Below are 144,179 nucleotides of genomic sequence, written 5' to 3'. Positions count from 1 at the left end.
AATTTTTACTATTAATTATGCAAAGATAGGACAAGAGTGAATTAGTTGTATATCATATATAAGTAAGCACAATAAGTGAGTGGTACTAGAGAAACAAGAAGCTACTTCTTTAGTCACATGATTGAATTTGGCTTATCTCCTTCAGCTCTCTACATCCAGATGTATATGTTCATTCATCTGTTATTATTAACAGCAAAGCAATTAAATGTTCTCCATGTGTTTCTCTTCTATTACAACTTTTTTCTTTGTAGAATATCTGAAACCTCTTCTTGAAATCCCAGAGTTCTATGGAACTCAGATTAAGTAATACTATCATCATAAGCAGATGTTGAATATTTTGGAGCAGCAAAGTGACAAGGAAAAAAAATGTTTTTAGGAGGATTGACTTGGAATCAGCATACAGGACAATCTGAAGACAGAAGAGCCTGAGTATATGAACAATTCAGAAGCTATGGAAATAATATAAGCAAAAAGTAGTACAACAGAAAAAGGTACGCATAAAAATATTTTGGAAGAAGAATGGTAAAATGCTTATAGGAAATAGAATGGAAGGAGAAGATCCAAAGAATACTCTGAGCTTCTCATCCTGGAGTCTTTGAAGAATAGGTAAGATTCAAAAGAGAGGTGGTTTGAGGAGAAGCTGCCTCCCAGATGCTGTCTTTCTTTAATGAGTTTAATTTCAGTCACATGGAGTCTGAAGTTATCATAGGAAAACAGGTAGAAATATCTAGTAATTAAAGATGTGGGTCTGAAGCTCAGAAAAGGAAGAAAGGAATAACAAGTTGATTTGAAAGTACTTTCAGCTACAAGTGTTTATGAGCTCTTGGAGAGAAAAGAGAAGCAAGATGTCATAGATTCCTTTATTATAGCTGTCTGTAGGATTCTGTGGGTCCTTCTGTGGATTTTTGAGTTGGTGAGGGAATCCGGTAACTACAATTTAAGGAATGAATAGACTCATCATTCAAATCTGGCATCAGACACATACTAGCTGTGTAGCCTGAACAAGTCATCCTCATTGTAAAAAAAAAAAAAAAAAAAAAAAAAAAAAATTGAGCTGGAGAAGGAAATGGCACTCCAGTATCTCTGCCAAGAAAACTCCAAATGCAGTCAGAGAAAGTTGGATATGACTGAACAATAACAACTAGATAGCGGGGAAAGAGTGAGTGAAGAATCACTCTTTCCAGACGTTTAGCAACAAAGAAGAAAGATATGTGATGATATTTAGACAGACAAGTAAGGGTTGGTTTTTAAAAGAATAGTGAAGTACTGAACGCATTTTAGACTGAAGGAAAAGAGATAGTAAATATGGAACAATTGAAGATGAGAGGATGGGAATGATTGATGGGAGCAAGCACCCAAAATATAGTGTAAGTCTCTAGGTGGATGTATTTGAAAAGTCATCAGTATAAATGTTAAATTCACCAATAAGAAGCTCAGGGGTCAGGGGTCAGGATGGAGATATAGACTGAATCAGTTACTGAGCTCCTAGAGAAGACAGTAAAGTGACTTGAAACATTCCCACTCCCCATTCCCCTCCTCTTTTCTTCTACCCCATCCCTCCCCAGGCTGGGTTTTTTTCCTTTGAGAACTACAAGTTTGAATCATTAGATCATTTATCATTTGGGAGTTGTCCTTTCTAAAAAAATAATTCGTTTTATTTTTTAATCAATTTAAATGAGTTTCTTTATATATCTTGGATATATAATGGTATGTGTGTGTATGTAAAATTTATATAATTTTTTAAAATTATTTTTTTCTTTTGCTTAGACAATTGCCCAGGTCACACAGCTAAGAAGTATTAAGTGTCTGAGGTTAGATTTGAACTCAGGTCCTCCTGACTTCAAGACCAGTGCTCTATCCACTACACCATCTAGCTGCCCCAGTTTATATAATCCTTACATAACTTGGAAATGATAACTTATTGGGGCAATGATTTTTTTTTCTAAGTTTCCTTATATAAAACAGATAATAATAGGCATTTTCCTCCCAGAGTTGTTGTAAAAATTATATGAGATAATATTTGTAAAGTTCTTAGCATAGTGCCTGGCACATAGTAGGTGCTATATAAATGCTACCTATTATTCTTTAGCTATTTATCATGTCCTCTTAGCTTTATTAGATTTTTATAAACTTTAAAATTTTATATAATATAGTTATTTATTATGTTTTCTACAATTTATATTCCTTGTCGGGTCATAAACTTTTCTTCTATCAATAGATCTGATGTGTTAGGTTCTTACTAAGTGCTAAGTCGGTACTTAACAATTCTCTAGTTCCAGCCTTTACTGGGAGTTTTACTTCTGTGAACTTCTGGGGAGGAGCTTGCATGCTTAGGAGGAGCAAGGTCATTGGTTAAAGTAATTTTTCCCAGAAGCCCTTGTGTTATCCCACGCCCATTCTCTGGAAGGATAAAAGAGGGTGGCACGTGAGAGATAGAGAAGAGTCTCTGCTCTAGGTCAGAGTTGGAGCGGCTCTCTGGAGGAGAAAGAGTCTTGTCTGGGCCAGATCTGAGGTGGTTTTCTGGAGGGAGAGAAAGAGTCTCTACACGAGGTTAGAATTGGTGGCAGTTAATGACAGCAGATCTCCTCCCAGAGAGCGATTGGCAGTTTCTGGAGACAACAGAACATTACACTGATGGATAATTTTTTCCATGTTTTTCTAATTTGTTTATCATATGAGTTTTTATAGCTAGATTATGTAACCTTTTGGAGCTTATATTTATATAAGGAGGCAAAGTATTGATTTAAATTTAATTTTTTCCATATTCCTGTTCAATTTTACCAACAGTTTTTGTTAAATAGTGAATCTCTGTCCCAGTAGCTTCAAATCACTACTAGAGAAATATGGATTAAAGAAATTCTGAGATTATACCTCAGACTTATCAGAGTGACAAAGATGACAAAAAAAGAAAATGAAAAATATGGCAGAGTATGTGAGAAAACAAGTACATTCATTGATAACTTGTTGTTGTATCTATGGGTGTATATAAATGTAAAGGGCTGAAACTCTTAAGTTAATGCATTGAGATTGGACAACAGAGCAACTAAAGGCTAATTACTAGTTGGACAATACTCTATAAGAATATGCTTGGGAAATGGCCCTTCCCACTATCCTGTGCTGACCCAATCATTTGGTGTATACAGAGAATTGTGGGAGGGACTAGGGGGTGGAGTAAGACTAGCCAGGGTCACTTCTGGGCGGGAGACGAAGAGGTGAGGTCTCGGAGATCCTATGCATCCATTTCCCTTGACTTCTACTGCTAAATACCAAGAATAAAGACTTTTGCTTATCCTGACTCCTGCTGATTCTAAGGTATCCAGGGTGCTAACAAGATCATCACATATAAACATTTTGGAAAGCAGTTTGGAATTATGCACAAAAAGTTATTAAATAGTCTTTTGACCTAACCATATTACTGCTTAGACCTGTGCAAAAAGAGATCAAAAAAAGAGAAAAAGGTCTCTTAAATGAAAAAGTGTTATAATAGCAACTCTTTTTGCCATGGCAAACAAACCTGGAAACTAAAGGGATGCTTATCAGTTGAGTAAGTTGTAGCATATTAATATGATATAACACTAATGAATTATAAGAGAAATGAGGTAATGTTTTCAAAAACACATGGAAAGATAATAAGATGAGACTGAGTGATGTTAATGAACCAGATATATATGATATATATATATATATATATATACATATATATATGTATATATATATTTATGATATAAATATAAAATGAACAATTTTGAGATGTGTTAGATTTAGGATACAGAATAAGACAGATTTTTTTTAAACTTTTCTTATATAACCATTGAGGATATTTATTTTGGGTATCAGAGGGAAAGAAAATATATTTTTGATAATCAAAAAAGTTGAGAAATTGTTATGGGAAGGAATTTGATTAAATAGGATTTCTTAATTTGCAGATAAGGTTACCATTTACAGCTTTTAGTTATGAGCAAGTTGCTTTATTCAGAATATTCCTTATTCTTCATTGCCACTTCTAGAGCTTGATTTTCCTGTTATTGCAGCAATCTTTCCTCCTTTGAAGTTGACACCATCTTAATATACTAACCTATCCAGATGCTTGTTGTCATTATCTACCATTTTCTAAGTCATTGTCTTTAATTTTTCTTATCTTTGTTGATGTGTTTTGTTTTTATATTATAAATATTTGCATATTATTTCCATTCTGGGGAGGTATAGTATAAAACAAAACGAAGTTACTTCATGTCTTGAAAAGACAAGCAACATTTCACATCTATAGTACCTGCCAACTTTCAACTTTTTAAATTATCAGTAATATAATTTCTCTCCCTCTGATACCCGATCAATTTTTTAAAAGAAAAGGAAAGCAAAAACGGATGTGTTTTACACACACACACACACACACACACACACACACACACACACACACACATTCAAACTATGCAGTCAAACAAAGCAAATATCCTCAATGGTTATATAAGAAAAGTAAAAAAAAAAAATCTGTCCCATTCTGTACCCTAAATCCAACACATCTCTCCAAAGTATAGCATAGCTCATCATCAGTCTTCTGGAATCGTGTATGATCATTGTACTGAATATAGTTCCTTTAGCTATCAAGGTTGTTTGTTAATATGTAAATTATTCTGGTTCTACAAATTTCATTCTTCATCATCAAAATTGTTCATTTTATATTTATATTATAAATATATATATACATATATATATACACACACACACACACACACACACACACACACACATATGTATATATACATATATAGCTGGTTCTCTAACTTCACTCTGTATCATCCTATTAGTCTCACTTTATACAATTACTAGTTATGTGACCCTGGTGTAGATTGTTTAATCTATCTAATAGTTTCAATTTCCTATTCTTTCAAATGGCCCTAAAGACAGCACCTACTTTAAAGTTTGTTGCAATTTTTTTCTGTAAAGTTAGAGATTCCTAATCTGGGACCCCAAATCTTGGGTTTTTTTTCCCTTTTAATTTTTTTTTTTCAATTTAATTGATTTCCTTTTTAATTCTACATATTTTGCATTATGCATTTAAAACTGTTATGCTTAAAAGAGGTCTTTAGGCTTCACCAGACTGTCAAAGGAATTCATGATGCAAAAAAAGATTAAAAATTCCTGCTTTAAGTCCTACTTAGGCAAGAATGTCTTGGTTCTTGCCACTCTCCCTTCTCTTCATTTCTATGACATTTCATTTTGTTGTGTCCTTCCTTTCATCTCAGAAGGGTATTCCAATGTCTCTTTCCTAATTGCACTTTCTCTTCCCACCCCTGAAACTGGGGCTCATTTTAAGGTTCAATTATTTGTCCTCTTTTCTTCTCTTCACTTTTCCCCTGGCAACCTTGTATGTAATTATGGCTTCCAATAATAGTTCTACACAGTTAATTCCTGAATATGATATCACTGTTGAGTTGTACCCACTTTCATATTTATATCTAATTGCTGACATTCTCTACTTAAATGAATCACTAGCATTTCAAGATCAAAACATCTAGAACTCATGTTATCTAAGTTAGATTCTTGGAGGAAGAAAAGAAGAAAATCTAGCTCTATTATCTGAAATCATAAAAAGGTAGGAGATATTATTATTTCCTTTTTCATATAAGAATCTTCCTTAGAGCTCTTAATACCATATATAAAGATGTGTATCTAGACCTCTTTTTATATCTATAGAAAATATAGAGAGATAATTATCTCCCTAAATAATATATTAATCAATATATATTAATTATGTGATTAATATAATTGTTTAATTAATGTTTTATTTATTTTCTTATTAATTATTATTATAACAACATATTAAGTTATTATATTGATTATTACATTTATAGTTACATATTTATTATTATATTGTTATTATATATTTATATTTATTATTATAATTTATATATCTATATCTATCTCTGTTTATCTCTATCTATATATCATCCCCACACACACAACTCTTATTGGCTAACTGAAACTCTAGGAGAAAGAGAAATATGCTAAAGGGATTAGATTATCAGTGTGTGTGTGTGTGTGTGTGTGTGTGTGTGTGTGTGTGTGTGTGTGTGTCTATGGGGCAATGTTGGGTTTTGAGGAAAAGTTTACGAGCTTCCTTCCCTCATAGGAAAATTCCTTTTTAGAATCTTATAGACAAGATTTGAACTTGGACAATAGCAGGAAGAAACCAAAAAGTCAGGCTGGTAGGAACAAAGGCTTCTACCATAATGTTAGGTACTGGAGCTGGCCCCATTGTCTTCTTGAGATAAGGTTGTATGCAACCTTATGTTCCTCCTGACTGTCCACAATTATGTGTGTATGTGGAGGGGGAGGAGAATGGGAGGAGGCCCAAGGAGGATTCAGCAGGTAAGGTTCAGCTTCAAGATGAGCCAAGAATAGCACTTAGGATGCAGAATATTTGACTTAACAAAAATCTAATAAATACTTGTTAATTGATTTTTTACTGAATTCCAGTTACATAAGGTATGGGGAAAGTAACTCTAGCAGTAGAACACTTGTTTAAAAATCAGAATGATGGGAAAGGACATGCTGCTTGTTTCAGGAGTTATTTGGGAATGATCTATGTAGACCTATTAGAATTAGGTTGCCAAGTAATGTTAAGGTGATGATGATGATGATGATGATGATAACTAACATTTATATAGTGCTAACCCCATGCCAGATACTATGCTAAGTGTTTTGTGATTATCATTCCATTTGATCCCCACAACAATCTATGAGGTAGATGCTATATTATTCCCATTTTATAGATGAGGAAACGAGGCAAACAAAGATTAAATGGCTTGCTCAGGTGTGAAGTCTGAGTTAGCACCCTGGATACCTTAGAATCAGCGGGATTAGAATCAGCAAAAGTCCTTGGTCTTTATTCTTGGTCTTTAGAGGTAGAAGTGAATCAGATGGATGCAAGATCTCCACGACCTCCCTTCTCTTTCTCTACCACCAAAGTGCCTCTGGCTTATCTTACTCCACCCCTAGTCCCTCCTACAATTCCCTGTATACCCCAAACGATTGAGCCAGCACAGAATATTGGGAAAGGCCATTTTTCAAGCATATGCTAATAGAGTATTATCCAATAAGTAATTAGCCTTAAGTGCTCGGTTGTCCAAGTGCACTTATTCAGAGTTTCAGCCTTTTACACCCAGGGTCACACAGTGTCTAAATCTGTATTTGAATTCAATTTTTCTTATCTTTAAGCTACCATTTATCTACCAGGGATGTGGGACAATAGCCAGATCTAGTCTTCAATGCTAAAGGTATGATGATGTCAAGCTGGCCTTCCCTCCCTCATTGTTGTTTACAAAAACAACAATAATTTTAAAATTTTATTTTTTTAATTTATGGAGTAAAACAAGAATCTCCATAACAGTATAATTAAAAAATGATTGCATATGAAACTATAAATCTATTATATGCATTTTGCTATTTATGCTACAACCCGAAGTTACCATGTAAATTTATTTATTTTCTTTTCCCTTTCCTTTTTTTCTTCTTTTCCCTGAACTCCCAAACAAAGATGGCCACTAGTAGATACAAATAAATATGTGTGTGTTTGTAAAATTATTCTATACATATTTCTATTTATTATATCTCTATTTATTGGACATTTCAGGGATTTCCATCAATTAGGGACCAGCTGAACAAGTTATGGTATATAATTGTGATGTAAGACTATTGTGATATAAGAAAGTGAGCTTAGGAAAGACTTGCACAAAATAATGAAGGGTGAAATGAGCAAAACTAGGAATATGTATTCTAAGGAGACAATGTATATATAAATAGATAAGCAACTCACATGAATAGTAGATCTAACTTAGAGGTTAAGGTCCTAGTAGCTGAATAAACCAGGAAATATCTCCAGCACAAAGGGTCTGAAAAGTCACTTGAAAAAAAAGACCATCATGGTCATCAGGGATTATCAAGGAACACAGAAAACCTATTAGTACTTTGCTCAAGCATTTGGTTCATATACCACCTAACATGATGTAATAGTCATGGTTGCCATATGTAACTTTGAGTAAGTAAGATTTTAAACAGGCTGCTATGGTCTCTTTCTTTAATGAAATCCATGGAGCCCTGGCTAATGGGTTTCACTAAGAAGGAAGCACAGGTGTGAATAGAGGTTCTGGAGGCTTAAGATTAATCCACAGAAAGTGTGGACTTTGTGTTCATTTAGAAAGTGAACAACTGGGCTTCAATATCATTATTTACTCTTGATGGATTTGCTTTAATAGTTTTAATTGAAGTCTGTTGGGTAAGAGTGCTGAACTTGGAATCAGGAGGATCTGAATTCAAATCTTGCCTCAACTTTATTACCCTAGTCAAGTCACAATTTCTATCAGCTTCAGTTTGGGTAATTAAGTGATTTAGTGAAAAGAATACTGGGCCAGGAATCAAGAAGACCTGAGTTCAAATCAGGCTTCAGACACTTACTTGTTAGGCTCCTATTTACCTCAGTTTCTCATTTGTAAAATGAGGATACACTGGAGAAGGAAATGTATCTCCAGTATCTTTGCCAAGAAAACAAAGAATTTTATGCAACTGAATGAGCAAACAAGAAGTGACTTCAAAGTTTATAGTCTGAAGAAGAAAGAGCATGTGAGGCTGACTATACAGTCTGGTATTTGATTGTTCATAGTTAGCAAGGGTGGACATTTGATCTAAAATGCAGGAAAGCTATAGTTGTTGCCAGAAAACCTGAAGAAAGTACTATCTGCTCTTTCTCTTCCAAGGGTACCTAATGATATACAAAAATACTAGATTAATACATCTAAATGGGATTACAGATTACAGAGCTTCCTGTGTTGTCATTAGAGAAAACTAAAAGTCAGCTTTTGGAAACCTAGTGAGTTAAGGTGACTTTCTCTGTATTTATATTTGTATTCCCCTATACTCTGTGTGCTCTCAAGGAGAGCTTTATGTGATAGACTATACATCAAACTACCAAAGGTATCAAAACAAATCACATAAGAGAGCTTGGGCAGCGATATCCCTTTATCACAAGGGACAGTGTCTACTTCATCTGTGATAATGCCTTCTGATCCCTTCCCTGTTTTCTAAGGTGTGTAGATATATCAGTGATACAGCCTCTAAGAAAATGTCAAAAGTATATTAAGCTCCTGGAGCTTCTTTACTTTGTCCAGTATGGACTATTGAATGAAGCAAATGGTGGCCCAAAAGTCAGCATAGCATAGGAGATAGTCCTCAAACTTTTTAAACAGGGGCCAGTTCACCGTCCTTCAGACTGTGGGAGGGCCAGACTATAGTAAAAACAAAAACTCACATTCTGTCTCTGCCACTCAGCCCATTAAAACTCACATTCTGTCTCTGCCACTCAGCCCATTTGCCATAACCTGGCGGCCGCATAAACATGCTCAGTGGGCCGCATCTGGCCCGTGGGTCGTAGTTTGAGAACCCCTGATAGGTGGTCAGCCTTGGTGTCAGGAGGACTCAAACTCAAGTCCTCCTTCAGACAAGTTAGCTCTTTATTGCTGATCAAATTACTTAACTTCCAATTACCCCCAGGCAACTCTAAAAGTTACAAATGAGTTATTGCTCCACAGTAAGCATTCCCCACACAAAATGAAATCACAGGTCTTTCATACAACCATGCCATCACATTCCATTCTCTCAAATGGGTGGATTAATAGACAGCCTGTTTTCATTTGTCAGATAACACAAAGGTTATATTATAACTTGCCTCATAGAGAATTCATTGGAAATTAATTTCTACAACCAACTTGTACTACATAAGAAGGTTGGGAGAAAAAGTCTGTAGGCCTCCTAATACTTCCTGGGACTCAGACCACTTACTCCAGACAGTGGCCAAGTCAGGAATTTTGTTACCCTCAGAAGTAATTATGTACTGTGTAGTGTTACTATGTAATTCTTTAAAGACCTATGTAATTCCTTAAAGACTGCCACCATAACTTTTTCTTTGGAGCAAACGTGAGTAATCTTAATAAAGGTAGACTGACAGATTGGCTAAGATGACAGGAACAAATAATGATGAATGTTGGAGGGGATGTGGGAAAACTGGGACACTAATACATTGCTAGGTGGAGTTGTGAAAGAATCCAGCCATTCTGGAGAGCAATTTGGAACTATGCCCCAAAAGTTATCAAACTGTGCATACCCTTTGACCCAGCATTGCTGCTATTGGGCTTATATCCCAAAGAAATACTAAAGAGTGGAAAGGGACCTGTATGTGACAAAATGTTTGTGGCAGCTCTTTTTGTTGTAGCTAGAAACTAGAAGATGAATGGATGTCCATCAATTGGAGAATGGTTGGGTAAATTATGGTATATGAAGGTTATGGAATATTATTGCTCTGTAAGAAATGACCAGCAGGAGGAATACAGAGAGGCTTGGAGAGACTTACATCAACTGATTGCTGAGTGAAATGAGCAGAACCAGAAGATCACTGTACACTTCAATGTTGTATGAAGATGTATTCTGATGGAAGTGGATATCTTCAACATAAAGAAGATCCAACTCACTTCCAGTTGATCAATGATGGACAGAAATAACTACACCCAGAGAAGGAACACTGGGAAGTGAATGTAAAGTGTTAGCACTACTGTCTATCTACCCAGGTTACTTATACCTTCGGAATCTAATACTTAATATACAACAAGAAAATGGGATTTACACACATATATTGTATCTAGGTTATATTGTAACACATGTAAAATGTATGGGATTGCCTGTCATCAAGGGGAGGGAGGAGATAATTTGGAAAAATGAATACAAGGGATAATATAAAAAAATTACTCATGCATATATACTGTGAAAAAATTATAAATAAAAAAATTTTTAAAAATAAAATAAAGGTAGACTGAAGTACATAGTCTGAGAAAAATCGATTAATTAACAATGATATGTATAAATGTTAACAAGTGGGGTCAGACTGGCCATCTCAGAGACCCTCTTTATCAACATATGAACAATGAAATTGTCACAGTTAAGGAATGTTACAATTGGTTAAACTAAGAAAGCTGGACTGGCATTTAGGTGAAATTAATAATGTCTCTTTTCTAAGGAATATTGTTTGATGGGACCTATCTGTAACTTGTAATCTTTGCTAAGAGAACAAATCCACCAGATATGCTGTTGCCCTAGAAGAGAGGAAAATCTTAATTTCACAAGGATAGGCAAAACAGAAAACAAATCTTTTGGGGGATGGAACCAGATTAACTCATGAGTCTTAAAGATAACAACCAATTTCCTGAAAGTATATCAGGGGCTACCAGAATGACAGATAACAACTTTTCTTTTAATCATACCTTTAAAATAACTCAGAGGGAAAGTAAAATTTCTAAGTTTACCTCAAGGACATAAAAAACAAGACATTTAGGCAGTTCTAACTCAGTTATAAAGCTAATGTAATATAAAACATTGTATTGCAGAATCAATACAGTAGAAACTCAGTATAATATTAATTTTGATCTTCTTAGAGCTCCAAACCATAAAACTTGCAATGCAGAAAATAGTTTTTGCCATGGTAACATTAATTTTCAGAATCAGATAATAGTTAAACTTCCTGTTTAGGGTAGGGCATGATAAAATATCTCTAGATAGCAGACAAAAGGCAAGCCCCAAGTTAAGAAGAAAGCAAGTGAAACCCTAAAAGCTAGGCCATTTGGAACCAGGATGCATGTTAGATCATTGAAATGCAGGGAACTGAGAATGTGGACTAAATTCAGTATCCATTATCATATCAGGGAGTAAGAGAGTTGACCATTTGTCTAATTTGATTTCCCAAAACTTGTCTTTTTATTGAGGTTCCCTGATATTGACATGCATATATGTTCATTTATGAACAAATGGACTATAGGAAGGGAGAGAGAAGAAATAAAAGTCATCAAAAGACAGAGAGATTCATGATAATACAGTATCAAATTCAGGGGACACAAGCAAACATGGAAATTTTTATATTTTTTTATATACATGAAAATTAATATATACTTTTTTAAAGAGCCAATTTATATGTAATAGAAGTTGACAGTTTTATATACAATCTTCTCTTTGATTCTTCTTTATATAGTAACTATATTAAGACAATATTAGTTCTTTCTCTGGAGTTTGATAATATTCATTAGTTTGTTGGAATTATCTTGGATCATTGTATTGCTGAGAATAGCTAAATCATTCATAGTTTTTCATTGCACAATAACACTATTATTGTGTTCAAAGAGCTGCTGTATTTTTGTACAAATAGGTCCTCCCCCATCCCTTTTTTTTGTTTTCTTTAGGATATTATAGTATTACTAGATTAAAGGTTTTGCTCTTTGCACATAGTTCCAAGTTGCTCTCCAAAATGATTGGATCAGTTCACAACTCCACTAACAGTACATTAATGTCCCAGTTTTCTCACATCCCCTCAAACATTTATCATTTTTCTTTTTCATTGTATTAACCAATCCTAATTAAAAAAAAAAAAAAAAGAATGGAAAAGAGGAGAGAAGTTGAGAGGAGAGAATACAGAAGAATAGAAAGAGAAGGGGAAAAAGAAGAGTGAAAGGGGGAAAGGATTAATTTATTTAAAAAGAAAGTTTATATGAAGGGGTTTAGCGAAAGAATTTTTTTTACAGTTTTGTTACTTGTATATTTGTTCTATGATACATATATGATCTCTTATAGTTAAAAGAATCTTTCTTTAAGCTAGAATTCATATGACCTTATGAATATAAGAAGTACGACTTTGTGTCTCAGTTTCCTAATATGCCAAATGAAGGTGTTAGACTAATGATCTCATTTCTTGCCAGTCAATAAACATTTTATTGAACACTGTAATAGGTTCCAGGCACTGTAATATATGCTGAGAATACAAATATGAATATGAAAATATAAAAAATATGAAAAATATACTGCCCTCAAGAAATTTTCACTCTAGTGGAGAGAAGACTATACACAAAAGAAAGCTAAAAGGGGGAGGAGTGGGAAGGTGCTTGGCATGAGGTAAAATGGAGAAGTTAAAAGGAGTGTACCAGGGTGGGAAATTAAGTTATAACTGTCTGGAGTATCCTTAAATGAAGGTTTGGGGAGGAGCTCTTTGCTTTGCCTATGATCTAGTCCAATCTTCTCATTTTACATCAACCTAGGTTTGCAAGCCCTGGAACCAATACTCATTCTATTGAATGAAAAAGGAACTATTATTCAGTTGCACCTTCCAAGAATTCATCATTTGCTCTCACAAAATTATCTGATTCCTACTCATTTGTTGGGGATGATCACTTTTCATAACAAATTAGGATCTTCTTTCTATATGATCTTCAGTTTGAAATGTATGTATGAGTGGTACAAAAAAGTTGAAAACATGCCCAATAAACCTTCATTTCCTCCTTAAGATAAAAAAACATAATTGATTTTCATTGTGCCAACTTTTAAAAAATGGTTATGTTTTTAAATGATTAGAGTATGAAGGGATTTCAGAAATTAAGCCAGATTCCCTACTTGAAACTTGTTGTTTCTTGTTCCAAATCCTATGATACTTTTTTTTTTTTGTCTTTCCTTTCTCAACTCTGGCTTTGATCATGCTGCACTTACTGTAGACTCAAAGCCCATTGGTATGGGATTCTCTTTAATAACAGTTGAATGTCCCCAACATATCTGAGAAGTGGTGGAGTTGGGAGTGGGAGAGAAAATTCCTCAATCTTCTTTTCAGTCTCTCTAGGCTTTTGGCCCTTCTGGCTTCTATCTTCAAGAAAGAAGATGGAAAATGCCAACTCCACTTCTGGATGCAGAAGAAAAAGACAGTGATGAGATGAAAAAAGACAGCAGTCTCCATCAGGTCCTTATCATTAGCTTGCTACAGAAGAGACTGAGAATTTCCCTTTTGTTGAGATTTAGGAGTCTCTCTCTTTCTCTCTCTTTCTCTCTCTCTCCCCCTCTCTCCTCTCTCTCTGTCTCTCTCTGTCTCTCTCTCTCTGTCTCTCTCTCTCCATCTCTCTCTCTCCATCTCTCTCTCCATTTCTCTCTCTCTCTCTCTCTCTCTCTCTCTCTCTCTCTCTCTCTCTCTCTCTCTCTCTCTCTCTCTCTCTCTCTCTCTCTCTGTTGATCTGAGTTATCTTGTTCCCAAAGTGAGAGCTCCTTCATTATGTATTGTCTGACATTTACTCTTTTATTTATACTTTCTCTGTTTTCTGTTTCATTACCAATTTGAATAAACAGGCTTCTAAGTGTGTTCATTGTTGAACTGGTATCAAATAGGAAAGCAGTTGTTCCCCAATAATAAACAGCTATAAGAAGTTAGATTGGACCTAAAGACCACATACCTTAAACTAATAATATTTAAGGAAGCAGATAGATATAATTCTAATCTGATACCTTCTCTCTCTAACAAGATGTCTATTATGGGTCCCTTTGAGCTATGCAACAAGACCCAGGTGAGGGATAGATCTTGCTCCAATGATATTCCTGGAATGCTTTTCACCATCTGCATTTTAAATGCTACTTCTATCACAACCTGATGACTTGGATTTGCATTTATCTCATACTCTAAGGTCATCTTATATTCTAGGTTTTCTTATGCTTGTCTACATTCACAGCCCTCCCAATTACACATTGTGAGAGTATCTCTGAGATTAATATGTTTGTTTTCTATTAATTACTTTATTAGGCAAGTGCAGCAGACACAGAGTAAACTTGTTTGCTGAAAGGAGCCAATCAGGAGCCTGCAGTGAGCCAAAGTGTTATTCACTTCCAAACATCTTTGTTGGTGTTTGCTGGCTGATCTTATTAAGTAGTACACCCCAAACCAGCTTAAATCAGTCTTGTGGTCAACTGTTTCTACAAAACATCCTGAATCAATATATCACCCATTTGTCAATTTTTTACCCTAACCTCCCTTAGACACTAATACATTGTTGGTGGAACTGTGAATGGATCTAGCCATTCTGGAGAATAATTTGGAACTATGCTCAAAAAGTTATTGAACTGTGCATATCCTTTGACCCAGCAGTGTTACTACTGGACTTATATTCCAAAGAGATCTTAAAGGTGGGAAAAAGACCTGCATGTGCAAAAATGTTTGTGGCAGCCCTTTTTGTACTGGCAAGAAACTGGAAACTGAGTGGATGCCCCTCAATTGGAGAATGGCTGAATAAGTTACGTATAAGGTACATGAATGTTATAGAATATTATCGTTCTGTAAGAAATGACCAGCAGGATGACTTCAGAGAGGCCTGGAGAGACCTACATGCCAAGTGAAATGAGCAGAACCAGGAGATCATTGTACACAGCAACATAATGTTATACGATGATCAATTCTGATGAATATGACTTTTCAATAATGAGATGATTGGTGCTAGTCCCTATGATCTTGTGATGCAGAGAGCCAACTACCACCCAGAGAGAGGACTATGGGAACTGAATTTGGATCACAACATAACATTCTCACTCTTTTTTTTTGTTGTTCATTTGCATTTTGTTTTCTTACTCATTTTCTTCCCTTTTTCGTCTTATTTTTCTTGTGCAGCAAGAGAATTGTATAAATATGTTTAGACATATTGTATTTAACATATATTTTAACATGTATATCATACACTGGATTGCTTGTCATCTGGGGGAGTGGGAGGAAGAAGGGGAAAGTCTAAAAATTATCTGTGCATATGTTTTGAAAAGAAAAAGCTTTAAAAATATAATAAAATAAAAAGGAATTTACAGAGATTTTTCAGGTATGATCATCAATCCAGCCTTGCAATATCAGACAGAATCCAATTGGGCTCTCTACACTCAGGGTATAAGTATTAATGACATATTCTAATCCCTACCTTTTTCCATTCCTCTGCAAATATACACATTCATACTGATTCCTCAAGAATTAGCAGAGTAATAAGATGTAGTAGTGTATTAAAGAGAGAAACTAAGATTGAGAATTTGTCAGAAATTATATTTGAGATACTTGTACTCTGGGCAGCCCAAGACAAGTTTTCCTAACTTTTCTTAACTTTTCTTTCCTGCTCTGGCATTAAAAATACTCAATTGTCTTGAAATTTCTAACTCTCTAATGCAAGAATCTACAGCCTGTAAAATAAAATACTAAGAGGGAATAGATTATTTGATGACAATTATGGGGCAGGGAGGAGTGGGAGGAGATAGAGGAGAAGAGGAGGAGGGAAGGAAAAGGATAGGAAGGGTATCTCTCTCTTAGTCATTGGTGGCAAGATTCTTAATAAAATGACCCTACACTTAGAAAAAGGTCATGAAGTATATACAAAATAATTCAGAGTCATTATTCACAAGGTAGGTGAGGAGAGAGTGGTTCTCAATCTGAAATGAACTCTCTCCTCACCTATCTTGTGAATGCTTTGTAGAATCACTAATTTCCCTGAAAGTAAATCTTATGCTACTTCCTATTTGGGTTATTTTCTGAAACTGCAAAATACAAGATTAAATAGAACATAAGTCCTCCCTGCCCTTAACCTTTTCTTCCATTGTTTGGGGGAGTCCAGGTTTATACTCTAAATACAGAAATCTAGCCCAGAAACAAAAAATAAATTGCATTTAAAAGAAATACTTAAATTCTAATTAAAAGGCGGTGGGAAACAGGAGGGGAATGTTTATTCAAAACAATCAACGATTGCAGCTTTTCAGCTTAACTTGTTATTGTTTCAAGTCATAACTAGGGCATAGGTCAAAGCCACATCCTTTTGAGAGAGTTTTCATTCAGGTTATCCTATGCAATTCTTTTTATAATAATAAATATATTAACCTTTGAAAATCTCTCACACCATTCTTTTTTTTCTTTTTTTAATTGTATAAGTTTATCATCAATACATATTGGGAGAGAAAAATCAGAGCAAAAGGGAAAAAACATGGAAGAGATTTAAAAAAACAAACAGAAAAAAGAAGTGAACATAGAATGTGTCGACTTACATTCAATCTTCTTACTTCAGTCTCTGGTTACAGATGGCATTTTCCGTCCAAAGCTTATTGGGATTGCTTTGTATCACTGAACTATTGAGAAAAACCAAGCCAGTTGATCATCACACATTCTTGCTGTTATTGTGTATAATGTTATGCTTCTGTTACATAGCATCAGTTCATGTAAATCTTTCCAGGCCTTTTAATAATCAGCTTGTTCATCATTTTTTAAAGAACAATAATATTCCATTACCTTCATTTATCACAACTTGTTCAACCATTCCCTAACCAATGGGCATCCATTGCTTTTCCATTTCTTTGCTACCACAAAAAAGAGCTGCTATAAACATTTTTACATATATGTGTTCTTTTCCTTCCTTTATGAGTTTCTTGGGATACAGACCCAGTAATAGCAATGCTGGGTCAAAAGATAAGCACAGTTTTATAGAATCTTTGGGCTCTCCAAAAAGGATGGATCATTTCACAATTCCACCAATAATTCACTAGTATCCCAGTTTTCCCACATCCCCTACAATATTTATCATTATTCTTTCCTGTCATATTAGCCAATCTGAGAGTTGTGAGGTGGTACCTCAAAAGTTGTTTTAATTTGCCTTTCTCTAATCAATAGTGATTTGGAAATTTTTTTCATCTAACTATAAATGGCTTTAATTTCATCATCTGAAAATTGTCTGTTCATATCCTTTGACCATTTATCAATTGGGGAATGACTTGTACGTTTATAAATTTGACACAGTTCTTTATATATTTTAGAAGTGAGACCTTTATCAGAAATATTGGCTGTAAGATTTTTTCCCCCCAGCTTTATACTTCCCTTTTAATCTTGTTTCTCTTGGTTTTGTTTGTGCAGAAACTTTTTAATTTAATGTAATCAAAGCTGTCTTTTTGTCTTTCATAAGATTCTCTATTTCTTTGGTCAAAATTCCTCCTTTCTCCAAAGATCTACTAGATAAATTTTCCCTTGTTATTCTAATTCATTTATGGTATCATCCTTTATGCCCAAGTCATGTATCCATTTTGATCTTCTTTTGGTATTGGGTGTGAGATGTAGGTGTATGCTGAGTTTCTGACATAGTATTTTCTGTTTTATCAGCAATTTTTGTCACACAGAAGCTGGAGTTTAGGGATTTATCAAATACCAGATAGCTAAAGATCTTGCATAATGTGTCATGTGTATCTAATCTATTCCACTGATCTACCACTCTATTTTTTAGCCAGTATCAAATGGTTTTGATTACTGCCACTTTATAATATAGTTTCAGGTTTGGTACTGCTAAGCCATCATCCTTTGTATTTTTTTTTTTTCATTAATTCCCTTGATATTCTTGACCTTTTGTTCTTCTAGATGAATTATGTTATTATTTTTTCTAGTTCTATAAAATAATGTTTTGGCAGTTTGATTGTTATGGTACTGAACAAGTAGACCAATTTAGGCAGAATTGTCATTTTTATTATATTAGTTTGGCCTAGCCATGAACAATTTATATTTTTTCCAGTTGTTTAGGTCTGATTTTATTTTGTGAAAAGTGTTTTGTAATTGTATTCATATAGTTCTTTTGTTTGCCTGGCAGGTAGACCCCCAAGTAGTTTATTTTGTTTACAGTAATATTAAATGAAATTTCTCTTTCTATCTCTTGCTTATGGGTTTTGTCAATAATTTATAGAAATTCTGATGATTTATGTGGGTTTATTTTATATCCTGCAAATTTTTAAAAGCTGTGAATTGTTTCCATAGGTTTTTAGATGTTTTTTGCATTTTTTTAGGATTCTCTAAGATATCATAGTATCATCTGCAAAGAATAGTTTTATTTCCTCATTGCCTATAGTTTTATTTTCTATTCTAATTCTTTTAATTTCTTTTTCTTTCTATTAAAACTAACATTTCTAAAGCCAACATTTCTAGAACAATATTGAATAATAGTGGTGATAACGGGCATCCTTGTTTCACCCCTGATCTTATTGAGAATGCATCCAGCTTCTCTCCATTACAAAAAATTTTGCTGTAGGTTTTAGATAAATACTGCTTATTATTTTTAAGGAAAGCTACTTTTACTATTCTCTAGTGTTTTTAATAGGAATGGGTGCTATATTTTGTGAAAAAGCTTTTTCTGTATCTATTAAGATTGTCATATGATTTCTGTTAGTTTTGTTGTTGATATGGTCAATTATGATAATAGTTTTCCTGATATTGAACCAGCTCTAAATTCCTGGTATAAATCTCACTTAGTCATAGTATATTATCTTGCTGATAAATTGCTGCAATCTCTTTGCTAATATTTTATTTAAATTTTTTGCATCAATATTCATTTGGGAGATTGTCTATAATTTTCTTTCTCTTTGTCCTTCTTGGTTTAGCTATCAGTGCCATTTTTGTGTCATAAAAGGAATTTGGCAGTACTCCTTTACCTATTTTTCCAAATTGCTTACATAGTATTGGAATTAATTGTTCTTTAAATGTTTGGTAGAATTCACTTGTGAATCCATCTGGCCAATTTCTTTTTCTAAAATGGGACTATTTAATTATAGTATTTCCTCTTCTGTTAATCAGGGCAATTTATATCTTTGTAAATATTCATCCATTTCAGTTAAATTGTCCAACTTGCTGCCATAGAATTGGGCAAAATAGCTCCTAATTATTTCCTTAATTTCTTTTTCATTGGTGGTAAGTTCACCCCTTTCATTTTTGATGCTGATGATTTTATTTATTTATTTTTCTTTTCTTTTCCTGATCAAATTAACCAAATTAACCAATTTACTTATTTTGTTAGTTTTTTCATAAAACCAACTCTTTGTTTTCTTCAACATACACTACTTGTTCAATAGTTTTCTTAGTTTCTATTTTATTAATCTCTCCTTTGAGTTTCAAAATTTCTAATTTGGTATTTAATTGGGGGTATTAATTTGTTCTTTTTCTAGCTTTTAGTTGCATGCCCAATTAATTGATCTCCTCTTTCTCTATTTTATTTATGTAGTTATTTAGAGATATAAAATTTCCCCTAAAAACTGCTTTGGCTGCATGCCATAGGTGGTGCTATGTTGTCTCATTATTGTCATTTTCTAACATGAAATTATGGATTGTTTCTGTGATTTGTTGTGTGACCTGTTCATTTTTTAGAATAAGACTAAAAGCCAAATGGAAATTAAATAATCTATCTTTCCCTGGCCATTTATTGAATATAATTTTTATTGTATCATGGTTTGAAAAAGAAGCATTTAATATTTCTGCCTTTCTGCATTTGATTGTGAGGTTTTTATGCCCTAATACAGTCAAGTTTTGCAAGGGTGTGATGTACTGCAAAGAAAAAGATTTATTCCTTTCTATCCCTATTCAGTTTTCTCCAGAGGTCTGTCATGTTTTCTGGGATGCTATTAATCACCCTAGTTTCTTTCTTGTTTATTTTGTGGTTAGATTTATCTGATTCTGAGAGGGGAAGGTTGAGGTCCCCTCTAGAATAGTTCTACTGCCTCTTTCTTCTTATAACTGGCTTTAAATCTTCTCTAGGAATTTGCTTGCTTTACCACTTACTGTATAGACATTTAGTATTGGTACAACTTCATTATCTATTGTACCTTTTACCAAGATGCATTTTTTATGCTTAGCTCTTTTAATAAGATCTATTTTTACTTTTGTTTTAGCTGAGATCAGAATTGCCACCCCTGCTTTTTATTTATTTATTTTACTTCATCTGAAGCATAATAAATTCTGTTCCAACCTTCTATATGTCTGTTTCTGTCAAATGTGTTTCTTGAAAACAGTATATTTTGGATACTGCTTTTAAATCCACTCTGCTATTTGCTTCCATTTTATGAGAGAGTACATCCCATTCACATTAACAGTTATGATTACCCAACTATTCTGGAGAGCAATCTGGAATTATGCCCAAAAAAGTTATCAAACTCTGCATACCTTTTTATCCAGCAGTGTTACTGCTGGGCTTATATCTCAAAGAAATACTAAAGAAGGGAAAGGGACCTATATGTGCCAAAATGTTTGTGGCAGCCCTTTTTGTAGTGGCTAGAAACTGGAAAATGATTGAATGCTCAGCAATTGGAGAATGGTTGGGTAAATTGTAGTATATGAATATTATGGAATATTATTGTTCTGTAAGAAATGGCCAGCAAGATGAATACAGAGGCTTGGAAAGACTTACATGAACTGATATTGAGTGAAATGAGCAGAACCAGGAGATCATTATACACTTCAACAACAATGCTGTATGAGGATGTATTCTGATGGAAGTGATATCTTTGACAAAGAGAAGATCTAATTCAGTTCCAATTGATCAATGATGGACAGAATCATCTACAGCCAGGGAAGGAACACTGGAAAATGAGTATGAACTGTTTGCATCCTTGTTTTTCTTCCCAGGTTATTTTTACCTTCTGAATCCAATTCTTCCTGTGCAACAAGAGAACTGTTCAGTTCTACACACATATAATGTATCCAAGATATACTATAACATTTAACATGTATAAGACTACCTGCCATCTAGGGGAGGGGGTGGAGGTCGGGAAGGGAAAATTCAGAACAGAAGTGAGTGCAAGGGATAATGTTGTAAAAAAAAAATTACCCATGCATATGTACTGTCAATAAAAAGTTATTTAAAAAAAAAAAAAGAATGGCATGAGAGGTCTTCAAAGGATAAATAAAAAGTGTAGAACTATAGTAACTATAATAACAAATAGAACTATAGCTAAAAAAAAAAAAAAAAAAAAAAAAGTTATGATTACCAGCTCTGTACTTCCCTCCGTCCTATTTTCTCCCCTATATATACTTTGGTTCTTTTTCCACGCTGTCCTTAGTTGTGTGTGTGTGTGTGTGTGTGTGTGTGTGTGTGTGTGTGTGTGTGTGTGTGTGTGTTTTCACCCATTCCACCCACTACCTTGTCTTCTATCAACCCATTCCCCCTTCTCTTACCTTCTCCCCTAATATTTCTGCCCTCCTTCTATCTTGTCCCTTCCTTTTCCCCTTTCTCTTCCTACTTCTTTATAGTGTTAGATAAATTTCTATACCCAACTGAATGATTATATTATTCCCTCTTAAAGCCAAAACTGATGAGATCAAGCTTCAGAAAATTCTTATCCCCTTCCCTTCTTTCCCTGGATTATAATAGGTCTTTTGCACCTCTTCACGTGAACTAATTGTCCCATTATATCTTCCCTTTCCTTTTTTTTCAGTACAGACTGTTTTCCATCTTTTAAGGTATTTTTCTTTGATATTATCACATAAGGGACCATTCACAATCACACCCTCAGTCCATGTGATGCCCCCCTCTGTCTGCTCCAGTGACAGATACAGTTCTCAAGAGTTACCAGACATTGTTTTCCTATTTAGGGATATAAATAGTTTAACCTTTAAATTATATATATAATATACATTTATTTATTTATTTATTTCCTCCTGTTTACCTTTTCATGGTTCTTTTGCATCCTGTGTTTAGAGATTAAGTTTTCTGTTTGGTTCTGGTTTTTTCAATAGAAATAATTGAACGTTTCTTACTTCATTGAATCTTCATCTCCTTCCCTAAAAAATGATGCTAAGTCTTACTGCGTAGTTAATTCTTGATTGTAACCTTTTGACTTCTAGAAGATGGTATTCCAGACTTTCCAATCCTTTACTGTAGAAGCTGCCAGATCCCAGGTAATCCTGACTATTACTCCTTGAGCTTACAGTATTTTTTCCTTAAGACTATAGTTTTGGAGTTTCACAACAATGTTCTTTGGAGTTTCCTCGTGGGATATGTTTCCAGAGGTGTTGATAGATTCTTTCAATGAGTATTTTCTCCTATGTTTCTAGAACATTGGGGTCTTTTTCTTTAATGACCTCTTGTAGAATACTATCCAGGCTCTTTTTTTGGTCATGGCCTTCAGGTAGGCCAATAATTTTTAAATTGTTTCTTCTGGATTTATTTTCCAAGTCAGCTGTTTTGCTAATGAGGTATTTCACATGTTCTTCCATTTTGGTCACTTTTTTGTTTGATTCTTTCTATCTCACAAAATCATCAGCTTCCATCTGCACTGTTCTAGCTTTTAATGTGTGATTTTCTTCAGTTATCTTTTGTATTTCTTTTTTTTTTCCATTTGGTTCATTCTACTGTTTAAGGAGTTGTTTTCTTTAGTTTTTTTTTTTTTTTTTTTTTTTTTTTTTACTCTTTTATGTATACCTCTCATTTCTTTTCTCATTTTTTCTTTTATCTCTCTTATTTTCCTTTTGAAGTCTTTTATGAGCATTTCCAAGAACACTCTTTGGGCTTGCAACCAAATCATCTCGTTCTTTGAGATTTCTTCTGTGGATATTCTGTCCTAGTCTGAGTTTGTGTTTTGGTCTACCCTGTCACCATAGTAGCTTTCTATAGGCAAGGTTATTTTTTGTTTCTTGCTCATTTTCTTTCCTTTTCTTTTGATATTTCCTTTTTTTAAAAAAACTTTTGAGGTGGAGCTTTGCACTGTCCCAAGCTTTCTGTGCAGTTGTGAGCTTTGCTTTGAATATAGGGGCCCCATGTGTTTGTAGGGTTAGCTTTGCCCACTCTGTTCAGGAAATAGTCTGATCTCCCAGAGTTTGCCTTCTGAGCTGGGACTGGAAGCTGCCCCACTGATTGGCTTCTCTACTGAGACAGGACTGAGGGTCTTAGTTGCTGATTTACTGTGATTAAGACCTCTTACCAGCTTTCCTAAAGTCTATCTGATATGGGCTGAACACTTTCTTTATCCCAGTGAGACTGACCTTTCTTGAATTTTTTTTCAGTCTATCTTGAGTTGGAGAATGTTTCATTCCATCAGACTCTGGTTAGAGACTGATTTTCATGTAATTGTTGAGTGAAACTGGGAGAGTTCCAGTGACTTTCTGACTGTACCATCTTGGCTCCATCTCTTCCTATGTTCTCATACCATTCTTGATACATTTCCTCAACCATGTTGTTCTCTAGGTCTGATTTGTCCTTTTTCTCTACTATGGTCCTTGTCAGGAACCAAAGAATTTTCAGTCTGATTCCTTGGTCCCACCAAGTCTAACTAACCCCACCAAGGTTGTTCAATCTTTCTTCTGTGAAAATCCCAGTCATGTCTTCAAGATTAAATTTTCCCTGTAAAATTTACTTGTGGGCTATCCCATGGCCACTATCTCTCCTGGTCAGTCCACTACAGCATTCTGCCTTGTAGTGTCTTTCCCTTCCTCCATACCATGTGGTATATCTCCTAACTCCACTATGCTTTCCAATTCCACTTCTCCTCCTTATAGCTAATTGACTGTATTAGGGTGCTGAGTCTCTTTTAGAATTTAGCCTGACAGCTAAGGGCTTGTCCTAACCTCATGGAGTACCCTTTTTTTTTTTACTGGGAAATTGTGAGTTCCACTGAGGAGCTTGTCTTTTCCATTGTTGATTGTTAAAAGTCCTTTCCTTGCTAATTATATCCTCTCTCAAATCTATTTATTTTGACCATGGTCTGGAATCTAAGTAGCCTATTTAGTATACAAATTGAGGTTCTGTACCCCCAAATCCCATCTAGGGCCATCTATCACCTTAACCATTTGTGTCCCCAGTAATTAGAATAGATAACCTTTCAGAAATAAAGATGCCTATCAATAAAGTCAGCAACAACAAAAATGCTAAAAGAAACAAATATATGCATTTAGCAACAGATAGATGACTAAGCCAAATACTCACTTATTTACTCATTTAAGAAATAATGACATATTTTCAGATGGAAAACTTACATACTTGAACTGTGCTCATAGATACTACTGAATACTTGTCCTGATTATAGAAATTTGCTATATAAGGAAAGCACAGGGATCTGATTATAATCAAAAACTGATCTTTTAGTCCTCAGACTAAGAGCACATACATGACAGGATAAAGTATCCTTAGCTAATTGTATGCAATAGCAATTTCACCTTATAGCCAGACTCAGGAATAATCAAGTGGGTTCTTATTCAAAAGAACACAACTGAAAAACTGAGTCAGAAGGATACCACCTTAAATGGAAAACAAGATTGTCCTCCAAATTCTTGTCTGGGACCTTTGATCCTTTAATGTAGAAGCTGCTAGATCCTGAGTGATCCTTATTGTGGCTCCTCGGTATTTGAATTATTTTTTTTTTTGTTATTGTTGTTGTTTTGTTTTGTTTTGTTTTCCCCTTGGCTGCTTGTAATATTTTTCCCTTAGTCTGATAGTTCTGAAATTTAGCCATAATATTCCTTGGAGTTTTTATTTTGGGGTCTCTTTGAGAAGGTATTCAATGAATTCTTTCAATGGCTATTTTACCTTCTGGGAAGTTCTCTTTGATGATTTCCTATAAAATAGTTTCTAGGCTCTTTTTTTCCATCATAATTTTTGGGAAATCCAATAATTCTCAGATTATCTCTCCTAGAGCTATTTTCCAGGTCTGTTTTTTTTTTTTTTTTTTTTTTTCCTTGACTGATTCTTGATGTCTCCTTGAATCATTCATTTCCATTTGTTCAGTTCTGATTTTTAATGAGTTATTTTTTTCATTTACTTTTTTTTTTTTTTTACTTCTTTTTGTATATGTCCAATTGAGTCTCTCTCCCCCCCCCCCCAGGCTGGGGTTAAGTGACTTGCCCAGGGTCACACAGCTAGGAAGTATTAAGTGTCTGAGATCAGATTTGAACTCGAGTCCTCCTGAATTCAAAACTGGTGCTCTATCCACTGCGCCACCTAACTGCCCCTAATTGAGTTTTAAAATATGTTGTTTTGTTCTATGGAATTTTTTTTTCCATTTCATAATTTTTTTTAATGTATTATTTTCTTTTTCCAATGCACAATTTCTGTTCCTTGAGAGTTCTTTACCTTTTCCATTTCACATTTCAGGGAGTTGTTTTCTTTTTCAAATCTTTCTTTTAATGAGTTATATGCCTTTCCCATACTCTCTTACAGAGCTTCTCATTCCTTTCCCCATTTTTCTTGTAGCTCTCTTTTAACATCTTTTAAAATTTCTTCTAGGAGAGCTTTGTGTGGTGGAGACCAGATTATATCCCTCTTTGGGGTTTTATCTGAAGACTGCCTGCTATACATCTCCTCACAGTTGGAAATCTGTTCTCTTTCAGCATAGAAGCTACCTATAGTTAGAACTCACTTTGCTTTTTTGCTCAATTTTTAAAAAACCCTGAGCTTGCCTTTAGGGCAATTCCAAGCTTCCTCTATAGAACAGAGACAGATAGCCAGTGGCTGTCCTGCAAACAGGCTGCAACATGCTAAGGAAGAGCAGCTGCCCTGGGAAGAGCAGCTACCTGGGAAGAGTTGCTATGCTACAGAAGAGCTGCCACGATGTATGATCACGATGAGTCACTTCTAGTGCTGGGTGGGTATGGCCAGGTCGTGTGAAACTCTGGTGTTTTGGGATACTCTCTACCTTTAGCATTTGTAGATCTCTGCTGATCTATTGCTTTGCAACTAAAGCAGAGCAGCCAACCTGTGGTAGAATCCTCCCCACAAATTCTCCATACCAGTCTGCTCAGTGAGCACTAGCTTCCATGTTCTGCCTCCCTGCCTGCACTGGTCTCCTCCCCTGATCAAGACAGACCTTTTCTGGCAATCTTCCAAATTATTTTCTGCTGGTAATTTGTTATACTCCCAATATTCATAGATTCTACCAGTCAAGCCCTATTTCAGAGGCTGAATTTTGTAATCAGTAATGAGGGTAGTGGAGGAGCACAGAATGAAGCATATGTTCTCTTCACCATCTTGGCTCTACCTCAGTAGATGGGTTTTAAATTCAACATTAACAAATCATTTTACTTTAAGATGTTCAATAACTAATCTATATCAAAACATATTCAGATATTAACCATATTTGAAGGGACAAAGAATCACTGTTCTCAGAATAATAGAACTCATATCAAATATCCTAATTTCACAGTAAATAACCCTTTCACAATTAATATTAATAATTTCTTCATTCTAAAAAAATATCAATTCAACTTTCTCCAATTGAGGACTTCCTATAAACTTTTCTAGAAATATAAATAGCAGTTATAATCAATGCTCTTAAAAATTCTTCTAAGCACAATTAATCTTCCCTCCCACCAAAACATTCCTATTGCAAAGTCAATTTTAGGCTTGTTTTTCAATTGTTTTTAGCAGTACATTCTTGAGGTTTCTCCACAGGTCCTTTAAGTCTGGTGTTCTCAGCCTCCAGACTGCTCTTCCACTCTTCTTCTTCCAGTTCTTAGTAAGTGCCTACTCCAAAGTGTTATCTGGGTCAGCAATCCTTGTTTCCTAAAGGATAAAAAGGGATGAGGACACTGCTAGTACATAATTTCTTTAAAATTTATCCTTCCTTTGAAGAGTGTCTTTCCCTTTCTCTTTCCAAATAAAATAATCTCATATGGGGAAAGTTCCAGGTTACTTCTGGGAACAGTTATAATTCTTTAAAAAAGCAATAGGCAAACATTTGACTCAAGGCAATTTAGTCTCTAACATCAATTTATTAATCTATTTCTTAAAAATCTGATTCATTCTTTTCACTTTCCCTGAGGAGGGCAAATGCCGAGGTGCACAAAATTGCCACTCCTTTTGCAATCCCTCCTCATTATTTCCTATAAAATCTTGGAAGTAAAACATGTTTTTTTATTAGACTCAGTAGTCTCTATGAAAGGAAAATCACAGGGAAATAAGAAAATCTTTACTTGACTCAAACTACCTAGAATTTTCTAATAAAAAAGGGAAATAGGAGACCTTTATAAACTTTATAAACCACCTAAATTATCCCAGTCCCAATCCCAATCACCAATGTGACTCACCAATTCGAGGATGGGAAAGCCTCTTATAGATCTAACCACTTAGAGTCTTCCCACACACACCCCTGTTCTTACCCTTACCTGAGCTCTGCACAACTTACCTGATTGATTTTTAACTTTTCTCAGCTGGCTTTATCTGCTTTGATGAATTAATTCTCTATCTTTGCTAGTCTACTTTCATTTTTGCTTTCTCTGAGTGTCTCTTTTCAGGAGTTTACCAGTAGGAGTGGGACTCCAGGAACACCGGAAAACTCTCTGGAGGATGTTTGCCCAAGAATTTGGTACAGAAGAGAACCCTTACAAACAACCCTTACAAACAAATTCTGGATGCGTCCCCAAATTATATAGGACAGTAGTGACCACAAAAACAATTAGAGACTCTCAGAGTAAGAAAAGCAAAAAGAGGTTTATCACAATCTTGGGGAAAAGAGCAACTCCTAACAGAAAAGATGTCAGTTTAAAGGAGTACAAAGCACTAAGTGAAAAAACACAAGATTAGTAGAACAGAAGCCTTCCCCTTCCCATTGACCTATGTTCCCATTGTCTTGAGGAGTCCAGGTTTATGCTCTAAACAGAGAAATCTAACCCAGAAACAAAAGAATAAATTGCTTTTAGAAGAAGTATTTAAATTCTAATTAAGAGGTGGTGGGAAACAGGAGGGGCATGTTCATTCAAGACAATCAAACACTTGCAGCTTTTCAAATATGGCTTAACTTGCTATTGCAAAGTCTCAAGTCATTATTTAGGGCAAAGGTTGAAGCCACATCCTTATGAGAGTTTTCACTCAGTTTATCTCATATGCTAACATTTCTCTTCTTTCCCCTATTATTTTCCTTTCTTCTTTTAAGATAATTAAAGCATAATAAAACCCCATTAGGCCGTTCAATTTGACTCACTCTAGGACTCATGATGACAGAATTCTGGTGATATTTGCTTAATTTATTCCCTTATTAGAATATAAAATTTTTCTTTTTAAGTCTTTTCTAATTGCTCATTTACATTTACCATTTTATACTTCTCTTAACTCCATGTTTATGTTTCAAAGTTTCTTTTCACTAAAAACATCAGGAATACTTAGAAGTCCTCAATTTTGTTGAAGATCCACTTTTTCCCTTACCAAATCATACTTAGTTTTACTGAGTTGTATTCTTTGAAAATATCTTACTCCATGTCTCTGCTCCATTATAATAGTAGATGCTAAATCATGTGTAATCTGTGATGTGAATTTTAAAGTTTATCATCTTTAAAGATAGTCACAACTTTTTAGACAACCTTGATAACTTAGCTTCCTAAGCCTATTACCATAAGTTAAGAACCAAAGCTTTCCCAGACTATTTTGATTGGCATGTATTTAGGGAGGTCTGAGACCACCACCTAGCACCCTGACCCTCCCTCTTCAGTTTGTACCTTTGTAACCCTTAGGGTTAAGTTTTCCCTTTAAAAGATCTGCTTATGATGAAGAAGCTAACTTCTCTTCAGGACTAAATCCATTATGAAGTACTCTCTTTCTCTCCCTCATAGTGTCTTCTTTTTTATAATGGTACCATTCTCCTTAATCTAGCTAATTCTGGTCAGTCTAACCTGCCAGACAATGACTTTCTTCCAAGTCATGGAGCATTTCCTTTCTCCTGGTTAATTGTGAGTCCTCCTGGGGAATTTGCCTTTTTCCTTTGCTAATTGATGGGATGAGAAAATGGCAAGGCTGGAGAAAAACCTAAGACTAGCTGGCCTTTGAAGTGGCACAAACAATGCTGGCCAATACTGTTATTTAATACTGTTTCTGTTAATCAATAAGCTGTGAATCTCAATGATGACAACTACCCCACCCCTATCATTCCTCAATTGTATCTTTAAACCATAATATTAGCATAACAACTTAATCTCTATTTCTCTTTCTCATAAAGTTGTCTCCCTGATTCTGATTCTTTCCTAGATTCCCTTGGAACTTTAGCCTACTTCAATTGGTGTCACAATTATCTCCTTGATTCTGACTTTGCTAGATTCTCCTAAAATTAGCCTGCTGTCAAGAAGCAGCAGCATAATTTCTTCTTGCTTCTGCCTCTTTGCTAAACTCCTTTGGAACTTTAGCCTGTTGACAAGCAACATAATAAATCTTTGCCCCTTAACTTGGAGACAGTGTGTGAATTCTTTCATCAAATCCATGACACTGACCAGGGAGGCCCTAATCTTGCTGGGGTGTCTTTCTCCTCACCATAATTGATGAGGTATAGATCTGGGGTACCCAAATGAAATTGAGGTCTAGTAGTGGTGCAAGAGTCCCCTGTAAAGCAATTTACAGAGCCGAAAATCTAGATTGATAAAAGAGGTTTATTATAGGGTTTGGAAGTAAGGTTAAAGTCTAGTTAGTAAAAGGTGTTAAGTGAAGAGAAGAGGGTACTGGAAATATTATTTCAGTGGACAGACACCCTTGGCATGCGAGGCATAAGGCTAGCATGTTTGGAACCTCTGCAAAGAGAGGACTCCAGCTTGGCTCTTTTATAATGAGAGATTTAGCTAAAAGAGCCTGTGGGTGAAGTCTCAAGTTGGCTCCTCTCTGAGTTTCAGTAAGGGCTAGAATTTGCTTGGTGGGGGGTTGGGAAACCTGAGCAGATCTTTAGAATGGGTGCTGGGACAGCCCAAGTTGGCTCAGATCCAATGGGGACTGGGTCAAGCCTGGATTTCCTATTGGAATTCAAAGGGATGCTTTTGACCAGGATTTGTGAATCAAAGGTCCTACCTTCCTGAATTGATAATGGATCAGCTAGGAGGAGTTGGGAATCAGAAAGGAATAAATCAATCTGAAAGGACTAGTTTCTTAAAGGGATCATAATCTGCTTCAATAACTATATGCTTTCCCAACTCTATTTCATACGTAGCATTTCTGGTGTCTATCCTTTCATTTTGTATCTAACTCCTTTTATCAAAGAAAATGACCAATGTGAATTTGTCATGTTTATTTTTAACTAGGTATTGCTATCTCACCATATTAGTTTAGTTCCTTGGCATTTTCTGGCCACTTCCAGAATTTTTTCTTTGACCTCAAAGCACTGGATTTCACTTTGGATATTCTTGGGAGTTTCTATTTTTGAAATTCCTTTCAGGAGTTGATCAAATCTTCCTATTTTCACTTTGCCCTCTTGTTCTGATCTATATGGGTAGTTTTCTTTCATGACTTCTTGAAATAGGATATCCAAACTTTGAAATGAAGTCATTACTTTCTGGCAGTCTCTTGATTTTTAAGTTATTTTTCATAATCTGTTTTCTAGATCAATTGGCTTTTGGTATGCAATATCTTATATACTCTATATTTTTAGTCTTTTGAGTTCATTTTAATATTTCTTCTTGCCTAATAGAGTTATTGACTTCTATTCATCTATCCTATCCTAAGTTTCAGAGAATTTGTAGGTTAAGACATTGTAAATCTTATGCTAAGCTCTTATTTATCTTTCCCAGTCTCCATTCCAGTTCTCATTTCTTTTCTAAGTATTTCTTCTAGTGCTATTTTCAGTTCATTTAAAGTATTATTTTATTTTATTAGATATTTAATAAATGTTTGCTGATTGATATTGACAGTATATCTCACAAATCCTACTCAATTGTGCCTTTTCCCTTCATCACATTTTAAAACATTTTTATTTAAAGTTTTGAGTTCTAAATTCAATATGTCTTTTATTTCCTTCTCCTCCCCTTCTCTAAATTGGTAAGCCATCAGATATAGGTTATACATGTGCAATTATGTAAAATGTTTACAAATTATTCATTACGTACAAGAAGAATCAGATGAAAGGAAAAAAAAAAAGGCCTTTTGCCTTTAGTGTTCTCAGAATTTAGGATCTATTCTTCCCTGTCACCATAAAAACTATCTATGGTCAGAACTCTTTTTGCTCTTTTGCTTATTTTTAAAGGTTGAGATCTGCTCCTAATGGCAAAGGAGATTGCCCCAAGCTTCCTCTACAGGGTAATAGGGGTTTTACTTGCCCTAGGGGCAATGCTGCCTGCTTCCTTCCCTTGCTGGATGGGCATGGCCAAGTCCTGCTTATTTTGCTGAGGCTCAGGGGCTCACTTTTTGCCTTCTGTAGTTGCACGAGAAGTCTGCTGATCCACTGGCTTCTGAACCACGAGAGAGTAGCCAGTGCTGCTGTATTTTGGCTGAGTTTTTCATTAGATTCCCCATGCAGAGTCTCTCCACCCTGGGCCTCCCTGCACTGGGCCAAGTCTCAACTGCTTGATTGAGACAGACCTTTCTTGAAGTCCTTCTAAGATATATTTTTTTGCTGGAAATTTGTTATACTCCAAATATCTGTGGGTTCTGTCATTCCAAAATCTGTTCAGAGGCCTTATCTGGTGTTGATTCTGAGAGAAGCCAGGAAGAACTCAGGCAAAGTTCTGCCTATCTTCTCAATTCTATTCTTCAAGGAATTATTTTTTTCAAGTGAGATTTTATACCTCCTTTCCCAATTGGCCAATTTTGCTTTTTAAGGCATTCTTTTCCTCATTAGTTGTTTGTACTTCCTTTTGCACCACTCTCAATTCTTTTCTTAGTTTTTCCTCTATCTCTCTTACTTGATTTTAAAATCTCTTTTGAGTTCTTCCATGGCCTTAATCCAATTCTTATTTTTCTTGGAGGCTTTGGATGTAAGACTTTTGGCTTTGTTATCATCTTCTGAGACTGTGTTTTGATCTTCTTTACCACCATAATAACATTCAATGGTCAGAAACTTTTTTTTTGTTGTCATTTTCCCAGCCTATTATTGGACTTTTAACTCTTTGTTAAAGTAGGGTTTTGTTTTCAAGGTGGAGGATATACTGTCCCAAGCTTCAGAAATTTTGTGCATTTGTTTTTGGAAAGCCTTCCAGGAAGATCACATTATTTCCTAACCTGGAGCTGTTAGTAGCAACCCACTCCAGTAGCTATAAGATCTAGTGTGCTTAAGCAACAGAGTCCTGCTTTGCTAACTTTGGGGCTATTGGGGTTAGGGCCAGGGATGCGTTGGCACAGCCTATGCTAGGACTGCATATTAGACTCTCACTGTTGCCACAGATCTTCTCTGCTGATCCTTCCAAGTCTTTCCTGGTGTCTCCAGGCTGAAAGGTTCAGAAGCCTTCAGCACCGCTGCTAATTTAGAGGTCCTACCTCACTGACACTGGGGTCGAGGCCAGGGCTGAGTCTGGGACCAGGACTGGGACTGCACTGGCATGGCCTGTGCTGGGGATTGCACTCTGAGCTTCTGTCCTGATTCCACAGACCTTTTCTCTTGACCTTTCAGGTCCTCTTTGGTATCTCTGGGCTGAGAGTCTGGAAGCCAACAGTACTGCCACTGATTTAGAAGTTGGGATGGGGCCAATTCAGGGACTAGGACTGGGGTTGGGGCTGAGTCTCAGGCTGTGCTGCTGAGGCCTGCACTAGGACTATATTCTGGACTCCCATTCTGGTGTCATAGACCTTGTCTGCTGATCTTCTAAGTTGCCTTCAGTTGGAAAGTATTTTATTTTATCTTTTTTACTGTTCTGATGCTCTAAAATTTGCTTAGTCATTATTTAAAGGAATTTGGAGAGGTTTAGGGGAAAGTTGGGCAATTTCCTGCCTTTACTTTGACCATCTTGGCTCTGCCTCATAATCTTTCCTTTTTTTGTCATATTAGTCACTTTACCTCAGAGTTGTTTTAATTTGTAAAAATTTTTGCATAACTATAACTACTTTTTAATTTCTTCAGTTGAAAACTGCCTGTTTATATCCTTTAACCATTCATCAATTGAGGAATGATTTGTATTATAAATTTGACTCAAAACTGAGGACTTTAATAGAGATACTTGTAATCCCCATCACCCCTCCCCAGTTTTCTGCTTTCCTTATAATTTTAATTGCATTGGTTTTGTTTGTGCAAAAACATTTAAATTTCACGTAATTAAAATTGTCTATTTTACATTTTGAAATGCTCTCTGTATCTTCTTTGGTTCTAAATTGTAGAAGGCCTGTATTGAATACTATTGGATCACCATCTCTCTAACAACTGTAAAGACATACTTAATAAATTTAGGATAATCTTGATGGAAAATGTATGTGACAGGAACAAAGCATATTAACTATACAATGAATCAAAGACCTACTTGGTAAATTTAGGATAATCTTGACAGGAACAAGGCATTTTAACTATACAATGAATCAAAGACATGCTTGAGATAAATACATTAGGATGATAATTTCTGCTATTTACTATTCTATATTGATAAATATCACAACTATTTATAATTCTGTTGATGTTGAGGAGTACCACAACTATGCTATTTACAATTCTGTATCGATAAGCATTTTGGTATTGATAGTTATTCTGTACCTCTTTTATGAAGTTGTTAGTTTTCTTTTCATAATTTTCTTGTATTGTTCTCAATTCTTTTCTCAATTTTTGCTTAACACAGTTATTTGATTAATTTTTTTTGTTGTTCTTTAAAAATCTCTTAAAAAAAATTCTTCTAGGAATTCTTAGGATTGGGTTTGCAATTTTCTTTTGAAGCTTTACTCCTCAGTGTTTTCATATTACTGTCATCTTATGAGTTTGGGCCCTAAGTTTTTATCACTCTGATAGCTTTTTATTGTCAGGTTCTTGTTCTTGTTGTTTGCTAATTTTTCCAGTCTATTTCTTGATTTTGATCTTTTTGTTGGATTAGATTACCCTGATTAACCTGGGGTAGGTATTGGAGACACTGCAGGCTCTTTTGCCTTGCTGTTTTAATAGCTACTTTTGGAGGTCTATAAAGTTTTGGTGCTTTTGAGGTAATGTTGATGAGGTTTGGCCCACGGCAGAGAGTAGTGGGAACCCTTTCTGATTGGCACGGCTCCAATGTGAAAGAATTCACAAACCCTAAAATTTAGATTGGCAAAAAATAGTTTATTGGTACTGAGAAGTCAGCTTTTGCTAGGAGGCTGATTTCCTTAGTGGCAAAGTTCCCACAGAGAAGTCCTGACAGAGAGATAAAGAAGGGTTAATGCTGAAAAGAGAATGCCTTCTTAGTGGGCAGGGAGTCCTCATAGGCAGTCATGCAAGGAGAGCTACCTTGGCCTGGCACAGTCCTGCTTTTGGGCCTCTCTATAAAGAAATGAGCCCCAAGTTGCTCTTTTTTTATAAGGAATATGAAACTGAGGTTTCAATTAAATGAAATTCCTTCAATGTTGTCATTGCCCTCAGGCCTAAATGAGAGCACTTATTGGGAGTGGTTTTGAGCCAATTTTCAGCTCAATACGGGTAGATAGAAATCTAGATTTCCAGCTAAATGAGATTACTTAGGTTTGAGCTAAGTAGGGAATAGTCCCACCAAGATAACAGAATGAAACCACTTTATCTTGATTCCCTGGAATAGGTTTCTTCCAAAGGAGAGTTTCTCAAATCTTCCTCCCAAAGTCAGAGGACAGCTTCAGGGTTCCCCCCACCCATGTGATCCATGGAGAAGTATGGGTCATTGCTCTCCTGGCCTGTGCTCTGGTCCTTTCCAGATAGGACTTCTGTCCTCTTATGACTGTAACTCCTTTCCTCTCTGGGACTATGATCCCCACACAGGGCTCCTGGTCTCCTTTGACTTTATACATTCCTCTTTGACTTAGAACTGTAACCCCAAACTAGGTAATAAACAATAGAGTTGCCAAATGGTACTTGGTTTTGCAACCTAGTGCTAGTATGGGATCCCCTGAAATTTCTTTCTGACCAGCTGTTTAATCCTTTTATCAACTTTGGAAATGAGTAATCCTAGTTTCATTGCTGCTTTCAACTTCAAGGTCCATAGCTGATGTTGCATTCCCGGTTAGCTTCTACTCTAGTGACACAAATCTCTCCTGTCCTCTTAAGTTGTAAAATGTCTCACTTCAATTTTTGTTGCTTATGCTGCTTTAACATTAGATTTGATGCATTATTTTTTAATTGTTTAGAGAAGAATACTGGAACATTTAAGCTAAAATTTTTCCTTTACCTTTTTGACTTAACTGTTTCAATGTAAGCACTTAAAGAAAAAAAAGTATTTTGCTTGCAAAAATCCTGAGACGTGGGGGACAGATGTGCAAGTACTATTATTTCCATTTCATGGATGAGGACACTGAGGCTCAGGGAGATTAAATCACTTGTTAAAGTTTCCACAATTAATGTGTATTAGAATTGAGTCAAGATCAAATCTTGACTCAATCAAAAGTGGAGGACCAGTGTTGTTTATACTGGGTTCCCCTCAAATTATCTGAAGGCTAGATATGAGCCTGGAGGAAGATAACCAATATAATTGATGAGAAAACCACCACCCAAAAATATGTCAATAGGTTGAAACATTGGGGTGAATCTTATTAAATTAAATTCACAGGAAAGAAATATAAAGTCTTGCCTTTAGATTCCAAAAATGGGCACTTAAATTAAAGTGTGGGAAATGGAACTTTAATAGCAGTTCATGTGAAAAACAAAAATAAAAACAGATGGGTTCAGTTGGCTACAAATTCAATAATGAAGTAGGTCATGATGTAGCTACCAGAAAATGTAATGTTATCTCCAACATACTAAAAGAAATATGTTACAGAAGGTTTGTTGGTAATCAGTTTTCTCTTCTGTATAATAAGGGCATTGGACTGTATGATATCAATCAAGATCCTTGAAATCCCACTATTGGAAATTGTTCCAAGAGTCTGTGGTTTTGTGAGTCCAGTGCTTAGAACAAAGGAAAGTGCCTTGTATTGGTTAGATGGCTTCTGCAATAACAAGTTCAGTTTCAGGCATCACAGACTATTATAAGAATGATATTGGCATATTAGGCAGGCAAAGAGGATGGTTTGTGTAAGGGCCCTTTAAATGGGTGGACACAGTGCATCGGGAGATTGAGGCCCAGAAGTAATTTCTGTGGATATTAGGACTGCCCTTGGGCGGGATCCTGGCCATATTGAGATAGTTTCTTAATGGGTGACTCTCTCGCTGATTAGCTGTGTGTGTGACCTCACAGGCCCTATGTAAGCCCACTGCAGGCAGCAACCGCCCTCTTTAACCTCGTGCTGTTCACCCTGGCTTCCCAGCCTGGGTGGTCAAGCCAAGATGGGTAGCCAAAAGAGGTAAGGGTTTTGGTAGTGAACACTGGGTCTTCTGACCAGGTGTTCACTCGGGAACCAACAAGTCAGGGCATCAGTTAGGGCATTATGTGAGTAGGTATAATAAAGGCTTTTAAGATTACATGTGGTTGTTCTTGAGTGCGCTACCGGTTATTAAGCTATAGATTCAAGAGATTGTGGCCAGAGACCTTAGAAGGCCTCAGAGGAGGCAAGCCGGGTAGAGTTCACACTGCAAAGGACAGTGGTCAAAGGTACTCTGTTGGGCCTAGACTAGTAATTGTAACTGCCAGGAGAGCACGTTACAGTTTGGATGTTAGGAATGATGGTGTCTCAAAACCATTTCCTATGAAGAAAGATTGAAAGTACTATGGATGTGTAACCTAAAATAAAATTTAAAAATGGAAGAGACATGTTAGCTATTTATAAACATTTGAAGAACTAATGTGTGAAAAAGGGATTATAATTGTTCTTTATAACTCCAAAGGTAAAATTAGCACCAATGGAAATTGTGTGGAAATTACAGGGAGACAGACTTTGATTCAATGTAACAAAGTACAAATCAATTTGAGGTTGCTTAAAATATTAGTACAAAAGGCTGTCTCATGAGGAAGTGAAATGACTATCATTAAAAGTATTCAAGCAGAGGATTGCTGATCTCCGGATAGAGATGTCATCAAGGAATTTGTACTAAATAACTCCAGTTATTTCTTTATAGTTTCTTTTTCTCCTTTAAGATTAGTTACATGACCCAGGACCAGATGGATTTACATGTGAATTCTACCAAACATTTAAAGAACAATCAACTCCAATGTTATATACACTATTAGAAAAAAGAGCTAATGAAGGACTCCTACCAAACTCCTTTTATGACACAGACATGGTACTGATACCTAAACCAGGTAGGTTGAAAACAGGGAAAGAAAACTATAGACCAATCTCCCTAATAATATTGATGCTAAAATCTTAAATAAAATATTAGCAAAAAGACTTCAGAAAATAATCTTAGGATAATACACTATGACCAAGTAGGATTTATACCAGGAATGCAGGGCTGGTTCAATATTAGCAAACTATTAGCATAATTGACTATATCAATAGCCAAATTAACAAAAACCATATGATCATCTCAATAGATGCAGAAAAAAGCATTTGATAAAATCCATCATCCATTCCTCATAAAAACACTAGAGAGGATAGGAATAAATGGACTTTTCCTTAAAATAGTCTGGAGCATATAATTAAAAGCATCAGTAAACATCATATGTAATGGGGATAAACTGGAATCTTTCCCAGTAAGATCAGGAGTGAAACAACATTGCTCACTATCACTTTACTATTCAATATTGTATTAGAAATGCTAGCCTCGGGCAATAAGAGTCCAGAAAGAGATTAAAGGAATTAGAGTAGGTAATGAGGAAACTAAACTATCACTCTTTGTGGATGATATGATGATATACTTAGAGAATCACAGAGATTCTATTAAAAAGCTATTAGAAATAATTCACAACTTTATCAAAGTTGTAGGATACAAAATAAATTCATATTAATCCTCAGCATTTTTATACATCACCAACAAAATCCAACAGTAAGAGATACAAAGAGAAATTCCATTCAAAATAACTGTCGATAATATAAAATATTTGGGAATCCATCTACCAAAGAAAAGTCAAGAATTATATGAGCAAAATTACAAAACACTTGCCACAAAAATAAAGTCAGATTTAAATAATTGGAAAGACATTCAGTGCTCTTGGTTAGGCTGAGCGAATATAATCAAGATCACAATACTCCCTAAACTAATCTATTTATTTAGTGCTATACCAATCAGACTCCCAAGAAACTATTTTAATGACCTAGAAAAAATAACAACTAAATTCATATAGAAGAACAAAAGGTCGAGAATTTCAAGGGAATTAATGAAAAAAAAAAATCAAATGAAGGTAGCCTAGCTGTACCTTATCTAAAACTATATTATAAAGCAGCAGTCACTAAAACCATTTTGTATTGGCTAAGAAATAGACTAGTTGATCAGTGGAATAGGTTAGGTTCACAGGACAAAATAGTGAATAACTATAGCAATCTAGACAAACCCAAAGATCCCAACTTTTGGGATAAGAATTCATTGTTTGACAAAAACTGCTGGGAAAACTGGAAATTAGGATGTCAGAAATTAGGCATGGACCCACACTTAACACCACATACCAAGATAAGATCAAAATGGGTCCATGATTTAGGCATAAAGAATGAGATTATAAATAAATTAGAGGAACATAGAATAGTTTACCTCTCAGACTTGTGGAGGAGGAAGGAATTTGTGACCAGAGGAGAACTAGAGATAATTATTAATCACAAAATAGAAAATTTTGATTACATCAAATTAAAAAGCTTTTGTACAAACAAAACTAATGCAAACAAAAGTAGAAGGGAAGCAACAAACTAGGAAAACATTTTTACAGTTAAAGGTTCTGATAAAGGCCTCATTTCCAAAATATATAGAGAACTGACTCTAATTTATAAGAAATCAGGCCATTTTCCAATTGATAAATGGCCAAAGGATATGAACAGACAATTTTCAAATGATGAAATTGAAACTATTTCCACTCATATGATTGTTCCAAATCACTATGGATCAGAGAAATGCAAATTAAGACAACTCTGAGATACCACTACACACCTGTCAGATTGGCTAAGATGACAGGAAAAAATAATGATGAATGTTGAAGGGGATGTGGGAAAACTGAGACACTGATACATTATTGGTGGAGTTGTGAAAGAATCCAACCATTCTGGAGAGCAATCTGGAACTATGCCCAAAAAGTTATCAAACTATGCATACTCTCTGATCCAGCAGTGCTACTCCTGGGCTTATATCCCAAAGAAATACTAAAGAAGGGAAAGGGACTTGTATGTGCCAAAATGTTTGTGGAAGCCCTTTTTGTAGTGGCTAGAAACTGGAAAATGAATGGATGCCCATCAATTGGGGAGGTTGGGTGAATTATGGTATATGAATGTTATGGAAAATTATTGTTCTGTAAGAAATAACCAGCAGGATGAATACAGAGAGGCTTGGAGAGACTTACATCAACTGATGCTGAGTGAAATGAGAAGAACCAGGAGATTATTATACACTTCAATAACAATACTGTATGAGAATGTATTCTGATGGAAGTGGATATCTTCAACAAAGAGAAGAGTTAATCCAATTCCAATTTATCAATGATGGACAGAATCAGCTACATCCAAAGAAAGAACACTGGGAAATGAGTGTAAACTGTTTGTTTTTTTGTTTTTCTTCCCAGGTTTTTTTTACCTTCTGAATCCAGTTCTTCCTCTGCAACAAGAAATTCGGTTCTGCACATTTATATTGTATCTAGGATATATTATAACATATTTACCATCTAGGGGAAGGAGGGGGAAGGAAGGAGGAGAAAATTCGGAACAGAAGTGAGTGCAAGGGATAATGTTGTAAAAAATTACCCATGCATATGTACTGTCAAAAAAAAAAAAAAGTTTTAATTATAAAATTAATTTAAAAAAAAAGAAAAAAAATGTTTCATGAAACTTTTCCCGATATTTCCAATTGCTATTAATTGCTCTTCCTCCAACCTATCTTGTATTTAACTACTTTACAACATTTATATCAATTAACTTTCTATTTATCTTACTTATCTATCCATCTGTACTTATCTCCTTTAGAGAAGGGAAAGGAAAAAAAAAAAACAATTTTTAAACACCTTCTATATATGGAACACTGTATTAAGCATTTAAATACTATTGCATTTGTTCCTTAATGATAGTTCTGACCAGTAGATTCTATTTATTATCTCTATGATGAGGAAAATGTGGTACACAGAATTTAAATGACTTTACCAACACTCATATAGTTAATGTGTTTGACATTGTATTTGAATTCAGGTTTTCCTGAGTCCAGATCAAGTAGTCAGTCTGCTGTGCTACTTAGCTGCCTCTAGATTGAAGGGAATTAGTCAATAATCTCCTTCTGTATAGATATTGCTTCATTCCTTGTCCTTGTGCCCATGAATGTCCTGGCATTTAGTAAGAACATAATAAATATTATTTGATTGATCTTATAAAAGTCAAGAAAAACCCAAATCTTGCTTATTTGACATTCTATTTGCAACCTATTTTATTTCCATAGTGTAATGATAATTGACATTTACAGTGATAATGCTGGGGGATACCAAGTCTTCTATAAATATGAGCCGAAGTCAAAGTAATCTGACCTGCTAGGCAATGGCCCCACTAGATTGCATCTGAGAAGTTATCTTCTTTCCTTTCCTCTTCTCCTCTTAGCTCCTAATCCAATTACTGATAAGTGTGGTTATGCTAAAGTTTATGTTTGAAGTGATCTTTGATAACACTTCTAGGAGTTTTATCTTACAGAGAGTTCTCTAAAGTGGAAAATGCATTTTCATGAACAATCTCTCAAAGAGAGAATAAAAGTGAGTGTTGATAATGCCAGAGTTTGAACTTATCAGCAAGAGGGATCCAGTGTCTTAACTGATAAGAAAAATGTTAGCATTAATTAATATAGGGTGGATGTTCTTTGACTTAGAGAAACTGGACTTCAGAACAATTAACTTTTGTGCAAAAAAAAAGGTAGTCAAAGAAAGAACTGATCATTTTGGTTATTGGTAAGTATGTTTTAGAGTAGTATAATTCCTCTCTATTGTTTCTTTCTTTCTTTCTTTCTTTCTTTCTTTCTTTCTTTTTTTTTTTGAATTGAATGGAATATAGTTAGAAAATGAAACATCTCTTGCAAATAAAGAAATAATATTTGCAATCTATATTATGTTAAAGGCAATGTGGCTTAGGAAATGAGACTTCTTGATCTTAGAGCCACAAAGATATGGGTTCAATCTCAGTTACTTGTATAACCTTGAGAAGAAGTGCACATTTTTATTGGTAAGCGAGTCTTTTACCAAGGGTTAACTAAACTGATGAAATCATAACTTCAGTGTAAAAAAAATCTATTTATGCCTATGAAAAATCTGGGTGTGGTGGTATTAATATTGGCATCATTTACAGATGAAAACAACAACAACAACAAAGCAACCCAGATGTTTGAATGGAAAATGGCCTTGAAGTCTTTCACTGATGAGGAACTGGTCTGATTCAGTCAGCGGTCTGTCCAATGTGTCATCTAGCTGCATTTGTCGTAATGTAGGTGTAGAGAATAGCAGGAGTAGTTACCAAGGTTTGGATGAAGAGCATTGCTCCCTTGAATAGGCCATTCAGGGGAAAAAAAAAAAATCAAACAGGTTTTGGATATAAGATCAACACCCTCCACAGAAACATCAGCATGCAAGCTGAGAAAGCAACAAGACATCTCCCTAGAGCAGTCAAATTTCACAGATATTAGTGGGGGGGGGGGGGGAAGCCTTTATCTCTAATATCTTTGACATTTGGCAAAGAGTTTATTTTATGTCCTCCCAAATGTACAACAGGCATATCTGTGGTATCACAAAAACTATCTCAGGCTGCATGTTTTAAAGTTGCTCTCTTAGGCTTCTCAAGCATTTGGATACCACTTCATGCTAGCTGTGTAAATGGAGGAGGGAAGGAATTTTACCTCTTTTACTCTTGTCTTTGTATTCCCAGCACCTACCATGATAACTCCCATTGACCAAAAGGCTAGTTTTCTTCTCAAAAAGATGAGGTGGATTAGATGGCATCTCCCTTGTCTTTTATGAAAGAACATAGTGATACTCTAGCCAAAGATTGCATATAAACTTGAAAGTGAAGGAAATAGAGATTCTACTGTGAGAAACAATTTTGCCTTAGCAGCAGTGTCCCTTTTTTTTTTTTTTTTTTTTTTTTGCATGAATTCCAAGCTAAATGGAATTCTAAGCTAGGGCATTGCCAGAAATTCAAAGATCTTAGAACCTTGCATTAACAGAGGCATGAATTGTTTTGACCATATGTGTTCCTTATGTGTACATCTCACAAGTATTATCTTTTAAGTTTTTGCCCATTATTTCCACTGAACCTGTGTATATTTGTGGGAAAGTGTGGACTATAGAGGGAGTTTATACCTACTTTTGTTTTATATTATCTTAATGAATGTGTTTGCTTTGAGCTAATTCTGTCTCATAGATAATTTAAACTATTAATTGTGAAGATTCATATTATGTTTGCAGACCCAGGGTGTACTTTTGAATCTGAGATACCAACTGTACTTTAAGGAAATCCTCAGGTGCAATTTTGAGAAAAAACTCTGACGAGAGAATTATAAAGATAAGAAAGCATCTGCATGGAGACAGTCTGCTTCTGACCTTGTAACCCCATTTCTATGAGGAAGTTGTGATAGCTTTTATATGCCTTCAGGTTTGTAAAGCAGGTTTGTGGATGGGATATGTCCTAGCTAGACATCTAGCTAGCAGACTTAATCAGTGAGGGGAGAAGTTAGTTTCCAAATCTATATTACCCATAACTGCTTTTGAAGACACTAAGATGTTCCAGACTCTAAATCTCACAAATTACTGTGATGCAAATTGTGTCCCCCTTGACTGTTGTGGGGCAAGGAGGGTAAAATTCTGAGAAACTCTCCTCTGGGAGAGGCCTGCCTCAGGGAATCAAGTTAAGTGGTTTCCTTAAGATTAGTCCAGAACCCTCCCAGTAGCTTGAAATTAAGTGGTCTCATTTAGTTGGAGATCTCTATTTGATGTTTCTTCTGAGTGGCCACTAGCCCAGGAACACTCCCAGTGGCTCCAACTATCAGTTATTGAGTGGCTTGAAACTCCCCCAAGATAAGTACTCCTTTTTCAACTGGAAATCTAGGTCTGGGGGCATTGACAAAAGAAGCCTTAGTCTCAGACTTATTAAAATAAGACAATTTTAAACTCTCTGCAGAAGTACAAATGTCCTTACTTCTTCTAGATCCATCCATTCAAGTGACTGTACTTAATAAATTTGTTGTTGTTGTTTATATCTGAGTCTTTATGACCCCATGGACCATGGTTCTCTATCCACTTTGCAGCCCTATTTAGCTACTTTATAGACATAGCCAAATAAGTATTAGCCTTCAAACTTCACTCCCCATCTCCTGCTTTTCCCAGAAACTTTTAAGCATTCTCAACATATTTACTGCTTACTCATGGCCTCCAATAAGATCAATGTCCAGTTGATGTGGGTCTAGTGCTTTGCCAAGGGACCTCTCTTCTTGGCACAGCTGCCTACCAGGACTCTTGCCTGCTGTGAAGAAGACATTTTCTTCTCTATAATAACCTTTTGTTATTTTACTGACAGGACCTCTTGCCACTGAGGAGTCTGTCTTCCTAGCAAAGCTAGCTTCTCAATGCCAATAAACTTCCCTTTTGCCACTCAGACTTTTCAGGTGTTGTGCCACAGTTCTCTTTTAATGTCCTGACCCAGTTTCCCAAATTATCCTATTCAGTTACTCTGCCTCAGGTTATAACCATTCCCTCTTAATGTTAGGATATAGGTCTTATATCTTAGACCTTAGGCTATAGTCATTCCCTCTTAATGTTTGATGGGATAAAGGTCTTTATCCATTTTAGACATCATTAGAATATCAGGAGCCTCTCCAGTACCTCCTATTATGTCATCCTAGCTGCCTCCCCCCATTAGGTAAGCCCCATCCAGGTTCCTCCCCCATTATGTCATTGTTCTTATTACCTTATAAAGAATCTTGTGTATCTGACATTTGTGCTGGATTTTTTGAGAGGATAGTCTCCTTCAGCCCTGGGACCAACCATGGATCCATTTGGTCCCAGTAAATCTCTCCATTTAATAAATCCTGTATTGAATACTCTATAATCTCTATCTTGCTCAGTTTCTCTGGCATTACATAGGTTTGTGAATTCTTTCTCATTGGACCTGCGCCTCCAACCAGAGGGAATTATCATATCAATTCTCTACCACTAGACCCGCATCAACTGGACATTGATCTTATTGGAGGCCATGAGTAAGCAGTAAATATGTTGAGAATGCTTAAAAGTTTCTGGGAAAAGCAGGAGATGGGGAGTGAAGTTTGAAGGCTAATACTTATTTGGCTATGTCTATAAAGTAGTTAAATAGGGTTGCAAAGTGGACAGAGAACTATGGTCCATGGGGTCATAAAGACTCAGATATAAACAACAACAACAAATTTATTAAGTATAGTCACTTGAATTTCAATGGATCTAGAAGAAGTAAGGATATTTAAACTATATGATAGTTGTCTTAGTAATTTGATATTTTTCTTTTCCTTTTTGGGTGTGATGAAAAAAACCTAAAACCTCGATGTCAAATTGTGTTTGTGTGCTCCTTTTTATTAAGGTTAGTTAGTGTAACTGAATGAAAATGCAACACAAAAGAAAATATTTGGAATTTTTTCTCAGTGGGTAAAAGGAGGAACCATAAACATCTATTAGATAATACATGGATAAATAAGAGAAGAGCTACCATCTACAAAGCAGTGGACTAGGGAACAGAGGTACAAAGTTTGATATTTTCCTGGAGCAATCTCTGGTGTTGGATGGTTCTTAATTTTTTTTTTTTCCAATTTAATGTTCTTTTTAATGAATAAAAACTGATATTTTTTCCTTCATATTTTCTTCCCCCATTTAAAAATTCTTGTTGGCCATGTTCAAAAAAATTGTTTCATTCTATACCTTAAGTTCATAAGCCCTTTGTCAAGAGTTAGGTATCATGCCTCTTTTCAGGTTCCCTGAAATTTCTGGTAATTGCATTGACTAGAGTTCTTTTTTATTTTTTTGCTGAGGTAATTGGGATTAAGTGACTTGCCCAGGGTAACAGATCTAGGAAGTATTAAGGCAGATGTGAACTCAGGTCCTCCTGATTTCATGGCTGGTGCTCTATCACTGTGCCACCTAGCTGCCCCGTTGACTAGAGTTCACAAGACTTTCAAAATTATTTGTATAATATGTGATTATTGTATAAACGACTCTTCTAATTTTGCTCACTTTGCCCTGCATCCATTTCTTACACATCTTCTCAGATTTTATTAAAAGCACCCCTTTCATGATTTCTTATAGCACAATAGCATTCCATTATTTTTCAACCATTCTCCAAATGATAGACACCTCTTTAGTTTCCACTTCTTTAATAGTATGAAAAGATTTGTTATAAATGTTTTAACACATAAAGTTGTTCTTTCTCTTTCTTTGATTTTTCTGAAGTTATTAGCCTAATAGTATTTTTCTGGATCAAAGAGTAAGCATGATTTTTTGACACACAGTTTCAAATTACTTTCTAAAACAGCAATACTCTAGTTTCATAGTATCACAGTTCCATCAACAATGCATGAATATGCCTATTTTATAACAGTCTCTCCAGCATTTATCATTTTCCTTCTTTTGGGTCAACTCTGACTATTTCATGGATGAGGGGAGCCCTGAAAGTCTCTCTCACTCTCATTCTCTCAGACTTTGGGGAGAATGCTTGAGAAACTCCCTCAGAAAAGCTCTCCCCTGAAAGATCTGCTCCCAGGAATCAAGATAAAGTAGTTTCATTCTGTTATTTGGGTAGGACTAGTTGAGTCCAGGACCACTCCTACTTCCTCCCAATCTAGATTTCCTCTATTGAGTTGGAAATTAGTCTAGGAGCACTCATTCAAATGGAAAAATTTTATTAAATTCCAAAAATCTCTGTCTGATTTCAACTTAACTCAAACTACAGCCCCCCTCCCCCAGCTTCTAGCCAAAGTTTCAGTGATAAAAAGAAGCATATTAAATGGGCTCATTCTTTACACAGGACCTAAAAGCAGGAATCATGCTAGGTCAAGGGACCTCCCAAGTCTGGGACCTTGCCACTTGGAAATCAGTCTTCCTAGCAAAGGCTAACTTCCCAATGCCAAGTGCCAATAAACTACTTTTTGCCAGTCTCACTTTTCAGGTTCGTAAATTCATTAATGAATGACCTGCACCAACCAGAAGGGGGTTCCCACAATTCTCTGCCCTGTGCCGAACCTCATCATTTTTGGTTCCCTGACCTGGAATCCAAGGGAGCCAAACCTCATCATCATAAATGTGAGATTGCTCACCCCTGAGTTACTTTAATTGTATTTAGTGTTTTGGAGTATTTTTTCTTATGCCTATTGATATCTTGAATTTCTTCCTTATACAATAGTCTATATTTTATACTACATTGTATGAACAATTATCAATGGATGAACCTGTTTCATATTGTTGAATAGGACCAAGAAAATGGCCAACAATACCACTTAGTTGTGAAATATAGATGAGGAAACTGAGATGAGGTTTTGATTGATTAAGACTGAGATCATACTAGGTAGTACAGATGCAACAAGGTTATAATAGGGCTTCAAACCAGATACTTTGGCATCAAACCCAGGGTTTAAGGATTTGGATTTTCTTCTCTTTTGTTTATTTCATATGTTGTTGTTTGTTTAATTTGCATATGGTTTTGTTTGAGGGAAAGTAATTATTTTTATTTAAAAACAGTCATTAAAGGAGAAAAGAGTATCATATAAGGGAGAAGTCAACAGCATTAAATTTAGTTGAGATTTCAAAGATGATAACTGAAAAGAAGTATTGTTTTTAGTAATTAACATATAATCAGTGACATTAGAGAGAGCAGTTTCAGTAGATTAGCAGTAGTGGAAATCAGACTGTAAAAATTCATGAAAAAGTGGGTGGGGAGGAAGTGAAGACATCCAAACTAGATAATTTTTTCAAGAACTTTAGAAGTAAAGAGGAAGGAGCTGGGTTGGTAATTTCTTAGGTTAGAAAATCAAGAGAAGGGTTTTGTTGGGGACCTGAAGTGGGAAGACTTGGAGGTTTTGACCATGTTTGTAGCATAAAGGAAGAAACCACTAGATTATATTGGAAGTGCTTAAGGGAAAAGAGATGACTGCTTGAGTTTAGAAAGACAAAATCAGTGTCAAGGGCCAAAACAGAACAATTGGCTTTAGTGGATTATTTAAATAGAGAGAAAGAAAATAGAATAGATAATGACCTGGAAAACTTTTGAGGAATAAAGGAAAGAAAATTACACTGGAAAACCTTAAGTTTCTCAAAAGAAAGAGGAAACCAAAGCATCTACTGTAAGTATGGGAGTTGTGGTGTGGTTGTGGTTTTAAAAGTGAGGAAAATGTTTGAAATTGTTTTTGTGGAGAATTACAAAGGGACCTGATAAAACAGTGTAGAAGAATTGTCATACAATAACTAAAAAGCCCACGGAGATTTCATACTATGAATTTATAGTGACTGAGATCAGTTTGATTTAATAAGTCCTTCTAGTGATACTCTGTAAACTGTCAGTAGAGGTTAGTCAGCAGGTAGTTCTAAATGATGGGAACTAGGATGCTGAAGGTCTTCCAAAGCATTTGATGAGTTCTGGTCTAAGAAACTAGGACTGTTTAGCTTGGAAAAGAGATGATTTAGGGAAACAATGATAAATATCTTCAAGTATTTAAAAGGCTCTTATATGAAAGAGGAATAGACTTCTTCAACATGTAACCAGAAGTCAAAATTAGAGACAATGGAAATTTCAATTTAGATGTATAAGGGAAAAACTGTCTAATATTTAGAATTATCTAAAAGTAGAATGGACTTCCTCAGAAGTTCTTAGGATCATAAATTTAGAGTAGAGAAAAACCTAAAGAACCATATAGTTTGACTTCCTCATTAAATTTTTTTTTTATTACAAACTTTGCCAACATCAACAAGCACGAACATTGCAATATACAGAAAGCAAAAAAAAAAAAAAATTATATGAAATGGTGGACTTCTTTTATATAGATATAACTTTTTTAAAGTATAAATTTGATATGGTTATAATAAGTCTGAGCTGCTATGTGTTCCTTTTTGTACTTCCTTCTACTGTCTTTTGTATCCTTTTTTTAAAATGTTTCACTGCCATTTTTTTTCTTATTTTGGGAGGTATCTATGTCATTACTTACCAACATTCCATTGTTCTACTGTTCTTTGAAAACAGAAGTCCTCTCCTGATTATACGTATGATCAGAGTAAGGAAAAATACATCAAGACATAACATGATGAAAAATAGGACTCATTCTAGTCTATCACCTGTCAATAGGAAATAGAAATTTACTTCAGTCAGTTGCTGATTGGTCACTAAATTGATTAGAATTCTAATATTATTCATAGCTAGTTTACTTTATTATATTACTATAGTCATTTTGTAAATTATTTTCTTAACTCTGGTCAGTCTTGTAGTAGTCTTCATGATATTGAACTTTATCCATTGGCAAAGAATACTAGAGTTGGCTCCTATTTCTTTATCCAATGTGTCTCCATTTTACAGATGAAAGACTAAGACAAATAGGGTAAAGATTTTTACCCCAATTAACTATTTTCCTGTCAATTTTTACACATTGATTTGTTTGTGCAAAAGGTTTCCAATTTTAGGTAATTCAAACTTTTTTTTGCCTTCTGTAATATCTTTATTTAGTTTAGAAGTCTCTTGTTTATCATATTTGAGAAAGCTATCTTCTTCATTTATTCTCTAACTTGTTTTTTCTATAATGTTTTATAATTTAGATCAGGTGTCTCTCTGGAGATTATTATGATATGCGACATGAGATTTGGTGTACAGTTTTGGCCATTAATTTCCAATTTTTGGAGCAGATTGGGAATTGTTGACTATGGAATTCTAACTTCAATCATTTTAGTATCCTTGGGTTTATTGGTCACTATACTGCTGTTTGATTTTTTTTTTTCTTTACCGAATCTTTTTCATTGGTCAATTTTTTCTGACCATACTAAATAGTTTTGAAAAGTGTTGCTTTATATTATAGTTATATATTATATTTTGGAGATTTTTGACCTGGTATTTCTCTAAATAAGTTTTTTTTTTTTTTTTTTTTTTTTTAGTTATAGTTTTTATTTACCAGATATATACATGGGTAATTTTACAGCATTGATAATTGCCAAACCTTTTGTTCTAATTTTTTCCCCTTCTTCCCCCCGCCCCAGATGACAGTTTGACCAATACATGTTAAATATGTTAAAAGTATAAATTAAAATACAATATATGTATACATGTCCAAACAGTTGTTTTGTTGTATAAAAAGAATCCGACTTTGAAATAGTGTACAAATAGCCTGTGAAGGAAATAAAAAATGCAGGCAGACAAAAATAGAGGGATTGGGAATTCTATGTAGTGGTTCATAGTCATCTCCCAGAGTTCTTTCTCTGGGTGTAGCTGGTTCAGTTCATTACTGCTCTATTGGAACTGATTTGGTTTATCTCATTGTTGAAGATGGCCACATCCATCAAAATTGATTATCATATAGTATTGTTGTTGAAGTATACAAAGATCTCCTGGTCCTGCTCATTTCACTCAGCATCAGTTCATGTAAGTCTCTCCAGGCCTTTCTGTAATCATCCTGTTGGTCATTTCTTACAGAACAATAATATTGCATAATATTCATATACCACAATTTATTCAGCCTTTCTCCAATTGATGGGCATCCACATAGTTTTCAGTTTCTGGCCTCTACAAAGAGGGCTGCCACAAACATTCTTGCACATACAGGTCCTTTTCCCTTCTTTAAGATCTCTTTGGGATATAAGCCCAGTAGTAAAACTGCTGGGTCAAAGGGTATGCATAGTTTGATAACTTTTTGAGCATAGTTCCAAATTGCTCTCCAGAATATCTGGATGTATTCACAATTCCACCAACAATTTATCAGTGTCCCAGTTTTCCCACATCCCCTCCAACATTCAGCATTTTCTTTCCCTGTCATTCTAGCCAATCTGATAGGTATGTAGTGGTATCTCAGAGTTGTCTTAATTTGCATTTCTCTGATTAATAATGACTTAAAGCGTCTTTTCATATGGCTAGAAATAGTTTCAATTTCTTCATCTAAGAATTGTCTGTTCATGTCCTTTGACCATTTATCAATTGGAGAATAGCTTGATTTCTTATAAATTAGAGTCAATTCTCTCTATATTTTGGAAATGAGGCCTTTATCAGAGCATTTGACTGTAAAAATGTTTTCCCAGTTTATTGTTTCCCTTCTAATCTTATCTGCATTAGTTTTGTTTGTACAAAAACTTTTCAACTTGATATAATCAAAATTTTCTACTTTGTGATTAATAATGATCTCTAGTTCTTCTTTGGACATAAATTCCTTCCTCTTCCACAGGTCTCAGAGGTAAACTATCCTATGTTCCTCTAATTTATTTATAATCTTATTCTTTATGCCTAGGTCATGAACCCATTTTGACCTGATTTTGGTGTACAGTGTTAAGTGGGGGGCAGTGCCTAGTTTCTGCCATATTAATTTCCAATTTTCCCAGCAATTTTTGTCAAACATTGAGTTCTTATTCCAAAAGCTGGGGTCCTTGGGTTTGTCAAACACTAGATTATTAAAGTGATTATTTTGTCCTTTGGACCTAACCTATTTCACTGATCAGTCTATTTCTTAGCCACTACCAAAAGGTTTTGGTAACCATTGCTTTGTAATATAATTTTAGATCTGGTACAGCTAGGCCACCTTCATTTGATTTTTTTTTTTTTTTTTCATTAATTCCCTTTAAATTCTTGACCTTTTGTTTTTCCATATGAACTTTGATGTTATTTTTTTTCTAGGTCATTAAAATAGTTTTTTTGGGAGTCTGATTGATATAGCGCTAAATAAATAGATTAGTTTAGGTAGTATTGCCATCTGTATTATATTTGCTTGCCCTATCTAAGAGCATTTAATACTAAATAAGTTTTGCTAAATTTTACTTAGTTTTATAAATTAACCTGTAAGTAATTTGATTGATACGGTATTAAATCTATAAATTTATTTAGATAGTATTATCATTTTTATTATAGTAATATAGTTTGATCATGAATAGTTTATCTCTTCAATTAAAGACTTCATTTCTGTGTTTTATAATTATGTTTGTATAAGTTCTGAGTGTGTCTAAGTAGATGAACTTCCAAATTTACCCCTCTCAGAACCAGTCAAGATAAAAGGTGGGGCAGATTATAGATTTTGTGCTGATTAGTAATGAGATTAGACTCAGGAGTACTCACCCTCCAATTTGGATGAAATGGGGAGATTCAGTTTAAGAAAAAAAAAAAAAAAGCAAAAGTTATTCTTTAGAGAATGTAGAGTCTTTCCTAACTTTGAGGTTATATGATTTTCTGATCCTTTGATTTCAGGCATTCCTAGATCTAAAAGGTTGTTGTGGTAATCCAAGTATATTTTGAGAAAATTAGGGAAAAAAGTGGTAAATAGTTGAGGGAATGGGAAACATTAAAAAAAATTTTTTAGAGGTCTTGATTTGAAGTTGAAACCTATGAGCTTAAAAATAAATAGTGAATTAAAGGATCTGCAGGCCCTAAATTCAATTAAAAGAAAAAAAAAATAAAACAAGTTATTGAGCCCATACTATGTATTAGGCACTGGGGATCCAAAGGTGACAATAAAATGGTGAAGAGCTTAAATATCTTTTTTATTCTATTTTTCCTCCAGTCAATTGAATTTACTGGTCTGTTCAGAAAGAGAAAGATTTCTTTCTAATTCCACTTGTGAAAGTGAGATCTTCTAAAGTGAAAACCCAGGTTTTGGAATCTCTTACAATTTTTTCTTTTTTTTTTTTTTTTTAAATTTTTATTTTATTTTATAATTATAACTTTTTTTTTTTGACAGTACATATGCATGGGTAATTTTTTACAACATTATCCCTTGCACTTATTTCTATTCAGATTTTTTCCCTTCCTCCCCCAACCCCCTCCTCCAGATGGCAAGCAGTCTTATATATGTTAAATATATTACAGTATATTTTAGATACAATATATGTGTGTAGTCCCTAATTTCTTGTTGCACAGGAAGAATTGGATTCAGAAGGTAAAAATAACAGTTTACACTCATTTCCCAGTGTTCCTTTTCTGGATGTAGCTGATTCTGTCCATCATTAATATATTGGAATTGGATTAGCTCTTCTCTATGTTGAAGATATCCACTTCCATCAGCATACATCCTCGTACAGTAGTATCATTATTGAAGTGTATAAAGATCTTCTGGTTCTGCTCGTTTCACTCAGCATCAGTTGATGTAAGTCTCTCCAAGCCTCTCTGTATTTCTCCTGTTGGTCATTTCTTATAGAACAATAATATTCCATAACATTCATATACCATATTTACCCAACCATTCTCCAATTGATGGACATCCATTCATCTTCCAGCTTCTAGCCACTATGAAAAGGACTGCCACAAACATTTCTTACAATTTTTTCCAGGCTTAATGTAAACTGTTTGGGATCAGTCAATAAATAAATTAAGCACCTTTTGCATGGCAGATAGTGTGCAAAGTGCTGGGAAAACAAGGTAAAAGACAGCATTGGCTCACAGACTAGTGGCGGAAGATAACATGCAAACTGTTTTATCCAAGTGAGTTATTAAGGAGGAAAGGCAAAGAGTTCTAACAGAAAGACTTTTTTGACAGGCTATGAAAATGCAAGGAGTCTAGGGAGGGTATACTTTATAGGAGGAACAGCAAAGTGTTATCTCTCATTTAAATTCAAAGGATAAGATAAAATCCAAAGATGACAATTAAAAATGATCTGAGGAGCTTAAATACCTTCCAACTTTGCATCTACTATGTATCTCTGTTATATTGCTTCTATGATCCACACTCAAGAAAAGATTTCAAGATTAATGGGGTGGGGTGAGGATGAGGATGGTAGAAAAGTGAGTTGTAAAGTATAGACAATTTTCCAGATATTATCTCCTCCCATCAATGAATCACTAATTCTTGAATGATCAAATGTCATAAAAAGTTATTTATATAGCCCTTTCTGAGTGTTCTCTTCTAGGCTGACTTTACAAAACATTACTTTGCAATTTCCCAAGTCTTTTACAGTTCAACATTTTTATATTACCAACAGAATTTTAATCTGTATCTACTTCTATTATTAGATATCTATATTTCAACAACATATACAAAAATTTACCAAGGGGGAAAAAAAAAAAACTCCTTAAAAATAGAATTGGCCAAATGGAAAAGAAAATAAAAAAAATTAATTGAAGAAAATAATTCCTTAAAAATTAGAATTAAATAAGTGGAAAGTAATGACTTTTTGACACATTAAGATAAAAATAGACAAAATTAAAAAGTAAAAATAAAGAAAATAGAATTGGAAAAACAATGGACCTAACAAATAGATACAGAAGTAAAATCAGAATTATTGTACTACCTGAAAGCCATGATGGAAAAAAAAATCTGGACAACATCTTTCAAGAAATTATTAAAGAAAATTGTACTGATATATTAGAACTAGAGGGCAAAATAGAAATGGAAAAAAAAAAAAAAAAACTAATCACCATCTGAAAGAAATCCTAAAATTAAAACTCCCAGGAATATTAAAGCCAAATGCCAAAGTTCACATATCAAGGAAAAAATATTACAAGTAACCAAAAAAAGAAGAAAAAGACTCTCAAATATCATGGAGCTATATATAGGATTTTACAAGATTTAGCAGCTCCTACATTAAAGAAGTAGAGGATTTGGTATGATACATGAGAAAGCAAAGGAGTTAGAATTATGAACAAGAATCATCTATCCTTCAAAATTGAATATAATCTTTCAAGAGGGAAAATATGTATTTAATAAAATAGAGAATTTTTAAGCCCCCATCATTTCTTGTAGGGTTTAAAAGGAAAGAATTATGGTATGTCAGTGTTTTTTCTTCATGTTAGAGCACATCATTGATTTTGGTTTAAAATAAACTTTAGTGGCAGGATTGGTTGGTGGGTGAATTGAAATTGTGCTCTTTTGGCACTAAGAGCTTTTATTTGGTCATTTCTTGCTTAAATATTTTTATTTATTTATTTATTTTGTTGTTGTTGTTGCAAAGGAAGAATTGTATCTGGGGAGAAAAATTAAAAATGCTAACAATTTACACTCATTTCCCAGTGTTCCTTTTCTGGGTGTAGCTGATTCTGTCCATCATTGATCAATTGGAATTGGATTAGCTCTTCTCTATGTTGAAGATTTCCACTTCCATCAGAATACATCCTCATACAGTATCATTGTTGAAGTGTATAATGATCTCCTAGTTCTGCTCTTTTCACTCAGCATCAGTTGATGTAAGTCTCTCCAAGGCTCTCTATATTCATCCTGTTGGTCATTTCTTACAGAACAATAATATTCCATAACATTCATATACCAAAATTTACCCAACCATTCTCCAAGTGATGGGCATCCATTCATTTTCCAGTTACTAGCCACTACAAAAAGGGCTGCCACAAACATTTTGGCACATACAGGTCCCTTTCCCTTCTTTAGCATTTCCTTGGGATATAAGCCCAGTAGTTTGCTTAAATATTTAGCAAAGATCTAATGGCTTAAAAGAAGAGCCATAACATTTGGAATCTTTCCCTAGCTGGATGAATTGTTACCAGTATATTCACTTTGGTCCTTTAATTTGGGTGAGTACAAAATAATTGTCTGTTTATAATGTAAATCTAATTAAGAGGAATAGTGATTTTAGCAAATAAACTCAAGGAAAAAATTAAAAAATTCCAAGCATTACTATTATTTTTAAAATTGTATGTTTGTATTTCTATCTCTGAATTGCAATCTCTAATACTCTCATCTTACCATTTATACAATTTTAAAGAAAAAAAAAGTACACTTTCTCATAGTTTCTTCCTGACAAATGTGTGAACATCAAAAGCAGCTACTTTGAAGTCTGGTGAATAGAAGAAATCCAAATGATTTTTGACACAGACTAGTTTGAATGACTACTAAGGTGAGAGTGTTTAATTGCTTTCCATACGTTTTTATTTGCTTTTAGACCTCAGGAGTGTGTGTGTGTGTGTGTGTGTGTGTGTGTGTGTGTGTGTGTGTGTGTGTGTGTATGTGTGTGCATGTGTGTTAGAGATAAAGGAAGACTAATGTAGTCTAATATCTTGATTTGAAGTATAAAGAAGACTGAATTTGTAGGAGGAATTCTCTCAGGAGAGAATGTATCTTTGAAATTCAGTACTAACATTTGCTAGTTGGAGAACATGGGAAATAACTTAACATTTTTTGAGTCTTAGTTCCATCATCTGTAAGATGGAGCTAAAAACACCTGTAATACCCATGTCATACAGTTCTTTTGTGATAAGACAATGTATATAAATTGCTTTCTAATTCTTACACTTTAAATATGTCAACTATTTGGAATCACATAATGTACAATTTGCCTGAATAATTTCTAATAATTTCCACTTCACTTTGAAAAATTTTTAGCTGTAAAATATTTGATAAAAGTTTAGATGAAGTATGGGAGAGTTATTATTTTATCCTTTACACCATCAGAAAGCCTGGGTTCAAATCCTATTTTTCTGCTTATATGACATTGGACCAGTCACTTGAAATCTCTAAAATTTCTTCCTCTTCTGAAAAAGGACCATTTTAATCCCAGCAGTACCTATATCACAGGGTTGTTATGAGGATGAGGTGAAATAATGTATATAAAATATTTTTAAAATTGTAAAGTGCTTTAATTCTTTAATATCCTGTCAACACTTTAAGAATCCCAAGTAGATATTGAAATGGAACTGTAAAATGAAGTAATCGGTCATTGGAATTCATCAATAGTCAGAAAGATCATGGGATAAAAGAATCATAGATTTAGAACTAGTCAAAGGGTCCAATTCTCTCATTGTGAAAATAAGGAAAATGAATACAAGAGATGTGAAGCAATTTGCTCAGGGTCCCCCAATTAGTCCAGGTCAGAGGCAGGCTTTGAACAGAGGACTGTGTGACTGAAAGTCTGATACAATATCCATGATAAAATGTTCCTTTGTTGGGACAGCAGGGAAAATTCTGGGTAGCTAAGATGATGTTGGGAATATAATAAATGCTCAATTAACAAACATTTGTTTCTTCTCTGTGTACAACACCAATAATAAGCTTTGTATATATAAAGAAAGGCAAAAGATAGTGTCTCCTCTCAAGGAGCTCACACTCAAATGGAGGAGTCCACATGCAAACAATTTTGGACAAACAAGACACGAACAGAATAATGGAAAAATAATTAAGAAATGAAAGGCACTAGCATTAAGAGGGAACAGGAAAATATTCTTGCAGAAGGTAGAAATACAGCTAGAACTTGAAGGAAGACAGAAGGTGGTTATGAGGAGGAAGAAAATTCCTGGCATAGGAAACAGCCAGTGAAAATGGACAGAGCTGGGTGGTACAATCATTCATTCATGCTTTTGAAGCTCAATGTAGATATAAAACATGTTTGATAACTTTTGTCTCTCTTTCTCAGTGATTTCTGTCTTTGTGTATGTGTGTTCATAAATATTGTTTTTTGTTGTTGTTGTTTGTTTGTTTGTTTGTTTTTGTTCTGTAGGCTTTGTAGGGGTTGACCATATTTGCTACCAGTTTATTCCAGTTTCATTATGCAATTGAATTGTACCTAACTGAAAAAAAAAAAAATGGAGTTTTGGCACTTCTTAGTTTTATCAGCTCTCTTTAGAGAGTCCAGAGCAGCAAATCTGGGTAAGATTCTGTTTTTCTGTTGATTTTTAAAAAATGTTTAATTAAAAAAAAAACAAAAAAAAACTCATCTCTAACTTACTTTAAATAAATTTCAGATATTTTTATTTTATGTTAGAGTATTTGTTAGAACTAAGTTGCCAAAGCAAAGATTCTTTTGTGCTATGCTAGTTTTTTTTTCAGTCCTGTTTCTTTGGAACAAGAAACTCATTTGAATGTGGATTTTATTCCTAGATGCCATTTATGACTAGGCAAATCAGTCAAGTAAGTCATTCAACCTTTCTGTGCCTCAGTTTTTCTATGTGTAATATGAGAGAACAACTCTGTTTTAAAGGTCTTCAGCTCTGAAATATTTGAGTTTTTGACAAAAGAACCTGCTTTTACATAAACAAGAAATTTTTTCCATTGAATTATTACAATGAATCCAGTCCCAAATTAAAGTATCACAACTCTAGAGTCACTAGGGATCTCAGAAGCCCTCTAGACTAACACTCTTACTTTACATATGGGAAGGAAAAAGTCAAATATTTATTAAAGTGCCTACTCTGTGCCCATTTTAAAAATACTTTGCAAGTATTATGTCTTTGATCTTTATCAACCCTTTGAGGTAGGTGCTATTATTAACCTCTTTTTAACATTTGAGAGAATTGAAGCAGACAAAAGTAAAATGACTTGTGCAGTCACATGACTAGTGAGTGTCTTAGTCCATATTTGAACTTAGGTCTTGCTGATTCCAGGTTCAGTGAAACATTCTCTCTGCCACCTATTTACTTCTGAGACCCAGAGTACTTAAGTCATTCAAAGTCCCATACATAGTAAGCATAAGAGAATGAATTTGAACCTGAATCTTCTGACTCCAAAAAGTACTACCTTATATTGAAACAAGTAACATGTTACCCTAGCTAAATGATTATGTACTTTGGCATTCTTTAGCGTAAAGCATGCTCGATCAGAAACTAGCATTTTCATTTCCAAGATAGTTATGAATACAAATTCCAGCAGGAAATATTTTTCAAGGCTATGCTCAGTGGAGGCAACCAGATGACACAGAGTGCTGAGCTTGGATTTAGGAAGATTCATCTCTTGAAGTTCAACTTTAATCTTAGTCATTTAGCTTGATTACCCTGGATAAGTCACTTAACTCTGTTGGCCTCAGGTTTTTTTATCTGCAAAATGAACTGGTAAAGGAAATAGCAAACTACTCCATTGTCTTTGCCAAGAAAATCCTAAATGTGGTCTTAAATAGTTGAAAGTAACTAAAAAGATTCCACAACATCAATAAACACAGTGTAGTGTCTGTGTGTGTGTGTGTGTGTGTGTGTGTGTGTGTGTGTGTCTGTGTGTATTTGTGGGTGTGTGATTTCAGTTTAACTTGTCTTTCTTATTTGCAGGTAAACCTTATAATGCAATGGAAAAAGAGGCTTTGATTGTACTTTGTCCAAGAACAAAAAAACCTGAATCCCAAGTTTACTGGACTCATTTCAAATCGAAAAAAAACATTACTACCAGCAAAGGAAATCGGATATATTCCTCAGGGGTCCAACTCAAATTTCTACCAACTTCATTGAATGACTCTGGAATATATAATTGCACTATAAAGAGGTATGTAGAGCAAAGAGGAAAGTAGCAAAATAAAAATTTTCAGGCAGCTAATCTATGTGCTATTTTGATTTATGTCTTGGTTAAGATTCTCTTTGATGAGAGACAACAAAAATAATTGCAATCAATTGCAATTGCAATTAAGATCCTGCCTTAAAGCCAAAAAGACTTGGGTTCAAATCCTACACCTGGGTTCAATACCTGATATGTATTGTCTGCATGATTCTGGGCAAATTAACAAATCTCTCAGTGCTTGAGATAACTCTCTTACTATGCAGAAAAGTTAGTGTGGCATTGGCACAGAGATTTTCTTCATCTGGTAAGACTCATCTTCCTGAATTCAAATGTAACTTCATACACTTATTAAATGTGAGGCTCTGGGCAAGTCACTTTATCTTGCTTGCCTCAGTTTTCTTATCTGTAAAATAAGCTGGAGAAGGAAATGGCAAATTATTCCAGTATCTTTGTCAAGAAAAACCCAAAGATGAATTCAACATGATTGAAAACAACCCAATAACAATTCAATATACTCGTGAAATTACAGCAGTCTCTAACCCTAACAACCTCTTATTCTCGTGGTTATTTCTTTAAGTAGTTCTTTCTTTTTTATCTCCCTTAAACTATCTTCTGAATCTAAAATTATTATAATATAAAAATATAGTTCTGATAGGAAATGGTTTTTATCTGAATTTGAATGAAGCTCTGTAGAAAAAGGACCTATATACCATTGACTGAATTTCTTAGAAAAATAGCATAGCTTTAAATTCAAAGAACAAGAAAAAAACAGAAAGTTCTGAGGGACAAAAAGATAAAACCCAGTAAATTTGAAGCAGATAAAACAGAGCATATTTAGTATGACTAAATTAATACATTAAAACTGATTAAGTTCAATGAGGCTATGTGAGAAAGATTCCATTATATTACATTTAAAAAAATTTTAATTCCTATCTTTGTCATATCTGAAAAATATAACCTTATTTACCTTGTAGAGAAAAAGGCATAGGATGTTATCTTTAATAAAAGGAATTCTTATTCTTTAAAGATTTAGACGAATTTTCTTTGCTAATTTACTAGAGCCCATTTCCAAAATGTGGCAATTCATTAAAAATCTCAAATTTTGAGATTTGCCTATTTTTCAATTTTTTGTTTTGTTAATCTTGTGAAATATTGCTCTATTTCTTTTATTTTAAAGTTTATTTTATTTTTAATTTATGGAATAAAACAATCATTTTTATAACACAGTGTAATAAAATGATTACACATAAACCTGCAAATCTATTATACACAACTTACTATTCTTTATAAATAATAATAATCATGTAAATTTCTTTTTTTTCTCCTTTTTTTCCTCTTCCCCCTATGCCTGGACATGGCTACGGTTAAATACAAATATGTATGTATGTATGTATATTTATATGTGTGTGTACATGTTAATTCATTCTACATATAATTCTCTTGAAATTCTTCTTGGGGTAGATTTATTTTATGCTTTTTAAACTAGATTTTATTAGCATAAAGTTGGGTTACTGACTCCTGAGAATTCTTAATTTATTTTATATTTGATATAAGCTCTGATTTCAAGTTCTGATTATTTGATTTTTCTCTTTTCTTTTATAAAAATAAAATCTTCCAATTGTTTGTTTCATTGATATATTTTTAAAGTTTCCACTCAAACTTCCCTTAGTCTTATTGCTTTTGTTTATTAATTCAATTGCTCTGCTATTTTCTATCTTATTATTATTTCTTCTAATCTTGATATTTTCTCCCTTTCTGCTTTCATTGGGATATTTTGTTAATTTTCTAACTTGAGTAGAAATTTACCTTTAGGGAAGCTAGGTGGCGCAGTGGATAGAGAACCAGCTTTGAATTCAGGAGGACCAGAGTTCAAATTTAATCTCAGACACTTCTTCCTAGCTGTGTGACCCTGGGCAAGTCACTTACCCCTAGCCTCAAAAAAAAAAAAAAAAAAAAAATTTACCTTTGACTAGACCTTTATCTTTATTCAGATGCTCAGTTGCGAACACTTCTTAATTGCTTTCCATGCTTCCAATCTTTCCTCTTTCCAATTCAAACTCAGAATAGCTGCCCAAACCTTTGATCATGAAGCATTTTTCAGTAATTGCTTATTGCTCTCACCATTGTGTTTTTCATTCATTAGTCAGAGTACACATTGGCTTTAATTGTCATTAGTGGAGAGATTGAACATGTCTAGAAAGGTCCATGCAGAAGATATGTGGAAGGCCAATTTATATCTCCAATACCTGAAGGCCATTGATTTTTTTCTCATGGTGTTCTCAAGCTGTCCCTCAGTGTTCACAGTATCTCTCTTGGGTTAGTTAATCTTGTGGGTTCCTAGGGCTATCCTCAACTGTACATAGCATCTTCAATGGGCTTATTTGTGTAACTCCTACCAGGCACAAGATGTGTGACCCTGGGCAAGTCACTTAACCCTAATTGCCTCAGCAATAAATAAATAAATAAATATACATACATACATACATATATATATACACATATATACATATATATATACATATATATATATATGTATACTAACTTTACTATGTTATGATCTATATGTACAATTTAAGATTTGATTTCTAAATTTGCCTATGACTTACAGCATAATTCATTTTGTGATTAATTAATTTACTCTTATATTTGGGCCAAAATGTATATATATTCCTTTTATATTGTATTATCTTTATATATTCATTAAATCTAGTTAATCATATATTGCAAATTTTTGTTTCAACATGCTTATCATATTCAGTGATGATAATACTGAACATTCCTACTATTATTAATTTTCAATCTTTTTATTTTTTAGGAAAAATAAGCTTTTAAAAATATGTCTAACTATTATTCAAAATTAATATGCTTTCTAAGCTACCTTTGAATACGAAATGATTTCTTTCTTTAAAATATTGTCAGATATCTTCCCTGCATTTGTGTATTTTCTTGAGCAAAGTGTAATGTGATAAGTTTTAGTCCATAAGAATAATTTGAATCTATATATATGGCGATCACACTAGCACCCTGGATATCTTAGAATCAGCCAGAGTCAGGATAAGCAAAAGTCTTTATTTTAGGTCTTTAGCACTAGAAATGAAGAGAGTGGATCTGTAGGATCTCTGCAACCTCACCTCTTCATCTCTCTCCCCAAAGTGACCCTGGCTAGTCTCACTGCACCTTTAGTCCTTCCCACAATTCTCTGTATACACCAAACGATTGGACCAGCACAGGATAGTGGGAAGGGCCATTTTCCAAGCATATTTTTATAGAGTATTGTCCAATCGGTAATTAGCCTCAAGTGCTTGATTGTCTTACCCCAGTGTATTGACTCAAGAGTTTCAACCCTTTACATATGTATATCTTGATATCTTTTAGCATTAAATATTTTTTTAAAAATTTTTATTAGTATTTTATTTTTTCAAATACATGCAAAGTTTTCAACATTCACTTAGAAAAACCTTATGTTCCAAATTTTTCTCAAGACAGCAAGCAATCCAATATAGGTTAAAAGTAATTTTTAAAAAATATTTTTCTGTATTCATCATACCACACTAGAAAAATCAGATCAAAAGGGGAAAAAAATGAGAAAGGAAAAAAAAAAAAAACAAAAGAAAACAAACAACATCAAAAAGTGAAAATACTATGCTTTGATCCACATTCAGTCTTCCTAGTTCTCTCTCTGAATGTGGATGGCACTTTCCATCCCAAGTCTACTGGAATTGTCTTAAAACATCATATTATTGAGAAGGCTCAAATCCATCACAATTGATCATCATATAATCTTCTTGTTACTGTGTTCTCTAGGTTTTGCTCTCTTCTCTTAGCATCATTTCATTTAAATCTTTCCAGGCTTTTTTGAAATTATCCTGCTCATCCTTTCTTACAGAACAATATTCCATTACATTCACATACCATAGCATATTCATCAATTCCCCATTTTTCATTTGATGGTCAGGTTTTTACACCTGAATATATGGTCCATTTTTATGAATATGTCTGAGAAAATGGTATATTCCTTTCTATCTTCATTCAAAATTCTCCAAATATTTATCATACCTAACTTTTCTAAAATTCTATTCATATCCATAACTTCTTTGTTTATTTTGTGGTTAGATTTATCTAGTTCTAAAAAAGGGAATTTGGAATTTCCCTCTAGTATAGTTTTCTGTCTATTTCTTTTCACAACGAATCTGGATGCTATACCATATGGTACATATAGGTCAAGTATTGATATTACTCCATTATCTATGGTACTTTAATATGGTAGATTATCTATGGTACTACTTTATCAAGAGTAGTTTCCTTCTTTATTTCTTTTAATTAGATCTATTTTTGCTTTTGTTTGATCTGAGATCAGCATGGTTACTCCTGCTTTTTTTCCTTCAGCTGAAACGTAATATATTCTTCTCCAGCTTTTTATTTTTACTCCACGTGTATCTCTCTACTTTAAATGTGCTTCTTGTAAACAACATATTGTAAGATTCTGGCTTTTAATCAACTCTGCTATTTGCTTCCATTTTGTGGTAGAGTTCATCCCATTCACATTCTCAGTTAAGATTACTAATTCTGTATTTCTCCCTACCCTAATTTCCCCAACTATTTCGCTCTCTCTTTTCATTCTTTACCTCCTCACTAGTATTTTGCTTCTGACCCACTACCTCATTCAATCTCTCCTCCTATTTTTCATTTCCCTCCCTTCTCATCCCTTTCCCCTTCTACTTTTGCCCTATTAGCTTCCCCCTTTCCCTTCCCCCTTTTCCTCCTACTACCATATACTAAATCAAGAATGTTATTCCCTCTTTGAGCCTAATATGTGAGTTCAAACAATGCTCATTCCCCTCTCTTCTTTCCTACAACTATAATAGATCTTTTGCGTCTCTTCATGTGATGTAATTTACCCCCATTTTACCTTCCTTTATATCATCACATTAAAGCCAACTTATGCCTACATCCTCTAAGTTTACCCCTTCTAATTTCCCTGACAAAGCTACAGTTCTCAAGAATTACTTATGTAGGGATGTAAACCTGTAAAATTCTAAAAAATTATTTTTATTTTTTTCTTCCATTTACCTTTTTATGCTCCTCTTAAATCTTGGATTTTGAAGAGCAAATTTTCTGTTGAACTCTGGTCCTTTCATCAGAAATGATTGAAAATTCTCCAATTCATTATATATCTTTCTTTCCCTCCAAAATATAATGCTTAATTTTGCTGGCTAGTTGATTCATGGTTCTAGTCTAAGTTCCTTCACCTTCTGGAATATCATATTCTAGACCTCCAATATAATGTGGAAACTGGTAAACTGTGGCTCCTCAATATTTGAATTGTTTCTTTCTGGCTGCTTGAATTTTTTCTCCTTGACCTGGTAATCACAGAATTTAACTACTATATTCTTTGAAGTTTTCATTTTGGGATCTCTTTCAGGAGATGATCAGTGGACTCTTTCACTATATCAAGGTAGTTTTCCTTAATGATTTTTTGAAAGATGTTGTCCAGGCTTTTTTTTTTTTTTCCCCCATCATGGCTTTCAGTTAGAACAATAATTCCTAGGCTAGCTTTCCTGGATCTATTTTCCAGGTCAGTTTTTCCAATGACATATTTTATATACTTTTATATTTTTTTCATTTTCTAAAAAATTTGTTTGACATGATGTCTCATTGAATCATTAAATGACATATCTTACATTTTTTTCTATCTTTTCATTTTCTAAAAAATTTGTTTGACATAATGTCTCATTGAATCATTTACTTTCATTTATCTAATTCTAATTTTTAGTGAGTTATTTTCTTCAGTTAGATTTTTTTTTAAACTCCCTTTGTATCTGACCAATTGCACTGTTCAATTATTCAGGCTTTTTTCCATTTCACCAATTTTATCTTTTTAACAGATGTTTTCTTCATTCAATTTCTGTGCTTCTTTTTACAAGATGTTGGCTTCAAACACACACACACACACACACACACACACACACACACACACACACACACACACTCTCTCTCTCTCTCTCCCTGCAAACTTTCATAACTCTCCTGAATATTCTCATTTCTTTTCCCCAGTTTTCTTCTCTCCATCTTTTAAGATCTTTTTAAAACTTTTCCAAGAGAGCCTTTTTAATTGGAGACCAGTTCATACACCCCTTTGAAGCTTTACCTTAAAGCATTTTGCCCCTGCTGTCCTCTTTTGGGTTTGACTTCTGATCTTCCCTAATAGCTTTATAGTCAGACCTCTTTTTGCTTTTTTGCTCATTTTTTAAAAAAATAAGGCAAATGCTTTAAATTGGAAGACTAATCCAGTGAGTAGTTGGCTTTGTTGTCTTTCTTTCTTTCTTTTTTTTGGCTCATTTTTAAAAGTGGAATTCTGCTCAGAGGGCACAGCAGAGATTGTATCAGCTTCCTCTATAGGGCAACAGGAATTTCTCACTGACTGTGCTGGGCAGGCCTGGTCAATTCCTATCTGTTATGCTGAGGTTCAGGGACTCACAACTTACCTTCTGTAGTTGTGGGTCTCACTGCCGGTCTGCTTATCTACTGGCCTTCTGAACCAGACAAAGTAGACAACCCTGCAGTATTTTAGCTAGGAGTCTTCTGCTAGATTCCTTGCTCTAGGCTTCCCCAGTGGTGTGCTACATTCCCCCTACCCAACTGAGATAGACCTTTCCTGAAGTACTTCCTAGATATCTTAAACTGGAAAACTATTATACTCTAAATATTTGGGGATTCTGCCACTCCAAAATCCATTCAAAGGTTTGTTCTAGTGTTAAAGCTAGAGATAACTTAGGCAGTGTTTTTTCTAATCTCTGTTATCTTGGCTTTACCCTCCTATATCTTGGCTTTACTCCCCTGTATTAAATATATTTTTTACAGGGAACATATTTGTTCAGTTTTATACATTCATTAACTTGTGATTTTTACAAAGGAGTTTAATCCTCATATAACTTTAGAGTTGTCAAATTTACCTTCTACTTTCTTTTGTCAAATTTTAATCCATTAAAAAAAAAAAACCCAAAAAACTTACTCTTACTATTTTTATTCCTTGATATGACACTTAATTTCTTGTACCATTTCTGATGATATTGATTACTCTCTTTCACTATACCAGTATTATTTTTCCAGTATATATTTCTCTCTTCCCATAAGACACACACATATTCTATATATTTATAATATTAATATTATGTAGCCATAATATTAATATATATATATGTATATGTGTTATGTATATATATATATATATATATATATATATATATATATATATATATATATATATATATATATATATATATATATATATATATATATGTGTGTGTTGAATGTGTTCATTGTTTCTTAGGTAAATTTTCAATTTCTTGTAAGAATTTTTGGCAATTTTATTTATTTTTTTAATTTCTTTTCAGAATTTCAATTGACTTTTTTTTTTTTTTAAGGGGAAATTACAAAGAGGTAGATTTTATTGCAACTTTCTTCTTCATCTTCCTAGGAGTCTCATAGGCATTATTTTTTCCCCCAAGAAAAGGATTCTTCTATATCAGTTTTCATAAAATATAAAAATAATGAACAATGATTATGGTTAGACTTGTTTCCTTTCAGAAATACTCAGTGGTTTTAAAAATATGTGAATTTTATTCCTTTTGTTTTAACAGCCCCAAGGGATCTTTTAGTGGATATGTTAATATTACCATCTATCCCAAACAACATGATTGTAAAGTCCCACAAGACCTTTTATATATGCCAGAAGAAGGAACATATATAAAGTCAATGATTCATTGTCCTACAATTGAACTTTATGATGAAATAGTTCGGGTGGACTGGTTTAAAGTAAGTGAAAAATAACAATGATATTAATTGATGCTAGATAATTAATTTAGACCTTTAAGGATAGATGGATATTGAATACAATTTTATTTTTCAGAATTGTAAAGCCCTCAAAGGACAAGGTTACTATGCAAATAAAGATTACCTGATAATTAAAAATCCAACTGCTGCTGATGCAGGCATTTATACCTGTAAATTCATTTACAGTGAAAATGGAATCAATTATAATGTGACTGCATCTAAGCCATTTATATTTCAAGGTAAATTGCTGTATGACAATGAAGTCTTTGATAAAAATAAATAATTCTTTTTTTTTTTTTTTTCCCTGAGGCTGGGGTTAAGTGACTTGCCTAGGGTCACACAGCTAGGAAGTGTTAAGTGTCTGAGACCATCAGGTCCTCCTGATTTCAGGGTTGGTGCTCTATCCACTGCGCCACCTAGCTGCCCCGTAATAATTCTTTTTGAAAATATATATACTCTTTTAAATTCTCTCCCTCCATCCTATGTCATGTTCTTTGATGATCTCTAATGATGATATTAAGGATGGATATCTCCAAATCACAATTATTCCTTTTGTCATCATACTTGATTTTACAAAGAAAAATGGTTTTGTCAATAGTACATTTTTCTTATATATATATATATATATATATGTGGCTTTAAAACTGTGTTATAATAGTGGGACAGTGAGATCATCAAATTGCCATATAATGTTTCCCATTACCTATATAAATTGAAAATCAGGATCATAAATTCATAGGCTGCTAGAGTTAGATGTAGAAGAAACCTTAAAGGTAATTGAGCCCCCTCCATTTAATTGGGCATCTCACTTTGCATATTAGAAAACTGAGCCTAATAAAATCCAAATGGCTTATTTAAGGTCCCACACAGGGAATAAATGGTGGGGTCAGTACTTGAAATTTGGTCTTTTGACTCCAAATCCATCACAGTATAGTTTGGCCATAGTGCAGAATGTATTAAGGAGAATAGTGTAAAAAATAAAAGTAGATTGGTTAAATTGTAGATGTCATGAATGCCTGGCTAAGGAATTTATATTTTGTGTTGTAACTTGTTTTTCAAGGAATGGGAAACCACTAAAAATATTTAACAATCGTGGTTATAACTATACATTAAGAAGATTCCCTGGAAGCTGCAGGATGATTTGGAGAGAACAGAGAAAATAAGAGAATAATAAAAGTGGGGGGAGTGGTTAGTAACTCGACTATGAGAATAGAAGAGGCAAAAGAAAAAAGATGTGGTGGTACTGTTGATTTGACAGCAGTAGGGTGGGTGGGAATGTAAGGAAATCATAACAATGAAGAATGGCTCTGAGATTTGGAATCTGAATGATGGGTGATTTGTAGAGGAATAGATCTGATGAAGAAGATAATGAATTCAGTTTTGAATTTAGTAATGTTCTAGACATTCAGGTGGAGATATCCATCATATAACTGGAAATTTTAAACTAGGGGTGAGAGAAGTGATCAGAACTGGAAATAGAGATTTGTATATCATCTGATGGTAGGGATCTATACTCTTAGAAACATGAAGTTCCAAAGTACAAATGTTTAGAAATCAAGACCAAGAACAAAGACTGATGGAACCTTCATCTCAGACACTTAACCCTGTTTGCTTCAGTTCCCTCATCTGTAAAATGAGCTGTAAAAGGAAATGACAACTCACTCCAGGAGGAAGAAGATCCAGCAATGAAGATTTAGGAGGGGTCAAAAGAGATGAAAACTAGTCCAATGCTGTATTCTAGATTTCAGTGGAAAGATACTAAAAATGGGAAGGGACTAGAAACAATATTAAATACTTTAATTAAGTTTTTAAAAAAACAAAAACAAAAATGAGGAATAATAAAAGATTCATTTGGCTTTGGTAATAAAGAAATTATTAGTGACTTTAAAAAGAGAAGTTTCATTGTAGTGGTAGGAATGAGAAGCCAAATACCCTGAGTGGGTATGATTAAAAATATTGAAATTGAATATAGCGATTTCCTCCTAGAAGTTTGACAGAGAAAGGTATGAGATATATGATGATTACTTGAAAGTACATCAAAGTCAAGGAAAGGTTATCTTTGGAGATGAAGTACAATTAGGTAGTGCAGTGAATAGTGTGCTAGCCCTAGAGTCCAGAGGTCCTGAGTTCAAATCTAGCCTCAGATACTAGCTGTATGATTTAAGCAAGTCTTTTAACCCTGTTTCTTAACCTAGTTCATCTGTAAAATTAAGTGGAGAAGAAAATAGAAAATTATTTCAGTATTTTTGCAAAGGAGACTCTAAATGGGGACATGGAGAGTTGACATAACTAAAGTAATTCAATAATAAGTGACTGTCAAAATGAATTTCTTTTTAAATCTCTAATTCTTAAATATATATTCTATGGATTTTCGAGAGAAATGAGGAAAAGGTCACTCAGTGAAACAAATGACAGTGTATCATGGTTTCTGGGGAAGCCAAGATTCACTAATGTAGTCTGGTTTATAAAATTAAATCATGTCACCTGATATATTTGACATTTATTTGAATGAAGGCAGTATAGTATAATGGTTCAAGGGCTGGTCTTAGAAAAGAGGCAGGAGAAGTAACAAGCACTTTTTATAGAACAACTGTGGGAGAAAGATGGTATTAACTCCATTTTACAACTGAGGAAACAGAGATAAGCAGAAGTTAAATAACTTGACCAGTTTGTCTGAGACCAGACTTGATCTAGTCTTCTTAATTCCAGGCCCATTGCTTCATCCATTTTACCACCTCACTGTTTTGGTTTTGGAAAGACTTGCTTTCAAGTTCCAAATATGAGACCTATTGTCAATTCGTACTTAAGTTAATTTTTCAGATCTTCAGGTAACTCTTCTAAAACTCTAAGTTGCTGAGTTGTAAATCTGTAGATCATAGAATTTGAAGATGAAAAGACCCTTAGAAATCATCAAATTCAATTTTGCTCCTAAGAAAAATGAATCCTAGAGAGGTGGAATACCTTGGTCATGGTCAAATAGCTAGAAGTGGGAGAGCTAGGAGTTCCATTCTAGAAATTCCCTATAAGGCTGAAATCACAAGTAGACCAAATTAACCAATAAACACACACACACACACACACACACACACACACACACACACACACACACACACACACACACACTCCAAACAAACAAAAAACCTTTAAAATGAAAATGAAAAAACATTAGAGACCTATGCCTATAATTTCTTTAAGCCAGACCATAAAATTTCCATTAATGCCTTTGTAATTACCCTTTATAGCTTTTTATATTTAGGTCTAGACTTCACAGGATTACCAGCTAAGTTTGAAAGGTACTGGCAGCCAGGTTTCTTATAATGGAAAGAATATCTTTTCCTCTGCAGGAATCAAATAGATTAATGGGACACTGTAAGCAGTTCAGAAGACAGACTGATCCCTAATTGTGATTGGGCTTCTTCCATTTGGTTTTCTTAGTTTTCTCTGATTCCATTGAAGAACATTCTGCAAATAAATGATAATTCAGAATCTGAGCTTCAAGTTCCTGACACAATTAACACTCAATATTCTCTTTTCCTTTACTTTAAAGGTGAAAGTAACTATTCTATGCTTCCAGAAATTACTTACCCTGTGAATCATGATGTAATAGAAGTAGAGCTTGGTAAGAATTTCTTCAAATGCCATCATGGTGGACTGGAAAATTGGGGACTGCCAAGTACATGTTGAATTTTTAATAGCTATTTTTTGAGTCTATCTTTTAACTAACTTCTGAATCCATTAAGTATTAGCATCAATCAGGCTCATATCTCTTCATTTTTTCTATCAAGAGATATCAAAAGTTTTTTAAAATGTACATAATTATATTCATGGCATTCCCATGATCTACTCATTTAAATAACCCTGTCAAAATCTCAGAAGATTGAGAGTAGTCCCCTGTAGTTTTCTCTAAAATAAAGGGAAATGTTCTTTGTGTATGTATTTTTAAATATTGCTTTTCTGAATTAAAAATAAAGAAAAAAATTAAACCTGAATCTTCTACAAGGCTAAGAGTTAGGTTAAATGGAATTCTCTGACTCTCAGAGATTTATAGAAGGAAATTTCTGAGAATAGAGCTTCATGAGACCCTCTCGTACAATCTCTATGACATTAACACTGTCTTACCAAAGTAGCTGCTTTTGTAATTCTGAAGTAAAATATCAATCTGAAAAAGCTCGTTAAAAATGTAAACAATATCATAATTTAAACTTGATAAAGTTTTATGTCTCTTTGACTTTACAAATTTCTCCTAAGGGTATATGAAGAAGGGTGGTAAAAGCAAAATTTCAGCCTTATCTGTCATTAAGAGGAATGAAAGGAAGATGGAAATAGAAGGATAGATGAAGGGAAGGGGGAATAGAAATATAAGGCAGAAGGAAAGAGATACATTTTTAAAAAGAAGTAGTTATTTTATTTTATTTTATTTTTATTAATTTTATAATTATAATTTTTTGAAAGTACATATACATGGGTAATTTTTTTTTACAACATTATCTCTTGTACTCACTTCTGTTCCAAAATTTTTCCCCTCCTTCCCTCACCCCTTCCCATAGATGACAGGCAATCCCATACATGTTAAAGGTATTATAGTATATCCTAGATACAATATATGTGTGCAAAACCGAATTTCTTGTTACACAGTAAGAATTGGATTCAGAAGGTAAAAGTAACCTGGGAAGAAAGACAATAGTGCAAACAGTTTACACTCAATTCCTTCTCTGGGTGTAGCTGATTCTGTCCATCATTGATCAACTGGAACTGAATTAGAAGTAATTAGTTTATACTTTTGTACTCAGAAATATTTAAATGGGAAGTGATTTTAGACATTATTGAGATCAATACTTTTATCTTGCAAATGAAGAAACTGAGATCCAGGGAGGTAAAGTGATCTGCCTAAAGTTATAAAAGGGAATTATTAGCAAATACAGGACTAGGACTAGTTCTTCTGATTCTTGATTCAGTGCTTTTTACACTGTCCCAAACTGCTTTTTCTGTATAGAAAAAGTTTAAAACAGGCATATTCTTAGTGGGGTTATGAATTGTTCCAGTCATTCTGACAAGCAATTTGGAACCATGACCTTAAAGTCAGTAAATTGTGAACATCCTTTGACCTAGGAATACCATAACTAAGCCTATACCCCAAAGAGATTTTTTAAAAAGAGAACAAGAACCCCTATGTTAAAAAAAATTATAACAGCCTTTTTTGTGTCAGCAAAGAACTGAAAACTAAGGGAGTATCTTTCAGTAAGTAAATGGCTAAAAAATTTAAGGTATATGAATGTAGTGAAAGACTATTACATTAAAAGAAGTTAAAAAAAAGTTCTCAGTGAAACTTTAGAATGCTTATACGAAATGATACATAGTAAAATTAATAGAACAATTTATGCAATAACATTGTGGTCAACAATTTCAAAATTGTTATTGTCAAAAGACAATGTGCATTGGCCTTCCATGATTCCAGAGTACTAGAATATTAGCCACATTTAGACAGAGAGGTGATGGAATTAATGTACAAAATAAGATACACATTTTTGGACATAGTAAATGTGGAAATTTGTTTTGTTTGATTATGTAAATTTTATATATTTTTTTATTTTCCCTCAATTACATGTTAAAATAATTTTAGACATGTAAAAGATTGTTTTGAATTCCAAATTCTATCCCCTCCTTGTTCTCCTGCTGTTACTGTGTATAATGCTCTTCTGGTTCTATTCACTTCATTTTGCATCCATTCATGTAAGCCTGAAATCATCCTGCTTATCATTTCCTATAATACAAAAATATTCCTTCACAATCATATACCATTGTTTATTTAACCATTTTCCAATTGATATGCATTTCTTCAATTTCCAATTCTTAGCCACCACAGAAATAACTGGTACGAATATTTTTGTACAATAGTTGACCATGAATATTTGTTAAATTGAGTTCTGTTTTTCTCCCCACTTTCTATAAGGAAGGGGAAAGTGGAAGAGAGATAAAATAAAAATTTATTTAATTAATGAGAATTGATTAATTAATTCAGTTTAATAAGAAAAAGAAAGAGAATACATCAGTAATTTAATTTTTTTTTTTAATTTCTGTCTAGGAATCAATGTGAGTGTGGTGTGTAGAGTTTGTTTGGGAAAAGGCATGCAAATAATAGAGCAAGTTGCATGGTGTATTAAAAAGAAGAACGTTATTAACTGCATCAAAAATCCCCGATTTCATGAGGAAAATGAAGCACCAAAGTAATATTAGTTGGGCTTAAATATTTTTTTCCTTTCATGAATTTTGCAACCTATAGAATAACTATTAAAGGTAATAATTTGGTTTCTTAGGTCTAATGAAAACTTGAATTGTAAAACGGTCACTTTAAGAATAACTAATGTGAAGAGAGAAGATCTCTCCTTGGAATTTTATTGTTGGGCTTTGAATGAGCATGGATTCAAAGAACACAGTATAAGAATCAGAATGAAAAAGACAAGTAAGAAGTAAAGGCTATTTTTGATCTGTCTGTGAAAATGTTGGTGATATATTTGGATGTTTTTGTCATATATTTCTGTTTCTACTTTTGTCAGATCTTGATCAACAAGGTTGGCTTAATTATTTCCTGCAAACTGTGCAAACTGTGAGCATTTTCTTGATGTAGAATGGATGCCATACAATTGATGCCATTCATCTCTGAGAGTATGGCTTTCCCATGACCCAGTTAGGGAACAATATTTTGTGAGTCTTTCTCTTCTATTTCAGAAACATGCTTTTCTACTTTTTTTTGGCCCTTCAGCTCTTGCATCATATTTTTCTTTTCCTGGACTCCAATACTCTTATCGGCCCTGTAATACATTTATTATTATAATGATGTGTCTGCGTACACACACACTTTTTGATTGTTTCTGAAATTCGTAAATCTGTTCTTACTAACTTTGGGAAGCAGTTTCGTCCAGTGGAAGGAACGATGCTTGTGGAGTTAGTAAACCTAGGTTCAAATCCACATCTCTGACATTTAATAGTTATGTAACTTTGGATAGTTAACCTCTCTCGGTTTTAGTTTCTTCATTTATAAAATTGGGGTGGAAGAATCTAATAAGATAATTAGATAACTAGTGGCATAGTAGATAGAATATTGGACTTGGAGTCAGGAAGACTCATCTTCCTGAGTTCAAATCTGGTTTCATTTACTAACTATATAACCCTGAGAAATCACTTAACCCTATTTGCCTCAATTTTGTTATCTGTAAAATGAATTGAAGAAAAAAATGACAAACCATTTCAATATCTTTGCCAATAAAATCCCCAATGGGGTTATGAAAAAGTTGAAGATGATTGAAAAATGACTTAACTGAAAAAAAAAGATAACTTCTGAGATCTGCTTTGGATTTGTCCTATAATATTAGCATATGATTTTAATGAAAACACTTTATTATCAAAGAAGTGAAAGATCCATGTCTTTATTCAACTTCAGAAGATAATAGGTACAGTACCCATCTTATGACAGAAAAATTTCTGATACAAGAGTCAAAAGATCTAGGTTTGAATCCCAGCTCTATTGTTAGCTCTCTAAGTGTGAGCAAATCATTTTGTCACTAGCTTACTTATCTATAAAATGAGGGTAAAGGAGGTTGAATTAAATGACCTTGAAAATTCTTAATAACTCTAAAATTATGACCTTATTGAATTAAAATGCTATTAAATGATCCATTTAGGATATAATTGTACCTAACAGTTCCTTGGTTAGTGGGAACAAAAAGTGTTTATTGAATTAGAACAAAAAAATGTTTATTGAATTAAATTACCCAAATCAATGAATGTTATTTATCTTTATTATATCCTATTTATGCTGAGTATATAGATCATATACTTAGACAAGGGATTGGGGAGGGAGAAATGGATCTAAACCCGAAATTTCTTTGGCAAAGGGAACTCTTCCTAAGGAAATCCTGAGGAAATTCTACCAATGTAAATCTACATTTGTAATATACTTTAAAATACTGGATAGTTTCCTGATACACTGAGAAGTTAAATTGTTTGATTAGGATTACCCAACTATGTGTGTTAGAGATTGGAATTAAACTCAGTTCTTTCTGAGTCTTAGGATAGTTCTTTCTCCACTACCTCAGGACACCTATTTCTCAATTTTTTGTGCACATTTATATTATTACATATAAGTACTATGATATTTTCATACTTCTTACTGTTATTATTTATGGCTTAATAATTTACTTATTTTATTAGTGGAATTATTTATTTTGTTGAACCACATTTATTTTGAAAACCACAAATTATGTTCTATTGTTTTTTATTTATTTTGTTAAATATTTCCCAATTACATTTTAATTTCATTGGAGGACTTGTGAGGAAGTAGCACAATGTTACTTATGATTCATGTGTTTGATCTTTTAAAGTAAGGATCTCTCAATGAAGAATGGATGGAGACAATACTTTCTCTGCCATGTGTAATTTTAGAGAAATGCCTGAGGGAGAGAGGATAAGTGACTTGGCCAGAGTCACACAACTAGTATATGAAAGGCAACTTGGTTGTGGTAGAGAGAGGTGACCTCTGAAGAGTAATCCTGCTATTTCTGTGTTGTAGTTTTTCCAATAGGAAAATTTTCTCACAGAACCTGAGCACAAGACAGTCACTATCACTTAACTATCATCTTCCCCATTTTTATTATGGGGGGCTGATAAGATTTCTTAGTTTAATCACTTAATCTGAATTTGAGGATATCCTTTTTATTCCATTCAATATCTTATACAATAAATACTAAATAGCAACTAATATCTTTTAAGAAAGGGATAAGATTGAAACCTGGAATAGGTCATTGGTCCATCAATCATATCTGGAGTCATTTTTAGCTCTTTCTTCTTCCTCCCTCCCTTCCTTCCTTCCTTCCTTCCTTCCTTCCTTCCTTCCTTCCTTCCTTCCTTCCTTTCTTCCTTCCTTCCTTCCTTGCTTCCTTCCTTCCTTCCTTCCTTCCTTTCTTCCTTCCTTCCTTCCTTCCTTCCCTTCCTTCCTTCCTTCCTTCCTTCCTTCCTTCCTTCCTTCCTTCCTTCCTTCCTTCCTTCCTTCCTTCCTTCCTTCCTTCCTTCCTTCCTTTCTTCCTTCCTTCCTTCCTTCCTTCCTTCCTTCCTTCCTTCCTTCCTTCCTTCCTTCCTTCCTTCCTTCCTTCCTTCCTTCCTTCCTTTCTTCCTTCCTTCCTTCCTTGCTTCCTTCCTTCCTTCCTTCCTTCCTTTCTTCCTTCCTTCCTTCCTTCCTTCCCTTCCTTCCTTCCTTTCTTCCTTCCTTCCTTCCTTCCTTCCTTCCTTCCTTCCTTCCTTCCTTCCTTCCTTCCTTCCTTCCTTCCTTCCTTCCTTCCTCCCTTTCTTCCTTCTTTCTTTCCTCTGGTTTTTTACTTCTTTCCTTCCTGACATGCCACTTCACTACTCAAAAATCTTCAATAACTTCTTTTTGCCTCAAAGACCTCCAGAATTTGGCATCATCCTACCTATCTCATGCTAATATTCTCCATGCACTAAAATTTTCAGCCAAATCTCTATGTTTTTCCACTTATATACCACTGCTTATTTTTTTCCACATTACTCTTTTTAAATTAATTAATTAAATTAATTTTTACAAAAATTTTATGCATAGGTAATTTTACTGCATTGCCAATTGCAAAATCTTTTGTTTCAACTTTTCCCCTCCTTCCCCCCACCCCTTCCCCCAGATGGTAGATTGACCAATACATGTTGAATATGTTAAAGTATAAGTTAAATACAATATATGTACACATGTCCAAACAATTGTTTTGCTGTACAAAAAGAATTGGACTTTGAAATAGTGTACAATTAGCCTGTGAAGGAAATCAAAAATGCAGGCGGACAAAAACTGAGGGACTGGGAATTCTATGTAGTGTTTCATAATCATCTCCCAGAGTTCTTTCACTGGGTTTAGCTGGTTCAGATCCTTACTGCTCTATTGGAACTGATTTGGTTCATCTTATTGTTGAAGATGGCCACATCCATCAGAATTGATCTCATATTGTATTGTTGTTGAAGTATATAACAATCTCTTGGTCCTTCTCATTTCACTCAGCATCAGTTCATGTAAGTCTTTCTAGGCCTTTCTGAAATCATCCTGTTGGTCATTTCTTACAGAACAATAATATTCCATAATATTCATATACCACAATTTATTCAGCCATTCTCCAATTAATCCACTCAGTTTCCAGATTCTGGCCACTACAAAGAGGGCTGCCACAAACATTCTTGCACATACAGGTCCCTCTCCCTTCTTTAAGATCTCTTTGGGATATAAGCCCAGTAATAACACTGCTGGATCAAAGGGTATGCAGAGTTTGATAACTCTTTGAGCATAGTTCCAAATTGCTCTTCAGAGTGGCTGGATTATACCATTGCTTATTGCTATGCCTTTTCACTTTTTGTCTTTTATACTTCTACTTTTTCTTTCAAATTTCTTTTCTATGCAGCACTCAGAGTGCCTGAATAAATTTAAAATGTTAGCTTGGACTCCAGTCCACTTTGAATATTATTGTCAGCATGATCCTTATCAAGTAAAGTTGAATTGTTTATACCAATCTTAAACGCAATGACCTAAGACACTTGGAAGAGAATCAAATGCAGAAGAAAATGGACTCAAATGTTAATTATCATTTGTTAAGAGATTTAATTAGCAATAAGTAATAAGATGAACTTTGTATGTCTCATCAGGATCATTAAGTAATATCTGAAAATATATCTTTTGATTTTTGATTAACAGTGTCATAATAATTAATGAACTAATTGTCCTTTGGTCAATGCTTTCTTACTTCTTTCTGTTACTCCCTTGGCTTAAAAAGCAGCCAACCAACCAAAATAACAAAGAACTCCCTAAGAAAAAAATAAATCAAACTTCAATGACAATCTAGAGCCTGGAGGATAAAATCTGAATGCCTAGCCTGGCATTCCTAGTCCTTTATAATCTCACCATATCCTATTTTTCTAAACTTATTTTCGTGAAGAAAACCTTCACTGTTGCCAAACTATGTTACTCCTTATTCTCCAAATATGTCTCGTACATTTCTGTCTTTCTACTTTTGCCTATTCCATTATTTCCTATTGAACATCCTTAATTCTGTCATTCTGAAATCTAGCCATCCTCTGAAATCTAGCCATCCTTCAAAGCCCATCTCAAGTCTTATATTAAGAGGCAATAAATTGTCCTGGGAAAAGTACTATACAAGAAACAGTTAAGACTCTAAAGGAGTCAGTTATATCAGGGTTTGAATACAAGTGTCTTTAGTTTTTTGGCCCTTTTCCCCCAACTATAAAATGGGAAAAATAACAACTATAGTATCTACCTTATAGGATTTTTGTGAGGATTATATCTTTTAATATGTTTAAATAGCTTTGCAAATCTTAATGTGCATAAAATGTCATTATCCCTATAAGCTTTCCTGAACATTTTGGACTTCCCTAATTCACTTTCCATTTTTTTTCCTCTGCTTTTTTGTCTCTTTGTTGTTGTTGTTGAGTTGTTTCAATAGTGTCTGACTCTTTGTGACACTGTTTGGGGTTTTCTTGGTAAAGACACTGGAATGGTTTGCCATTTCCTTCTCCAGCCCATTTTACAGATCAGGAACTGAGGCAAACAGGTTTAAGTGACTTACCCAAGATACAGTTAGTAAATGTTTGAGGCCAAATTTAAACTCAGGAAGATCTGGCCTCAGGAAGTCAGAATTCTTTCTGACTCCATGCCAAGTACCATTGCACCACCTAGCTTGTTTTTTTTTACCCCAGTGAAAAATCTCCCATCCTGAGGTCCTGCTCTCCTGATTGATAATTTCCATCTTGAGACCATTCCATTTTAGGAACTTTCACCTGGACTAAGCTCTCTGGATTTCTTCACTCCACACCTAAGCTGTTGTTGGTTTAGTAACCATTTTCCTTTCCCCTCTATCTTCCTTCTCTATTGTTTTTGTCTTCCTCAATTAGGATACATTACTTGACTAAAGGGGCAGTTTTGCTTGAGTATATTTATATCTCTATCTCTGCATATAGTGCCTCTCACTTAATAAGCAGTTAATGTAATATTTACATCTCTATTATCTATCTTATCTAAATAAATAACTAATTACTTAACTCTTCTAGATAAGAATAAACTCTCTTACTTTCAAATGTCTCTAATTTGGAGATTGCTGCCATAGTCTATATAAAAGTGATAAGAGTCCAAATTAAAATGAACAGTGGGTCTAGAAAGGGAAAAAGAGAAACATTCAGAAGAGAGAGTAGACAGGATTATGGGACAAAGAGAATCCAGAGTCAAAGATTTATTTACCTGTTTGGCTTCCATTGCATGCTTATTCTTATTAAATTGTTACTTTTTTGAATGGAGATATTTTACCTTATCATATAGATGCTAATTGTCTTGACTGTCCTTGTATTTCTTTGAAGTTTCTGCTCTTGCCAGTGCCTAAATGATCTTGCATATAGTGCTAAATATGTTGTTAATGACTGACATCAATATAGGCCATGAAAATTTTGAATAGACAACAAATATATGATTGCAAGTGAAGACCAACTTTTGGTCAAAAAATTTTTTTTAAATATGATGCTATTCATTCTACCTTGCTTTAGTTTTAATTACATTTTTTTTTCTTCCTTCTTCATCTCTTCTTTTCTCATTATTTTTTCATAATAGCTGGTCAACAAAGCACCTACTACATGCTTGCAGGATTTATTACTTTGTTAATCTTAATTATTACATTAATAGTAATATTAAAAATATTCTGGATTGATTTTATATTGCTGTGGCGAGAGGTAGCTAGACCTTATAAATCCAGGGATGGTAAGTATTGAATTTAAAATTTCTCTCTTTTTTAGAAAGTTTTTATAGATGTTATACATATTTCATAGGTGTCATACATATTATTTTGACATTCCTACTTTATGGCTCCTTTATTAACTCAATTAAAATAGTATATATATTAATATTTTTAATCATGAATATAATTGCCAATAACTTAAGCTGAGCTACACTCAGAGGCCAGTAGCCAAGCTGAGATTATTATCCAAAACTTTAATCTGTTTTGCAATTATGTTTTTTTTTTTTTAATTTGGTACTGAAGCTCTTATTTGCAAAAACTGACCCAATTTCAGAGCTATTTGAGAAATTGTGAAACGTTAATGTTTGTAATTAACCTCCCAGGGTTGTTGTCAAGATAAAATAAGAAAATATGTTTAAAATGCTTTGCATACCTTGAAGCTTATATAATACCATTAGTTTTAATATTAATAAAACATGAGATTAAAAATGATTACTTATTCTCTTTGGGTGTTGCCCAAATGTGAACAGAGGTCAGTGAGTTAACAGAGCTCAGTAAACTGGAAGATTTAATGTATCTGTTAACAGTGATTTTATATATGGCCACATATATGAGTGTATAAGCATACATACTCATTTGCAACTCAATGGAGTAGAGGATAGAATTTAGAGTTGGAATCAAGAAGACCTGATTTCAAATCCTGCAACACATATACTGGCTAAAATGACTCTGACATCACTTAATTTCTCTTAGTACTGGTTTCCTCGTTTGTAAAATGAAGACAATAACAGTACTTATTGTACAAAACTGTTGTGAGGATCAAATTAAATAATATACAAAAATACTTTGAAAGCCTTCAGACATTATGCAAATTCTAGCTATAATACTCATTTAGAAATTCACCGTATCTGAGTTGGAAAGAGCCCAAAAGGCAATCTATTTTCAAACAATTCCCACCTCCACACCCCAATCAAACAAACAAAATACCACCTCAAGCCTACAGGATAAAATCCAGCCCCTAAAATGACATTCTTGGTTTTTCATAATACATTTTACTTTTGGATAACTGCAATTGTTGTGAAGTGTTTCCTTATATAAACTAAAATCTGTCTCTCAACAATTTTCTCATTGATCCTCTTTCCTTATCAAACAGAACAAATTGTATCCTATTTTTATGCCATAGTCTTTCAAGTATTCAAGGACAGACATCTTATCCTTTTGCATTCTGTTTTTCTTTAAACTAAACATACACCAATTCCTATAATTGATTTTTGTTGTTGTGCAGTCTTGTGTGGTCAGTCTTGTGTGGGATCCGTCCTAAGCCCACTTTCCCAAATCAACTAATCAGAGACATCTTCAGATACAAGAGAAAGCATTTATTTAGTCCCTGAAGGGAGAGGCCCAGACACACACTTGGGAGTCATCCCAGTTCCCCCCTTGTGCTCCTGAATCTGGCCAGCTTCCTCATTGTCCAGGATTGTCCAGGATTGAAAAGGCAAAAGACCCAAGCCTTTTCATTAGATAGACCAAAAGGAAGTAACCATCCTTGACCAATGTTGTCTGCACTACTTGAAGGTCTGACTTTTAAAGACCACTTGACTCCCTGCATCCCAGGGTTCAAGACTGGGAATAGGGATTATGTGACAGTCTCAATACTAAGAAAACTTCACCCAATCAGTCTCATTCAGTCTCATGTCTGACTCTGTGACTCCATTTGGAGTTTTCTTGGTGAAGATACTGGAGTAGTTGACTATTTCTTGCTCCAACTAATTTTTACAGATGAGAAACTGAGGCAAACAGTTAAATGGCTTGCCTAGCAAGGGTCACATAGCTAGTAAGTGTCTGAGCAAGGATGAACTCAGGAAGATGCGTTTCCCTGACACCAGGCCTTATATTCTATCTTTCTATCCACTGGGCTACTTAGCAAATAAGGATAATTCATTCAGCTAAATGTCTTAGATTCATCCATTTCATTCATCTATTTATTTAGCAAATACTTATTATGTTTTCAGGTTATTACCAATTAGCTTCTTCCTCTCCTTTTCAATTTTAGCATTTTCATGATCATAACTACCAGAAGTAAAATAAGTAGAAAGGTAGACATTTACATTAGCAAATTTAATTGCTTTCTTTGAACTCTATTACAAAATTGGATAATATGATCTTATTGATCAAGAAGACTCCCTATAGAATTTATTCATCAATAATTTTCATTATTTTCTATTAACAAGAGTAATCAATATTATCAATATAATCAATATTAATTTTTGCTGCTCTGTTTTTTTTCTCTATCCTCATATCATTATGAATGTGAAATGTTTGTTGGTTGTCTGATTAATCAAAGTCACATCTTTATCTTTTTTTTTTTGGATTCTCCATAGGCCTAACAAAATTTGGCATATGGTGGAATTCCCTGAACTGGCAGTTTTAACATATCTGTTAACAACTTCATACATGTTTGTGTGTATATATATATATGTATATATATAACATATATATGAAATATGATTATATAATATAAAACATATTTTATATATTATTATATATATCATATAAGCATTTAAGCACATTGATAGAACTTTGATTGCTTTTGTTTTCAGATGGAAAGATATATGATGCTTATGTCATCTATCCCAGAAACTACCAAAAAAGGACTGAGATTGTTAATTCCATGGAATATTTTGTTCACCAGATTCTGCCTGAAGTTCTTGAAAATAAATGTGGATATAGCTTATGTATTTATGGAAGAGACCTTCTGCCTGGAGAAGGTGAGACTTTTAGTATGTTGCAGTAGTTCACTTTAATTATCATGGGTTGTCAAATATAAAAGCTTATTTCATCTTATTCACTCATGATGGATAACTGAGCAAGATAGTCCCTGGAGCTCAGAGCTTATTTCTATCCCACAAGTTCTTCTGTACTTTGTTTCCAAAGCTAAATAAATCATAAAGTTTCAAACTCTATTAGTAATGAAAATTCTGATAGTTAAGCCTCTCTGGAAACTTAACCTTTGATAATACTTGATTATGCATATAATCTTTTCTACTCCTTATTCTTTCTACCACAAATACTAGGAGAGCTATAGAATTTCCTAATGTTATCATGAAAGTTTGAAGTGATGTTTGGAAGTTGGGCATATATATAAAACATATATACCCAACACCCTTATGTATATATATAATCATATATATAGGCATATATATATATAAAATCATATATATAAACTTATATATAAAACTGTTTTTATTATAAGATTGCCAGAAATTAAGCTTTAATAACTTAAAACTGCACTAAGATTTTAGGTACACCCCACATGTGATACTTTTATATTTAGACAGTCTATGAGTTGGGGACATAATTGTTTCTCCTTTAATCAACCAATTAGTCAACTGTGTGCTTGGTATTGTACTAGGTTTTAAAGATACGAAAACAAAAATGAAATAATCCTTGCCCTCAAGGATCTTACATTCTATCAATTCTAGGTCTTAGTAAAGAGTGTCATGAGTTACTGCAGCCATTCTTCTGGTAATGATTTTATTTAAACTTTATAAAGCTTATCTTTGGATGACAGGCATATAATCTATCAATATCTGGCACTAGTAGCTTTATATTATAGGTAGGACCTAATGGACAGCTTGCCCTACAGCATTCAAGAGCCCAAGGTCACTTACTTATCATAAAAAGTTATCCAAATAGGATCTTTCTTTCTTTCTTTCTTTCTTTCTTTCTTCTTTCTTTCTTTCTTTCTTTTCTTTCTTTCTTTCTTTCTTTCTTTCTTTCTTTCTTTCTTTCTTTCTTTCTTTTCTTTCTTTCTTTCTTTCTTTCTTTCTTTCTTTCTTTCTTTCTTTCTTTCTTCCTTCCTTCCTTCCTTCCTTCCTTCCTTCCTTCCTTCCTTCCTTCCTTCCTTCCTTCCTTCCTTCCTTCCTTCCTTCCTTCCTTCCTTCTTTCTTTCTTTCTTTCTTTCTTTCTTTCTTTCTTTCTTTCTTTCTTTCTTTCTTTCTTTCTTTCTTTCTTTCTTTCTTTCTTCTTTCTTTCTTTCTTTCTTTCTTTCTTTCTTTCTTTCTTTCTTTCTTCTTTCTTTCTTCTTTTTACAATAGAGGTTAAGTGTTTTGTCCAGGGTCACATAACTAGTATCTGAGACCAAGTTTCTGAGGCCAAGAACTCCTGACTCCAGTCACATATCTCAAGACCTTCATTAGAATGATCCCATATCTAACTATAATATACATTTTCTCATTAATTATTAACCAGAATTGATTGCTACTCTTTTGGAAGAATCTACTATTCTTCCAAGGGCATATAAACTGTGAGCCATGAGGAGTCTGGCAGTTCAGAGGGTCACTGACCTCTTTTAGTTAACAAATATCCTAGCCCTATTAATAAATTTATTAAATTATCAGAAATTATGTCTCTCAAACTTTTTAAACCACATCAACAAACAGGCATAGGAAGTGAAGAGGTCTTCGTCCTCATCAAGAAGCACAAGAAGTATCATTTCTTTTCTTTGTTTAACAGATGCAGCTAGTGAAATGGTAAAATGTATACAGAAGAGCCGCAGGCAAATTATTATATTGAACCCGCAGGTGGAGCATGGTGAGGAATTTGCCTATGAGCAAGAGATTGCTTTACACTGTGCTCTGATGCAGAATGACTCCAAGGTGATTCTTATTGAAATGGAGACAACTGGTGACACCAAAGATCTGCAGGATTCTCTTAAGCACATTATTAAACAGCAAGGTACCATTCAATGGAAGGGAGACCATGTCACCAACAAACAGTCATTTAATTCCCACTTCTGGAAGCATCTACGTTACCTGATGCCAGCAAGAAGCAAATCTTTAGATCCACTTCACAGTGGCAAATGAATACCAGGACATTAATTGATGGCTTTCCCAACAATTGACTTTTCTTTTGACTAAAAGAAAAAGTTTGCTTTTACATCTATATGTGAATTTATTTTTTTTTTTTAATTTTCAGGGCAAGTTGATATTTGATTTAGATTTAGATTTGATTTTATTTAGAGGATGGGGATGATAGAAAAGAGTAAGTAAAGATATAAAGACAATAAATAAGAACTCTTCTGATAGCTTTAATTCCTCTGTCCTACTTTCTAGTCAGTGCTAATGGCTTAAAAGTTTGCTACTTTCTTTCTGCTTCTGCCTCACTTCTTTTTTTGGTCATACTTTATGGGGCCTCAGTTTCCTCACCCATAAAGTAAGGTGATTAGATCATAGAGATTCTAAGATCCCTTCCAGTTCTCAATGTATGATGGGGATGGTACAATGAAAAGAAGAGACATAGCTTCAAGACTTCCAAGTCAGACTATTTTTGTGGAAAACTGAGAAGTACTTAAAGTTTGTCACTCTTACTTCTCTATCTATCCTTTCTCACTCTCTAAATAATATCCTCACATAAGATGTCTATTCTAATTTAAATCTAAGTTTGGTTTTTGTTTTTGTTTTTTAACTACAAAAGGAAGTGGTTGGACTAGATCTGGGGTTCTTAATTGAGGGTCCATGAATTTTAATGTAATTGATTTTCTTTGGCTTTTGGATCTATTTCAATGGAAGGAGATATTTTTTTTGTAAAGAGTTTTGCAAATTTTAAAGATTTGGATTAAATTCGCATTTAAAACCTTCATTCTAAGAAGGAGTTTTTGGCATTATTCAACAGCCAAAGAAGTCCATAACATATAGAAAAAGTTAAAAACTTTGAACTAGATGATGCTGAATCATCATTAGATGATAGAACATTAGACCTGGAGTCAGGATAGACCTGAATTCAAATCCAGCTTCAGATATTCACTGTGTGACCCTGGGCAAGTCACTTGATGTCCATTTGATTTAATCCACTAGAGAAAAAAATAGCAAATCACTCCAGTATCTTTAAAAAAATAAACAAAAACCTATGAAATCAAAAAGAGTCAGAACTACTGAGCAACATGTCTGTGATGTGTTAGAATTAACATTCTAGGAATCTGTAATTTTAATAGGACTTATTACTGTACTTGTCCAACCTATTCCATAGGGTTTTTGAGGGTCAAATGAAAAACTTCTGTCACTCAGACTTTGTCCATATGGTTTTCAGACTAATGAGAAAGATTTTTTTTTTGATGATGCTCCATCAAGCAGAGTCTTCCACACCCAGATTTTGTCACATCTCATAAGCAGCTAGCTGCCATTTAATAAAGCTATTCCTTTTGCACACATTATCATAGTTTCACTAATCTTATGACTCAGGAGAGGGAAATGTTTAGCAGCCAGTAAGACAATTGCAGGCAATGATGAACTGAAAGCTGGGTACAACAACCTTGTACTGCTTGAGTTCCATAAACTGATTATTGTATATGGCCCATGAATGATGTTATAAATAGCCAAATGGCTCTTGGCAGAAAAAGGTTCCCCAACACTGTATAACTCAATTTCTTTTTTAAATGCAGTTTAAGAAGTGGGGTAGTATGAGAAAATGATAGCTTTTAGAAAGGATCTCCTTTCCTGAAAAAATTAATATTTTCTCATAAGACATTCCTTGTATTAAATCAGTGTCCTTGATTTCATTTTGACATCACCTCAGGGAATAGCCATGAATTTCTCTATGATCTTTAATCTTAATCACAATCTCTCTTTCCTCCCCACTTTCTCCTTTCCTTCCTTCTCCTTTCTTTCTTCTCTTTGTCAATGCTTAATTCATTTCTTCCAGTTTATTTATCCATTTGTATTTTTATAAATTTATGTAATTATGTAAATTTATTTTAGACTTTCACTTATTACAAACATTATTTCCTGATTCTGCTTATTTCACTCTATGTCAGTTCATATAATTCTTATTTAGCCATTCTCTAATTATGGCTAATACTTTGTTTCCAGTTTTTTTTTTCTTCCATATAAATAGTTATTATGAATATTTTTATGTATAGGACCTGTTTTTGACTTCCAGGATATACACCTATTAATAGGAGCTTTGAATCACTCTTAGGAAATTTTACATTTCTTTTTAGCAAAATTCCAAATAGCTTTTCAGAATGGTTGAAACAAGTTTTGCATCTATATTGCTTATTACTATCATTCCTGTCTTCCCATAGCCCTTCCAATATTCATCTTTTGAAATTTGCTGGTTATGAGATGACACCTCAGAAATAAGTTGGAATTTATCTTATTATTAGTGATTTGGTACAAGCTTTGAAATACTTTTTTGCAAATCTTTTGAGAATTATTAATTCATATCATTAGCCAACAAGGAATGACTTTTGGTCATATGTATTTGTGTTAATCTCCTATAACTATTGGATTTTATATTCCTATTAGAAATATTTGATGGGAAGTTTTTGTTCTTGAACTTCTTTTCTTATATTACTTGACTGATTTTGTATATACAAAAGCCTTTCAATTTCGTGTAATGAACATATCTATTTTATTACTTTTTCATGGCAAAGAATTTACCACCTAATCATATTAATGTCATATTACTTCTATCAATTTTCCTCTAATTTTTAAAGTGGTACAATCTTTTATTCTTGGATCAAGTATACCTTTGTAACATATTATGGTATATGGTATAAATAGAGTACTTCTTTGCTGATGCTGGGGCTAGGATTGGGGTTGGGACTACCATGGTAGAGCCTGCACTGGGATTGCCCACTCAGGGCCCACTCTGTTTCCACAAACCTTTTCTGCTGATGTTCTAAGTCATCTTTAATGTCTCTGGGCTGAGAGGTCTAGACACTGCCCATACTGCTACTAATTTAGAGGTCCTTAGACCTGTTCCAGCTGCTGGGGCTGAGGCTGGGATTGGGGACTGGGCCGAGGCTGCCCTGGTTCAACAGGACTACACTCTGGACTGCCACCCTGGAAAAACAGACCTTTTCTGTTGAACTTCTAAGTTGTCTTAGGCTGGAAAATGTTTTATTCTGTCTTTTTTGGGTGTTCCAATGCTCTAAAATTTGTTTGCATTCATTATTTTTAAAAATTTGGAGTGGTTTGGGGAAAAGATTGGGCAAATTTCTGCCTTTTCACCACCATTTTCCAGCTTGTGCTGCTGCTTTTTAACTTTTGATAGCATGGGAAGTTTGTAAAGCAGTTTGACATTACTTGTGATTCAACTGTCAAGTCTCTTTATCATATATTCATAAGTACTAATTGGTCTTGTAATTTTAGTTTGACTTTCATTAAGACATGTTCTTAAGCCTGCACTAAGGGTTAATTTCCAAAATCTTTCAGTGCTCAATAATTGTGATGGAGGTAGTATTCTTCAGGAAAATTTTTATCTCAGTCAGAAACTTAAAAAATTGCGAGAACCTTCTCTACCCCCTTATTGTTTTGATATGATGGTTATGTACTAGATATAGTAATAAAATGCTATCTGGCAGTATGCTTCAAGCTATAATCATTGCCACCACACACGGTTTCTGTTCCAGCTACACAATTCTGTTATTATGGCATGAAAACAGCCATGGACAATATGCAAATGAATGTGTTGTTGTGTTACAATGAAATTTTATTTGATGATGTTAAAAAACATTCTTAACTTCTTGGCTGTACAAAAATAGGCATGAGCTGATTTTGACTGATAATTTGGTGGTCCTTGATCTCACTTGGTAATCTTATCAGCTATCATGAATTCAACTGTCATCTTTATTTTCATTTGAAAAATTTTTTTGAAAAAGTTTTTGACTGTCTTTCCACTGAACTGTGATCACACATCACCAACTATCTCTTGAACATATCAAACTGGTTGTCTCATTGGTTCATCAAATTTAATATATTTAAACAGAACGCATTATCTTTCTGCAGAACTCTTCTGTCCAAACTTTCTTATCCCAGAAGGGCACCCTGAGTGATTGGTGGGTACCTTTAATGCTATCAACTGAAGCCCTAAGCAGCTGTATCTGTCCAATTTTTAATGCTTTTTTATTTTTGTGTGGTATGCAACCTATCAAAAAAAAAATCTCAGAGATCTCTCAAGGTATAAAGAGAAAGGTTTATTAGTTTCTCATGAGAAGCGGGAGTCACTCTCACCATATGAGGGATGAAAGTGAGGTGCCAAACACAGGCAGCAGGGACAATATATATATGTTTCCTGACACAACAATAACACTCCTCCTCCCTCTTCTCCTGCTCATCCTAATTGACTGAGAATGTGACCTTACATACTAAGCTCGAAAGCTACAGCAAATGGGGAAGCAACACATAAATTCAAATTTAAACAAAGACATGCCTTTTACTGACCCTTTCAATGTAGGGCTGGGTAGATAAGGGCTGAGTCAATCTGTTCTATACCTTCCCAAAATTGTTTTATCCACTCATGTCCTATAGCTAGGTTAATTTATAGTTTTCCTTTTGAAGAAATATCAAATTTTTCTCACTCATTTTCAAAATATATACATAGTTTTCAACATTCACCTTTGCAAAATCTTATGTTCCAAATTTTTTTCTCCCTCTTTCCTTCCATCCCTCCCTTAGACAGCAAGTAATCCAATATATGTTAAACATGTGCAATATTTCTATACATATTTCCACAATTATCAAGTTGCACAAGAAAAATCAGATCAAAAAGGAAGAATAATTAAAAAGAGAACAAAAAGCAAGCAAACAACAACACAAAAAGTGAAAAAACTGTATTGCAATCCACACTCAGTCCCCACAGTCCTCTCTCTGGGTGCAGATGTTGTTGTGCCACAGTTCCCTTTTAATAATGTCCCTACCCAGTTTCCCTAATTGTTCCTCTGCCCCAAGATCTCAGGCTATAATCATTTCCTCTTAATGTTTGATGGGATAAAGGTTTTTAACCATTTTTAACATCATTAGAATATCAGGAGCCTCACCAGAACCTTCCTCCTTTATGTCATCTAGGTTCCTCCCCCATTATGTCATCCCCATCCAGGTCTCTCCCCCCATTAGGTCATCCCCATCTCAGATAACTCCCCCATTATGTCATCGTTCTTGTTACCCTATAAAATAATCTTATAGAGGACATTCGCTGCTGGATTCTTGGAGATGATAGTCTCATTCAGCCCTGGGACCAAACCACGGATCCATTTGGTCCCAGTAAATCTCTCTCTCTTTCAAATAAAATATTAAAAACTCTTTAATTTCTATCTTGCCTCAGTTTCTCATGCATTACAATGTCATTCTGCATCACAAGTCCATTGGAACTGACCTGAATCACCTGCTGTTCAAAAGAGCCCTGTCCATCAGAATTGATCAATGTATAATGTTGTTGTTGCTGTATACAATGTTCTCTTGGTTCTACGCACTTCAGTTAGCATCAATTCACATATGTCTCTCCAGACCTTTCAGAAATCATCCTGCTGATCGTTTCTTATAGAACAATAATATTCCAAAACATTCATGTACCATAACTGTATCCCTCCATTTTTAGGGGCCTTTGAATAGTATTCCTTTTTCATTTAATCAACTCATTTCATGTAGCTTTTGCAAAGTAAAAACATTTCCCCTAATAGTGAAGAAGCATAAATGCCCCTATATCATCTTAGTCTTTGAATGGGAATAAGGCTCATAACTTAGTTCAGTTCTTACATCCTATTGATCCCATTAAGTTCTTGTCCAAATGGTGTGTGAATGCCTTGTAGTCCTTACATGGGCCTGGAGTCTCAATGGTCATTTCCAAAGATCTCTCTTTTTGACTCAGGACACCAAGGCTGAGCTGGCTGCAAAATTTAGCCCGTATTTCAATTCCTGGATTCCTATGGCAATTTGCTCTGACCTAGGTTAGAGGCTCTATACAACTATGAAAAATGGATGAGCATTTTGGGTTTCCACAGTTATGAAAATTAATTTGGAGAAATGAAACAAATTAGAAAAGTGAAACCCACAAAGAATCAAGGTGGAGTTTATCTTCCCCCAAAAGAATGTAAGCTGTTTGGGGGCAGGGACTGACTTTTGCAATCAGGGTGGTGACCTGAGTTTTGAAAAGAATCTTTTGTTCCTTCCCCTTCTAGAATTGAAGCTCCTAGGCACTGGCTATATAATGAGGGGTAGATTCTTGTTGTATAACTTCTCTAAAATCCAATTAAAGGGGAATCAGGGGAGGGACTTGTGCTTCAGGGATGGGAAATAAAATGATGCCTTTGGAGTTTCTAAAGTGTGTCTATTCATGATAGCCACCCATTCTTGCAAGAATATAAAATAAATCTTTTCTGCATTCATCAGTGAGTCAGTGGAGTTCTTGCTAAGATGTTTGTTTCTTACATCACCCAAAAAGAAAAAAAAAAGTAAAGGTGTGTTTGGAAGGCAGCATGTAGAATTATGACCAAAAACATGCTTCTGAAAACCAGTTTAGTCTGAACCAAAGCCAGAAACCCAATCTCATCCTGAAAGAAGGGCTCTTTCCACAAATCCTGCAGCAATGTCTTTAAGAGTCTGCCCCACTTCTCTAGGTTAAGCGTCTTCCTCTGCTCTCTTCCAGCTCACTTTCACAATTAAGTTTTTCAATAAAAATGCTACGTTTCCTTTTAAAACAAAAACAAAACAAACAACGAAACCAAACCAAGATTAAAAAAAAAAATCGGTGCTTAAGAATCTCTTAAAGGAGTGAAGATGTTGAGCAGAAAGAGATTCTTAAACGCCACCCTCGCTCATCCATTCTTTGGGAGTAAAGGTGGGGGGAGGTGGGGACACTCGTAAAGCAAATGCAGAAGATCCTGGGGCATACCACACCTCCCAGAAGGGCGGTGACTACCTACTGGGGAAGCCGTCTGGGTTAGGGCGACTTTTTTAGACTGGAGCCGCGTTATCTGCAAACGGGGGCAGGAAATTTGATAGCCTAGGACTGTGGGCAGAGCGGTCTAGTTAGAGATGCTCATTTGTGCCTAGGCAAAGAGAAATAGAGAGAAAGAGAAGGCTAGATCCAGTGCGCAGCACAGTCCATCTCCTCCCAGCTCAGGAGCAAGGTCTTTCTCACCTCTCAGTCTGATGTTCCATCTTTGGGGATTACTTTTTTATTCCCTGGGGTTCCGAACTTGCAGCCCAACCAAACTTTTCACTGTGGTGTTCAGTGAAAGGTGATCGACTTCTTTCTTTCCTTCTTTTTTCCTGTTTTGCCTAAATCTTTTATCAGTCTCCCCTCTCCCCTGGGTCATACAGTTTCAAATCACTTTTTCAACTTTTTTTCACTTCCAAATCTTTCCTCCTTGCTAAAGCATCTGCGGTCATCTCCTCACACTCCACCCTCCCCGCCTTCCCATCCCTAACTTCAGCCTTTCCAGACACATGATTTAAGGTAAGAAAAAGATTACTATTATTTTACCACCATTCCCTTTGGGGGGGGGGGGGGAGGGTGTGAGACTGATTTGTAATGCAACTTTGGGCCGGGAACCTGGTGGGTACTCTGCACTTGAAAAACAAAGGCTCACGGGGAAAATGACATTCTACCTGCTCATTCTATTCACCAAGGAATTAGGCATTTCTTCAAAGAACTTGGTTACCAGATGGGAAATCTCTCCTTGTCTCCCATTGTCTTTCTCCCTCCCAAGTAAAATTCCTTGATGTGGGGCAATGTACATTGAGATTACATTCCTTCAGTTGCATTTGGTAAATAGATTATTGGATAGAACCAGGATCTGTTGGAATTCAGACCCAGGAAAGTTATTAGTTGTGGAATCCCTCAGGAAGTACATCACAGTATTGAACTGTATAGGGACGGGGGAGAAGGGGATAGAGATTAGTGTCCAAATCTTAAGGCAATTGTGTGACTATTACTTTAACTATTGTGAGTCTAGGTTTTCTCATCACTAAAATGAAATTAAAATTTTAATTTGGAAGGGTCTCTCTTTCTCTTTTATTTATTCCAACTGTAAATAGGTTGGTTTTATGGTTGTATGGAAAATGCTTTTAAACCTTTAGGTGTCCTCTGGATGTGCTTTATTATTATTAACATTGCCTTGCTTTTGGTGAGAGATTCAGGTGACTTCAGTCCTCTTCCCTTGTCACTTCAGTTATCTTTTGCTTCTCCTCTTTGATCCTCCCCAAATTCTAATCCTCCCAGCTTGGGGGACAAAGGTGAATCCAGAGTGAAAACCAAAAGCAAATATGTATGCTTTCAATTGCTATTGGTTTGCTGAAATGAAAAGAGAAAATATTTGATACTGGTGTTGATGAGGAAATAAATATGATAGGATCCCACAGGATCTCAGGTACATGGCTTGTTTTTGTTAGTAGTTTTTTAGTCACAGAACATATTTTAAAAGTTTAATATGTGTAGATATGTTCCTGTGACATTAAATCATTTAAGAGACTGAATGTTTTCACTTTTCAGTTAAAGACAGGAATCTGAGAATATACATGCCCTTCTCTGTTAAATATGGTAGAATCTTTCTTTTCCCTCTTCAAGCCTTTACTACTAGAGATTGTAGGAGTATGATACTGATGGGGTTCTAGTGGCAGTCAGAGAGTTGTGGAAATCCCCTTTTGATGGGCACAGGTCCTTTGTGAAAGAATTCATGAACCTGAAGAGTTTTAAATGGCAAAAATGGAAGTTTATTATTGGATGAGAAGTCAGCTTTGCTAGAAAAACTGACTTCTTAAATGGCAAGGTCCTATTAGGGAAATGTAAGCTGGCACTGAGAAGAGAATGTCTTCTTAGCAGACAGGAGTCCTGGTAGCTATACTAAAGAGGCAAAGCATGCTATTTGGACATTCTGCAAAGAAATTCTGCAATGTTTAGAAATATTCTTTATAGAAAATCTGAGGCTCAGGTTTCAGGTTGAAAAGAAAGCCAAAGTCCCCAGGCCTAGATCTCCAATTGAATGGAAATCACTTTTTGAAGGCTTCTGGAATTTGGAATTTCCTGAAAAGGGTCTTTATCAATGGGATGATGAGCCTTAAAAAAAGCCTAGCCAGAAAGTTATGCTCTCATAGATTCTCTGGAATCTGGTAGGGAGTGGGCTCCTGGAATCAAAATCAGAATTTCAGAGTGTTAATTTTACAGAACAAAAGGGAACACAGTTGCAAACTCCTATTCTGAGATAAGAGGAACTAGATTTAAATTCTATCTCAGATATATACTACAGAAGTGACCTGGGCAACCATTTCCTCCTCTCTAATATGATGGAGTTGAATTCAGTGGTTTCTGAGGTTTCTAAATGAATTGATTCTATGATCTCTTGTAACTCTAGTAGGGTTGATTAGCATATAATATCTAGTTTACCCAAAAGAACAATTTCAACAATCTATGGAATTTTCTAAGTTGACTTGGAAAAAAAAAAAAGAACTTGGTTATACAATCAAAGAATAGAGAAATTCATTTTATTTTTTATATTTAATTTTTTAATTAATAAAAATTGATTTTCTCTTTCCTATCTTCTACTTTCCTATTGCAAGGGAAAAAAAGAAAAACAAAGTCATTGTAACAAATATGATAGCCAAGAAAAACAAATTCTGCATTGACTATGTCCAAAAATCATGTCTTATTCTGAACCGTGATAACATCATATGCTTGCTTCATCATTGGTTTATTGGTCCTCTGCCTTTATTATTGGCCATTGTATGAAAGAGTTCTTAAATCTTTCAAAGCTGTTTGTATTTATATTGTTATTGTTACTTTGGCAATTATTCTTTGGGTCTTCCCATATTTCCCCAACACCATTCTTTTCAACATTTCTAACATCTGGAATTCATTTTAAAAGAAGCAATAAAAGTATTTTGAAGTTGCATTGTAGTCTAATTTGGTACACAAAGAACAGTTTGTATACATGAAAATCTTTTTCTCTTAGCAGGCTTATTTTGAAAGTAAGAATTAACTCATTGTAACTGCTGAATAATTTCCAAATACCTTTATCTTACAGCATCTTATAAAAACATAAAAGAAGCAGTGGCCTTTAAAAAATTGTGACAGATGTTTTCAGAAGAGCATCATAAAGGAAATTCTTCTGTGTGATAAATCTGAGATGAGTTCAAAATAAGATGTTTGAAAAGCATATGTGAGTAGGGGGAAAGCCCTAAAACATATTGCAGCTAGATGTTGAACTGAACCACAGTTTGCTTTTTGAAAAATTTAAAAATGAACCTAAAAGGCCACAGTTGGTACTTTCCATACGTATTTATAAATTGCTAAAAGCTTTTATGTTATAGCATATGTCAATTTTCTTTAATTCTGTTTTATTGTTTGTGGAATAATTCATATGCTTAAATGTAATATGTTTGTGAGCTAGGTTAAAATTAGTGCACGAACTGTTAGAACAATCATTTTGGCTTTTAAAATTCTCTACAACTTGGCCTCTTCCTACATTTTTCAGTATTGCTACTTTTTTTTGTCCTAGCTGCACTGTTATCCAGAGACACTGTTATTTCTCACAGAGGGTACTCAATCTCCTGACTAGTAGTCTTTTCTGTGATTGGTATTCTCTCTTCATACTGATGAGGTTAGTGCAGTCAGAGTTGTTAAAATTCCCTTACGGTCGGCACACAGATTCTTCATGAAAGAATTCATGAAACCAGAATTAGTAATTGGCAAAAATGAAAGTTTATTGTTGAACAGGAAGCCAGTTCTGCTAAGAGACTGACTTCTTTCGTGGCAAAGTCCTATTAGGGAAATGGAGGCTGACACTGAAAAGAGAATGCCTTTTCAGCAGGCAGGGTCTTAGCAAGCTGCTCTGGACCTTCTACAGAGAAATGAGTTAAGGAAACCTGTTATATGGGTAGCTCTTGGTGGGAAGCTGGGATAGCCTGAGCTGATCAGACCAGGATTTCTCAATTGAATGAGAAGTTAGAATTTCAAAAAGATAAACGGGAGTTGGTTTGCCCTTGAATAGTGTTGCTTCTCTCATCATGGGAGGATGGACCCTCTCTCTAGACTCTTTGGAGCCTGGGAGATCCTGATTTCTCAGATCAAAAAGGAGACACAATTTCAGAGTGATAATTTTAAAAAGAACATTTTCAGTAAAGGGAACAGTTTTCCTCCCCCTTCAATACCTCCATCTCTTGGCTTCCTTCAAAACTAAATTTCAACCCCAACTTCTGCCAGAAATCTTTTAGGGACACTTAGATGGTACAATGGTTAGAGTGCTGGGTCTGGAGTTAGGAAGATCTGAGTCCCAGTCTGCCCTCAGACATTTACTAGCAATTGATTCTAGGCAAGTCACTTTATCTCTCTGTCTCAGTTTCCTCATCTGTCAAATGGGGATAATATTAGCACTTAGCTCCCAGAGTTGTTATAGGAATCAAATGAGATAATAAATGTAAAGCATTTAGCTTAGGTGTCCAGCATATAGTGAGCACTATAAATATTAGTTATTATCCTGCTGTTACCTCTCTGCCCACATATCCCATGCTAGGGCCTTTCCTTTGAAAATTTCTCTCATTTACACAATATATATACATGTACACATGTATACACATATACTCTGATGCAATTCCAAGCATAGCAAGTATTGGAGTGTCATTCTTGCATAGAGTAAGCCTAAAAAAAACGGAAGAGGGTGGTGATGGTGAAGTAATAGTAATGAAATAGTAATTTCCCTTCTAAAGGATTATTATTGCACTTCTATACTTTGCTTAAAAGTATATTGCCCAAATTGTCCACTATAGATGTAAAATATCTTTCAAGGGTAAACAGGTGCAAAGCTAAGTTAAATAAGCATTTTGCTGACCGCTTATTGTGTTTAGGACAATTTAGTGTTGTGACCAGAAGAACTTCAAAATTTAGCATACTGGTAATGAGTCAAAAGGGGCAGCTAGGTAGCACCATGGGTAGAAAGATTTGCCTAGAATTAGAAAGACTTATCTTCCTGAGTTCAAAGCTCTCTTCAGACATTTCCTAGTTGTGTGACATTGGGCAAAAGCATTTAAGGAATGGCAGATCACTCTTCTTTGCCAAGAAAACCCCAATGGGGTCACAAAGAAATAGACACAACTAAACAACGCAGAGTCAACATATTTTTTTTGATGTGTCCTCAGGGTAAGGATGATAGGATGATATATGTCTGAGCACATTAGTTGAGTCACTTTTATTTTGCCTTTGTAGAAAAATCTTGAACCTCCGAAATGTCATTGAGAGTCCTGGTCATGTTATTTTTGGCATTTGTGGTACAAAGCATGCCAGGTAAGTGCTTGTTTTATTATGTATGTATTTAATGAACTACCTCCATGGAGATTATAACTCATTTTTAAGTTTTTCTTTATTCTGCATCTTGGATAATTTAAGCATTTACTTTCCTATTTAAGCATCTTTGCAGAATCATTGAATAAAAAGACTTTTACATGCAGGTCAATTGATGATAACATTAAGATGTGATTTCGGGTCATTGTGGTCATGTTTTTATTAGAATGAATATTAGAATATCCCTTTTATTGGATATGAATGTTTATGAGCATTGTTTTCCTTGGTTAGGTAATGCCTTAATGCTTTGATGGCAGGCATTCCTTAACCACAAAGAAGCAATTTATTACTTAGTTTATTTTAATTTAGTTTATTTTTTCTTAGTTTATTGTAATTTAGTATTAATTACTCAGTTTTTATTTTTTCCATTTTTCTCTGTAACTCTTTTTTGATGAATACTTTTCCAGTCTTACAAAGCTAGGATCTAGGAAGCTAGTCAAAAACCCTTGAATAAATAGGACAGATGAGGTTACAGGAGACATAGAATGATCTTTTGAAAACCTTAGACTGAGATATTGAGGTCTGAATCAGGAGGAGAACAGTAGAGATTTTTACTCTTTTTGGTAATAGGTTAAGATCAATTTTCAAAGCAAAGATAGGAATATTGTAGTACTAATCTGAGAGAATTTGCAGTTTCAGTTGAGGCAAGGGTGTACAGGATGAAGCAAAAAGACAGTACAATATTAATTTTAAAGTTGCACAAGACTTTTGGAATACCCTGTATTTTCAGTGTTGGGGGGAGCCTTTGTTTTTTAATTCCAGCTGGTAAAAGGTTGTATTCTAGGGGTGAAAAATGGCATTCATAGAAAGGACAGGTGACAACAGTTAAAGGGTGTGATTAGAATACATAAAGAATATATTTTCATATGATTAAGTCTTGATTATCATTGAGAATAGATAGAAGTCATGGAATGGTTTATTTAGAAGGATAATTCATACATATGTTCAGTTACACAAATCTCTACACTTTCTAATACACATATGCACACACACATACAATCACACGCTCACACAGATATATAATCACTTTCTCTGTGCCTGGTTTAGGATTATAGTGGCTAGGGAAAACGTTTAGTAACCAGGTCTTCCCTTGTCCTACTCTAACAGCAAAATAAAGTGAGAGAATGCTCTTCTGCAGTACTTAGATTCTTCCCTTTTCCAAAGGTAGCAGGAGTTCCTGTCCATCTTTGTTTCAATCCTCACTCAGCCATTTACGACTATTGTCATAAATTTAATCTTCTTACCCGTTTCCTTATCTACAAAAAAAAAAAAAAAAAAAGGATTGCATTAAAGGAGTCCATAATTTTATGATTTTATATAATAAACCTGTCTGGTTCTATGTTGCCTTTTGGGGATTTATTTTCAAGGTTGTTCTTGATGCTTATTAGAATATTTGGGGAGAAGAGGACAGAAGAACTTCGAATTTATGAAAAGCCAATAGTCTCTGGAGTATCTCTGCACACATCTAGAAATATCCCTTTCTTCTAAAATTACTTTGTTTATCTAATGTAATTTTTCTACTACCTATTTGTTTTTATTTTTTGTTGTAAGATGCTGTTTTACTTTTTAAACCATATTTCCCCTTTAACTCTACTTTTCTTGCAAAGATTTGTGTACTTTCCGGGGTTATATCACTGCACTTGAAGGTGAACCTTATCACTTGAGATGCTGCCTTTCTACTGATCATTATCAAAGAAACCATATTGTCAGGTGGTCAAAACGCTATGGACCACATAGAACAGTGGCTGTGAACTCAAGTGACAGAATCATTTTTAACGATGATGCTATAGAATTTTGGCCAATTAAAATGACTGATAAAGGAACGTACTCTTGTGCAGTAGGGTAAGTATTTTTATTCTTTTATATAGATTAATATGAATTTAAATTTATTAGTGAATATTAAGTATATATGAAAATGCTGGAAAAACTGTAGAAGAATATTCAGTGTGACTCAACAAACATTTATTGATTTCCTACTATGGCTTCACAAAATTTGAACTTAAAGACATTTCAGTCTTTTTTCGGAAATTTATTTACAACTATAAAAGACCTTAGGGGTTATGTAGTTCAATATCTGCATTTTACAGATGAGAAAATTGAGACGTAAGAAAATGAAATAACATCAAAGTTACAAAAACTAGATAAATTAAAATTTAATTCAGTTTAATTTCGACTTCTGACTCCAAATCCAGAGCTATTTCCATTTCATTATGTTGCCTATCATATAATATAATCCCTACCTAAATAAAAAACTCTTTTATAATATATCCAAATGGTCCTCTAACTTCTGCTTTATTTGACTACTTTTCTACAAAGATTATGATTTTTCCTTATTAAGGACAGTGAATGAGGAGAAAAAAAAACATTTGAAAAGTAGAATAAGGTATATACACATGACTTACAAAATCAGAATTCAAATTCCAGTGTTCTGATTCTAAGCTTAGTATTCTTTATGGTATTTCATGATGCTTATGACCCATCAATCCCAAGGGACAATATGGTTATTCTTTTAAAAATCCTCAAAAATTAGAGTCTTATTTCACACCCTGAATCATTCATTCTCCCAATCCCAATTATCATGGTTTTCAGAAGTAACTCACTTTTTATATATTATCTATTGTTAAGTGAATTTCTTTCTTTCTCCTATCATAAACCTATGATTCAAAAAACACTATTTTTCCTCCTCCTACTCCATCCTATCCAGCTCTACCTTAAACCTCTTCTTCACCTCTTATTACTTCTATGCCATCCTCTTTCATTGTACTCTCTGGAATTCTCATTCTATCATTAATAAACATCTTTTTATCCCAGATTTCTTCCTCTCACACTCTTTTCCAGCATTTTGCAATTAGAAAAGCTTAATGCCCTCAGAACACATTGCTTACCTGGCTGTTATTTTTATTATCCAGTGATTTTTTTTTTTTTTTTCATGCATTGGTCAGGACAATGGATAAAGTCTTTGTTTCTCAGAGCCACTTCCATTTTACCCTTTTTCTTTCATTTCTCAGCAAGTTCTCCTTTTAGATTCATTCCTTCTATAACATCACTCTGCATATCCTGTTGGAAGTCATCTATCAAATTTTAAATCATCTTTTCCCTAGCACAAGGAAATCAGGACATAGTTCACAATCTTCCTTTCTACCCTAAATCCTACTCTCACACTTGGGGATTTCATTAATTCATCAACCTCTTTAACCCCTGTGACTTATACTCAGCTATTCATTAAACAGAATCATACTTTAGACTCCCATATTAACTACACTTGTGCTAATTCCGTGATCTTAATTTCTGAAACTCTCTTCTCTGAAAAGTTCCTAATCTTCCAACACTTCTTCTACCTCACTTTTTCAATATAAAGATGAAATAAAAATTTCAGTTATTCTTGGGTTTATATATATATTTTTACTATTGAGTTATCCATACTTATCATTGTATTCACAGATTTATTGAAGTCATTATTGTGTCAGCCAACCAAAAAAAAAAAAAATGCATACTAAACCAAATGATTGTATCTGTCTTCTAATTATACTATCATTAACACATATGAAATTTCTTCATCACCTAAAATTCAGGTTAAATATATTTATCTTGCTTAATTGGGAACAAGTCTTGGTGACCTAAAATAAAAGTTTAATGTGATATGTATTAGGAAATTATTCCCAGGGATTTATGGTGACTGATTATCATTATTAGGAATTCTGATTCAGCTGTCTTCAATGTACATAGATTTATGTTCCATCTAAACAAACAAAAAAATTATTGTAGTTTCATAGTGATATTGACATGGAATAAATTCATTTCTGTATCAGGGGAGGGTTAATTTCATGGGTGTGATGCTGTGATAGATAGAGGGGTGGGTGTGTTTGCTTGTGTTAGTTTTGCCTTCCTTCTTTCGTCAGGTATGTTAATATCTGTGGCATTACTTATGTTCCTCCCAATCTTCCTCCAGGCACTTCCTTCAAAATAATCTAGTTCACAGTCTTCCCTCAAAAAATAAAACATGACAGAACCACACAAAAAAAGCCATTTCTCCTCTCTTCTTTCCCCCCACATCCTCCATGGCCTTAGTTTGCATCGCACACATTTCTTTCCAGCATAAAATGTAATCTCCTGGAAGACAAGGACTGTTTTATATTTCTATTTTTGAATCTCAGACTTGATATGCTTGAATCTTTCACTCTTCTCTGACTCTGTTGCTCATTTTTTACAAGGGTACTTTTCCACTTTTCCCCACCTTCTCAGCTCTCTTTTGTGTGTTGTCTTCTTCCATTAGAATGAAAACTTGTTCTGTCTTTCTCATTTGTATTTGTATTTCCAGTGTTTGACACAATATCTGGCACATAATAAATGCTTAATACAATAAATGCTTGTTAACTTGAATTCCCAGTACCCAGTATACAGTAGGTATTTTAACAAGTACTTGTTGAGTTGACTGGAATGTAACAAATTATAAAGAGAAAGTGTTCATAGTTTTTACTCTACAGCGAGGTTCAAATAATCCAATTCTTAACTATAAGAGAAGCAAGAAGGTAGAGAGTCCTTCTAAGAAATGGGTTATCTGGAATCCAGCAGTAGAATGAGAACTGGGATCCCTTTCTTAACATCAGTGCTGTAGGCCCCATTTCTTTTCTTTCTTTCTTTCTTTTTTTTTTTTTTTAATTATTATAGCTTTTTATTTACAAGATATATGCATGGGTAATTTTTCAGCATTGACATTTGCAAAACCTTTTGTTCCAACTTTTCCCCTTTTTCTCCTCACCCCTTCCCCCAGATGGCAGGTTGACTAATACATGTTAAATATGTTAAAATATAAGATAAATACATATCTGTATACTTGTCCATACAGTTATTTTGCTGTACAAAAAGAATCAGACTTTGAAATAGTGTACAATTAGTCTATGAAGGAAATCCAAAATGCAGGCAGACAAAATTGAGGGATTGGGGAATTCTATGTAGTGGTTCATAGTCATTTCCCAGAGTTCTTTCAATGGGTGTAGCTGGTTCAGTTCATTACTGCTCTATTGGAACCGATTTGGTTCATCTCATTGTTGAAGATGGCCACGTGCATCAGAATTGATCATCATAGAGTATTGTTATTGAAGTATACAATGATCTCCTGGTCCTGCTCATTTCACTCAGCATCAGTTCATGTAAGTCTCTCCAGGCCTTTCTGAAATCATCTTGCTGGTCATTTCTTACAGAACAATGATATTCCATGATATTCATATACCACAATTTATTTTCCCAGTTTATTATTTCCCTTCTAATCTTGTCTGCATTAGTTTTGTTTGTATAAAAACTTTTCAATTTGATATAATCAAGATTTTCTATTTTGTGATCAATAATGATCTCTAGTTCCTCTTTGCTCATCAATTCCTTCCTCTTCCACAGGTCTGAGAGGTAAACTATCCTATGTTCTTCTTATTTATTTATAATCTCATTCTTTATGCCTAGATCATGAACCCATTTTGACCTTACCGTGGTGTTAAGTGTGAGTCAATGCCTAGTTTCTGCCACAACAGTTTCCAATTTCCCCAGCAATTTTTGTCAAACAGTGAGTTCTTATCCCAAAAGCTGGGGTCTTTGGCTTTGTCAAACACTAGATTATTAAAGTTATTGACTGTTTTATCCTTTGAACATAACCTATTCCACTGATCAACTAGTCTATTTCTTAGCCAAAACCAAATAGTTTTGGTAACCACTGCTTTGTAATATAATTTTAGATCTGGTACAGTTAGCCACCTTCATTTGTTTTTTTTTTTGTTGTTTTTTTTTTTTTCATTAATTCCCTTGAAATTCTTGATCTTTTATTTTTCCATATGAACTTTGTTGTTATTTTTTCTAGGTCATTAAAATAGTTTTTTGGGAGTCTGATTGGTATAGCACTAAATAAATAGATTAGTTTAGGTAGTATTGTCATCTCCAATCGCCCTATCTATATATTGACCTATCCAAGAGCACTTGATATTTTTCCAATTGGTTAAATCTGACTTGATTTGTGTTTTGTAGGTTTTGCTCATATAGTTCCTGGGTTTTGGAAGATAGATTCCCAAATATTTTATACTATCGACAGTTATTTTAAATGGAATTTCTCTTTGTATCTCTTGTTGTTGGATTTTGTTAGTGATGTATAAAAATGCTGATGATTTGTGTGGATTTATTTTGTATCCTGCAACTTTGCTAAAGTTGTGGATTATTTCTTTTTCTTTCTTTTTATTAATTTTATAATTATAACATTTTTTTGACAGTACATATGCATAGGTAATTTTTTTTTTTTTACATTATCCCTTGTACTCCCTTCTGTTCTGAATTTTTCCCCTCCTTCCCTCTACCTCCTCCCCTAGATGGCAGGCATTCCCATACATATTAAGTATCTTATAGTATATTCTTGGTACAATATATAGGTGCAGAACCAAATTTTGTTGTTGTTGTTGTTGTTGCAAAGGAAGAATTGTATTCAGAAGGTAAAAATAATAGTTTACACCCATTTCCCAGTGTTCCTTTTCTGGGTATAGCTGATTCTGTCCATCATTGATCAATTGGAATTGGATTAACTCTTCTCTATGTTGAAGATATCCACTTCCATCAGAATACATCCTCATACAGTGTCATTGTTGAAGTGTATAATGATACCTTAGTTCTGCTCGTTTCACTCAGCATCAGTTGATGTAAGTCTCTCCAAGCCTCTCTGTATTCCTCCTGTTGGTCTTTTCTTACAGAACAATAATATTCCATAACATTCATATACCATAATTTACCCAACCATTCTCCAATTGATGGACATCCATTCATTTTCCAGTTTTTAGCCACTACAAAAAGGGCTGAGTTGTGGATTATTTCTAATATTTTTTTTAGTTGATTCTCTGGGGTTCTCTAAGTATACCATCATATCATCAGCAAAGAATAATAATTTGGTTTCCTCATTACCTACTCTAGTTCCTTTAATCTCTTTCTCAACTCTTATTGCCAAAGCTAGCATTTCTAATACAATATTGAATAGTAATGGTTATAGTGGACAACGTTGTTTCACTCCTGATCTTATTGGGAATGGTTCCATTTCATCCCTATTACATATGATGCTTACTGATGATTTTAAATAGATGCTACTGATTATTTTAAGGAAAAGTCCATTTATTCTTATACTCTCAAGTGTTTTTATTCGGAATGGATGTTGAATTTTATCAAATTGTAGGCCCCATTTCTTAATCAGTGGATTATAACCCCATTTAGGGTCTTATAACTGAATATGGGGATCATGAAATTATGATTTATCATTAGAAAATGTTTGATTTTATACCACTTTTATATATATCTAAATATCTAGTGTCATATAAAAAGTTCTTGGGGGAAAAGAAGTCACAAGGGAAAAATTTTAAGAAGCTCTGCTCTAGGAAGCTCCCAAAATTGAAGAAAAAGTGCTTACATAGATATGGAATGGGAGTTTCGTCAACATATAGATAGATAGTTGGATAGTTGTAGTGAGTGTATATATTCTGTTTTTTCCAAACTCTTACCCATTTCATGATTATGTTTTTTGAATTCTTCATATTTGTTTCTCCCTAACTCTCTCCCTTCCTCCCTTCTTCCCTTCCTTCCTTTCTTCCTTCCTTCTGTTGAAAGGTGAGAGATACCCCTCACAGTGATGGGGGTCCCCAGGCCATTGTCACAGGTTTTGCTAAAGAATTTGCAGTCCCAGTCTGTAAGCAGGGCTTTTTGGCAAAAATGGGTTTATTAGTGGGCCATTTCCTTAATGGGAAGATAGCAAAGTTTGAGGCACAGAGTCTTATTTTTTTTTTTTTTTTATTTAGCCTTCTCTGGTTTGGGGCTAGGGAGCTAGCCCCAATTAGGGGAAATTAGGAAATTAGGGGCTAATTTCCAAATCAATAAGAATGGTGATTTTTTTCCAGACCAAAGTCATTCCCACCTTAATTGGAGGTAGGAGTTTCCCATGGGGACCAGATAGTTTTCCCAGAGCTGGGAGATTCAGGTGGGGATCATTTTTAGGAATTTCCCCAGGCAGAGAGCCGAGTCCTATTACAACATTTCCCCCTCAATCAGTCACTCCCAAATTTATTTGGGGCAAAGGGACAAAGGTTTCATCTTCTGGAGCTGTTTCAAGATGACAAGGACCATAGAACTGTCTCTATGATTAATGGTGATTCAGGTCAGGAGGAGAAGTGTGAGATCTGAAGATTGCAGCAGCAACATCTGGGGGATGTTGAGTGTCCAAGTCAGTTATCGCATAATCTTCAGACTGAACAAGTAGTTGGAAGTTCGTAGCTTGGAGCCTGGAGGAAACAAATCTCAAACAAGTTAAAATGGGGTGGCATCCAGGATGAAGATGGTGACATTTGGGAATAGGGCCTTTGCAATGCTGTATCACGTTCCATCTGTGGGCTGCCTTGAGGATGCTGATGTCCCATCCAACAATCCCGAATGCCCCCACTGCCCACAGAGTTTCCTAGCCTGAAAAGCTAAGAAGCAGTTAACACAATACTGGCAGGGGCCACAGAATGACATCAAGAAAAGACAGAGAGAAAATGCTAGGAGCAAAGTTCTCATCTTTGGAGTGGGAAAAAGTTAGGAAGAAGACTAGAGTGAGAGAAAGGAGGACACAGATAATTTCACCCTTCTTTCTCCAGAGTGTTTTCAGGGGTCCTGTGGAAGAGTAGCTTCAAGTTCTCTATGGGTTCACAGGAATACTCTGAAATATCTGAAGGAGAGGTAACAGAAGCAGCATTTTTAATCCTAGAAATATGAGTCCAGCTGGGGAACCCTTCCACTTTGACTGACTGACGGAGTAGTGAGAATGACCTTATGTGGTCCTTTCCACTTTATACCTAGAGGGTCAGCACCCTGAGGATTCCAAGATTTCAAGTATACCATGTCTGTAGGTTTAGAGAGATGCTCATTTGCTTATTCACAAAGGGCCTTCTGGGCTGTACTGAGATGTGTGGCAAACTGAGGGACCAGATGCTGTTCTAGATCTTCAAAATGTCAGAGGTTAAGAAGGTTCCCCCATACAGAAGTTCAAAGGGGCTCAGCTTAATGTTTTCTCAAGGCTCAAGGCTACTCTAAAAAGTCTGATGGGAGATTCTTCACCCAATCCTCTTGAATCTCTAAGCATAGTTTAGTAAGGGCTTGCTTGAGGGAATGATTCATTTTTCTCCACCTTCCCAGAAGCCTGAGGATGCTGGTAGAGTGGAGGCAGTAAGTGCTTTTAAGTGCCTCGGCCACATTATGGGTTACCTGAGAAGTGAAGGCAGACCATTGTCACTCTTACAAGGAGTGAGGCAGGCCAAAGTGAGAGATTTTGCATTTAGCAAGTGTTTTGATATCACCTGAGCTTTCTCAGTCCTTCAGGGAAAAGCTTCTACCCAATTAGTAAAGTGTCAACAAAGACCAAAAGCAATTTGAAACCTCTTCAAGGGGGCATATGTGTAAAGTCTATTTGCCAATCTTTCCCTGGTTATATGCCTCTTCTCTGAACAGGCTTCAGGAGAGGGGGAGCTTTAATGGTTCCCTCAGGATTTACTTGGGAACAAACTGGGCAGGCCTGGCAGATTTGTCTGATTGTTTCTACCATCTTGTAAAAATATTTTTCTTCCCAAGTGGGTGAAGACCAAAAATAAGTTTACACTGACTTGCCTCTGGGATTAAAAATTGGCTTGAGGGTGTTTGAAACCAATCAGAAGAAGAAAGGGTTGCTGGAGGATTAAAGGTACCATAGTTAGGGGTGAATGGGCAGCAGCTCCAGCAGCTGCTTCTGCAAACCTATTCCCCTTGGCCTGAAGTGAATCTCCTTTCTGATTCACTGGGTTTGTGAACAGCTTGCAATAGTTGTAGAATTTCTCCTGCATATTTAATAGAATTTTTTGCTCTCAAAATTCTCCTCTATTTCCATATAGCTCCATGAGCATGCAAAATATGAAAAGCATATTTGGAGTCTGTATAGATGTTCACTCTCATTCCCTTCCCCAGTTCCAAAACTGTTTAGAGCAATAAGTTCAGTTTTCTGGGCAGAAGTCTGAGGAGGCAGTGGCTTAGCTTTCAGGGTCCCATTGAGGGTCACCACAGAGTAACCTGCCTTTTTTCCCCCATTTTCAAGAAAACTAGATCCATCTGTAAACCATTCACCATCTAGTTTGTCAAGGGGAATATCCCTCATGTCAGGTCAACTGGAGTAGACAGAATCTAAAGCTTCCTCGCAATTATGAATGATGTCTCCCAACTGAGTGTTATCAGGAAGCAGAGTAACAGGGTTAAGAGTGTGACACACCAGGAGAGTCAGGTCCAGAGTGTCTAGTAGGAGAGCATGCCCAGCAGCTAGCTAGCCACTGGTGTCCTTTGGCTTTTTAAATACTCTAAACCCACTGGGGTTAAAACCTCCAATGGCTGCTCTAGAAAGAGTTTTGAGGCTTCTTCAAGTAGAAGGGCTGTAGCAGCCACTGCTGTAAGTCAGCCATCCTAGGAAAACTGAGTCCAGTTTGAGAAGTAGGCAACCAGTCTGGGATCAGGTCCTGAGTAAAGACTCCCAGGGTCTGGCCCCGCTTTTCAAATACATACAGAGTAAAAGGCTTTTCTAAATTAGGTAGAGCCAGAAGAGGGGCAGAAGTCAATTTGGTTTTCAAGGTCTTAAAAGCCTTGGTCTGATTGGAGCCCCAGTCAAGGGGAAGGTTGTCAGGACCTTGAAACTTCCTTGACTGGGGATGCCTGGACTTGTAATTCCTGCATCTTTTAGCAGAAGTACCTTTAACTAAGGGACTTCTGTCACCTCTCTCAGGTGACTATTTTGTAGGTCTTATTACTATACTATTTCATCAAAGTATTACTGCTCTCAGAGATACTTCTGTTTACTGCTTTGTACCTCCTTGGGCATAACACTGTCATCTCATGGATCAAGTGAACTATAGCTGGTGCTAAAAGTTTAGCTTGATGAGATATGCGGTTCCCGCAAAACAAGAGAAGGGAATTGTAAGGGCCCTTTAAATGGGTGGACACAGTGCACTGGGAGATTTGAGTCCCCCCAGGAAGTAATTTCTGTGGATATTAGGACTGCCTTGTAGGTGGGATCTTGTCCACATTGAGATAGCTTCATAATGGGTGACTCTCTCGCTGATTGACTGTGTGTGTGACCTCACAGGCCCTATATAAGCCCACTGCAAGCAGCAGTCGCTCTCTTTAACCTGGTGCTCTTTACCCTGGCTCCCTAGCCTGGGTGGCCAAGCCAAGATGGGTAGCCAAAAGAGGTAAGGAGTTTGGTAGTGAACATGTGGGTCTTCTGACCAGGTGTTCACTCGGGAACCAACAAGTCAGGGCATCAGTCAGGGCATTATGTGAGTAGGTATAATAAAGGCTTTTAAGATTACACGTGGCTGTTCTTGAGTGCGCTACCAGTTATTAAACTATAGATTCAAAAGATTGTGGCCAGAGACCTTTGAAGACCTCAGAGGAGGTGAGCCGGGTAGAGTTCACACTGCAAAGGTCAGAGCTCTATAGAATCTGGAAAATCTAAGATTTGTGGCAAAATGGAACAATTCACCTCTGTCTTTATTTGTAAGGATTCTCTCTTAGGCTCTTACAAAACAGAGACAAATTTTGCTTAAAAGATCTTAAAACTAAGAAACTCATTTTCTTCTGCAACACTGTCTGGATTCAATACATTTTGGGGAACCAGGAAAAATAACCCATTAATGGCTCAATTAACTATCACACTATCCAGCAGCTTGATTTGTTTTGACAAAGGCAAGGCAAGTTCTCTTTCCAAGCCTTCAAGACCCTAAATTAAGACAGCACTGCAGGATGCTGCTAATAAAATTTACTGGAGGGGAATTGAAAATAGATACTGATCTTTTGGATGATCATCTCCTTTCTACTCCTCTAAGGAAACAGGATCTCTCTTCTGTACCCTCATGCAGTCCTTATCAGGAAGCCTGTGAATCCCTTTAAGAACCACCTCCTTATCAAAGACAGGATCTTATATCTGACAATATTTTTTTTTACTCTGTCCCCCTCACTTCCTGAACCAGATTCTGAGTTTTCCCTACCCTACTCCTCATTCCCTCTGATTCAAGGAGAGGGACCTCTTTTTCTCTTCCTCAGGATTCCGATTCAGCCACCCCTTCTAACTTCTACCCACTGAGAGAAGCAGCATATTCTCAGAGTATAGGTGCCTTTTTCAAAGCAAATCTCTCCCAGATTAAGGATCTTTCCTGGGGAGATGTAAATATTAAAACAATCTGCCCCAGATATATGGAGGAAGCTGCAGAAGCTAAATTTGGACCCCCAAACTTCCCAGACTCACTGTTCTCAGTGTTAGAAATAGCTTTTAGAGTCTTTAATATGAATAGAACAGCAACAGAGGAGGAAGACTGCAGAGTTAAAGCAAGAAATGGAGAACAGGCCCAATTTTAACTGCTGCTATAGGAGCTTCCTATAGCCCCAAACCTTCCCAGGTGTTTGAGTTGTCTTTTGGTATTGAACAGAGACAAGAGAGAAAAAGGAGGTTTACCTCGGCCAGATGGATATACAATCTCTGGGATCCCTGTAACAGGCCACCAAATGTTGAGGGGTGAGACATACCCTAAGAATGATGGGGGTCCCTAGGCCATTGTCTCAGGTTTTGCAGTCCCAGTCTGTAAGCGAAGCTTTTGGCAAAAATGTATTTATATTCACTGAGAAACTCTTTTTCAGTGGGCCACTTCCTGAATAGGAAGATAGCAAAGTTTGGGGTATAGAGTCTTGTTTTTTTATGTAGCCTTCTATGGTTTGGGGCTAGGGAGCAATTAGGAGCTAATCAGTAAGGGTGGTGATTGTTTCCCAGACCAAAATGATTCCCAGATTAATTGGAGATGGGAATTTCCCTTGGGAACTAGGTAGTTTTCCCAGAGCTGGGAAATTCAGGTGGGGATCATTTTTAGAAATTTCCCCAGGCTAGGTGGCCTATCCTCCCCAAAGATCAGGGGACAGAGTCCTATTACATCACTTCCTTCCTTCCTTTCTTCTTCCCTCCTTCATTCTGTCTCTGTTCTCTCTCTCTCTCTCTCTCTCTCTCTCTCTCTCTCTCTCTCTCTCTCTCTCTCTCTCTCTCTCTTCTCTCTCTCTCTCTCTCTCTCTCTCTCTTTCTTTCTCTTTATTTTCTCCCTTATTATAAGAAAAAATGAGATCTCCCTCATCATAATTACAAGAAATCTAAATTGGACCAAATGTGACTTGTACATAGTCATATAGTTAGTATCTAACAGGATTTGAACCTGTCTAATTCACTCCAAAGCTGGCTTGCTATCCACAGTGTAATACAGACTCTAATAATTTATTCAGATTCAATAATATTTCATCATATTCCTATAGAGTTTTTTTTTTTATCATTACATATTTTCTTTCTGGCTATTACAAGTAGTGCATGCAATACGGGCTTCTATGTTATGTTTATGTTTTGAATATTTTTGTAGGCCTTCTTACTATACTATTTCATCAAAGTATTACTACAGTACTTCTGAGTGGGAGAAGAACAACTCTGGAAAAACTTTTTGGACTCATTTCTCTATTAGTAATTTCCTCTCTGTTTCCATACCCTTCGTGCTGGGGGTGGGGAAGGGTGTGGTGAAGAGAGGAAGAGTTAATAAAGGAGTCAAGCTAAAGAGAAGGGAAACCACACCTATTTCTCCACCTCAAGGCTTGATTGAGTAATTGCAAGCTTTAACTTAATAAATTGACTATGTGAAAACAAAAGAGAAAGTGCAAACTATATAGTAATGGGGAAAGAGGGAGCCCTAGAAAATTTCATTCTAGATTGATGCAGCCAAGAATATTCACTCCTTTTTTTGATCTACTGAAGGAAGATTTCAAAGTTATGGTAGGATTTTAATAGATAATGAAGAAAAGGTGAAGAATGTAGTGGCAGAAAGTGTTTTCCAGAAACTGGGTGCTGTCTGGGTGTGTGTTTGAAGAGGTGTAAATAAAGCATGAGAGGAACTATGGGCTGGGCAATAGGACAAGATAATATAAGTGTGCAATTACAAATGAAAGCTTTAAATCAAAAGATAAAATGGTTATGATCTCTTATGCAATAAATGAAGTTGATGGCTAGTAGGTAGTTAAAACACAGTTGGAGGTGACAACTTTGACAGAAATATTATGTTAAATAGGGATAGGTCCCAAATCCTACACAGCTAATCAGTGTGAAAACTTACCCATACACAGTATCTCTTTCATCTGTCTTCCAATTTCTACCTTAGTCAGCACCTTTGGTGAAGCACTTAACAGATCGTATATGGACCACTTATATGGACAGCCTAACTGGTTTCTTAGTCTCAAGTCTGTCTCTTGTCCAAGTCATTTTCCATACAATTGCAAAAATGTATTTTCAGAGCCCAAGTTTAACCATGTTACTTATCTGCCCAGTAAACTACATAGATCCTCAGTTACCTCTAGGATAGAATGAACCTCTTCTTATTATATAAAGCTTTTTGGGGTCTGGCTCTGGAATATTTTTATCATTTCATTACCTTACGTATGAATATCATTTCCTTACCACTATATATTTCTCTCTAGTACACATCTTAGGATCTATATAAACTGGTCATATTGCTGTTTCTCAAAACAGTACCATATTTCCATCATCCTTGCCAACAACTGCCAGAATTGTGCTCACCTCTTTCTTTTAGAATGCCTAATATTTTTCAAAACTCAACTCAAGTACCACCACAGGAAACTCATCCCTATGATCTCATTTATTTGGATACACACATGCACCCACACTATTGTGTGGGTGCATGTGTGTATCCAAATATGTGTGTGTATTCATGCAAAATAAACACCTATATATGTAAATGGATTTGTATATGTGTGCAAAATAAATACAAATACACATACATACAGAGGTGGCTCTGTGTGTGTGTGTTTGTATATACATGCGATAGCATACTAAGTATATATACTTAGTATTGAGTGTGACTAGGGTTGAAGACTTTAAGTATCTCTCAGTTCTCCAGATAAATTGCTTTGCATAATAAGCAAAAGTCTATAAAGTAACCTTGGGAATTTTGGAAGGGAAGAGTTTTAAAACAGAGTCTGGAGACAATGTCTTGTTAGCCCCAGATACTTCACTGGCCTAGGAACTGAAACTAGGTCAGGTTCCTTCAGTTATCATTAAACTGTGTTTGACTGGATTATAGGGAAGGGATTTCATATGTTGCTACTTAAACTGAGTTTTGAATGATTATAGGGATTCTAAAAGGTGGAAGTGAGGAAGAATTATATTACATAAATATATACATATGCGAAATAAATTTGTATGTGTGTGTGTGTACACATACACAAAACCATCACATTTACAGAGGAAGAAACCGAGGCACAGAGTAATTGAATAATGACTACACAGGGTTATTTATTATTTAGTAAGTGTCGAAAGCAAGAGTTAAATCCAGATCCTCTTGACTCCCTTTGGAAAATAAGCTCCTTGAGGGCAAGGATTTTTCCATTTTTGCTTTAATTTTTTTTTCTCTCTCTCTCTTTTTTTTTTTTTTTTTTTCTTTTAACATCTAGGCCATTGCTTCTAGGTCTGCTCTCTGAAGCTAAACAAAATAAGGTTAATCCCTCCTCCACATGACAATTCACCAACTTGAAAGTTGCTATCATGATTGATTCACTACTTACTGAATCTTTTTTTTTTTTTTTTTTTTTTTGGTTAGTTGTTTTCTAGTTGTTTCCAACTCTTTGTGATCCCATTTGGAGTTTTCGTGGCAAAGATACTAGAATGATTTGGCATTTTCTTCTCCAACTCATTTTCCAGATAAGGAAACGGAGGTAAACCAATTAAGTGACTTTCCTATGATCACACAGCTAGTAGATGTTTGAGGCCAAATTTGTACTGATGTCTTCCTGACTCTAGGCCTGGTGCTCTATTCACTATGCTACCTAGTTACTTAATCCAATTTCATCTTTCCCCAGATAATGAACCCGAAGCTCAAAGAGGTCTTGACTTATCCAAGTCATCTAATACATTAGCAGAGGCATAGGTTTCCTGATTCCTAGTCCAAAGGTTTTTGTTTTGTTTTGTTCTGTTTTGTTTGTTCCCCAGTGTATTTTGCTCCTTCCCAATGTAGGCATCTCTTAAAAGGAACCTCTGTCCTCCACTCTCATCTCTCTTTTTTCCCACGATTGCTAAATTTTTTAACTTCAAGTTTTGCTTCCATGTTGACCTTTATTTTACCATTTCCAATTGCATTCTACACATCTCTATCTGAGAGACTAGTTTTTACCTAAAATTCAAAAGACCCAACACTTAACTCATCATTTTTCTTCAAACTCCCAACTTCCAGCTTCCTCTTGACTTTGGTTCATTTTTATCATTTCTTATTTATATACAGTATACTTTGCTAGCTGGTAGAGAGATACAGAAATAAACAAAATAAGATTCCTGCTCTCAGGGAGCTTATAGTCTAATACAGGCAATCAAGCAGGTATATACTCATTTTAATACATAAAGGATAGACTTTCACTAGTGGGATTGCTTTTGCAACCACAGATGAGAGCTTCTCTATGTGGAGTTTTTCTGTTACATTATCACTTTGATAATGATGCTCTTTAAGCTTGATTTCAGAGAATGATACTCAAAGACTTTCCAGCTTTGTTGGAACTGTCAGGTTTGTACTTTATGGGCCTAGCCTTTGAAAATCCAGGATCACCTTTAGGCCAAGAAGAGGCCTTGAGGGAGAATTTTAGTAAGTATAAATAAGAATAACAATATACAAATAGAATACAAGTCTGTAGAATACCCAGACACACACACACACTCAGAAATATATAGTTTGTGTGTATGTGTATGTAAATATGTAGAAAGATATATAGGTATTTAAAAAGGGACATCAGTATAGATGAGGAAGAAATCATGGTTAGGGAACTCAGGAACACTTAGTGAAGTAGTAGCTTTGTAATTGAGACTTGAACAAAGAGAGAATGATGAACCAGGTATAAGGAAGGGATCAAATCGTTGCTCAGGCATTTCAGTTGTATCCAATTCTTTGTGACCTACTTGGGGTCTTCTTGGCAAAGATACTAGAATAGTTTTCTGTTAGGATTCTTGCTAAGTCACTGGAATGAATTAGAGACAATAATTATCTAATTCAGTATGATTGATATGACCCTACAAGGAGATATTATGGGCCAGAATTTGAAACAAGGTACTGAGTAGAATTGAGGAGACAATCGTTAAATCGAGTTTAGCATTGATTTAATCCTACAACAAATAATGGTTTCTTCATGATATAATGATTGGTATATACTTAGTGTGCACCATATAAGCAAGAAGCTCTCAGAGCCAGGGAGGACTTTGGGAAAACTTCTCAGGAGATTCAGAGTGAAGATTCATTACCACTTCAACCTTCGTGCTGGCTGGAGACATTTGGACAAGAGCTCTCAGGAACTAAAGAGAGAGATAGACCTCTAAGAAAGCTAACCAGGCCCAGAAAAGATTCAGGATTTTGAAGGACACAATAAAGGATCTGGACTTTTAACTCCTGGATGCATTTGGTGATTATTGGAACTGAACTGAAACTAAGGCTGCCTCCAGAAGCTCCCCAAGAAACCTGCTCACAGAGAACTATTACATTATAAAGCACAGAACATTACATTTAAGAATCTGCTCCCAGAGAATGATTACAATTTAGAGAAACAATATCACAGTTTTCCATTTCCTTTGTTAGCTCATTTTATGGGTGAGGAAACTGAGGCAAACAGGATTAAATGATTTGCTGAATGTCACACACATAATAATAAGTTTCAGAGGCCAGATTTGAACTCTTCCTGACTTCATACCTGGTACTTTATCCTTTGAGACACCTATCTGCTCATAAGGAAAGAATAGAATGAGTCAAAGTGAAGAGATAGGAAAGCATGAGATACATGAATAGTTCTAGGATAATATAGGAGGAAGAATTATTGGAGATAAAGTTAAAAGATATTTTAGAATTAGATATTATTGAGCTTTGAGTATCAGGCTAAAGTATTCAGACTTTATTCTCTAGGCAATGAACAGAACAAAAAAGTTTGTTAGGTGACATAATAATACATTTTGGACCTGTTTATTAGAAATGTTAATTTTATATTTCTGTGTAGGAAGGATTAGAATGGGGAGAGGCTGAAGGCAATGAAACTAATTATTTCATAAAATTTAGGTAATCATAACCTGTACTAGGGAGGTGACATGAAAAAAGCTAAAGAGAGAACAAACAAGGTGATATAATTGATAAGACTTGGAATCAGGAACACCTGAGTTCAAATTCTTCTTCAGAATGAGCTGTGTCATTTTAGGGAAGTCACTTAATCTTACTTTCTTCAGTTGCAAAATAGGAATAATGATACTTACCTCATAGGGTTGTTGGAAAATGAAATGAGATTATATATGTAAATGTACTTTGAAAACTTTAAAGTGCTATATAAAAGATAGCTATTAATCCTTAAGTACAACTTTGAACATGTCTCTTCTTAATTAAAAAGACTTAATTGGTCCTTTTTTTTTTTTTTTTTTTTTTGTCTTTTAAGTTAAATTCAGACTTTTTGTGTGTGTGTGGCAGTTAAAACTTTCCCTGTATTATATTATTATTTTGTTGTTTCTGCCTGTGATTGACCCATTTAGCTTTATGATGTCTTCTTTTTCCTCCTGTTTTCTGTCTAGCCCTTTAAGGCTGTGTAGTTGCCAGTAAAGTTCAGTTGTCTTGCTTTCTTAATAGCCACGTAGGATAGTGAGGAGACATTCAGATGATACTTCCCCCGGTCGGATCTGACTTTCACAGAAAGGTCCACTTGCCCCAGAATAAGGAAAAGAGTATGGCTCGATGAGGATAAACTCATCAGTGACATCAGGACACTGGAGCAAAAAAAAAAAAAAAATCCCTTTTGAGTTTAAATAATGGTTCTGAGTATTTAGAATATTCAGAATACTAAGAACAACTGAAATAAACTCTTAGATGGGTTTATATGATTTAAATCATCCTCCTTTACACTCTCCAAGAAGTCATTTGATACAGAAATTTACTCTCAATGAGAAATAACTTCCTAACATCATTCTAATGAAAGAATACTTTCTATAATTGGAAAGGGTTGTCTCAGAAATCATCTCATCATTAGAAGAGGCTGATAACTAAGTGTAGGAGATGTAATGGAAGGAATTGGTGTATTACATGGAGATTTGATTAGTTGTAATCAAAGTCTGAAGTCTCTTTTAACTCTGAGACTATTTGATCCAATGACAATGACATATTCCACTTGCATATTTTAAATATAAGATGCTGAAAATTCTGTTGAAGATTCTTCAAATGAATTTTTTAAGGTTTATTTTGTTAATGTGCATGGAAGGGAATGAGCAAAATGTTGGCAAGGATGGGCAAAATATAGAAAGGAATTATTTTTCCTGGGAAGATAAAAAAGCTGGTTTCAAAAAATTGATATGAGGAGGTATGAAAAAAAGATTTAAAGACCACATCGCAGAGTTAACTTGAGGTCCTATACAAGTATGAGTCAGAAAAACTATATACTAATTTTTATAGAGTGAAATTTCTGCAGAATTTTGCTGCCCAGGCAGTTTACAATGCACCAACAAGCCAGGCTATCCACAGTAGTACATTCTTTTTTTTTTTTCTTTAAGTTTCATTAGCATTATCTATATATCACAGACCTAACAGGATTGGTTAAAATGTGGTCATGCAGCAAATACTACCTCTTGGCACTAAATCAGTATACTGAGTTTGCTGATTCATAGTTGGATGAGTTGGGTTGTCTAAAGTGACTATGACCTTAAGGTGAAGATTATTGGGCATAGCTATGCCCCGCAGACTATTAGGCCTATTGTTATGTTGAAACAGATTGAGATAAGACCAATAGGAATTTGATGTGGAGATATATTGAAACTCCCTCAGATGCAAAGGGGAAAAGGGTCCCAAATCCTGGCAGGCCTGAATGGAGAGAGAGTCTAGCTTATAAGGAGCAATCCTAATCATCCTAAACAATAGTTGTACTGAAGCAAAATGCCATCCATTAGTACCTTATCTGGGGATTACTAGGATGTCCTTAGGCCTTATGCTGCCCAAAATGTTCTAGGGAGTTAACAAAGGAGAAGGTTGATTGAAAAACAACTTGTAGGGGCCTAAGAGAAGAAGGAGTTTGCTGCAATTTCTCTGTCATGAGGTCAACAGGGTGTGCCTGCAGGGGGATTGAGCTTGGGATGTTGAGTTTGTACTTATCCGTTGTGCACAAAGGGTGCATGAGAGATAGGCTTTTGCATAGGGCCAAGAGGATGTCTTGTGTTGTCCTTGAGGGCAGGTGAGTTGTCTTGAGGGCTATGGTAGTATAGCAGTTTTCCTTTCGTGCCCTAGGGGTTCCATTGGTACTTTAAGTTATCTAAGCTTCCAGAGTTAGTCAGGGATGGGTTTAGATACTGGGATGCCACTTCAGTACTTAAGCATAACCCACATAACTATAATTAAGGGGAGAAATCATTATGGAGAGGGGACCTAGCTGATTCATTACCACCATCAAAAATCAACTGATTCTTCTTGTGTAGCTTGATAAATGTGGAAATATGTTTAGAAGAATTGCACATGTTTAACTTATATTGGATTATTTGCTGTCTAGGGGAGGGGACAGTTGGGGAAAATGAGAAAAACTTGGAACACAAGATTTGGAAAGGTGAATGTTGAAAACTCTTTGCACATATTTTGAAAAATAAAAAAAAAAACTTTTATATAAAAAAGAACATTATATACAGTAACAGCAATATTTTTTTAAAAATAACTTTGAGCAAATAGGTTATTTTGACTATTATAAATACTCAAATTAACTATAAAGGACATATACAGAAAGATGTTGTTTACATTCCAAAAAAAAGGATTTATAAATAGAAGTATATTTAGAATAATTTTATATGTATATATATTAAATATAAAATTTTTGTCTAATGGTGGCCATCTCCAAGGTAAAAGTAGAGGGAGGGGAAGGGGAAAAAAAAAAAAGAAAAAAATGTACGTGATAACTTTGTTGTATATTTAAAAGGAATAACAAGTTATACATAGTAGATTTTTTTTTGTTTTATGTACAATCATCTTTTTTACTATACTATTTGTAAAAATATTTGTTTTATTCCATAAATTAAAAATAAAATAATTTTTTAAAAAAAGAGAAAAAACAAAATTCTTATCAATTGTCACCAGCCATCCTCATCAACTAACATATCCAGAATAGATAAGCTAGCCTAACTGAAGCAACAGGGTTCCTTTAGGGAGAAAAAGAAGACAGTATATGCTAGGCAAGTCAAACCACTACTCCTATCGCCTCCATGACCACTATTTTCCCTCAAATCCTGAGGAAGGCAGTTCAGGATCTGAACCCAAGAGCCTTAAGACACTCTCACTGAGTACTCTCAACCACCTTCCTGGGAAAGCAGTCTCTCTGAAATCTTAACCTGGCCTACTCCAAAAGGTGCAACAATCACCACAACCCAAGACCCAGAAAATTCTTGCCACCAAAATTCTTGGCATTGTCCTAGCGATGGGATGATTTCTGAAAGAGTCCTTTCCAATTATGGATAGTATTCATTGTTAGGAAGTTGTTTCTTGCATGAAGCCAAAATGTTCTTAAGTATAATGTATATGAGACACTTTAGTGGCACAGTAAGTGCCATGCCTAGAGTCAGGAAGACTTTTCTTATACACACATGCACAAAGTTGCTTCAGGTTCTTCCCTTGGGGACCAAATGGAACAATTCTAATCCATCTTCTACCTAATAACTTTTCAGAAATTTGTAGATAATTACCATATTCATTTTCTTTCCTTCTTCCTATCACCTCCTACCCAAAGTCTTTACTCCTCTAGGCTTATTCCTTTAATTCAACACCTCTCAAAGTGTGATGTAGGAACCCCTGAGGGAAAGCAAGGTAAAAACTATTTTCATAATAATATGGTATAATAGTAATATGTAAATATCACTAACTAGAATTCACATAAACAAAAGATCTTTGGATGTCCTGAATAATTTTAAAGAATGTAAAAGGGGTTTGGAGGCAAAAATAAAAATTAAGAGAACTACTGTTTTAGCCAATTCTTTATATCATAATTTGGAGTCTTCTTACCATTCTCATCATCTTATGAAAAAATTTTCACCTTAATGTCCTTTCTAAAATTTAGTATTGGATTGGAAACAATTATTTAATTCTAGTTCTATAAAGGTAGGATGCAGTGCAATTGTCACTTCTCTTATTTAAAATATCATACTTCTACAAATGTAGCCTTATTAAACTTTTTAAAATTTTTGTACAATATTGTGTATTTCTAGCTTACAAAATTCCCCAAGTCTTTTCTACTTGAATGATGCATGCTCTTATCTTCCCATCTTGAACACACACACACACACACACACACACACACACACACACACACACACACACACACATACACACACACACATCCATATATCCTTAGAGAAAGAATTGTCTTTTTATTGTTAGTAAATTTTACAGTTTCAGTTTGCTTAGAATGTCTTAGAATCCCAGTTCTGTTATCAGTTGTATTTTCTAATCCTTCCAGCTTTATGTCATCCACAAATCTGGTAAATTTGTGTCCTAGCCCCATGAGTGGGCATGTCTCATAGCATAAATTAGATAAGCCTAACTGGTCCTTTGAAGTTGCTATCACCTTCAATAGTTTATGCATTTGCACTATAAGGAAAAGATGTTTTCCTTAAAGCTTATAACTTCTGTGGTAGAGGGACTATGTAATATGACATAAAGATCCCCAGGTTCACATCCCAAGTCTACCATTTCTTCATTCTATGAGCAATTTCATGCTTCTGGATCTTATTTTCCTCATCTATAAAATAAGGTAGTTAAATTATCTGATCTTTACAATCCTTCCCATTTCTAAAATTCTGTTATTATTTTTTATCTCCAATTACTCTATTACAGATTGGTAAAATTGTGACTGCTGAATTTTATTGCAAAGCAGGAAGAATGAGCCTGGTATAATTCTATGGAATTTTTTTTTTCCATTTCCTTGTTTTCTTGGAGTGGGGGGAAGATGGTATTTCATAGGTGTGGTGATTTTTTTTTAAATCATATGCAAGGCTTCACTGTATTGAAATGCTTTAAAATGCCATTTTTCTCCTTATACAGAAATCAAGAAAATAAATGGAATATAATTGTCACTAAAAGAAGTGAGCATGATTGTTTTCATCCAGATTATTTAATTACTAAAGAAGTAGAAGTTGCAAAATCCTTAAGCATAAACTGTACCCATGATTACTACCAGAAAGAAGCGTATAATATATCTTTATTTAAGGTAATAATTAATGAAAAATTCTATTAAGGGCTGGAGTTCAAGAAAGGCTAGTCTCTTTGTAATGTGGTGCTTCTGTCTTGTTCATTAATAATTATAGGGTTATTATTAGTTCAAGTCCTTTTTGTTCCTTTTTTTCACGTGAAATTCTCAATCTCCATTGGGACTTTTTAAAAGATGGAACAAAATCTTTAATTTGAATCTATCTTTGAATCTTTATATAGTTGTGAGAAGGATTGATCTCAATATTAAGGTCTAAGACAATTTAAATATTGAAATTAAATTTGCCAGAAAGTTTTGGTTTTGCCTAATGTCCATTAAGGATGCATCACAAGGTAAGTAATCTTCTTGCAATGAATTGATGTTAGATGCCACTTTTAACTAGATTTGATCAAAAATTAAAATTAAATTAAATGAAAGGGAACTTTTAATTTATTAGATCAAAACCCACTTTGCTATACACAGGAGCAACAAAATTGTAAGTTCCAGGATCCTAGGTTCTCAGATCCATTCCAGAAAGTTAGGTTTTACTACCATTGGTCCTTTTTTTTTTTTTTTTTTTTTTGTTATAGGTAGATTGGTTCCCTGGCAGTGAGTTAGTTAGTTGGAGAAATGTTTGCACTGCAAATAAGTGCAAACATAATAAATAGTACAGTAGTAAATAAAGCTTTTGTTGTGGATATGAATCCTGTTCTACCACAACTGTTCTTCACTGGGACTCATATTGGAGAAGGAGAAAAAACTTCTATCTATGACTCAAGATAGATTAATTTGAGGTAAGCAGAATTTGTTATGGAGACATTATTTTATATAGATGGATGCAATTATCTGTGACAATTTTCTTCTTAGGGCATCATCACTTGATAGTTCCAGATGCCCATGTTAGTCTTTGGCAGGCCAAGGGAAGAAAGGCATGAAAAATTTACATTATCTTTAATGTCATCCTTTCCTTGAGAAACTGTGGAATTTTGGCTGAAGTCAGTTTTTCTGGTTTCATTTGATGAAACCTTTAATAACTAAATTAATGATCTGCTTGTTTAATATACTAAGGATTTTTGTATCACTTTAATTATTTTCTATTGTTTTTTTTACTGATTTTACTGATTTCTACTTGATTTTTAAAAAATTACTTTTATAGTTTTAAGTTCTAGTTAAGCATTTTTGTGTCATGTATAAATTTTTAATTTACTTTGCTTTTGAATGTTTTAGGTATTTTTAGCTAATTTATTAAAAAACATTTAACCTGAGTTGCAACTAAAAACTATAAAGCACTTATCAAAATAAGCAGTGATGATGTTAATCCTTTTTTAATATGTTTACTTGTTTTTTCTTCTACCATTTCATCTAGCTTTGTGAACTTGATCAATTTATTAATTGAAAGGCTTTATGGATTAGTGGGGAGAGCAATTGTGACTACTTAGTAGCTATGAGACTGAGAGCAGGTATCACATTATGATTATAATGATAAGGTACAGCTTCTAGGAGAAATATAGCAATAATCCTAATGTCCCCTGATCTTAGAGTGCTATTGTTCATTTACTAAACATCAGCTATATGCTAAGAACTTTACAAATGAATCAAGTGCTATTATTATCTCTTTTTATCATGAGGAAACTGAGGCACACATATTAAAACTCACTCAGGATCATACAATTAATAAATATCTGAGGTTGGATTTGAACTCGGCTCTTCTACCACACCACCTAGCTACCTCTAGTGGTTTCTTGTAAAATTTTTCTGATAGTAGAAGCACCATTTTGTTTTCCTTTTTTTTGGTGATTCAGTTTTGGTTCATGGTTAACTAAAATGATATGCTTAATTTACACTGGGCATGGCAAAGAATATATTTGCAAAATCTCCAAAGAGTATGATGAATGATACCATTAAGCAAAACAAAATACTTAAAATTACTGACTTATGAAGAAATTACTATTTCTGAATATTAATGATAATACTAATTATTATTATTTCAGAGATATGATGATCTTATGTCCCTAGAAATAATCATAGACTGCCAGAACTTTTAATTCATCATTTGCTACTTTTTCCTTTTGGTTTAGTTTTAACATCTGTCATCATATTATCATATATTATGTTATCGTTTTTCAGTTATATCTGACTCCTTTTGATCCTCTTTGGTGTTTTTTTGACATTTCCTTCTCCAGTTCATTTTATAAATGAGGAAATCGAGGCAAACAGGCTAAACTGATTTTTCCAGGGTCACACAGCTAGTAAGTGTCAGAGCCTGGATTTATCTTATTACTTATGTAGATAAATCTTCTTGATTCCAAGAACAGTGTTTCATCTACTATGTCTCCTATCTGCCCAAGATTACATATGGAGCTCAGTAAGACTGCTCTTGCTTATGTAGAGAAGTTAAACTTCTTTGTTTTATAAACATACAGGACTGTTCTCCAGTTCCAGGAAATCACAAAACATATATTCTGAAGAATGCTGTGATGAATGATACTGGAAATTATACCTGTATATTTTTCCTTTATAAAAATGGAAGATCATTTAATGTCACTAAAACTTTCAGTGTAAAAATAAAAGGTAAGTCTTATTTCTTTTTTTATTATTATTCTTTAACAGTTTAATGATGAAATTTTTTAAAATAGTTTTTATTTACCAGATATATGCATGGGCAATTTTACAACATTGATAATTGCCAAACCTTTTGTTCTAATTTTTCCCCTCCTTCCCCCCCCTATGGCAGGTTGACCAATACATATTAAATATGTTAAAGTATAAATTAAATACAATATATGTATACATGTCCAAACAATTGTTTTGCTGTACAAAAAGAATCGAACTTTGAAATAGTGTATAATTAGCCTGTGAAGGAAATCCAAAAGGCAGGTGGACAAAATTAGAGGGACTGGGAATTCTATGTATTCATAGTCATCTCCTAGAGTTCTTTTGCTGGATGTAGTTCCATTTATATATTAGAATTCATTTAGTTGTTCCCTAATTAATGGGAACTTCCAGTTATTTGATAGTATAGTATGTTATGAATATTTTGAAATGTAAATGACAACCTCCTTTCTGCCTTTGACCTCTATGAGAGATATGCCTGATAGTAGAATCTTTAAATTGAAGAGTATATACATTTTAGTTGCTTTTTACCTCCTCTCATGTAATTCCAGTATGGTCAGAGCTATATATAAATCCCTCCTACAATGTATTAGTATGCCTATCATCCTGCAGCCTATGTCACATTGACTCGTATTTATTTTTTAAAATAATTTTAATTTGCATTTTTCTTATTATGAATTTTCTTATTATGAATGATTGGGGAAAATCTTTCATATAGTTGTAAACAGCCGCAATTTTTTTCAATAGTATTTTATTTTTTCAAATACAGGCAAAAATATTTTTCAACATTCATTTTTGTAAGATTTTTGTATTTCAATTTTTTTTCCCTCTTTCCCTTCCCTTTTCCTCTTCCCAAGACAGCAAAAAATCTAATATAATGTACAATCTTTTAAGAATATTTCCATATTTTTTATGTTGTGCAAGGAAAATCAGACCAAAAGGGAAAAAAACACAAAAAGAAAAAAACGAACAAACAATAAGTGAAAATATTGTGCTTCAATTCACATTCACTCTCCATAGTACTCTTTCTGGATGGAAATGGCAATATTCACAGGTATTTCATTATACACACACACACACACACACACACACACACACACACACACGCACGCACATATACACACACATATGTATCTACATGTATACATATTGTGCATGTGAATTCCTTCTTTATATTGCATGCCAGACCCTTATCAGGATTCTTGATCCAAATTATGTCTTGCCCTTTTGACAATTGCCTCTTTTTATCCTCACTGTAATGATTTTGTCCCCGCAAAATATTTTAATTTCATGTGGCTGAAATAGTCTTTTTTATCTTCTGTGACCACTCCTTTCTATGGTTTGGCTAAGAATTCTCTTTTTAGGCAAAGATTTGAATAATTCCTCTATTTTATCTATTTTAAAAAATGATTCATATTTAGATATACTCTCTGTTTGGATTTAATTGTGATATGTGGTATAAGATGCTAAATGAAACATTTTTTTTTTCCTTTGGCAAAATTATTTTCTAGTTTTCTAGTTTTTACAGGTTTTTCCCTGATTATTATTTTTTTTACTTTTTTCTTGTTCACTGGGAATCCTTTCTAAAACAATTTATGTTTTTGCATTTATTGAGCACTAAACTATTGGATTTGTTTCTGATATTTTATTCATCTATTCTTTATCATTGGTCTAATTTTTTACTTTTAAAGTTAAACTAAAAGACTTGATTGTTGTTTGTTTATATGGGTTTGAAGAATAGGAGTTTTATTTCCACTTTATTTCTACTTTTAAATATTATTTCCCTTTAAATTCTAGTCACTTTATTCATTCAAATACATTTTGTTATTTTGTCTTTTTCTATAAAATGACACCTTGCTGGTTTGGTTATTATAATATTAGTCTACCAATTAATTTAGGTAGTATCATCATTTTATAAGAGAGTTTTATAATTTATTTTTCATGTCTTGAGTATGTCTTAATAATTTAAATTCTAGATAACTTAAGTATTTCTAGTAAAGGGATGAAATGAAATAATTATTAAATGAAAACATGATATAAATATGGTAAATATATGAACTTTTATTTTGATGAATATATTTCATACACCTTAACATATGCATTAGAAAAGTGCTATCCTAGAATAATATATTTTTTCTCTCTTTTTTAAAAAAACAGATACTCAAGAGATAATATCAACACTATATGGGAACAGCATTAATTATGTTGAAGCTGAATTAGGTATATTTATAATACATACATATATCCTGTGTTTATATGTAAGTGATAAGATTATATGAAGTGGTGAGTTTTTATCTTAGAATGTTTACATGAAGTTATTAAGTTTATATGAAGGTGGTGGGGAGAATAGGGTTAGGTTTCAAAGTTATTGTTCAGTTGTTTCAGTCATGTCTAACTCCTTGTGACCTCATTTGTGGTTTCCTTGGCAAAGATTTTGAAGTTGTTTGTCATTTCCTTTTTCAGCTCATTTTGCCGGTGAGGAAATTGGGGCAAACAGTTTTCAAAAAATAATTAACTAACTTTTTGCCAAGTAGAGTAGAAAAGGTCAACTATATGGTAATAAAGTGGTCAAATAGGTCAGTGGTCTATCAGTGTTCTGATGATGCTATCCTAAAAGTTGTTATATCATAGAATTTGAATTGAAAGGAACCTCCCAACCCATATCTAAAAGGAATCTTCTTGCTAATATATTTTAAAGAGGTCATCCAGCCTCTGCTTGAAAACTTCCAATGATAGGGAAATCATCATCTCTTACACCACTCTATTCCAGTTTTGAACAGCTCTAATCATCTGACACTACTACCATGGCCAAGTCACTTAACTTGTCTGATCCTCAATTACTTCATCTGTAAAATATTAATAAAAACTTCATAGAATGGAGGTGAGGCTAAAATAAAATAAAACACTTTGTGAATTTTAAAGTGTTATATAATTGTCAGCTGTGTGATCCAAATTAAGTTATTTATTTAGATTTTCATAGTTTGCCTAAATTATCTAAATCATTTAACTGTTCTAGTTCTAAAATTCTTGGGGAATTCTTGAAACTGTTTCTACTCTCTATAAACAACTTTCTCAATCAGTGCAACCTGACACCTTTTCTATAATTTATAATTTTAAGAGTTGCCTGGGGATGCTGATAGATTAAGTGATTTGATGCTTAGACTCATTCAGCTACTTTATATCATACACTGAAGCCAGTTCTTCATCTATTATTCTTTATGTAATGAGTTGTACTAGTTGGCCTCTCAGAGCCTTCTCACTCTGATGTTCTATGATTTTATAGCCTAGTCTTTTACATCCCTTTCCTGGGAATTGAAACCACCCTTGATGTCATTATTACCAAGGGATAATATATTCTGTACTCTAACTCATTCATTTAAAAATACTCCATTTGTAAAATTGAGGGAAACTTATAAATAATGATCTAATTTGTCTATTTCCTGAATTTAGACTTTTTAAAATAAGGTTTCTTAAAATAAGATGTGAATATTTATATTTTTAAAGTACCTGATCCTGCACTATATTAAAATTGCTTCATATATATTGGTGGTAATGGGACATTTGGCTAGCATAAATAAATCTTTTTATTTTTACATGTGTAAGATTGTTTATTTTTTACATTTTTTATTTTTAGTAATAGTTTTTTATTTTCAAAATGCATGCAAAGATACTTTTCAACATTCACCCTTGTAAAAACCTTATGTTCCAATTTTTTTCCTTCCTCCTTCCCACCCCCTTCCCTAGACAGCCAGTAATCCAATATAGGTTAAACATGTACAATTCTTCTAAACATATTTCTGCATTTATCATGCTGCATAAGAAAAATCAGATCAAAAAAGAAAAAAATGAGAAAGAAAAAAATCAATAATACAACAAAAAAAAAAAAAGGTGAAAATTCTGTGTTGTGATCCACATTCAGTCCCCATAGTCTTCTTTCTGAATGCGGATGGCTCTCTCCATCACAAGTCTATTGGAATTGGCCTGGTTCACCTCATTGTTGAAAAGATCCGAGTGCATAACAATTGATTATCACATAATCTTGTTGCTATATATAATATTCTCTTGTTTTACTCTCTTTATTTAGGATCAGTTCATGTAAGTCTTCAGGTCTTTCTGAAATCGTTCATATACCATAATTTATTCAGCCATTCTTCAACTGATGGGCATGTAGTTGCAGTTCCCTGCAAAAAGGACTGAAACAGACATTTCTACACATTTGGGTCCTTTTCCCTTTTTTATGATTTCTTTGGGATACAGACTCAGTAGAGATACTAGCATAAGTCTTTTAAGGTTGTGTGGTAGAAAACTAAAGTTTTGGGATTCTGCTAACAGAAAATCTTTCCTTAAGGTTTTATATTTTTTTTTAGGGAAAGAGAAAATACTCAACTGTACTGCTTTATTGATGGATTCTGCTGACATAATTTACTGGGATAAGGAGCCCAATAATGCTACTAATATTATAATAGATAAAAAGAAGTCAATACCCAGGTGATATATGAATATACCTTACAATGTTAAATTAATTTTTCATGTTATATTATGACTTACAGCATGACAGTTATTCACCAAATTAGATTAAGTACTTGACTAATTTAATTGTGCAGAAATTTACCACAGACCTTCAAACCAGAAAGAACTAGTAGAAGATTGAACACAAAAGTTTGACCATACATAGAGCTGTATTCATGTAGAAAAAAATGGAAATGATGAATAGGGTTTCCCAGTTTATCCAGAATTATTTTGATCTATTTATAGATTACAATCTAAAAGTAGTTATAAACATTTTGGAGCTGAAAGGAACTTTGCAAATCTAACTTCCTTTTATTTATTTATTTTTGGGTGAGGCAATTGGGGTTAAGTAACTTTCCCAGGATCACACAGTTGAGAAGTGTTAAGTGTCTGAGACCTCGCCACCTAGCTGCCCCACTTATTTCCTTTTAATTCCCTATCTATGTTTTGTTTTGGGGCACCTATGTTTTTAGAACTTCGGGTTGTGGGCCGCCAGGATATAAAACTAGCCTTCTAACTCCCAATTCCACATGATATCTCATTAATTGAATGAACAGAAGTGATGTTCAGGAAGGTGTGATGCAATGGCTATGGAATCAATAGACTTGACAATTTACTATCTATGTGATCTTAGGCAAATCACTTAATTTTTGAGATCTCAGTTTCCTTGTTTGTAAAATGAGAGAATGAGATCATATAGACTCTGAGGTCCTTCCCAGCTCTTGTTTCATGATTCTGTGATTTTTGATGATGAAAATTAGAATCATGGTAGCATTTACTTTGATATTTTTATTTTAGCGTGCCACAAACATTGACATCTTCCTACTAGAGGTTTTTTGTCAGATTCTCTGAGGAAGGAGAGAACTTCCTGAAAGTGCTGAGAATATCAAAGTCAAAATCCCTACCCAATTTTACCCAGGTCTTCTAGGTGAATAGTATCTTTTTTTTTTTTTTTTTTCCTAATGAACTTGATAGAGACAAATTGATATAATAAAATGAAGACTGGACTGAAAATCAAAATATAGATCTGATTCATTTGTCTCATTCACTGAATGACTGAGAAAAGTCACATCAGGATTTCGGTTACCCTGATGTTAAAATGAGGGGGTTAGACTAAATGGGAAAGGGGAAGAGAAAGGAATAAGAATTTATATAATTCCTAGTATGTATCATGCACTACGCTAAGTGTTTTGTTTTGTTTTTTACAAATACTGTCATTAGTCCTCACACTAACCCTGTGAGATAGATGCTATTATTGTCCTAATTTTATAATTGAAGAAAAAGAAATAAACGAAATGTAAATAACTTGCCCTGGGTCACATAGCTAGGAAATATCTGAGGCTGAATTAGAACTCAGTCATTCTGATTCCAGGCTTAGAGTTTTATCACTATGCCACATGATCTCTAGGAATCCCTTTCAGCTCTGAAATGTCTGTAATTGTATTGCTATGTTTTAGACTATATCTATAAATGGGTCAAGATTCCATATAGAATATGTGGATAAGGGACTTTTTTTTTTTCTTAAAGTTTCTACTGATGTCTTTTTTTTTTTACACTCAATAATATTTTTTCCAAATACATGTAAAGATAGTTTTCAGCTTTCATTTTTGCAAGATTTTGTGTTTCAAATTTTTCTTCCTACCTCCCTTTTTTCTGTGCTCCCAAGACAAGAAGCAATCTGATATAGGTTAAGTATATGTAATCCTTTTAAACATATTTCCATATTTGTCATATTATACAAAAAAAAAAAAAAAAAAAAAAGACCAAAAGGGAGAAAAACATGAGTAAGAAAAAGCAAACAACAAAAATGATGAAAATTCAGTCTCCATAGTTCTTTTCTCTGAATGTAGATGGTATTTTCTATCCCAAGACTTTCAGAATTATCTGCAATCACTTCCTTCCTGAGAAGAGCTAAGAGGAACTCTTTTTAATCAATTAAATCACCATTTCATTTGTTTCATAGACATAACCCTATCTGTCCAGTTTTTGAATTGTCAGTACATATAATCATTATTTTCTAGATGCTTTTACCAGTGGAGCCAAATCATTACAATGATTGACCATAGTTGTAGCCTTTAATTTCTATTTGGCAATGGAGTTCATAAAGTTATAGATCTTGAGATGGGCATTTGTCCCACTTCTTTATCTTAGAGATAATACCATGGAATTTAAATATATAACTTGAAAGGATTTAAAATCTTTTTTTTTTTTTGTCTAGGTACCAACCAATTCCCCCACCAAATAGCTACATTCCTAGTTCATGAGAAATCTGATTGCTTTCTCTTACTAAAAGTTTTCTGTAGATTTGTTAATTGATATCATTTCACTTCCAATGACAGCACATTATGCAATCAGTAGATTCATTTACTGTATTTCATATGGCCAAAGTCTGTATTTTGTCAACTCCTATGTTGCAAAGAAAATGATGTATGAACAACTTTCTTTCTTAAGTCATTTCCTTTAACATAGAATGAGGTCACAAATAATTCCCTAAACATTATTTCCCTGTACAATTAGATGGCATCTGTTTCCTGGATCTAGTAGGTAACAAGTACATATTATTTCAAAAATGAAAAAATGCATTTCTAAAAAATTTTCAAACTCAAGATTTAAATATATTGGGGTATACTACTAGTTGCTATGCTAATATGTAAGAATAGAAATAAAACGGATTCTTCACTTGAGTTTTTCAAATTAAAAAAGAAAAAAAGATATAGTGAATGGGTCATCTCTACTCAGTTGAATAATAAGTATTTATATAGCACTTATAGTATTTAGGATTAGCAAGGCATTTTACATATGCTATCTCATTTGGTCCTTACAGCAACCCTAGGAGGCAGATGCCAGTAATATCTCCATTTTACAAGAAAACTGAGGTTAGGACAATAACTTGTCCTACAGCTATTTAGTATCTGAGGTAGAATGGGAACCCAGATCTTCACCATTCCAGCACTCTATCCTTTGTGCCATATAGCTGTCAATGCCTAGAACTACTAGGAAAATAGTTGGAGAGTATCAGTGGCATCAATTGCTTTTCAGAGGCCACAGGAGGTGTTAGTACAAGAAGTTGTTGTTAGTGATTACTGTGAAAGAAAAAGATACTCACAAGACTCGTTTTAGTTAGTTCTAAACTTACAAGTCTTCAGTTTATGGATGTATCAAATATGAAGGAGAGGCTCTAGATTTTCTGAAAGTTTCAAATTCAAGAAAAGAAAGTGTATACAAGCCCATGTTGGTCTGATATAAGTTTTTTCAGTAAACCTTATTTTAGGAAAGTAAGGAGCAATGAAAAAATTAATATATATGTATATGTGTATATACATATACATACAAACATATATGTATATATATATATATATATATATAAATGTGTAAGACACATATGATCCTTTTGTATTTTCATTCTATTACTATTTTCTCCCAAGATTTTTTATCCTGAATCATTCTTTGAATATTGCTTCCAAGCAATCTTTGATTTCCTTTGTTAGGGATCCCTTGATGGATTATTATTCTCCCTCATTATCTCTCCTTTTAAAATATCTATTACTGGGGGGTAATTATACAGGTAAATATAGTCATTATAGTTGAAGAACTGCCTTCATGCAAATTATTTTATTCAAGTAATATTTTAGTAATGTTAAGCAAACATTTGCACTTCTCTTTAGTGGTTCAAGTGGCAAGCTATATGTTTCCAACTTACTGAAGATTAAACCTGTCAAAGAAGAAAATTTGAATATTTGGTATAACTGTACCTTGATGACTGCTAGAAACTCTGAAACCATACGTTTCTTCTTGAAGAAGAAAGGTTTGTTAGCCTAATTTTACTTTGGGGATTTGATAGTATCTTAGCTCTGTTTATATAGCATAGTCTCACTCATCTCATTCTACCAGGGGAGAAATTGAGACCAGAAAAGATAGTCATTTGCCACACAATTAGTTAATACTGCAGTTAATAGTAGAATCCAGGTCTTCTCTCACTCTTCTTCTCCTTCTCTTTTTCTTTACTTCCCTTTTTCTCCTCCCTTCCTCCCTCCCTTCTTCCCTCCCTTCCTCCCTCCCTCCCTTCCTCCCTTCCTCCCTCCCTCCCTTCCTCCCTCCCTTCCTTCCTCCTTCCTTCCTTCTTCCCTCCCTTCCTTCCTCCTTCCCTCCCTCCCTCCCTCCCTCCCTCCCTTCCTCCCTTCCTCCCTCCCTCTCTCCTCCCTTTTTCCCTCCTTCCTCCCTCCCTTCCTCCCTCCCTCCCTCCCTCCCTCCCTCCCTTCCTCCCTTCCTTCCTTCCTTCCTCCTTCCTTCCTCCCTCCCTCCCTCCCTTTCTCCTTCCTTCCCTTCCTCCCTTCCTTCCTTCCTTCCTTCCTCCTTCCTTCCTCCCTCCCTCTCTCCCTTCCTTCCTTCCTTCCTTCCTTCCTTCCTTCCTTCCTTCCTTCCTTCCTTCCTTCCTTCCTTCCTTCCTTCCTTCCTCCCATTTAATATATATTGAGTGCCCACCATGTATAAATCACACAAGCAGTTGCATTCCCCCATGGTGGTTCTAGATACATGTTTCTCAGTAGGCTACTATAACCTCATACTTTGTTTCAAAGCTTTATCAAAAAATAAAAATAAAGAAACTTGCAGTAAGTTAGGCCCAGGGGTTGACCTGACGGTACCAGGAGGGGTCTTGCATTTTTTGCTGCTGCCTTAGGCTATCAATTTTCCTGGAAGTAAGATTCAAAGAAAGTTGGGATCAGAGGAAAGGCAAATTTGTTAGGAAAATGAGAATGGGCAGGATACTGAGAGGACTTGGGAAAGTAAGAGGCAGTGTTTCTTAGGGACCAAAATTCACTGGAGGGCTACAACTACTTGCAATTCAACAACCTCTCCTACATACTCTAAATCAAAAGAATATTAAGCAATTATGAAACTCTTAATCACAGTTTTCTTCATGAGGATATTTGTGTATCAAATAATTGACACACACACACACGGTTTCCTACCTGGAGCCCTGAAAGTCTTTTGAAAGCTACTATTGTTTTTCCTTACTTATTTTTTCATCTTTCCAACTGTTCCCATTTCCCCAACCTCCATTGCCCTTAGTGCTTCTGCCTGCATCCAGTTTCTCCTGCTTTGACCCCTTTTATTCAACTCCATTAACTCTTGAGAAAAGGAAGGAAGGGACTTGTTCCAAGGAGGAAGACCTGGATAGTAGTGGGGTGGGCTTAAGGAAAATCTAGATGTTTAGTTCTGTAAAAGATCCAAAGATACATTGTCATGGCCTTAAGTGGACACATCCCTTACTTATCTACCAGTCATTTTCATAGTATTTTAATAGCTAATTATGTCAGAAGGTCCGTAGTTATTTATTTCATCTTTTAAAATTTGCATTTTAATTGGTACATTGTTTTTACCTTTAAAAAAAAACCCTTTCATATCTTGTTAAAATTCCTTTATTTTTAGTTAGTAAAAAATTATTTTCTTCCTACCCCTTTCCTTACATACTGAGGACATCCCCCAAAAAAAAATCAGGAAAAGAAAACTTTAATAACAAACATAAAAAGTCAAGCAAAACAAATTTCCCCATTGATCATATTTGTTTCAACATGCACCCTGAATCTGTCACCTTCGTAACAGAAAGTGGGTAATCTATTACTTCTCTAGAATTATGATTGGTCAATTATATCTATGAGTTCTTAAGTAAAAGGCTATAATTAAGAATCATGTTATAGAAATGGATTTCTCCCCCCTTCCCTTCCACTTTAAGGACATTGTTGGTGCTGGAATAATAGCTCTCTTCCTAAGTTTATAGATGCATTATTTCCAAATCCTTTAACTCTTTATTTCTCCTTTTCCCTCCCATATTAAGTCTAACCTGAGGGTGTTATGATTTAAAATGTTTCCATAAGACTACTTCAATCCTCAAAATAAATATTTGTACAGATTTTGAGCTAAAATAATGAAATGTATGCTGATTTGTCTTTAAGGCAGAATATTCTACTGAGTTAAAGGGGTAGATAGTTGAGTTGAGAACAAAGTGTTTATAAATCTATGATGGGAGTGGATGTCATTAAAAAGGATGGATAATTAATTTTTTTTCTAATTTAAAAAATGTCTTTTCTTTCTCTTTCTGCCCCAGAAGGTCCTGCTGATGTTTCCAGACACATCTTCATTATTGTCCTTGTGTCTTCAGCTGCAATCATCTTCCTAGTGATTATGTGTATTATTTATAGAGTTGATATAATGTTATGTTATAGGGACCTGATTAGAAGAGATGAGACTTTAACAGGTAAAATTTATCGCTTTACTGGGCTTTCTTTTCTTGTCTCTTATATATATTCTGTTCTCAAATGAGAAGTTAATGCATATTTAATTGTATTGCATTGTTATGACATAAATATTTGTTAGGTTTAATTATAATAGGATTCTAAGGATAAACAATACCTCCTATTAATTGTGGTGATACTTTGAATTACTTTAGGTTTCAATGAGTTTTTGCTGTATTCTCTTCTAATTGTCTAAATGTCATCTAGGAATTCTGTTCTGGCTGTTTTGTATTTATATGTCTGTCTGTCTTATCTGCTTCAAAAATGTTGAAAGCTTCTCAAGAATAAGGTCTTTTTCTTTTGTATGTGCTATATAGTATTATATTCCTAATAAATATTTGTTGAATTAAGATGAATTGTTATTGATTGTTTTGGTCTGACAAGGAGAGCAACATTGAGCAATGGGAAGAACTAAACACAAATTTACAAAATCTGGATTATTTCTAGTATTAGCTGTATCTTATTTAGTATAAGACAGTGTAGGTTGGTAGGGAAGTAGGTAAACAGGAAGAAATGAGTAACAAAATCTTGTTAATCAGAACCATCCAGAATATCCCTGGGAGTAAATTTATTTTAGGAAATTTAGGCAAATTTAAAAGTCCATGATAACAATTCTATTAAAGCATATGATTTGACTAAAATTCCATATTCATAGAATACTTTTAAAAACATTATATATTTGCCTTAGGAAACAAAAATGGACTACTAAAACACTATTAAATTGTGATTGTATAATCAGTAATGTCAACTATGGTCATTTGTTAGTTCGAACCTCTCTAGCTAATCTAGCTAATGAAAATGTGCTTAAAGTTTGCAATTACATGTGCTTTTTTATATGTCTTCTGCCTCAAGTTCCAGCTTTACTTCATATTCTAAAACGATGGCACTTCTCAGAAAATTAGAATCTTATTTTAGATAACAGTGATCCCCTGTTTAACATTGGTTAAAATAAGAATTGTGGGATATTATATAAAAGAAAATTTAGCATGATTCTTCAGTAATCAAAATTACAAAAGTAAAGTAGGCAACAATTTCATCCTGAAGCTGGTGAGACTAAAAGATATTCAAAAATAGTGTGATGGGAAGTGGTTGGAGAAAAAACATGCATGCTGACAGGTGTAAATAATTTTTCTTCTCTGTGTAATTAAAAGGTTCTTTCCTTTCCAACCCAACATGGTATAAATCCAGGCACAGCTTAATGAAATGATGAATTATGCTAATGGAATATGTTCTATTAAAAAATCTGATCAACAAACACAATAGCCTTTAGTTGTGACTTCATGAATGAATCAGTATTAATGGATTAGTAAGTATAACTTTTAAAAGAATACTCAATTCTCCTACAAATCCATTTGTTTTAGATATATGTCCTTTTAGCCATCAAAGTTAAACCATTCTCATATTTCTATCCCTTATAATACTTCCTTCCTCTATTAATTTATTATATCCATCGTATATTTCAAGGCATGATTTAAAATTTAGGTTTTTTCAGGAAGCATCTCCTATGGACACTCTTCCCACTCTGAACATATTTTCTTTCTGTATCTCTTTAACATGCATGACTTTTCAATGTATGTCATGTTACTTTGCACATGCAATTATGCTGATTTTTAATTGTGTTCTCATTACTTCATCATTGTATGTTTTGTCTCCTCAACTAGACTAGAAGATCCTAGAAGTTGGGAAGTTCCCTTTGTTATTTGAGCAGCAATTATGTTCTTGTGGACGCATTCGGGACAGTTATTACTATCAATGAGTAAATTTTTTTCTATGCCAGAAGAAGGTTTCTTATTAAAAGATAGTGACACGTCAAAGACTATGTTATACTTGTACTTGTACACATTTTTCTGTTATAGATTCCTCAATCTTTATTCTCTTGTGTACACCCCATGACTTGAAAAATGTTAGACTGATCATAAAGATAAATCAAATCCAATCTTGGACATTCATGCTATCAATTGATTACCTCATTTTTTTTCAAAATATTAACAGAAATATTAATTAGCTTGTCAACCATTTGCTAAGATTTAACTTTTTTCTTGTATGTATGACATTTCTATAGTTAAGATTTTAAGATCTTGAAGTTCTAGAACAATTTATATTTCTTTCCATCCCCTATACTGTCCAACACAGTGTGAGGAATATAGCAGACATTTAGTAAGTTATACAGCAAGCATTTAGCAAATGCTTGTGACTGATCTGTATCTGATGTTCTACTCAGTAGATGATTAGAGCTAAACTCTGTATATAAAATTCAGCATATATGTCTTCTAAAAGGAGAAAATAACACATGTAGGGTGTATGTTAAAATGAATATTTTTCTCCCTATTGATTGTGATCTTTTGGTAATTATTATATATTAGAGTTATCTAAGTTCAGAAAAAAAAATTAGTGTTCAAATTCAGATAAAGCCTTCTAAAATGCATTTCCATACAAGTTTCATTAAAATTTATTTATATGCCAGGGAGTGATAGATTTATTACTTAGCTAGAGATCTGTTAAACTGGTAGTATAATTTAATCTTATTCAAATTACATCTAGTGATTTTTCTTTGAATTATGGTCATGATCAGATTTGATTACATATCCAGTAGCTTAAAAGGAAAACTTTTCCCCCCCCAGATGGAAAAGAATATGATGCATTTGTGTCTTACCTGAAAGACTGCCGACCAGATAATGGAGACGAGCACAAGTTTGCTTTAGAGATTTTACCTGGAGCCTTAGAAAAACATTTTGGTTATAAATTATGTATTTTTGAAAGGGATATAATTCCTGGAGGAGGTAAGCAAAGAGAATGTAGGATGGAAAACAAATGAAGAATTTTCTGTCTAAAAGATAAAAGTCTGAATCTAAAAGATTTCCCTTTGTGACAATATTTTAACTTTGTAAATAGCTACCGTTTTGTATCTTTTCTTAAAAAAAAAAAAAAAAAAAAAAAAAAGGAAAAGCTCACAGAAATTTGGGTATCTGTGCTTGTGTTTTAGATTTACCAGGAGCTATACACACCTTAACTGTGGTAGCCTTGATATTTTCCTTTTAAAAATCTGTCTTATTTGCTGTGCTTCATACATTTCTCTAAAACTGTGGGGTGGGCATACTGTTTTAGAGATCAATTTTGATATTTATTCAACCAAATTCCTTTGATCTAGAGAACTCCTTTTAGGAAGCCAGACACCTGCACTTATTTTGTTGAAACACTCTGTGTTAATAATGGTTCCCATTATTTAGAAACTAATCACTATACATCTAAGTACAAGTGATGTCCTTCCATAAAATATTTACTAGTTTTTACAAAGATAAAGTCTAACATGACAAAAATAAAGAAAATTGGCAAGTTGGTGCTGGTTAAGTAAAAGAAATTATCGTTATCTCTTTATCCAGGAATTTTTGGAGAGGCTCATCATCTAATTGATCATAAAATGATAAATATTTCAATTACTGAGGCTATAGACTGGCTCTGTGTCAGTAGAAGTACATATATCATTGAAATTATAGATCCTTGAAATACTTATGTGTGTGTGTGTATAAGGAGGATGAGTTTTTGTTTGTTTGTTTGTTTGTTGGCAGGAATACAGATGCATATGTGCCATCATAATCATAACAATGGTAGAAAGGCATTAAAATAATTTTTTCATGCATTTAGATCGAAAAAACCTAAGATTAGTAGGGAAAGGGGAAAAAAAGCAGTTCTAAAGGCAGACTTACAACTTCAATCTCTGCTTCTCACAGAACTGAATTAGCTTATTCTTCCATTGATGTTTATATATATTTGGTCATTCATTTATTCTTTAATTACTTTTTTAAAATCTATTTTTACTTAAACACCTAGAAAATACATTAATTCAAAATAAAATATACTTAATCACATCACATATCAAAAGAAAGATTCTACCTCATACATATTCTTGTACATTCTCCTGCTGGGTAATTAAAGAGGAGACAGGAACCATGTAGGGCTGGGGTTGCACATGGGACAAAGCTGCTGATCTCTTGATGTTGTCATAATTCTGTTTTCTGCCACTCTTAGCTGGTATCTGCTGATCCAGCTCAGTGGTTGCATTTTTCTTGTGGTGCTGGTCTTTAGCTGAGATGTGAGTTCTTTGCTATACCACAGCCATAAAGTCTTGGGTTAATTAAAAAAAAAACTCAGATGATTTCCAAAGACAAAAATCATAACAACTAATTGCCTCTAGTTAGAAAAGCCTCCAGGCATCTCATTGCTTTCTTTTTAACTATCTTTCGCCTGCTGTTACTTATGGGTTCTTTCAGTGTGAAATTGTTTTTGATTTAGAGTTAAGAAAACTTCTTACCAATCTCATGATATCAATCAAGCATGGTCCATACATATTAGAAGGGCTGAGTGAGGAAGGGATTAAAAGGGTTAGTAGTGAATGATGTCCTATATTCTTTTGTTTTGTATTCTTGTCATCAAGAAAATAATTGTCTTCTTTCACATAAGTATTTATTATACATTATCTTCATGGAGTGGCATTCTGAAAGTAACATAATTTGGTGGTTAGACAGCTAGTTGCTCTTATAGCTGGGAAGAACTCTTTCTGCTATATTACTTGTACTATGATCTGAACAAATTACTTAAACTCTCTAAGATTATATGCTGCAAAGAAATTATCTGCTACTTTTGACAGAGGAAATTTCTTTAGTTGGGAATTCTCTATATCAATCATAAGACCAGTTCCTTATATTTGTTAAGTGAGAGCACTGGACTTGAAATTCAGATCCTGAGTGTATAACCTTCCTCAGACACATCCTGATAATATTAACTTGATCAAATCATGTTATTTTTCTTTTTAAAAAAATAGCTTTTTATTTTTCAAAATACATGCAAAGATAGTTTTCAGCATTGACCCTTGCAAAACCTTGTGCTCCAAATTTTTCTCCCTCCTTCCCCCTCTCTTTCCTCAATAGCAAGTAGTTCAATATAGGTTAAACATGTGCAATTCTTCTAAATACATTTCCACATTTATCTTGCTGCACAAGAAAAATCAGACCAAAAAGGAGACAAAAATGAGTAAGAAAAAAGCAAGCAAGCAAATAACCACCACAACAAAGGTGTTGGAATTGGCCTGAAACACCTCATTGTTGAGAAGAGCCAAGTCTATCCCAGTTGATCATCATTTAATCTTGTTGTTGCTGTACACAATGTTTTCTTGGTTCTACTTATTTTACTCAGTAAGAGTTCATGTAAATCTCTCCAGACCTTTCTGAAATCATCTGATCGTTTCTTATAGAACAATTATATTCTATTACATGTATATACTGTAACTTATTTAGCAATTCCCCAACTGATGGGCATGCACTCAGTTTCCAAAACATTTTTCCAAAACAGTTTCCAAAAAGAACCTGTAGGTCCTTTTCCCTTTTGTATGATCTCTTTGGAATACAGACCCGTGAGATTGCTAGATCACAGAGTAGACACAATTTAATATCCCTTTGGGTATTGTTCTAAATTGCTCTCCAGAATAGTTGGATCAGTTCACACATGTTATTTTTCTAAGCTCAGTTTCATTACCTGTGAAGTTGAGATAATATTTGTATTATCTCCTTATGTGGTATTTTTGAGGAAAACATCTTATAAATTAAAATCAACATAAATCTGAGGTTATAATTTAGAAAAGATGAGTTCATTTAAAATATGCATTGGAAAACAAAATTATTTTTATGCTCATATTCTATTTTGAAATAATGCTATGATTTCCAAAAAGATAGCCTCATTTCATAAGATCAGTGATATAATAGATTAAGCTATATTGTTCCTATTAAATTCTTTTTTTGGATGACTGTAATTTCCTGCCTGTCCTTTTAGCTGTTCTAACCAAATACACATTTTTAATTATCAGCTATCATTGATGACGTCGATTCATTAATTAAAAAAAGCAGAAGACTAATCATTGTCCTGAGTGAAAATTACATGTCTGATAAGGTCAGATATGAACTTGAAAGTGGACTCCATGAAGCACTCGTGGAAAGAAAAATTAAAATAATCTTAATCGAATTCACACCTATTAGCAACTTTACATTCTTACCACAATCCTTGAAGCTTCTGAAATCTCACAGGATTTTAAAGTGGAAAGCAGATAAGTCTCTTCCTTACAACTCAAGATTTTGGAAGAATCTTCGATACTTGATGCCCGCCAAAACTGCCAAGTCAATTATTTTTTCTTCAGATTCCTTGGGAAATGAATCATTGCCTGGCCTTTCAAAGCTTTAGTCCTCAAGATGACCAAGTCAAGTGGCTGATTATAAAAACATCATGTAATGATGATCTGTACCTCATTTCTTTCTAGCAGTCTGTTCATTTAAAATAAACCTTATTTTGGAATTAGTACAAATCTCTGCCTCTTCATCATATTGAAAAAGACCTAAATGAAGCCATCTTTCCTCTCCCTTCTTCTGTTTTATTCTTACCTCCTGTATTGCCCAAAGAAGGATGTATGTACTTAGAAGCATTTTGATTTGTTTAAAGGTAGATCTTTGGTTTTAATACTTACAACTTTGTTGGATTACATAATTACTTTTAAAAAGAGATAGAAGAACATTTTATATAGATCAAGGTAAAGGCCTTTATTCTTTTCCAAATAATTGTCTGTGTTTCCAAAGTGCTTATATGAAATAGCTTAAGCCAGAAAGAGAAGAGAAATGAGAAATAGGGCTGTAAGTTAAAGAAGGCCTCAACCTTCTGAATATACATCTTTCTGGCCAAATGTTCAGCTTGCCACTGATTCATCTTATTTTGTACTGGGGTCCCACAATTCCATGTGAGGCATTACAAAGTATCCAACTAGATATATTCCCCAAAATTGAATAGCTCAATGGTGCAGTTGATATGTGTTGGGCCTAGAATCAGGAAGGCTCATCTTCTGCGTTCGAATTTGGACTCAGAAACTTATTAGCTGTATGACTATGGGCAAGTCACTTAATCTTCTTTGCTTCAGTCCAGTTGCTTCTTTGTATCTGTGTAATATCAGATGTTCTTCATGAAGTTCAACCAAAACAAAATATTATAGCAGACTGAATATGAAGCAGTTATGTCTTCTATTAAGTCACATTTTTAAAAATTGACCAAAAATATAAAATAATACCACTACTTAATTTTTGGGAAAGTATCATTTTTATAAGAATAATATTTTAGTTAATGTATAATGGGTTTATTTTTAAATTGTCATTTTAAAATAAATTAATAAATAATTTTTAAATTTTATCAGTTTTAATTTGTAGTATAGTAAACATCAATAGGTATAATTGGATAAACAAAAACTTTTTAAGAAGGTAAATTTATCCCAATATAAAAAGTATGAAAATTGCTGGTCTATAGTAATTTCATTTATATTTAGGGATGGGTTAGAAGTCACACAGGTCCACCAGAGAGTTTTTAAAAGGAAGATACATATAATTCTAAGCAGGATAATAATATTGATATGCATCTGCTGCCAATCTTTGCCATCAAGTCTTTGATAATAGAATAAAACAGGGTATCTTAACTTTTCCATATCATGAACCCTTTGCACAATTTGTTCTCAAAATAATGGTTTGTTTTTCCTCTAAATTGATGAAAATATTTAATTTCAGTTAAGGGGTCAATGAAAATACGAGTTTGTGGATCCCCTGAAAGGTATCCATGGTTAAGAATACATGGACTAATATGAAATCTGTTAAGAGAAAGAAAAAAAGTCATGAAAGTCCATAGGGTGAGCTGTGAAATTTCCGAGGTTGGGAGAAATGAGGGCAGTATTTTAAAAATAGTACTTTCTACACTGAAAAAGTGGGAAATGAAATAACCAAAATACATCAGGGCCTGTACTATCATTTCAGGAGTCTTACCTATCAGTAAGTAACATCTATTTGATTCAGGTAATTAATGTGTAATTCTAGGTATCCTATAACCTATAACTGAAATTCTGGATTCACACCACATTGGCCAGGAAACTCATGCAATGGCTTCCTAAAGTTCATGGTCTTCTGAAGAACACATGTCTAAATACTGAGAAATCTTATTAAGTAAATCTTATTATTAATTTGTTAACTTGTTTTGTCTATACCCAGGCTTTTCCTTGGGAATATCAGAATTTGGTTCATATCTAGATCTCAGATGGAAAGAAAACATCTATTTAAGTATTCAGATAGGAAAAAACAAATTCTCCCCAGGATCCTATACAATCCTTTAGTGGACTTCCCTGGATTCAGGGTAAGGGATAGAGAATGGAAGGGCACAAGTGAAAGAACTCAGAATTGCTAAAGAATCAAAGGATTCACTTCTATGACACTCATATAGTCCTCTGAACTTACAGCATTACCTTAGATACCCTCTCCTCAAGTAGGGAAAAGAACTCAATCACTAGAGAATAGAATCCCCTTTTCTAAAACCTACACAGTTCAAGAAAGTGAAGGGCAGATTTGCTCCTTGTTGTGACTCCATCTCTTGCTGTATCTCAGTTTTAGTTTCTACTTTGTCCAAGAATTTCTTTTCTAAGTCCAGAAAGATTGGACCAGGAAACTCACGCAAATGGCTTCCTAAAGCTCATGATCTTCTGAAGAACTATGTCTATGTATATACTTCCAAAAGAAAAGAAACTATTCATATCTGAACAGTCTGAAGTCCTGACTATTATTATTATTCTATCTAAGCAACTTTCCATTTAAAGTCCCAGATCTGAGTTTGTGGCCCAGATCTATGAATCAAAAATAAATCAGCTATCCTTAGTGTGGTATGAATGGTAACATCTGGAACAGAACAAAGAATTAACAATTTATTAAGAGAATTCTCATTAGGAGAATTCATTTATATAGCATTGTAAAAAGCACTTTAAGATATTTTAAAATTATATTATTTATTGATTCATTTGTATATACATATACATGTATATATGCACATTTATATTCCTTACTTTACAGATAAGGATGGAATTGCCCTGATAAAGTCACATGTCTAGTAAGTGGCAGTCTTGAAACTAAAATTTAGATCTCCTGACTTCAAATACAAATAAAAGTAAGGAAATGCAATATAAAGTAGAAAGAACACTGAATTTGGAATCATAAGACCTAATTCAAATCATAACTATTGTTTACAATCTTTGTGGCTTGAATGACTCATTTAAGTTTTGTAGGCTTTATTCTTTCCATCTATAAATGAGGAAATTTAATTAGAAAATTTCTAAATACTTAAGGGAACATTTATATCTATAAATGCTTATATCAATAAAGTAGAGAAAGAGCAGGTCAGTGATTTTTAAGTATCCAACTAAAAAACTTATGAAAAGAACCAATTTTGGGGGGGCAGCTAGTTGGTGTAGAGCGCCAGCCCTGAAGTCTGGAAGACCTGAGTTCAAATCTGGTCTCAGATAGTTAACACTTCCTGAGCTGTCTCACCCTAGGCAGATCACTTAACTAAAAGTACCTCAGCAAAAAGCAAAAACAAAAACAAATAATTTTTAAAAATTCCTAAATACCAATATCCTTTAAATCAAAGGAGAGATTAATAAGATTGAAAGTTTTAAAAAATGAACTAATAAAATTAAAAGCTAGTTAATTTTTAAAAATAGATAACAATTGGTTAATTTGATTTTTTTTTTTTTAAACAAAAGCACTATTGGGTCTGCATCTCAAAGAAATAATTTAAAAAAAGTAAAGGAGCTATATATGCAAATATATTTGTAGCAGCTCTTTTTGTAGTGGCAAGAAACTGGAAACTTAGTGGATGCTTTTCATTTAGGGAATGGCTGAATAAATTATGATATATGAAGATAATGGAATATTATTGTTCTATTAAAAATGATGAGCAGGCCGATTTCAAAAAAGCATGGAAAGACTTAACATAAACTGATGCTAAGTGAAATGAAGAAAACCAGGAGAACATCGTACACAGTAACAAGATTATATGATGATCGATTGTGATGGACTTGGTTCTCAACAATGTAGTGATTCGAGGCAATTCCAATAGACTTGGGATGGAAAATGCCAATCACATCTAGAGTGAACTACAGAGGCTAAATGTGGGTTGAAGCATAGTATTTTCATCTTTTTGTTTGTTTTCCTTTTTTTTCCCTTTTCCTTTGATTTTCTTGCACAACATGATAAATATGAAAATATATTTAAAAGGATAGCATATTTTTAACCTATATCAAATTGTTTGCTGTCTTGGGGAGGAGGGAGGTAAGGAAGAAGAGAGAAAAATTTGGAACACAAAGTTTTACAAAAATGAATGTTGAAAACTAACATTATTTGTGTTTGGAAAAATAAAATACTATTCAGAAAAAAATAAGAAAACTTAGTAGTATAAATTACCAGCATAAAAAATTGAAAATGGTGAATGCATAGTCAAGAAAGAAGAAATTAGAACAATTGTTAGGAGCTATTTTTTTAATTTTTAAAAATTAATTGTATAATTTTAATTATTATTAAATAATCATTAAATAATAATTAATAACAATAATTATTAATAATATTATTGTACTATTTTAATTATATTACTATTATATCATAATATAATAAAAATAACACATTATATTATCATAATATAATATATTAATAATATTAATAAAATTACTAACAAATAATAATTATTAAAATTAATTGTATAATTATAATTATTATGCATGGGTAATTTTTTACAACATTATCCCTTGTACTCACTTCTGTTCCGAATTCTCCCTCCTTCCCTCCATCCCCTTCCCTAGATGGCAGGCAGTCCCATACATGTTAAATGTGTTATAGTATATCCTAGATACAATATATGTGTGTAGAACCGAACAGTTCTTGTGTTGCACAGGAAGAATTGGATTCAGAAGGCAAAAATAACCTGGGAAGAAAAGCAACAATGCTCACAGTTTACATTCATTTCCCAGTGTTCCTTCTCTGGGTGTAGCTGATTCTGTCCATCATTGATCAACTGGAACTGGATTAGATCTTCT

The 144,179-nt window shown here is 34.3% G+C and overlaps 2 protein-coding genes across 8 annotated transcripts; both read left to right on the top strand.

The window, feature by feature from the left end:
- Positions 1-47,442: 47,442 nt before the first annotated feature.
- Positions 47,443-87,785, top strand: IL1RL1 (interleukin 1 receptor like 1). 4 transcript variants are annotated; one of them, XM_074299729.1, is made up of 11 exons: positions 47,470-47,781; positions 55,347-55,453; positions 58,587-58,797; positions 66,450-66,624; positions 66,719-66,881; positions 70,190-70,261; positions 72,725-72,866; positions 72,957-73,102; positions 79,298-79,444; positions 82,022-82,189; positions 83,937-87,785. In XM_074299729.1, the coding sequence occupies exons 3-11, from the start codon at positions 58,604-58,606 to the stop codon at positions 84,284-84,286; spliced, it is 1,557 nt and encodes a 518-aa protein (XP_074155830.1). In that variant the 5' UTR covers positions 47,470-47,781; positions 55,347-55,453; positions 58,587-58,603; the 3' UTR covers positions 84,287-87,785. The 4 variants fall into 4 exon arrangements, with proteins under 4 accessions (XP_074155831.1, XP_074155830.1, XP_074155829.1 ...); XM_074299728.1 differs by having other exon boundaries at positions 55,322-55,453; XM_074299727.1 differs by lacking the exons at positions 47,470-47,781; positions 55,347-55,453 and adding an exon at positions 57,062-57,198.
- A 3,329-nt stretch (positions 87,786-91,114) lies between these two features.
- Positions 91,115-139,604, top strand: IL18R1 (interleukin 18 receptor 1). Of its 4 annotated transcripts, XM_074299723.1 has the most exons (12): positions 91,116-91,329; positions 91,579-91,658; positions 96,399-96,476; positions 98,141-98,375; positions 119,696-119,861; positions 122,264-122,411; positions 124,611-124,673; positions 126,821-126,941; positions 130,628-130,767; positions 133,069-133,218; positions 135,877-136,035; positions 139,113-139,604. In XM_074299723.1, exons 3-12 carry the CDS (start codon positions 96,419-96,421, stop codon positions 139,481-139,483), a joined length of 1,611 nt encoding a protein of 536 aa, XP_074155824.1. In that variant the 5' UTR covers positions 91,116-91,329; positions 91,579-91,658; positions 96,399-96,418; the 3' UTR covers positions 139,484-139,604. The 4 variants fall into 4 exon arrangements, with proteins under 4 accessions (XP_074155826.1, XP_074155824.1, XP_074155823.1 ...); XM_074299725.1 differs by having other exon boundaries at positions 91,115-91,658; positions 133,072-133,218; XM_074299722.1 differs by having other exon boundaries at positions 91,116-91,658.
- Positions 139,605-144,179: the final 4,575 nt, after the last annotated feature.

This window comes from Sminthopsis crassicaudata, chromosome 3 (assembly GCF_048593235.1).
Source record: "Sminthopsis crassicaudata isolate SCR6 chromosome 3, ASM4859323v1, whole genome shotgun sequence".
Classification (NCBI taxonomy): domain Eukaryota; kingdom Metazoa; phylum Chordata; class Mammalia; order Dasyuromorphia; family Dasyuridae; genus Sminthopsis; species Sminthopsis crassicaudata.
The sequence above is the reverse complement of the archived record's forward strand: the minus strand, read 5'-3'. Positions and strand labels throughout refer to the sequence as shown.

Excerpts from the sequence above, each read along its gene's own strand:
- IL1RL1 (XM_074299727.1), top strand. The coding sequence starts at position 57,135 with ATGGAGTTTTGGCACTTCTTAGTTTTATCAGCTCTCTTTAGAGAGTCC. Across the intron at positions 58,798-66,449 it reads TATAATTGCACTATAAAGAG|CCCCAAGGGATCTTTTAGTG; the intron begins GTATGTAGAGCA and ends TTGTTTTAACAG. Across the intron at positions 82,190-83,936 it reads AGACCTTCTGCCTGGAGAAG|ATGCAGCTAGTGAAATGGTA; the intron begins GTGAGACTTTTA and ends TTTGTTTAACAG.
- IL18R1 (XM_074299723.1), top strand. The coding sequence starts at position 96,419 with ATGTCATTGAGAGTCCTGGTCATGTTATTTTTGGCATTTGTGGTACAA. Across the intron at positions 96,477-98,140 it reads TGTGGTACAAAGCATGCCAG|ATTTGTGTACTTTCCGGGGT; the intron begins GTAAGTGCTTGT and ends TTTCTTGCAAAG. Across the intron at positions 130,768-133,068 it reads TTTCTTCTTGAAGAAGAAAG|AAGGTCCTGCTGATGTTTCC; the intron begins GTTTGTTAGCCT and ends TTTCTGCCCCAG.